We start from the raw sequence: 121,896 nt of genomic DNA, 5'->3' as shown, positions 1-121,896 counted from the left end.
ACTTTATCTTGGTTCCAGCAGGCTTTAGCATTAACTCTGGCAGGCAAACAATCTCAATTCTGCTACATCAGTTTCCCTTTGGCTCTGCTGTACTAACAGACTTAAATGGAATCTCTGCTTCTGCAGGATGCTGCAACTTCTGTCTGTAGTCTGACTCTGGATTATGCCAGGGAATAGGTTAGAATCCTGGCAGCTCCAACATGGAGTCTCAACCAGAACTGCCTCACCTCCTTCTGTAAGCAAACAGGACTGGCCCATTTATGACTTTACAATTTCTCAGTATATTTTTGCCAATTGTCTGGTTTAAATACGTTGAGAAACATAGTGCTTAAAATTAACACCATATTTATCAAGCACTTATTCCACTTTTTCCGACATAGAGGTCAGATAAAGTGGGTGAGGTGGAGGGCAACTTTTTATTACAATTTGTCAGAAATTTGGTGCGCTTTGCTCTGCATTGACGGGGAATCATTTTTGCATGCGTACTGGGAAATTGGGTGTGCCAGGCGGGCTTATACTAAGTTTTGCTATGGGGTCGCATCTGTGTACGCCCCTGAAATCAAATGCAGTCACCGGGAGCAGGCAGTTCCGAGAACAGCCACCAGGGGCCTTCATCAGGCTGTTCTCGGAACTGCCTGCTCCCGGTGACCGCATTTCATTTCAGACTGGCTCGCGGCACAGGCACAGGTAAGGGCTTAACTGTGCATCGACGGACGGGTGAGTCAAGATGGCAGCCCACATGTGTTCGCTGGCCATCACTGCTGTCTAGTATAATGTATACAGTTCTGTACATCAGTAATGGGGTTGTCCAGTGGCGTACACACAATCCATGGGGCCCCGGTGCAAAACTGAATCATGGGGCCCCCCTCCCCGTCGCTGCCCCCCCAACCTCTCTCCACCAGCAGCAGAGTTAGGCTACTTTCACACCTGCGTTAGGTGCGGATCCGTCTGGCATCTGCACAGACGGATCCGCACCCATAATGCAAACGCTTGTATCCGTTCGGAACACATCTGTTTGCATTACCACGAGAAAAAATAAATAAAGATAATGCAAACGGATCCGTTTTGACTTACACTAAAAGTCAATGGGAGGTAGATCTGTTTTTAATTGCACCATATTGTGTCAGTGAAAATGGATCCGTCCCCATTGACTTACATTGTAAGTCAGGATGGATCCGTTTGGCTCCGCATCGCCAGGCGCACACCAAAACGAATCTGCACAGACGGATCCGCACCTATAATGCAAATGCTTGTATCCATTCAGAACGGATCCGTTTGGCTGCAAGCAGCGTTTTGGTGTCCGCCTCCAGAGCAGAATGGAGGCTGAACGGAGGCAAACTGATGCATTCTGAGCGGATCCTTATCCATTCAGAATGCATTAGGGTTGAACTGATCTGTTTTGGGCCTCTTATGAGAACCCTGAAACGGATCTCACAAGCGGACCCAGAAAGCATTTGCATTATAGGTGCGGATCCGTCTGTGCAGATACCAGACGGATCCGCACCCAACGCAGGTGTGAAAGTAGCCTAACTCTGCTATATTTCTGTAGCCTGCAACCTCTGACTGCCCAGTTGGGCTGAAACTACTACACCCAACATGTTTTGGCAGTAATAGTAAATGGATATTGGTGCAATTCTGAGCTATTAGTCTATATAATATAGACTAGTAGCCCAGAATTGCACCAATATCCATTTACTATTACTGCCAAAACATGTTGGGTGTAGTAGTTTCAGCCCAACTGGGCAGTCAGAGGTTGCAGGCTACAGAAATGTAGCAGAGCTAGTTATAAAGCCAGCCCCCAGCAGACCCTACTCTGAACTCACTCACTCATAAATGTGGTGAGCAATTAGGAAGACCTTTTTTTTTTCTTTTTACAAATCTAATCTTATCTTATCTTAACTTCCGGACCGGCACCGGCTTCTTCGCGCTCTCCCGAAAGCGCCTTCTCCCTGCTGCATCTCAGCGTCATGTCCGGTGCGGCCGCCCAACCGGAAATGAGGAGGCACGCCGCACCAGCACGGGGAGAAGAATCAGAGGGTGGAGACTCAAGGAGGGTAGGCCTGGCCTGGCACTGACTGCAGCTCAGAAACGCAACACTGGGCGGCGGGCCCCGGGTCGGCCGCCCGGGTTAAACAGGCAGGCACAGCACTACTGCGGGGCGGGGCCAGGGGTCCACAGGCGTGCCAGATCTAACGAAGGCCTATTAGGCTACTTTCACACTAGCGTTCGGCTGTCCGCTCGTGAGCTCCGTTTGAAGGGGCTCACGAGCGGACCCGAACGCTTCCGTCCAGCCCTGATGCAGTCTGAATGGATGCGGATCCGCTCAGACTGCATCAGTCTGGCGGCGTTCAGCCTCCGCTCCGCTCGCCTCCGCACGGACAGGCGGACAGCTGAACGCTGCTTGCAGCGTTCGGGTGTCCGCCTGGCCGTGCGGAGGCGTGCGGATCCGTCCAGACTTACAATGTAAGTCAATGGGGACGGATCCGTTTGAAGATGCCACAATATGGCTCAATCTTCAAGCGGATCCGTCCCCCATTGACTTTACATCCGTTCAGAACGGATCCGATCGAACGCTAGTGTGAAAGTAGCCTAAGTCTGCATCAAATTTTCCCTGAAAATTGCATGTGGGGGGGCTAGCCCCCACTCATTAATCACTTAATAAGTCTGTAATTATGTGAGATCTAACAAAACAACTACCGTATTTTTCGCTTTATAAGACGCACTTTTTCCCCCCCAAAAGTGGGGGGGAAATGGCCGTGCGTCTTATAAAGCGAATACTTCGCTGGCCGCTATGCTGCACAGCGCGGCCAGCGAAGTATCAGTGACAGTGTGGAGGGAGGAGGCGGGGCCCGGTGCAGTGACTCTACTCTAATACACCGGGCCCCGCAACTGTTAAACATTCAATCTGATCTATAGTATATGCTCTGTACGGCTCTTACTGTAGTACCGTAAGTATAGCGCAGACCGGCATCTCCCTCGGTCATGCGCCGCTTGCCGCACCTCCTTCCTCATGCGCCGTCTGCTCCAGCTCCCTCTGTCATGCGCCGCCTGCCCCAGCTCCCTCTGTCATGCGCCGCCTGCCTGTTCATTCATAAAGTGAGATAAGCAGGCAGGCGGCGCATGAGGAGGGAGCTGGGGCAGGCGGCACATGACAGAGGGAGCTGGAGCAGACGGCGCATGAGGAGGGAGCTGCGGCAGGTGGCGCATGACCGATGGAGATGCCGGTCTGCGCTATACTTACGGTACTACATTAAGAGCCGTACAGAGCATATACTATTAGATATAGATCAGATTGAATGTTTAACAGTTGCGGGGCCCGGTGTATTAGAGTAGAGTCACTGCACCGGGCCCCGCCATGAGTGTCTCCGCCTCCTCCCTCCACACTGATGCATCTGATGGGGGATCTGTAGATGACACTTAGGGGGATCTGTGGATGACATAAGTGTCATCCACAGAGCCCCATAAGTGTTATCCACAGATCCCCCATCAGTGTCATGCACAGATCCCCCCTCAGTGTCATGCACAGATCCCCCCTCAGTGTCATGCACAGATCCCCCCTCAGTGTCATGCACAGATCCCCCCTCAGTGTCATGCACAGATCCCCCCTCAGTGTCATGCACAGATCCCCCCTCAGTGTCATGCACAGATCCCCCCTCAGTGTCATTCACAGATCCCCCCTCAGTGTCATTCACAGATCCCCCCTCAGTGTCATGCACAGATCCCCCCTCAGTGTCATGCACAGATCCTCCCTCAGTGTAATCTACAGATCCCCCATAACAGTGCGTCATCCACAGATCCCCCATAACAGTGCGTCATCCACAGATCCCCCCATAACAGTGCGTCATCCACAGATCCCCCCATAACAGTGCGTCATCCACAGATCCCCCCATAACAGTGCGTCATCCACAGATCCCCCCATAACAGTGCGTCATCCACAGATCCCCCATAACAGTGCGTCATCCACAGATCCCCATAACAGTGTCATCCACAGATCCCCCCATAACAGTGCGTCATCCACAGATCCCCATAACAGTGTCATCCACAGATCCCCCCCATAACAGTGCGTCATCCACAGATCCCCCCATAACAGTGCGTCATCCACAGACCACCTTTAGTTCAAAAGCTACCAAAAGCACACCTTTTGGTTCAAAATATTTTTTTCTTATTTTCCTCCTCAAAAACCTAGGTGCGTCTTATCATCAGGTGCGTCTTATAAAGCGAAAAATACGGTAGTTGATCATACCGGATCTAACAAATATCTTCCAAAATAGCTAATTGTTTGGTCAATTTTTTGATAAGGGGGGGCTGATGATGGGTTAGCCCCCCCTGCAAATAACTGTTAATATCTCTACTTCTGTGTGAGATCTAACGCAAACAACAATTGATCTAATAAAGATCTAACCAACTGCATATGTTTTGTTCAAAAATGTTGATATGGGGGGGCTAACACGGCTGAGGTGGTCTGATTTGTAGGTGATATTATATATAGCAGGCAGCACTAAGCAGATTGCTATGTAGTTTTGTAGGAAAATATTAATTGTAATTTGCAATTTATTCATATAAATGCCCACTCTTTGTATGCATATGAGCCCAGTGGGCTGTCTAATCAGTGACTGAAAGTATTTCTACATGACTGTGCATACAGAGATGGCTGTCAGTCACAAAGTAGGACCTCCTACTGCTCCAATTAGTATCAAATCAGTGGGGTGGTGACACTCAGCACCCCCTAATGCGGCCTCGTCAATGTTTACTTCCATTGGTACACCAGATCACCATACATGGTAGTGGAAGGATGGAAACCATGAAGAGGCTGCAGGGCATAGGCTAGTTGCACACCAGCACAGCGGTTTTCTTCCAGCCAATTCTTGGCATATTTGCGGTTGCGGACAGATCTCTGCTGGTCCTCGTTACAGTTAATTGGGCCGGACAGAGACTTTCAGAATAGATTCAGAATGAATGGAGTGGCAAGGAGCATTCTCGACGTGCCGCTGCATCTGGACGGGAACTTGGGATCAGTGTGGGTATGACCGGGGATAACTTTCACGCTTGGCACAACCCCTTTAATACATTAGCCCGGTTGGTGATAGAAATGAGACCAGATATATTCATTCTTACTTCAGTAGACAGCTTCAATCCAAAAACAGGTCTTCATGTATGTCCTCCCATTAGCCAATGAAGGAACAGAAAAATGTATGAAATTGAGACATTTAAATCTAACCCAAACCATATAGGTGGGGTCTGACACCCAGGACCCGTGCCAATCAGCTGTTTGAGAAGGCACCAGCGCTCCACTAACACTTCAGCCTTCTCGCAGTTTTTCCTAGGCCGTGTAACGTTACGTACTATGGTCACGTGGCCTAGAAGCAACTCAGCCCAATTGAAATGAATGGGACTGAGCTGCCATGTCAAACACAACCACTGCACAATAGACAGTGCTGTGCTTGGAGAGCTGTAAGAAGGTCGCGGAGCTAATGCGAGCAACGTGTCTTCTCAAACAGCTGATCGGCGAGGGTCTCGAGTGTCAGGCCCCCACCAATCAGATACTGATGACCCCTTCAAAATGTAACTTGTCCAGAGCTGGTTTGCCCTATGAAGCTAAAGAACAATAGGCGACTAGCACCCAAACATCCATGGTGTTATTGACGTGGAACAGTCAGAAGTTTTTTCTCTGAGACTCTTTTGGAAAAAGATGTGACCTGAGTAAATATACAATGCCATGTCCATGCGGTTTGTGTGGTGCAGATATAAAGGGATGATATACTAAAATACTACAAATATTATCACATTATAAATATAAATAAATATTATCACATTATATACTTTTTATATTTTCTAGTTGAGTTCAGCCTCCTCCGCAAAAGATAGAACATATCCTATTCTTGTCCGCAGCTGCGGACAAGAATAGGCACTTCTATAGGGGTGCCGGGCGGGTGTGTTGCGGAACTGCAATTTGCGGGTCCGCAACACACCACGGACGTGTGAATGGAGCCTTATACAAAAAAATGTTGCCGTCATTTATAAGTTATTTGTCAGTGTTTTTAATTAACATCCTGCTGTTATTATACTGGCATCTTTTGTAAAATCTGCATACTTTGGGGGTCATTTATTAAGACCGGCGTTTTAGACGCGGTCTTAATACCCCTATATCTGGCGATGGATCCACCGAAGTTATGATCTGTTAAAAGGGGTGGAAGACGGAAAACAAAGTCTTGTCGACAGGACTTTTTTTTCGTTCTGCATAATGGAAACCAGGACGGATCCATTATGATTGCCCATAGACTTCTATTATGACGGAAAGCAAAACGGAATGCCTTTTAAAGGCTTCCGTTTTGCATTCCGTCATAATACAAGTCTATGGGCAGCAAAACGGATCCGTCCTGGTTTCCGTTATGCAGGACTGGACTCCTGTATAATGGAAACCAGGACGGATCCGTTATGCTGCCCATAGACTTGTATTATGAAGGATCAAAACGGAATGCCTCTTATAGTCTTCAGTTTTATGGATTCCGTTATTTTCCATTTTAACCATGCTTTAACGGAAAACAATAACGGAATCCATAACGGTGATGTGAACCCGGCCTTAAAGTGTAACTGTCATTCTTTTTTTATTTGTGTAATGTATAGGGGCAGTGATACAGACCATTTTTGTAATATACTTCAATTACTGAAATCGTACATTTCTATTAGAAAAATAGCTTTAAGGTGACCCATTTTGAGCCTTAGGCTAGTTTCACACTAGCGTTCGGCTGTCCGCTCGTGAGCTCCGTTTGAAGGGGCTCACGAGTGGACCCGAACGCTTCCGTCCAGCCCTGATGCAGTCTGAATGGATGCGGATCCGCTCAGACTGCATCAGTCTGGCAGCGTTCAGCCGCCGCTCCGCTCAGCAGGCGGACACCTGAACGCTGCTTGCAGCGTTCGGGTGTCCGCCTGGCCGTGCGGAGGCGTGCGGATCCGTCCAGACTTACAATGTAAGTCAATGGGGACGGATCCGTTTGAAGATGCCACAATATGGCTCAATCTTCAAGCGGATCCGTCCCCCATTGACTTTCAATGTAAAAGTCTGGACGGATCCGCTCAGGCTAATTTCACACTTAGCTTTTTTTTTGCCAATATAATGCAGACGGATCCGTTCTGAACGGAACCTCCGTCTGCATTATTATGATCGGATCCGATCGAACGCTAGTGTGAAAGTAGCCTTAGCAACGCTCCTCTGCCTTCTGTTTACATAACTGTGGAGACTTGCTAACTGACTGTGTTATGTAAACACAAGACAGAGGAGCGTTGCTAAGCCTCAAAATGGGCCACTTTAGAGCTATTTTTCTAATAGAAATGTACAATTTCAGTAATTAAAGTATATTGCAAAAATAATCTGTATCACTGCCCCTACACATTACAAAAATTAAAAAAAGAACGGCAGTTACACTTTAATCTTTCACCCACTTTGATACTACTGTAACCCTGGGTTCACACCTGAGCGTTTTACAGCGCGTTCAAACGCTCTGTAAAACGCTTAAGACATGAAAACCAATGCTTCCCTATGGGAAGGGTTCACACCTGGGCGTTTTACAGCGCGTACGAACGCGCTGTAAAACGCCAGACGCTCAAACAAGTACTTGAGCTTCTTTGGGGCGTTTTGACGCGCGTTTGTGGCCATAGGACACTGCAGTCAATGACACAAACGCGCGTCAAACGCGCGTTTACTATTACAAAAAACGCGCATAAAAACGCGCAACAAAAACGCGCGTAAAACGCGCGTTTGAGGAACGCTCAGGTGTGAACCCAGGGTAATACACTGTGGATGTTCCACACACTTTTCCAGACAGAAAATCCACAGCGTTTCTGCTACATGTGAACTCCTGCTCTGTTTGTTCAGAATTCCCCAACTGGGTGCTTGAAAACTTTTTTTCCCCCTTTAAACTAGACATTTGTCAGCTATGGGATTCTGAGGTGTTTGTTTAACTATAATTGTCGAATTTTCAGTAACCCCTCCATTTGCAACCCATTTGCTTTCTTTGTTTCGCTTTTTGTAACCCCCCACAAGGGACGCTACCTGCGCTGGTGCGTCAGAAATTATGATACATCATTTTGATTCAGCATCCACAAAATAATGTGAAATAAAGAAAAAAAAATGGCTAAGAAGAAACAGACAGTTCAGAAATATCTCTTATTAGCACCTTAATTGGAGTTGTCCGGCCATTAATATTGATGAACTATCGTCATGATAGGGCATCAATATCTGATCGGCGGGGTCCGGCACCCCTCCCGATCAGCTGCTTGAAGATGCAACATCCATGCGGATTCCGCAGACGGATCCAGATCTGGCCGCACTGCAAAAAAGTTGTGCATATTCTATTTTTTATTTTTGGGTCAGCATCCGTGATGTGGAGTGCACATGGCTGGGGTCCGTGTATTGAGGGCACGCTGTTTGCGGGCTGCACGGCCATGTGCATAAGGCCTTACACATAGTTTTCTATGGCTGTTCAATAATCTATTCTTCGATATGGTAATCCGTAATATGTCCATGTGAATGAGGCCTTACCTAGCATTCAATGGATTCTAAAGGACTTGTATATATTACGTTTGCTGAAGGTGACAGTGCTTGTTTTCTAATGACTGGTCTAATATTACATTAACACATCATTGGGGCATTTTTATTTTCCTTTATTTACTGCACTGTCTTTGCTGTAGTGACAGGAGTGCAGACAATACATGCCATCGTTAATGAGAGTGCTGCCCTCTAGGGATACACATGGGTATTTTATTTGTATCACAGAAAATCTCCACACTGTGCTTTTCGTCTCTGCATTGAGGGGCTGAACAATGTACCCAGGTACCAGTGGAAAAGACTCCGACAAAATGGCTGCCAAGTATGGACGTGCAGAGTTTGTCGTGTGAATCCCTCCGATAGGGAAATATTTCTAAAGTACTTGAGGTAACTTTGTTAGCATTTTAAGAAGCGCCACTTTCACAGCCCCTCTTCTTGCAGCTATGGGCTTCGTTTGCCCACATCCAAAATGGCCGCCGTAATGCAGACTCCGCCTAGCAGCAGTGCTGTAGAGGCGTTTGTGTATGCTGCTATGGTGACGGCCGAGCCCGTGCTTTCTCCGCTGACAGCTGTGCGCCTGACTGCGTCTGCTGGGGCCAGGAATGGCTGGTGAGTGCGTGTGGTCGCTTGTACTCGTCCTGACTGACAGGTCTACAGGGGGTGAATCTGAAGAATTAATGGAGGACATACCGAGAGCAACCAGTCAAATTGTAGTTCTTATTACACATAGGAGATGCAAGCTGCAATCTGATTGGTAGCTTTGTGTAACTCCTCCCACTCTAGATTTCATTAGCTTTTATAACTCTTCCCCAATGGATTTTCTTCTGCATTGTTATTATAGGGAACCTAGAGAAAGCTTTATAATTAGAGCATGTGGGGAGATTGATCAAAACTGGTGCAAAGGAAAAGTGGCTTAGTTGCCCATAGCAACCAAATGAAAATGAAAGGTGGAATCTGATTGGTTGCTATGGGCAACTAAGCCACTTTTCCTTTGCACCAGTTTTGATAAATCTCTCCCATAGGTTTTGCTCATATAGTGGTGTGTTAGCAGCTGCCACTGCGCCTCTTGTGCTCCTCTCCTGACATGTCTGTCTGAGTAACTACTTGCATCCCCCATGTAATAACAGTTCAGGAGCCTCTAGTCTTATGACTCTATGTTGTACCATTCCTTTATTATTCCTATTAGATGTTTATGAATTGACAGCAATTTGCAGTAAAGGTACATATGGGCGTTACCAGTTTGGGGGAGGGGTGTCCCTGCACAGTCTGACATCAGCAGCACTGATTGCATAGAGTCAGACACACCCACTACTGGTAACACCCAGCAGTACCTTTACTACAATTTATACAGATAATCCACTCAGTTGTATTAGGGTACTTTCACACTAGCGGTTTTCTTTTCCGAGGGGCTCAATACCGGAAAATAACTGATCTGTTTTATCCTAATGCATTCTCAATGGAGAGCAATCCGTTCAGTATTCATCAGGATGTCTTCAGTTCAGTCACTCTTACGGTATTTGGCCGGAGAAAATACCGCAAAATTCCGGAACATTTGCCGGAATGCCGGATCTGGCATTATTTTCCATTTAAATGCATTAATGCCGAAACTGGCTCCAAGTGTTCAAGCAAAACTGATCCAGTCTGCCAGTCCGCGCATGCGCAGACCTTTAAAAATGCAAAAATAAATTAAATACCGAATCCGTTTTTCCGGATGACACCAAAGAGACTGACCCGGTGTTTCAATGCACTTGTTAGACAGATCCGGATCTGTCTACAAATGCTATCGATTTGCACACGGATTTCCAGGTCCGTCAAAAATTGGCGTATATCTAATAATAAATGATCCCCTATTTCTTTTTTCCCCAGAAACACTAAGGAAATCCCTTACTATTAAGGGTCTGAAATCTGCTTCTATGGACACTTCAAGTTCCAGGTTAGTTCTTCAGACGCGATGTGCGAATAATGGAAGCCGCGATTCCTTTTATAAAATATTGTCTGTTTGTGCCAGATTTCACCATATCCATCATAGATTGGTCACAGAAATAAAATTACCCTTAAAATATAACTTTTATTAAATACGATAATAAAATAGATATTTCCTCAAACAAGTGATACATATATATGCACAGATATAAAGAAGAATCCGCCTGGATAGGCGTGATTTAGTGATCCATCCAAAATACCTCTAACAGTGATAACCGGATACATAGAGGTAAATGTGGATAAATAGGAGGAGGCAGGGCACCAATTACATAATAAACAGATACCGTATGTTAGGGGTTAATAACCTTGAGTAACAGAACGGCTAAAAATACATAACAGAATTGATATAACTGTTGGCAGCCGTGTGCTAGGTACTCACGGTACCCGGGTAATGATATAGTGGTGATCACAGATGAAAGGATGTTAGTTGTCACCTTGATGCCGGTGACAACTAAATGAGGTGGCCAGTATCTGGGACATCACCACCAGATTACTACTTGTCCCCAGAGGAACCTTCACTACCTATTGGGGAGATGCGTGAGGAGGTATTTTAGCATTACTTATGTGTTTTTTTTAGGGGCATACAGGGCACATTAGAATGAGCCGTTGATTGAGTGGGGTCACCCTTTTCGGAGCGGGTGCTGCACAGCTAGGTAGGGAGACCCCGAGGGATATTTAGGGTTATACCTTCCCAGACCAAAAGGAATTTTCAATCATCGACTACTAACATCCTTTCATCTGTGATCACCACTATATCATACCCGGGTACCGCGAGTAACTAGCACATGGCTGCTAACAAGGGCTGGGGCAAGGTCCACCACCAACAGAGGCTGAGCTGCCCCCCATCTTGTGGAGTCTTTACTGTAATCGCACATAGATATGCACAGTTTAATGTACCAATTACTCTAGCTGTAAACAGATGCACAACCTCTTTAGATCCAAATAAAGATAGAAATAAAGTGCAAAAACAAGTCATATAAGACAATAACCACATAATCCTAATATAAATAAACATAATCCTGTCAACAAGACAGAATACAAACTAGCAAGTTTTGCAGGGGTACGGGTAGATGGGGTAGTAGGACAGGGGCTGATGGGGAAGGGGGGCTGGGTTTGATCATCTAACCCCCATCAGCCCTCGACCCCCCCCCCCCCATCTACCCCACCAGATATTTTGATGTTATTTATTCCTGCAGCTCTAATGCTCTGATGATCACTGATCAGTAGATGACTCAAGTCAAGCCCCCCCCGCCCCCCCCGCCATTTAGATATGTATGTTTGTTATTCATAAAATCCTGCCGGACCCCATTGACTATAATGGGATCTGGCGGGGACCTGGCAGGTTTCCAGCTTGAGTGGCGGGTTTCGGCTGGACAAAAACCTGCATGCACCTGTTTTTGTCTGGCTGGATCACTGCCGAATACGGTGAAATCTGGTAGTCTGTTCCTCTGCCGGAACAGACTACTGGATCGGGTAGAGGGGATGTGAACGTACCCTAGGAGACTTTTGGAAAATGTAGGTGGCGGTGGTTTTGGCTGCTGTGGGTAACGTCTCTGCTTTCTTTTTAATCGTGATGAATCTCTTAGTTAGGCCTCTTGCACACGACCGTAGGTGTCCCGTTGCCATATTGCGGACCGCATTTGCAGATCCGCAATACACGTGCACTGTTCTGTGTGCATTCCCCATCACCCATTCACTCCAATGGGTCCGTAAATCTGGAGATGCGGAATGGTGCAGAACAGAAGCACGGAACCCTACGGGAGCACTACGGAGTGCTTCTGTGGGGTTTGGTCCCGTACTTCTGTTCCGCAAAAAGATAGGACATGTTCTATCTTTTTGCGGAACGGGCAGATCACGGACCCATTAAAGTGAAAGCGGTCAGCGTTCATGCATTACGTCCCGGCACGGGGCGCACAGGTTCGTGTGCAGGAGGCCTTATGCCAGGGCTACATGGTTGTAATGACAGTCAATGGTACTGCGCTGCGACATGCTGCGACTGCAACACGACAGTTGCACAAAAGTCCAACTTGGATTTTTTGTGACTGTCTTGTCGCAGTCGCAGAATGTCGCAGTGTGACACCATTGACTATAATTATAGAAAAAAGTCACACAAAACACACGCCGCCGTGTAGCCCTATCCTTAGTATGTCCAAATGAAACAATCCACACAACCCCAGAATCCTGATCATTTATCTGTTCTTAATATTTTAGGAAAATGGATCCTTGTGTCTTAATAGAGACAGAATACATCAAGAATCTTCAGAAACAAGTCTACCTCCTGGAGCTGGAGACCTCCTTCTTATATCCTTCCATTAGTGGACGTGATATTACACATCGCCCTGCATTATATTTTATAGGAAACGTGCAAGCACATGTGCTTAAAAACCCTGTAAGGTCTCATGCACACGAACCGGCAAACAGTGAGTCCGCAATACACGGGCACCGGCCGTTTGTGCACCTCATCACGGATTCACTTGAATGGGTCCGCAATCCGGACGGAGCGGTGTAGAACGGAGGCACGGAAGCACTACAGAGCACTTCCGTGGGGTTTCTGTCCGTGCCTCCGCACCGCTGTGCGTATGGATGACGGACCCTTGCAAGTTGAATGGGTCTGCATCCGTCTGCGGCAGCCGCACGAATGGTGCCCGTGCATTGGGGACCACAATTTCCGGTCCCCAATGCACGGAACGGCCGACATGAGCCCTAATGCTTGTCCTGTGAATATCTAAATTTCAGTGTCTACTCCTAGACAGTGCTGCGACATCTGCAGGCTGCCATGTTGGATTTCTATTTATCCAGTCGTATGTTTTCCATGAAGATAAGCAGAGCAGTGGTGTCTGGCAGCTGCTTATCGTGTCCTCCCTATGTTCAAGCACGGGGTAGTCAGTGACAGCTGTCACCTGAATGACTGGCTGATAGCTATCTCATGTCTCTGGTAGGTTTAGGCCTCCTGTACACGAAACGTGTGCGCCCCGTGGCCGTGCTGTGGCCTGCAAAATGCGGGCCGCAATGCAGGGACACCGACCATAGGGCAGCCGCAGCGGATCGCGGACCCAATTACTTTACCGGGTCCGCGATCCGCCCGTTCTATCTTTTTGCGGAACGGAAGTACGGGATGAAACCCCACAGAAGCACTCTGTAGTGCTTCCGTAGGGTTCCGTTCCACACCATTCAGCATCTCCAGATTTGCTTAGGGCTCTTTCACACCTGCGTTATGGTCTTCCGGCATAGAGTTCCGTCGTCGGGGCTCTATGCCGGAAGAATCCTGATCAGGATTATCCTAATGCATTCTTAATGGAGAGAAATCCGTTCAGGATGCACCAGGATGTCTTCAGTTCCGGAACGGAACGTTTTTTGGCCGGAGAAAATACCGCAGCATGCTGCGCTTTTTGCTCCGGCCAAAAAAACTGAAGACTTGCCGCAAGGCCGGATCCGGAATGAATGCCCATTGAAAGGCATTGATCCGGATCCGGCCTTAAGCTAAACGTCGTTTCGGCGCATTGCCGGATATGACGTTTAGCTTTTTAGAGTGGTTACCATGGCTGCCGGGACGCTAAAGTCCCGGCAGCCATGGTAAAGTGTAGTGGGGAGCGGGGGAGCAGCATACTTACTGTCCGTGCGGCTCCCGGGGCGCTCCAGAGTGACGTCAGGGCGCCCCAGGCGCATGGATCACGTGATCGCATGGCACGTCATCCATGCGCATGGCGCGCTCTGACGTCACTCTGGAGCGCCCCGGGAGCCGCACGGACTGTAAGTATGCCGCTCCCCCGCTCCCCACTACTACTATGGCAACCAGGACTTTAATAGCGTCCTGGGTGCCATAGTAACACTGAAAGCATTTTGAAGACGGATCCGTCTTCAAATGCTTTCAGTACACTTGCGTTTTTCCGGATCCGGCGTGTAATTCCGGCAAGTGGAGTACACGCCGGATCCGGACAACGCAAGTGTGAAAGAGGCCTTACCCATTGAAGTCACGGTGCCCGTGTATTGCGGATCAGCAAATGCGGTCCGCAATACGGCAACGGGACACCTACAGTCGTGTGCAGTATGCTTTAGGCCTCATGCACACGGACGTTGCATGAGACAAGAATAGGCATTTCTACAATGGGCCGCCTGTTCCGTTCTGCAAATTGCACATGCCGTGCGCTCCTGCTGTCAGCAGGATTCCAGGCCATGTTACCACGGACTGCTCACGGCCGTGAAACACGTCCGTGTGCATTCGGCCTTAGGGCTCATGCACACGACAGTATTTTGCGTTCAGTATACTGGACGTTTTTTGGGTTCAGTATGCGGAACATATACTGAACCATTCATTTCAATGGTTCAGCAAAAAATACTGAGGTATCTCCGTGTGCATTCCGTTTCAGTATTTCAGTATTTCCGTGCCGTGAAAAGATAGAACATGTCCTATTCTTGTCCGCAAATCACGGTGCTTGGCTCCATTCAAGTCAATGGGTCCAGAAAAAAAACTGAACACATACGGAAATGCATCCGTATGTCTTCCGTATCCGTTCCGTTTTTGCTGAACCATCTATTGAAAATGTTATGCCCGGCCCAATTTTTTCTATTTAATTACTGTATACTGTATATGGCAAACGGAAAAACGGAAAGGAAACGGAAACGGAAACACAACGGAAGTTAAAAATTGACCGCAAAACACTGAAAAAGCAATACTGTCGTGTGCGTTCGGCCTTAGGCCTAGTTCACACGAACGTATAGCTTTTTCAGTGTTTTGCGGTCCGTTTTTCACGGATCCGTTTTTCCGTTTTATGTTTCCGTTCCGTTTTTCCGTATGCCATGTACAGTATACAGTATTTACATAGAAAAAATTGGGCTGGGCATAACATTTTCAATAGATGGCTCAGAAAATACGGAACGGATACGGAAGACATACGGATGCATTTCCATATGTGTTCCGTTTTTTTTGCGGACCCATTGACTTGAATGGAGCCACGGAACGTGATTTGCGGGCAATAATAGGACATGTTCTATCTTTCAACGGAACGGAAAAACGGAAACGGAATGCATACGGAGTACATTCGTTTTTTTTTTTGCGGAACCATTGAAATAAATGGTTCCATATACGGACCGTATACGGAACACAAAAAAACGTTCGTGTGAACTAGGCCTTAGGCCTCTTTCACACGGGCGTCTTATTTTTGGCCCGGATAAGAGGCGGGTGCGTTGCGGGAAAATGCGCGATTTTTCCACGCGAGTGCAAAACATTGTAATGCGTTTTGCACTCAGGTGAGAAAAAACGCGCATGTTTGGTACCCAAACCCGAACTTCTTCACAGAAGTTCGGGCTTGGGATTGATGTTCTGAAGACTGTATTATTTTCCCTTATAACATGGTTATAAGGGAAAATAATAGCATTCTGACTACAGAATGCATAGTACAATAGGGCTGGAGGGGTTAAAAAAAAAAAAAAAGGTAACTCACCTTCTCCTCTTGATCGCGTAGTTCCCGGTCTCTTCTTGAATGATGAGCTGTGGGCTAAAGGACCTGTGGTGACGTCAGATCACATGCTCCATCACATGGTCCATCACCTGAATCCTGACCCATTTATTTCAATGGGTCTGTGTACATGAGCGTTGTTTTTCATGCATCAGTTCTGCGTTGCGTGAAAATCGCAGCATGTTCTATATTCTGCATTTTTCACGCAGCCCTGGCACCATAGAAGTGAATGGGGCTTCAGTGAAAAACGCATTGCATCAGCAAGCAAGTGCGGGTGCGATGCGTTTTTCACTGATGGTTGCCAAGAGATGTTGTTTGTAAACATTCAGTTTTTTATCACGCGCGTGAAAAATGCATCAAAACGCATTGCACCCGCGCGGAAAAAACTGAACAACTAAACGCAACCGCAGACAAAACTGACTGAATTTGCTTGCACGCACTCTGAACGCATCCGGCCCCAATCCGCAACGCCCGTGTGAAACCAGCCTTAGTAGCGCGACTGACTGATTTTACCTATTTAACTACAGCTGCAGTCCAGATGGATGTATTCAGTTGAATGCAATCTTGTGAACTGCAGCTGTCGTTCAATAATTAAAATCAATCAGTTTTTATAATGATAGTCTATGGTGTCGCACTGCAATCCAAGATGGATTTTTCTGTGACTGTCGCATTGCAGTCGCATCATGTCTATCATAGACTATCATTCTAAAAACTGTTGCGCGACATTGGTGCGACATCACTGTCACGCGACACATGTTGCAGTGTAGTTGTGACCTATGTGTCGCGCAACTTATTGTTGTCGTGTAGCCCTAGCGTTAGGTCTCCTGCACACGACCGTATGGCTTTTTCAGTATTTTGCAGGCCGTTTTTCACGGATCCGTTTTTCCTTTTTTTAGTTTCAGTAGGGTTTCCGCTTCCGTTCCATTTTGCCGTTTGGTTTCCATTTGTGATCCGTTTTTTGCGGATCGGAAACGAAAGCATACAATAATAACATAAAAAAATTGGGCTGGGCATAAAATTTTCAATAGATGGTTCCGCAAAAACGGAACAGATACGGAAGACATATGGATGCATTCGGTATGCATTCCGTTTTTTTTGCGGACCCATTGACTTGAATGGAGCCACGGATCGTTATTTGCGGGCAATAATAGGACATGTTCTATGTTTGATAGGAATGAAAATACGGAAACGAAGGCATACGCAGTACCTTCCATTTTTTTTTTGTGGATCCATTGAAATGAATAGTTCCGTATTCGGTCCGCCTTAAAGAGGAGTTGTCACCTTTCTTGATTTGTCTCTTTTAGTAAATAATTGTATTGCCAATTGAATAAAAATTCTGGAGCAGCTATTCTTATAAGGGCTCGTTCACATGACCGTTGCCCCTCCGTGCCCATGATGTGGACCGCAAATTGCGGTCCGCAATGCACAGGCACCGACCATGGGCCAGCCGCATGCAGATCGTGGACCCATTCACTTGAATGGGTCCGCGATCTGTCTATTCCGCAAAAAGATAGAGAAGTTCTATCTTTTTGCGGTGCAGAGGCGCGGTCCCCAATGCACGGGCAACGTCTGTGTGGCGGCAGGGACGGATTGAGACCCATTCAGCTTGAATGGGTCCGTGATCCGTCCGCACTGGAAACATTTAGAACATGTTCTATTTTTTTGCGGTGCGGAGGCACGGACAGAAACACCACGGAAGCGCTCCATACTGCTTCCGTGGGGTTCCATGCCTCTGTTCTGCACAGCAGCTCCGGATTGCGAACCCATTCAAGTGATGCGGGGAGCACACGGTTGGTGCCCTCATATTGCGGACCCACTGTTTGTGGGCAGCAATACGGCCACAGGGGGGCACATGGTCGTGTGCATGTAGCCTTACTGGCATTTATTTTTAGTCGGTAAAAAATCAACAAAGCAAATTCTGGGGTCATTTAAGGTCTATGGAAAGGGGCGCTCTCCAGTGTCTCCTAACAGTAGTAAAATAAAAAATGACATTTTTGTTAAGCAGAAAGTCCTTTTAAATTTGTGATGTGATGTCTTTTCTATTACTTAGTCACTAGGTGGCAGTATATTGTCATTTCTCGTAAGAAAATACTCAGTTCCACCTAGGCTAACAACCAGATCCCACCTTTCATTTTTCACAGCTCCTTTAGCAAATGAAAGGAGGAATCTGATTGGTTGCTATCGGAAACGAAGCCAGTTTTCCTTTACACCAGTTTGATAAATCTCAGTGTCTTGTAGGACTAAGGGCTCATGCACACGAACATATTTTCTTTCCGTGTCTGTTACGTTTTCTTTACAGAACGTATGCCGAACCATTCACTTCAATGGGTCCGCAAAAAAAACTGAAGTTAGGCCTCTTTCACACGACCGTATGGCTTTTTCAGTGTTTTGTGGTCCGTTTTTTGACGGATCCGTTGTTCCGTTTTTTGTTTCCATTGTGTTTCCGTTTCCATTCCGTTTTTCCGTATGGCATATACAGTATACAGTAATTACATAGAAAAAATTGGGCTGGGCATAACATTTTCAATAGATGGTTCCGCAAAAACGGAACGGATACGGAAGACGAACGGAGTACATTCCGTATGTGTCCTGTTTTTTTTTACGGACCCATTGACTTGAATGGCGCTACGGAACGTGATTTTCGGGCAATAATAGGACATGTTCTATTTTTCAACGAACCGGAAAAATGGAAATACGGAAACGGAATGCATACGGAGTACATTCCATTTTTTTGCGGAACCATTGAAATTAATGGTTCCGTATACCGAACGCAATAAACGGTCCGTAAACGGAAAAAAAAAAAATGGTCGTGTGAAAGAGGCCTTAGGGCTGGTTCACACGACCATTGGTGTCCCGTTCCCGTATTGCGGATCCGCAATACACGAGCACCGTTCCGTTGTCATTCCGCATCACGGATGCGGACCCATTCATTTCAATGGGTCCGCAAATTCGGAGATGCGGAACAGAAGCACGGAACAGAACATTAGGAGTGCTTTCTGGGACCCGTTTCGTGCCTCCGCACCGCAAAAAGATAGAACATGCTCTATTTTTGGCGGAACGAAGGGATCGCGGACCCATTGTGAATGGGTCTGCAATCCCCATGCGCCTGCCCCACGGAAGGTGCGGTTCACAGCACGGGCATGGGACACCAACGGTCGTGTGAACGAGCCCTTACTCCGTGTGCATTCTGCTTCCGTATGTCCGTTTGGTAAAAAAAATAGAACATGTCCTATTATTGTCCGCATTACAGACAAGGATAGGACTGTTCTATTAGGGGCCAGCTGTTCCGTTCCGCAAAATACAGAATGCACACGGACGTCATCCATATTTTTTGCGGATCTGTTTTTTGCGGACCGCAAAATACATACGGTCGTGTGCATGAGGCCTAACTCATCTGAATGTAATAATACCTTTCATTTAGGTCTCCTGCACACAACCATATGTAATTTGCTGTATTTTGCGGTCCACAAAAAACGGATCCGCAAAATAACGTCCGACTGTTGCCTGTTTTGCAGTGCGCAAATTACAGAACCACAAAACATGGATACCGGCCATGTGCATTCCGGATTTTGCGGAACTGAATGTCCAAGCCATAATAGAACAGTACAATCCTTGTCCACAATGCAGACAATAATTGGACATGTTTTATATTTTTGCGGATGCCACTGAATGGACACATGGATGCAGACAGCACATGGTCTGCTGTCTGCACCTTTTGCGGCCCCATTGAAGTGAATGGGTGAATCCAAAGCCCAAAAAATACGTACGTGTGCATGAGCCCTTAGGGGGAGACGCGGATTTCCATGCTGAAAAACCTCAGTGTAAGGCCTCTCACACACAACCGTATGCCCTCCGAGATATACGGTCCGTGAGCGGTCGTGTGCATGAGGCCTAATACAGACAAATCTCATGGATTTTCAAATCTGCAGCATGTCAATTGTTACGTTTTTATTGTGCAGATTTCACCTTTTTCAATGGAAGGATGAAATCTGCGGCAAAACCGCACCAAAACCACATAAAAACTACACAAAACTATAAATAGTGTTTTTCTGTGGTTTCGGTGCAGATTTTATGCAGAGTTTCTGCACATAAACCCGCACTGTGTGCAGCCACCCTTAGGCCCCTTGCAGACGAGTGTGAGCGGAATAGGTCCGGATGCGTTTATAAAAAAATGGACAATTTCGCAAGCAAGTTTATTCAGTTTTGCCTGCGATCGCGTTCAGTTTTTATCGCGCAGGTGCAATGTGATTTAGGCTGGTTTCACACGGGCGTTGCGGGAAAAGAGACGGGTGCGTTGCGGGAACGTGCATGATTTTTCTGTGCGAGTGCAAAACATTGTAATGCATGAGAAAAATCTGCATGTCTGCAAAAATCTGTAATGCATGAGAAAAATCGCGTGAGAAAAATCTGCATGTTTGGTACCCAGACCCGAACTTCTTCACAGAAGTTCGGGCTTGGGATCGGTGTTCTGTAGATTGTATTATTTTCCCTTATAACATGATTATAAGGGAAAATAATAGCATTCTGAATACAGAATGCATAGTTCAATAGCGCTGGAGGGGTTAAAAAAATAATTTAACTCACCTTAATCCACTTGTGATGGACCGTGTGATGAGCGCAGTGACGTCACACAGGTCCTTTTCCTCACAGATGAAGACAGAAGAGAAGCCGGGCTGCGCGAACAAGTGGATTAAGGTGAGTTAAATTATTATTATTATTATTTTTTAACCCCTCCAGCCCTATTGTACTATGCATTCTGTATTGAGAATGCTATTATTTTCCCTTATAGCCATGTTATAAGGGAAAATAATACTGATCGGGTCCCCATCCCGATCGTCTCCTAACAACCGTGCGTGAAAATCGCACCGCATCCGCACTTGCTTGCGATTTTCACGCAGCCCCATTCACTTCTATGGGGCCTGCATTGCGTGAAAAACGCACAAAATAGAACGTGCTGCGATTTTCACGCAACGCACGTGATGCGTGAAATTCACCGCTCATGTGAACAGCCCCATAGAAATGAATAGGTCCGGATTCAGTGCGGGTGCAATGCGTTCACCTCACGCATTGCACCCGCGTGGAAATCTCGCCCGTGTGAAAGAGGCCTTAATGCACTCGCGTGATAAAAAAACATAATGTTTGCAAACAACATCTCTTAGCAACCATCAGTGAAAAACGCATCGCATCCGCACTTGCTTGCGTAATCGACATTGTGTGCAGCCACCCTTAGGCCTCATGCACACGACCGTTGTGTGCATCCGTGGCCGTTGTGCCGTTTTCCGTTTTTTTTCTTCGCGGACCCATTGACTTTCAATGGGTCCATGGAAAAATCGGAAAATGCACCGTTTTGCAGCCGCATCCGTGATCCGTGTATCCTGTCCGTCAAAAAAATAGGACCTGTCCTATTTTTTTGACGGACAACGGTTCACTGACCCATTCAAGTCAATGGGTCTGTGAAAAAACACGGATGCACACAAGATTGGCATCCGTGTCAGTGATCCGTGGCCGTAGGTTACTTTCATAGAGACGGATCCGAAGATCCGTCTGCATAAAAGCTTTTTCTGAGCTGAGTTTTCACTTCGTGAAAACTCAGATCCGACAGTATATTCTAACACAGAGGCGTTCCCATAGTGATGGAGACGCTTCTAGTTAGAATATACTACGAACTGTGTACATGACTGCCCCCTGCTGCCTGGCAGCCCCGGATCTCTTACAGGGGGCTGTGATCCGTACAATTAACCCCTCAGGTGCTGCACCTGAAGGGGTTAATTGTGTGTATCATAGCCCCCTGTAAGAGATCCGGGGCTGCCAGGCAGCAGGGGGCAGACCCCCCTCCCTCCCCAGTTTCAATTTCATTGGTGGCCAGTGCGGCCCCCCTCCCTCCCTCTATTGTATTTATATCACTGGTGGCCAGTGCGGCCCCCCGCCCTCTACTGTATTTAACTCGCTGGTGGCACAGTGTGCGGCCCACCCTCTCTCCCTCTACTGTATTTAACTCATTGGTGGCACAGTGTGCGCCCCCCCGGCCCCCCCTCCCTCTATTGTATTTAACTCATTGGTGGCACAGTGTGCGCCCCCCCCCCCCCCCCCCCGATCATTGGTGGCAGCGGAGAAGCATCATACTTACCTGCTGGCTGCTGTGCTGTCTGTGACCGGCCGGGAGCTCCTCCTACTGGTAAGTGACAGATCATTAAGCAACAATGCGCCGCACAGACCTGTCACTTACCAGTAGGAGGAGCTCCCGGCCGGTCACAGACATCGCAGCTCGCAGGTAAGTATGATGCTTCTAATATTGCTAAGTAACCATGGCACCCAGGACTGCAGTAACGTCCTGGTTGCCATGGTTACCGATCGGCGCCCCAGCGATTAAACTGGGACTCCGATCGGAACTCTCCGCTGCCACCAATGATCGGGGGGGGGGGGATAGGCCGCACACTGTGCCACCAATGAGTTAAATACAATAGAGGGAGGGGGGGCCGCACACTCTGCCTGTGCCACCAATGAGTTAAATACAATAGAGGGAGGGCGGGGGGGGGGGGCCGCACACTGTGCCACCAAAGAGTTAAATACAATAGAGGGAGGGGGGCAGGGGGGGGGGGGCGCACACTGTGCCACTAATGATAATACAATAGAGGGAGGGAGGGGGGGCCGCACACTGGCCACCAATGATATTCAAACTGGGGAGGGAGGGGGGTCTGCCCCCTGCTGCCTGGCAGCCCCTGATCTTTTACAGGGGGATATGATACGCATAATTAACCCCTTCAGGTGCGGCACCTGAGGGGTTAATTGTGCGTATCATAGCCCCCTGTAAGAGATCGGGTGCTGCCAGGCAGCAGGGGGCAGTCATGTACACAGTTTGTATTATATTCTAACTAGAAGCGCCCCCATCACCATGGGAACGCCTCTGTGTTAGAATATACTGTCGGATATGAGTTTTACCGATGTAACTCAAATTCGATGGTATATTCTAACATAGAGGCGTTCCCATGGTCAGGTGATGGGGACGCTTCAAGTTAAAATATACCATCGGATTGGAGAAAACTCAGATCCGATGGTATAAAAGGGACTCCTGACTTTACATTGAAAGTCAATGGGGACGGATCCGTTTGCAATTGCACCATATTGTGTCAACATCAAACGGATCCGTCCCCATTGACTTGCATTGTAATTGAGGACGGATCCGTTTGGCTCCGCACGGCCAGGCGGACACCAAAACGACATTTTTTTCATGTCCGTGGATCCTCCAAAAATCAAGGAAGACCCACGGACGAAAAAACGGTCACGGATCACGGGCCAACGTAACCCCGTTTTGCGGACCGTGAAAAAATACTGTTGTGTGCATGAGGCCTTGGGCCACCTGCATACGGGTGCAGAAAAACCAGAGCATAATACAGTACCAGCAAAGTGTATGAGATTGCACAAATCTCATGCACACTTTGCAAAAAAATTTCCGTGCAGAAATCTGAGCGGAAATTCGGGCAAAACCAGGCGTGGATAAAAAAAAGAGAAGTCATATCTTTCCTTTATACTTTCTCTCTTTTTATGCTTCTCTCCTGATTTTGGCTTCAAAAACTGCATAATAAACCCTAAACTCCACAGTGGATCTGCAGCAGCAAAATCTGTACAAATGGTGCGGATTTTATTGTGGAATTGTATAGAAATGCTGTAGGTTTGTCGCAGATTTAACCCACAATACAAATCTGTGGCAGAGATCCGCAATGTAAATTGACCACTGCTGTCAAGTCATGTGTGGATTTTGTCCGTAGCGTTAAAATCTTATCTACTTTTCTGCTACTGTAGATTCTGCGGATTTTTCCACATGCAAATCCGTTACAGCATTCACGCCATGTGGAGAAGTACCCATGCAAATATTTTCCTCCGCTGTAAGGACTTGGCTCATTCCAACCACAATCTTGAAAGCTTTATCTGTAAATTCTACATTGCAAACAGCCCAGGTGTTCAGCTCCCAAGTTAGAAATAACGTTAATAATCTGTATTTCAAACGTTTAGTTTCAAGTGCGATAGTAAACTGGAATTTAAAGGGGAACTAAACCATTGTCGTGCAGGAGTGCGTCTTATGTGCTCTGATCTGCTTCTCCAGCGCACAACGTACCGATACCATCTACTTTTTGTGGACACGTACTCCGCATGCTGGAAGAGCCAATGAAACAGTGCGGAGCACGATGAGAAGAGCTGCTGCATGATTGTGGATTCACCAAAGGTTTACGTCCCCTTTAGAGGCTATGGACACCTTTGCCATATTTTTTATTATTATTATTGCATTCTACTCGTTTTGGGCTAAAAATCACTTTTTGAATTGGTCTTTATTAAAAAAAGTCAACAGTTTTTCCTCTACAGCTCTCACATTCAGTGTACTGCAGACTTCTCCCTTCTCAGTGAATCCGTCAGAGAGTAGCCCTTATCTGCACTTTCCTAACAGCTCATAGACATCATTATAGCTACACTCTTACCAGATTTATAAGCATCTAAAGTGATCGTATTTAATAGTGATACTATTTTTCGTTGTAGTCTACAATGCTATAAAACGGCAGGGTTCAGATAGACTTTAATGTGAATTTTCAGGTGACCCCAACCCCCCCCCAGCTGACCAGTCACTCCCTGTCTGTCAAGATGGAGCAGGAAGCAAAGACCAGTGGGTAACTGGGAAATATTGGGACGGCAGTGCAGGGGTTTTCGGTGAGGTGGGTGTGATTTATTTTATTATCCTATACTGCTTTGAGCCCTTTTAAAAGACAAGTGACTGGACGGCCCCTTTAATTTAGCAAAGATAGAGAAACCTGTTTGTATTGACTGACACGCAACAAATTACTTAACAAAACTGCACAAGGAATCGGGCACGAAAAGCCACAAGCAACCAGCCGAGACTTGCGGCAGAAGCTGGACAGATGATTGCAGAACTAAAAGTGGGTATTTATGTTTTATTTTGTCACACCATCATGCCGACCATCATAAAACACTAGTCTATGAGGGTCCAGCTGCTGAGACCTCAAATTATCCTTAGTATAGCTAAAAAAAATATATATAAAAATAAATACTCCACACAAGTATATCTGTAAAGAATAATTCAAGGCAACTGGACGTACTGTAGATTTCTTGAAAACGTTTCACTCGTTCTTCCAACGAGCTTTCTCAATTCTGAGTGATTGTACAAACATTCTGGGAATAAATATGTAACTGAATCCACATCTGGTAATTATACCCAGCATTGGGTCAAAGGTGTTGATTCCATTATCTTAATTGGAGTCAGTAGGTGATAAAGACTTCCCAGAAAAAGGTGTCAAGACAGCATTGTATGTGGCAGACAATAGATGTCTAACCCCCCCACCTCTATTCCAGCTTGGCTTCTCCATTTTTCCGCTTTAAACCCAGCAACACACTGAGGCAACAACTGGTTCACCCCAAAGACCCAACGCCTAAACACAAGATGGACAACATTGTGTACGCAGTCCAGTGCAATGAGGAATGCTCAGAACTGTATATCGGCGAAACAAAACAACAACTACATCAGCGTATGGCCCAGCATAGAAGAGCCAAAACCTCTGGTCAAGAACCAGCCGTGTACTTACATCTAAAAGGAACAGGTCACACCTTTGAAGACAGTCAAGTACGTGTTTTGGATAAGGAGGCCGATTGGTGCAAACGAGGCGTGAAGGAGGCCATCTACGTAAAAATGGAGAAGCCAAGCTTGAATAGAGGTGGGGGGGTTAGACATCTATTGTCTGCCACATACAATGCTGCCTTTTTCTGGGAAGTCTTTATCACCTACTGACTCCAATTAGGATAATGGAATCAACACCTTTGACCCAATGCTGGGTATAATTACCAGATGTGGATTCAGTTACATATTTATTCCCAGAGAATTTGTACAATCACTCAGAATTTAGAAAGCTCGTTGGAAGAACGAGTGAAACGTTTTCAAGAAATCTACAGTACGTCCAGTTGCCTTGCCTTATGAATGACCTGGATAAATGAGAACCTTCACAGACACACAAGGTAAAGCCTCCACAGTGGGGCCAGAAATTCCAAATGTAATTTGCATCAAATTTATGAAATATCACAGGATGTTTGATAAATTTGGTGTATCTTACAGGAGTATTCCGGTTGTTTGAATGTATTCCCTATCCACAGAATAGGGTATAAATATTAGATTGGTGGGGATTCTACCGCTGGGATCCCCCCACCGATCATGAGAACGGGGGCCTCGTACCCCCTGCATCCCCCCCTGAAATTAACGGAGTGGCGGTCACACGTGCGTGGACGCTCCATTAATTTGTACGGGAGTTCCAGAGATAGCCAAGTACAGCTCTCGCCTATCTCTGGAATTCCCATCGAAATGAATGGAGTGGCCACACGCATGCCCGACCGGCGGCTCCATTCACTTCAGGGAGGATGCAGGTGGTACAAGGCCCCAATTCTCGTGATCAGTGGGGGTTCCAGCGGTAAGACCCCGACCGATCTAATAGCAACCGGAATACCCCTTTAAGTGCATCATAAGTCTAAAGGGTCGTTTTACACCGACTGATGATCTGTCAGGTTATCGGGGAGTGTTTGTATAAATGCTTATTACCGATAATCTGGCAGTGTAAAAGGTACCAGCCATCACCTGGGACGCACAGTATATCATTGCTCCTGTGCAGCATATCCCGGTGTATAAACAACAATCTGCTGCACTGGAATAATGATTTTCTATAGGGGACAAGTAATCGCTGTACCGATCGCCAGTCCCCATACCGCGGAGGTGATTGCTGCATGTAAAAGCCGCCCTCATCTCCGCTGATGATCTGACAGCGATTGGGAGCCTCTGCTTTGTTCCTGATAATCTGCCAGATCATTGGTCTGTGTAAAAGGGCCCCGACATTAAGGGGTGCACATGTTAAACCTCCACTCACCAGACACAAATAACCACGCCAAAACACTATTGTGGCAAATAATTTGTGGCACTAGCCTATTTATCGGATCATACAGCACAGCTGGGTGAACTGGACCGACTGCAGCATCTCAGATGATGGGCCGGGGGTCAGACATGCCACAAAGCCTGTGCTTGTCCTGCCATGGCCTGTCCGAAACTGGGGTTCTGCCATGAAGCCCGAGTGCCCACAGAGATGAGAAACAGTTCCACAAAGTCCATGTACATCTCGCCATGACCAACGCCATGAGTGTGAAGTGCCGCAATCCAGCCTTACAAGATAGAATATCACAAGAAAACTTATAAGGCCTGTTGGGTCTTTTAACATGTAATGTTCTTCTGCTATTCCTCACCTGCTCTGTCCTAAATCCCCCCAACATTACTCTCCCCCCTTATCCCCTCACCCACTTACCTTTAAACCTATCTTCCATGAGAAAGAACCACCCGCTATTGTTCTCTTATCTCCCCTTAGATTAGCTGTTGCCAGCTGTGCAGCCATCTACATTTTGCACAAAGGGACCCCTATCCCAACCTGTTTAGGTGTCCCCCTCTACTACCACCTTTTCTTCCCGGAGGCTCTCCTTGTGGTTCCTTACAGGCATTTTCTATCTTGAGATGTTACTCTACTTGCTATGGCGCCCTTTTTCCAGGTCGAAAATTGAGACTTTTTAAAAAGTCTCAATTGATAAATCTGGAGTGAAACTTCTTTTCACAATCAAAACTTGTGGGGTAAAAATGCAAAATATCGCAAAAATGTTTGCACAAGTAAGCTCAAACAGCTGAAATCCCTATTTTGTGACTTTTGATGCCAGAATTCTAGAGTGAAGAGCGCAATAACGCCCCCTGCTGATAATTATTTCATGTCAAGGACCAGTTTAAGCAGCCATTTCTGCATTGATGAGGTAGGAGGTAGTAACAAAGGGGGTCATTTATTATCCAGAATTATGCCTATATTAAGCGTATTTCTGGCGCAGATTGTGGCGAAACGGTTAGTTGCTCCACAATCTGCGACTTCTCCCCGATCATGTCGGGTCGAAAAAAGTGGGCATGATGCGAGGGAAGTGGAGGGGCCAGGAGGCCATCTCATTCATCATTTTGTAGGCCTGTTTTAGATGTAGAAAATGGTCTAAATGTAAGGCCTCCTCGTGTGCTGCCCGTTGCCATTTTGCAGATCCGCAATACACGGGCGCCATTCTGTGGGCATTCCGCATCACAGTTGCGGACCCATTCACTTCAATGGGTCCGCGAATCTAGAGATGCGGAATGGTGCAATACGGAAGCACGGAACGGAACCCTACGGAAGCACTACGAAGTGCTTCCGTGGGGTATCGTCTCGTACTTCCATTCCGCAAAAAGATAGAACATGTACTATCTTTTTGCGGAACGGGCGGATTGCGGAACCATTAAAGTGAATGAGTCCGCGATCCGCTGCAGCTGCCCCATGGTCGGTGTTTGTGCAATTTGCGGGCTGCAGCATGGTCACGGGGCACACACGTTCCTGTGCAGGAGATCTAAGACAGCAAGGAAGCTGTCTTATAATTAGACTGGCACTGGATAGGCCAAAGTTATGTAGAGGCCTTGAGCCTCTTCATTACTTTTGCGGTTCCCTCGCCAGATATAGGGGTTATTAAGACCGGCGTCTAAAACGCTGGTCTTAATAAATGACCCCCAAAGTTCACAACTGTCTGCCCTCTGTTTTAACTACTGTATTGGTAGCTCATATTAAAGGCTATGTCCACCTTTACAACTAGGGATAAGCAAATTGGAACCAAACCCGAGTTTGGGAAATGTTTTTTTTCCAGTAGAAATCAATTTCGCGAGACTTCACAAAGTAATAACTTTGGCTCATCGGAGCCAATGCATTCTAATACTGTACGGAGCGCTCGCTCCGTACAGTATTGAAACAAAGTTTTATGCGAATCGATGTTTCATCCGAAGTTGACTCGCTCATCCCTATTTACAACCGTAATTCTATTTTTTTCAATGGATCGAAAATGAAAATGAAATGAAAACCTACTGCAGAGTTGCAACATTTTTTTATTTTAGATGCATTAGGATAAGAAAATGGTTGCAGCAAAAAAAGGTGATAAAAAATAAACTTGCACAGTAAGGCTACTTTCACACTGGCGTTTTGGCTTTCCGTTTGTGAGATCCGTTTAGGGCTCTCACAAGCGGTCCAAAACGGATCAGTTTTGCCCTAGTGCATTCTGAATGGAAAAGGATCCGCTCAGAATGCATCAGGTTGCCTCCGATCCATCTCCATTCCGCTTTGGAGGCGGAAACAAAACGGTGCTTGCAGAACATGTCCTATCCTGAAACTGAGCCAAACGGATCTGTTCTGGCACACAATGTAAGTCAATGGGGACGGATCCGTTTTCTATGACACAATCTGGCACAATAGAAAAGGGATCCGTCCTACATTGACTTTCAATGGTGTTCAAGAAGGATCCGTCTTGGATATGTTAAAGATAATACAAACGGATCCGTTCTGAACGGATGCAGACGGTTGTATTATCTAAACGGATCCGTCTGTGCAGATCCATGACGGATCCGCACCAAATGCGAGTGTGAAAGTAGCCTTATTCTGGCATTTTTACAGCCTGAGGAAAAACACCAGTGCAAATTCATATGTGTATTGACTCTTAAGGCCAATTTTAAACCGCGTCCGTCAAATACAGCGGTATTTCCCAGACTGAACGCTGCTCCTGTGACACGAACTCACGGTATTATAATGCTGTATGTTGTGGCCCGACCTCAGCTGTACTGAATTGTACTAACAAAATGCCGGCAGTACAATCCAGTACAGCTGTGGTCGGGCCACAACATACAGCATTATAATACCGTGAGTTCGTGTCACAGGAGCAACGTTCAGTCTGGGAAACACCGCTGAGCTTGTTTGTCGGCTGATCCCTACCCTGTTTACACTGGTGAAGGATTCGACACCAGCCTTCTCACGATTATTCATTCACCCGTGTAATAGGGTTTACTCATAGGACGGCAGCAGATTTAAACATTTGCAGCTTGAGGGCTCATGCCCACGAGCATAATGGCTTAGTTCCTGCAAATAGCGGTCCGCTGTATACGGGCACTGGCCATGTGCTTTTCGTTTGAGAACCTATTGACTTGAATGGGTCCGCGATCCACCAGATATACGACCTAAGATAGGACTTCATCTATCTTTTGCAGACTAGAGGCACATATCGGAAGCCCACAGAATCGTTTCGTAGTGCTTCCTGGTCTGTGACTCCGCACCGCAAAAAGATAGAACACGTTCTATCTTTGACTGTATCCTGCAGATCACGGAACCATTCAAGTCAATGGGTCCGCATCTGCAAACAAAGAGCACACAGCCAGTGCGCGTGCATTGTGGACTGCTATTCAGTGCCATCACGCTCGTGGGCCTGAGCCCTGACTGGAATTCTCAGCGGATTTTGACGCTGTATGTGAATGTGGTTTAAACCCCACTCCCTACATTGTGCAGTACTCTATATACAATTATGGTGGGAATTACAGTACAATGTAGTATGAAAATACTGCATCAGAATCCCTTCCAGAGTGGATTCTAGGCATGCTGCAGACTTTGAAATCCAAGTCTGGTGTATATCTTTTTTGGAAGATTTTACATCCGCAGGATCCGGATGTAATACACGTGAGCGCTGCGAGTTATAAACACTGGTGAATCCTTGTGCTTACTGATATGCAACTGACAACTCTGGCTAATCCCTCAGGCTGATGTTCAGAACTGAGGCTTTAGCCAATGTATTCCTGTCAGGGACCCATCGGAGCCCTTGTGCACCACCGTCAAGGTACCTCAGCGTGGCATGGGTTCCTACTACCACTAGACTTTCTACGGTGTGTGAACACGGTCTGAGAGGTGCTAAGATACAACTTACAGCCAAGCTCCCACATATCTAAACATATCAAGAAAAATAACTAAAATAAAGTGGCCTAAATGGGAGGAAATGCTCAAAAACCCCAAACACTGTGGCGTCTTTATAACCGGGGGAGCAATTCCTCCGCATGTGATCCGTTGCTAACGGCAAAAAATGCGTACAATGGAGGATGTCGGCAGCGGACCACATGCACCACAATGGCATCCTACACAAGACGGGATAATGTGTGGATGCAAAAATACATAAATCACTGCGAAGGGTGCACCACAATGGTATGCAACTGACAACACTGGCTAATCCCTCAGGCCCCATGCACACTGCCGTGTTTCACAGCCGTGTGCGGGCCGTGGAACCGCGGCCTGGATCCCTCCTGAGAGCAGGAGCGCACGGCGTCACTGGTTGCTATGACGCCGTGCGCTCCCTGCTGCCGCCGCAATACAGTAATACACTGGTATGATCTATACCAGTGTATTACTGTACTGTGCCGGCAGCAGGGAGCGCACGGCGTCATAGCAACCAATGACGCCGTGCGCTCCTGCTCTCAGGAGGAATCCAGGCCGCGGTTCCACGGCCCGCACACGGCTGTGAAACACGGCAGTGTGCATGGGCCTCAGGCTGATGTTAAGAACTGAGACTTTAGCCAATAATTTCCTGTCAGGAATCGGACACACCGTCAAGGTATCTCAGCATGGCTTGCAGCCCTATCCCCTCTACATGAGTGATCTCACTATGGAGGTATGTGGGAGCTTGGCGGTAAGTTGTATCTTAGCACCTCTCAGACCGTGTTCACACTCCGTAGGTAGTTTAGTGGCAGGAACCCATGCCACGCTGAGGTACCTTGACGGTGGTGCACAAGGGCTCCGATGGGTCCCTGACAGGAATACATTGGCTAAAGTCTCAGTTCTTAACATCAGCCTGAGGGATTAGCCAGTGTTGTCCGTTGCATATCATTGTGGTGCACCCTTCACAGTGATTTATGTATTTTTGCATCCACACATTATCCCATCTTGTGTAGGATGCCATTGTGGTGCATGTGGTCCGCTGCCGACATCCTCCATTGTATGCATTTTTTGCTGGGGATTGCCGTTAGCAACGGATCACATGCGGAGGAATTGCTCCCCCGGTTATAAACACGCCACAGTGTTTGGGGTTTTTGAGCGTTTCCTCCCATTTAGGCCACTTTATTTTAGATATTTTTCTTACTTATTTTCCGTTGCAGAACTTTCTGAACATCTTAGAAAATGAGAAGTAAGATTTCCACCTCTCCATTCACGTGTGCACCTAGAAAATGATGGAGAGATAAAAGTCCTTTTCCAGCACCTCACCTACGCCCAGAGGTCACCGTGTTTCGTGTAATCCATAAATCACTGGTCGTGCTGTGCTAATCATGTGCAGATCATTTTCAGAGTATTACTCTGTGGCTTGAAATCTAATCTGTCTGGCTCTATGAGGCATTCGATTGTAAAGTGTGGCTAATGGAGGGTTTAATTCCTCTTGGTACAAAGCACTCGCAGGGAATCCTCTGGGGTCCCTGAGATGGAGAGCAAACATCCTGCACTTCCAAGAACCAGGCCAGCCTGCGATCCTTATCTGACATACTATTCTACATGGCTGTGGCCGTAGGATGTACAATAGGGTGTGCCATAGGGTGTAACATAGGATGGACCATAGGGTGTACTATAACATGGGATGGACCACAGGATGTAGTATAGGTTGTAAGTTGTAACATAGGATGTACCATAGAGTGTGCCATAGGGTGTACTATAGGATGTAACATGGGATGGATCATAGGGTGTATCATAGGGTGTACCGTAGGATGTATCATAGGGTGTACTATAGGATGTAACATAGGATGGACCATAGGGTGTACTATAGGATGTAACATAGGATGGACCATAGGGTGTACTATAGGATGTAACATAGGATGGACTATAGGATGTAACATAGGATGGACCATAGGGTGTACTATAGGATGTAACATAGGATGGACCATAGGGTGTACTATAGGATGTAACATAGGATGGACCATAGGGTGTACTATAGGATGGACCATAGGGTGTACTATAGGATGTACCATAGGGTGTATCATAGGGTGTACCGTAGGATGTATCATAGGGTGTACTATAACATGGGATGGACCACAGGATGTACCCAGGGGCAAAGCTACCATAGCAGCAGACCATGCAACTGCTATGGGGCCCAGGGCAAGAGGGGGCTCAGTCTTAGTTGGGATTATCTCCTCTTCTACTGGAGGTGAAAATTTGGTCAGGACTCTACCCTCTAAAGCAGGCATGTCCAAACTGCGGACCTCCAGCTGTTGCAAAACTACAACTCCCAGCATGCCCTAATAGCTGTAAGCTATCCAGGCATGCTGGGAGTTGTAGTTTTGCAACAGCTGGAGGGCCGCAGTTTGGACATGCCTGCTCTAAAGGAACAACTTTTAGCAAATGAATCGTAGCAAAATGGCCCAAGGGTCATTGAAAAGGGTTTAGGCAAAAACCTTCTGTTCTCTATGTACGCCACTGGATGTACCATAGGGTTTCCTATAGGATGTACCATAGGGTGTACCGTAGGATGTATCATAGGGTGTACCGTAGGATGTATCATAGGGTGTACCGTAGGATGTACCATAGGGTGTACCGTAGGATGTACCATAGGGTGTACTGTAGGATGTACCATAGGGTGTACTGTAGGATGTACCATAGGGTGCGCCATAGGGTAGACTATAGTATGTACCATAGGATGTACCGTAGGATGCGCCATAGGGTAAACTATAGTATGTACCATAGGGTGTGCCATAGGGTAAACTATAGTATGTACCATAGGGTGTACCATAGGATGTGCCATTATTATTTATTAAAGCGCTGTTCATTCCCTGGCGCTGTAAATATGATCTCTGCAGAACCAGTAACCAGAGACGAACACTTTTTTCATAGTTGGTACAAAGTTAGATAGAAGTGTCTATACATTCACTGGATTTATCATCCAGCCACTGTGATAGACATAGCGCTGGTCTACACTTTAGTAAATCTGCCCCATTTTCTTCAGTAAAGAGGTTGTTAAAGTGGATTTACACTGCTCTATATTCGTTCCTGTGAGCGCTCGTTCCTGCCAATCTGCCTGTGTAAATGTGCCGCCGATCACCCAATGAAGAAGCAAAACTCTCATCCATCGGGTGATCCTGTAGTTCACATAAATTATCGTATCTGGGCGGCAGATCGTGCTGTCTAAACATCTATCTGCAGCCCAGAAACAGGACAAGCGATCACAATAGTGACCCCTTGTCCTCACACTGTGGAGGAGATTGCTTCCTTCCCAACCATGGGCTGCTCCTCGGCCTTTAGTATTGATAGCCTGTCTCCGGGATAGGCCATCAGGATATGCGCGGCGGTGGTCTGACACCCCGCACATCAGCAGGAGCAGTCCTCAGGGCCCACCTGCCGGTCATGATTACACAGTGGATGAAGCTGTGTAGTCCCGGCACTGGAGCTAATCTGAAAAAGCTGATCGGCGGGGGTACGGAGAGACCTCCACCAATTGGATATTGATGGCCTGTCCTGAGGATAGGCCTTTAGTAGTAAAATCCTGCACAACCCCTTTAAGAATGGAAAACTGAGAACGGGGGGGGGGGGGATTTATCAAATGAAAGGCGGATTCTGATTGGTTGCTATGGACAACTAAGCCAGTTATCTTTACAACAGTTTCGCTAAATCTCCTTTATGGTTTTCTATATACCATTACTGCAGCACTATTAGGCTATATTCACCCGGCTGTATGTATTTTACTGTCCGCAAAATGTGGATGACATCTGTGGGTTGGTCCGTGTTGCATCCGTTTTTTGTTTTTTTTTGCACACCCATTGATTTCAATGGGTCCTTGGTCCGCATTTGCGGCCCAAAATAGGACATGTTCTATCTTTTGCAGAACGGACACCTTCTGTGTGCTTTCCACATTCATATGTCGGTTCCACAAAAGATGTCCTATTTTTTGGCCAGAAAATGCAGTTCAAGACCCATTGAAGGCAATGCGTCTGCAACAAAAAAAAAAGGATGCAACATTTTGCGGATTCGCGTTTTGCAGACTGCAAAATACTTCCGGTCGTGTGAATTTAGCCTTACATTGTATATTGGGCAGTAGCACTAATAGAAGACTTGCTGGTACAGAATGCAGATAGCACTGAGGAGGCGTCTCCGAGGACTTCTGTCCGGGAACTTAGACAGCAGCGTATAAACAATGAAGGCTCCTTGTAGACCTCGTATCCAGCAGAAGGAGGCACGAGTTACTACAGCGCAATGTGACCATAAATGGTTTGTTATAGGATGTGGGGGTTTATAGTTCTCTCCTCTGCCAAGTGCAGCTCAAGGGTTTCCAACATAGTCCAGACTGCTGCCTGCATTGCTGCCTCCGTATATCACACCGCCCAAGTGTCTCACAAGGGCTTATCTCTTCTTTGTTTCACCTTATTGTCTTTGCTTCTGAATAGCCTTTTTTTTTTTTGCACTGATCAATAGATCCACATGAATACATTTACTATACTGTACATTCGTTTACGACGTCTGTGCCTAGAGGGTTGTATATTTAGGTGACTTTGTGCTAGTTTGTTAGTTGAAAACCCTTGAAGAACAATATATGATCCCTCACATAATGACTCTGAAGCACACATTCACAGACAGGGGCCACGTGTGGAAAGCAGTACGTTTCTGTGTGGCACCCAGCAGGTGGGCAAAACACAATGCACAGTGTGTTTTTCCAGTATAATGCCGTGCCGCAAGACTGATAGAGATGGAAAGACGATTCAGAGTAATGGGGAGAGACACAGAACGAAAGCTGAACGGGGGCGCGATATGGGGGCGTCAGTAATGTTTAGGTTAGGACTTCACGGTGATATATGACACCAATCAGTGTCTTGTCTAAGCATCTTTGCAGATGGATGTGACCCAATGCATGTTCTTCAAAAAGATGGAACCTATAATACCCTAAAGACTGAATGTTGTTGTGTTCTTCTTCATTAGTGAATGCAGGTCTGGGAACAATCGGGGTTGCACACATGGATTTTGTTGCAGAGATTTCCGCGACCAAAAATCTGTTCCATTCAGGGGCATAGCTAAAGACTCATGGGCCCTGGTGCAAGAGTTCAGCTTGGGCCCCCCTTCCCTCAATGCTTTGTGGCCAGGGACAGGGAAGCACATGGTCTTCATGCTCCCTGAGGCAAAAATTGAAATTTTTTACCTAACCCCTTCCCTAAAGCCAGAGGTGTAACTTTACCAGCATGCACTTTCTATAATACTGTTGTCTTCTTATGCACCACAAGGGTCTTTGGGCCCCTCAGGCTCCTAGGCCCGGTGCGACTGCTACCTCTGCACCCCCTCTAGCTACGCCCCTGGTTCCATTCATTTGAATTGGGTCGTTTTGGCGAGAAGCTCATGGATTTCTGCAAGCTTCAGGCCTCATGCACACGACCGTTGTGTGCATCCGTGGCCGTTGTGCCGTTTTCCGTTTTTTTTCACGGACCCATTGACTTTCAATGGGTCCGTGGAAAAATCGGAAAATGCACCGTTTGGCAGCCGCATCCGTGATCCGTGTTTCCTGGCCGTGAAAAAAATATGACCTGTCCTATTTTTTTCATGGCCAACGGTTCACGGACCCATTCAAGTCAAGGGGTCCGTGAAAAATCACGGATGCACACAAGATTGTCATCCGTGTCCGTGATCCGTGATCCGTGTCCGTTTTTTCCTATAATTTCAATGGCAAACTTGACTTAGATATTTCTTTAATTTTTCATGTCCGTGGATCCTCCAAAAAACAAGGAAGACCCACGGACGAAAAAACAGTCACGGATCACAGACCTACGGACCCAGTTTTTGCGGACCTTAAAAAAAAACGGTCGTGTGCATGAGGCCTCATTCAAACGAATGGAACTGACTTTCGGTGGCAGAAATTATCTGCACCAAATTCTGATGCTCTTAGGCTCTCTTCACACGTTGTGGATTTTGTTGTAGAACTTTGTGACTGAAAATCAATTCCATTCATTTGAATGGGGAGGCAAGCTCGGTGAATGGAACTGATTTCCAAGGGCTGCACGGCGATACTGGTCGCGGCCAGGATCACTGAGCAGCGGCGATCCCATAGAAATGAATGTTATGTTGCATTTCTTGTGACTGCTGCGGTGATCCCATTCATTTCTACGGGATCACCACTACTCATCAATCCTGGCCGTGACAGGTGTTGCACGACCCGTGTCGCCGTGTAGCCCTTGCCTTAGAGATCTGAAATCTTGTATAGAGTATAGATGAATCGATTTGTCTCATCAAGCAGTGTTCTGCACCTGTGACGGGGCCCCCCAAAGCTGAAAACGCTCCCCCTGCAGCTTGATTGATAGAACTGAACATCTCCCCCCGGCCCTGACAATTCCACACCTATGTTGCGGCTTTGGGTAGCGATGCAAGCGCAGAGGCTCTGCTTCCGCCACTGGAGCAGTGACTGTTCATGCGCCACTACCCAGAAGTGTAGTGACGTATGCACAATTGGTTCACTATAGGTGGAAGCAGACCTCTGCCTTGCACCACTACCTTTTGCAGGCACCAGATAGCCCGGCCCTGTCAATCAAGCAGCACAGCAACAATAATCATGGCGGACATGATCTTCACTTGGATCTAGACAAGCTTCTAGTGCCTTCATCCCCCAGAACCCAAAGAGGTTTACTGAATCCATCCCAAATCTTTGAACACATTGCAGCGATATTATACTATATATATTAGTAGTCTCCAACCTATGGCTTTCCCAATATTGCAGAACTACAACTTCCAGTATGTCCAAGCAATCTGTGTATAGCAGTGCCTGCTGAAAGTTGTAGTTGTAGGCTGGCTACTACTTTGCTGCAGGCAAGCTGTCACACGTGAAGTACCCTGTATTGCATGATCTGTCCCAAATTCACACGCATGCATGCAATGTAGTTGTAACTGCACCGCAACCATTACATGTGAAAATATCTTAAGGGTATGACCCGGTAGTGCAGCTGGTTGTATATGTCGGCAGCCAATGACTGCACAGTTTTGCGGTAAAATTATATGGCCATTGGTTGCTGTAGGTGGGGGTGGCTTGGATGTATATCGCCAGCCGCACTGTTGGGTTGTACCATTAGGGTGGTTTCACATGTGGATTTCTGTAAAACCTGCCGCCATGTCTGTAACCACCCATATAGTGTATATTCTTTTCCCTCTAGGACTTGCAGTCTGAGATTACCAGCATGCAGGTGGAGCTGGGTATGAAAGAGGCCACCATCAGTGCACTGAAAGCAGAGGTGGAGTCCCAGCGAAGGCGCCTGCAGGATATCTCAGGTAGTCTCATTATGCAGATGGGGTTTTCTTTGTTTCTCCTCTTCTGTCTCCTTTTTAAATATCGGGTGTGCCCCTAACAGAATGGAAACGAGACACCAAATGTCTGGGGGACGGGGGCCACCTGCCCCCGCCGCTGTTGTGCTGGTTCTCCAGTGCAGTGTGATAAGGGCAGGTCTCTGCAGGGAAGCTCTGTGTTCTCAGCTCCGTTACAATAATCCCTATCACTTCATTGTATTGTCTTTCCGGATACAAAAGCTTCTTACCTTCTTACTTACATTTTTTGTAGATAAAGGTACACAGAAAATATACAGAATCGTTGTTTGCCGACAGCAGAGGCTGTTTAGATGGAGCGATCTGCTGCCGTCAAATGATGATTTAGGTGACTGCATGAACAATCCTATTACCCGATGAACAAGTGTTCCTACTAGTAAGCAGATTAAAGGGGCCTTAGACGGGTTGTGTAAGAGTAGGGCGGGTTTTGGCAACCCCTCCCCCTCATTCTGCCAGACCTGCAAAGGGAAGATAACTTACCTGCTTCCTAGCACCGGCTCCTGCTGCTTCTTCTCCTGGCCTGTGGTGCTCCTCTGGGCTTCATCCATGTCAACACCCAGTATGACATCGCTGCAGCCAATTATTGGCCGCAGCTGTGTCCAGCGCCCCTGGAGACATGTGACCATTTGTCATGACACAAGGGGAGCCAGTTAACTTACCGCCGCAGCCAGTGATTGGCTACTGCGATGTCAAACTGGGTATTGACATAAATGAAGCCCAGCGAAGCATCGCAGGCCAGGAGAGGAAGGAGCGGGGAGTCGGCGCCAGGGAGAAGGTAAGTCATCTTCCATTTGCAGGTCCAGCAGAATAGGGGATTTTGCCCCCCACTCCCATTCTTAAACAACCCCTTTAAGCGATCACTTGTCCTCATACAGCTGCATTGTTTCTGGGCAGCAGGTTGTGCTGTTTTCACAGGATGATGCCCAGAAACAGTGATTTAGTGTGCTGCATGAAAGATCTGCAGCACCTTTACACAGCCCAACTATCTAGAATCAGACTGATAGATTTCACGGAAATGTACTTTTATATTGATGGCCTATCCTCATGATAAGTCATTAATATCTGATCGGCTGGGGTCCGACTCCCGGCGCCCCCCACTGATCACCTGTTCTGCAGTAGCCAGCTCCAGCCACCACACAAGCAGCAGAGATGTGTAGTTTCGGCATCAACTTCCAATACAGGAGCTATTGCAGAACAGCTGGCGGAAGTTAGGGGCGACGGACCCCTGCCAATCAGATACTGATAGCCTATAGGGATTTACTGATACGGATGATCTATCCTGAGGATAGGTCATTAGTAAAAAAAAAACCTTTTACGGGTCCATTCAGACAACCACATATCTGTTTTAGCAAACCTTGCATCCCCCACAATATAACAATTCTGGAGCTTTGTTTCTTAAGTCGTTCCTCTGTTATTCCTTCTAGAAATGTATTAATAAATTGACAACTAGGTGTTACCATGGGTATGTGTTCCTAGAGTCTGATACTGTCCAGTCAGCGCTGGCAGTGTTGGGATACAAGCCTTTGACAAGGAGAATGGTCACACCCAGTCGTCAATTTATGCATACATTTCTAGGCGGTATATTAGAGGAACGACACAACATATGGAGAGATTTATCAAACTGGTGTAAAGTAGAACTGGCTTAGTTGCCCATAGCAACCAATCAAAGGAGCTGTGAAAAATGAAAGGTGGAATCTGATTGGCTGTTATGGGTAACTGAGGCAGTTCTACTTTACACCAGTTTGATAAATCTCCCCCACGGTGTTATAAGAAAAGATGGTTCAGAATTTTGTTGGAAATACAAGTATTTACTAGAACAGACATGTCAGGAGGGGTAACAGATTCCCTTTAAAGTGGTAGTCCTCTGATGGATACGTGAGAACAGGTGGATAAGTGAAGCCAGGTGACGTTATGGCTAGAAATGGTTAAAAAAGCCTATCCTCCCAGTAGTGAACCAAGAAGTAACGATTCCGTAACGACAACCGTTAGAGTGTGTGGTTGTCAGGTGGCTGGGACATCTGTGGGGGCTTCTGCTGTAACGTGACACCACACGGCTCTGAACCCAGTAATAAAGGTGACGTGAGGGAACAGCAGCTTCAACGGATGTCTCACAAAGCTCTTGGGAAAATCCGCTATGAAAAATACACTTAGGCCCCATTCACACGGGCGTGAGGTGAACGCATTGCACCCGCACTGAATCCGGACCCATTCACTTCAATGGGGCTGTGCAGATGAGCAGTGATTTTCACGCATCACTTGTGCGTTGCATGAAAATCGCAGCATGTTCTATATTCTGCGTTTTTCACGCAACGCAGGCCCCATAGAAATGAATGGGGCTGCGTGAAAATCGCATCCGCAAGCAAGAGCGGATGTGGTGCAATTTTTCACGCATAGTTGCTAGGAGATGATAGGGATGAGCAACCCCGGACCCCATTAGTGTATTCACTGTATTATTTTCCCTTCTAACATGGTTATAAGGGAAAGTAATAGCATTCTTTAATACAGAATGCTTAATAAAATGTGGATTGAGGGGTTAAAAAAATACAAAGGTATAAGGTGAGTTAATTTTTTGTATTTTTTTAACCCCCACATTTTATTAAGCATTCTGTATTAAGAATGTTATAAGCAAAATAATAAAATGAATAGAACACCTAACCCGAACTTCAGTGAAGAAGTCCGGGTTTGGTTCTGGATATCACAATCGCAGACAAAACTGACTGAACCTGCTTTCAAAATGGAGCGAGTTTCACTGAACGCATCCAGACCTAATCCGTATCGTTTGTGTGAAAGAGGCCTTAGGGCTGTTTCACACGAGCGGATGCCGTGCGTGACATCCGCTTCGTGAATGACAGCCAAGACCCGATGCGGACTGCAGAAGCACGGAGCATTAACATGATTGATAATGCTCCGTGCCTCTCTGTGATCTCTTTACTACGAAATCACGGTGAGATAAAGTTGTCATTGTGATTTCGTAGTAAAGAGATCACAGAGAGGCACGGAGCATTATCAATCATGTTACTGCTCCGTGCTTCTGCAGTCCGCATCGGGTCTTGGCTGTCATTCACGGAGCGGATGTCACGCACGGCATCCGCTCGTGTGAAACAGCCCTTAAGGCTGGGTTCACACCTGAGCGTTTTACAGCACGTTCCTACGCGCTGTAAAACGCTCAACAAGGAGAAACCAATGATTCCCTATTGGAATGGTTCTCACCTGGGCGTTTTACAGCGCGTACGATCGCGCTGTAAAACGCCCGATGCCCCAAGAAGTACAGGAGCTTCTTTGGGGCGTCTTGTCGCGCGTTCCCGTACATAGACTTTTGGGAACGTTCGCTTGTCTCTGTATGCGCGATTGCAAACGCCCGTACAATCGCGCATACAGAGCGCTCCATCGCGAACGCTCAGGTGTGAACCCAGGGTTACAGTTAGGCCCCTTTCACACGAGCGTGACGGATTGGCTTCGGATGCGTTCAAGGTGCGTTCAGTGAAACTCGCTCCATTTTGCAAGCAAGTTCAGTCAGTTTTGTCTGAGATTGCAATGCGTTTTGATGCATTTTTCACGCGCGTAATAAAAAACTGAATGTTTACAAACAACATCTCTTAGCAACCATCAGTGAACAACGCATTGCACCTGCACTTGCTTGCGGATGCGATGCGTTTTTCACACAGACCCATTCACTTCTATGGGGCCAGGGCTGCCTGAATAACGCAGAATATAGAACATGCTGCGATTTTCACGCAATGCAGAACTGATGCGTGAAAAAAAAAACGCTCATGTACACAGCCCCATTGAAATGAATGGGTCAGGATTCTGTTTGGGTGCTATGCGTTCGTGTCACTCATTGCACCCGCACGGAAAACTGGGCCTTACTGATTATACACCCCCAATGCAAAATGTGTTTACATTTTACTCTCATGCAAATCACGGACCCTGCACTTGGATGTAATGTGACTGCGCCAGAAATTCTGACCAGGAACCCTGTACACGGACTTCATTAGGGCACATGAATGTCATAGAGGTGGTCTTCTGCTGTGAGCAGAGAATATGGTAGTAAGCCAAAATAGGGGGACTGGTGGGTGGAGATACCCTCCCGGTTTCACCTATTTTTGAATAAACCCTCTTGGGCACCAGTAGTGGTTGATCGAAGAAGGTGGGTTAGTGTCGAGCAACTTAGGTGTGTAATAGGTTTTGTATCAGCATTTCATTTGCAAAAAAGTGAAAGTGTATAGAGATATCAATGTGTAGGATAAAAATGTATATATGTTCACATGTATATAAAAATCTACATAAAAGATCAAAAAATTGTCTATAAACACTGCATGCCGTCTCGAGTGCCTAAGAGACCGTGTTCTGCAGTATCGTACACAATATAGTTTGGAACAGTTAGGTAAATCAATAGGTAAAAAATCTGTTTAAAAGGATACTATTACACATATTAAAATAATGTGGTATCGTGGGTTCATTTACTCACTTCACGAGGGGGTCGCTTCTAAAGTATTAACAGATGAAGGCAGCCAATCACACGGGTGCTTCTCTTCAAAGGTCTTTATTGCATGTACATATAAATCCGGCTCAACGCGTTTCGGGACAGGCACGTCCCTTCATCAGGAGCAAAACGCGTTGAGACGGATTTATATGTACATGCAATAAAGACCTTTGAAGAGAAGCACCCGTGTGATTGGCTGCCTTCATCTGTTAATACTTTAGAAGCGATCCAGGCTGGGGGGGTACTCGGTTTACAGGTGTATTATGCTTATCCTCATAAACCGCCCAGAGAGGCACTGCAAACAGCAATGTTAGGGTTACTGCACACAATGCGGATTACATGCGTTTTTTACGTCCGGATTTTCATGCAGAAAACCTGCGGCATAAGGCTAGGCCTACACGACGACATTTGTCGCGCGACAATGCGCAACATTTGTCGCGTGACATTTTGTTGCACCAATGTCGCGCATCAATTTTTATAATGGCAGTCTATGGTGTCGCACTGCAACATGCGACATACTGCGACGCAACATCTCGAATGGATTTTCTGCGACTGTTGCGTTGCAGTTGCAACATGTTGCATGTTGCAGTGCAACACCATAGACTGCTATTATAAAAATTGTTGCGCAACATTTTGTTGCACCCATGTCACGCGACAATTGTCGTCGTGTAGGCCTAGCCTAATACAGTACCAGGAAACTGAATGAGATTTGGTGAAGCTCATGTACACTTTGCTTTTCCCTCCCGTGTGGAAATTGAATTTTGAAATCTGCAGCATGTCAGTTGTTCGTGGGATTCTGCACCTTCTCTGTAGAGGGGTTTTCCCCATAGACTTCAATGACATTGTTAACAAAAGCAGAAAATCCGCAACAAAAAAACACATAAAAACCACGCAAAACTGTGATAAATACTGAAAATGTATTGTGTGTTTTTGGTGCGAATTTCTTGCAGCTTTTCTGCACACAAATCTGCACCGTGTGCACTAAAACCGCACATAAAAACGCACAAAAATCCACACTGTTGAATGTTGATCATGTTTTTGGTGCGGATTTGATACAGATTTTCCTTCCATTAAGGCTACATTCACACAACCGTATGTGTTTTTTGCGGATCCATTGTAACAGTGTCTATCCTTGTCCGCAAAACGGACCAGAATGGGACATGTTCTATTTTGCGGGGCTACGGAACGGACATACGGATGCGGATAGCACATGGTGTGCTGTCCGCATTTTTTGCGGACCCATTGAAATGAATCCACTAAAAAAATGGAACGGACACGGAAACAAAATACGTTTGTGTGAATGTAGCCTAAAAAGGGTAAAATCCGCACAAGAAAAGTGCAACAACAATTGACATGCTGCAGATTTCAAAATTCGCACAGCTGGTCATTTTCCACACCTAAGAAAAAAGCAAAGTGTACGTGAGATTTGTCTATTCCATACACTTTGCTGGTAATGATTACGCTTTGGTTTTTCTGCGCGAAAATCTGCGGGGAAAAACCATAAATAGTCTGCATGGTGTGCAGGTACCTACAGGGAGTGCAGAATTATTAGGCAAGTTGTATTTTTGAGGATTAATTTTATTATTGAACAACAACCATGTTCTCAATGAACCCAAAAAACTCATTAATATCAAAGCTGAATATTTTTGGAAGTAGTTTTTAGTTTGTTTTTAGTTTTAGCTATTTTAGGGGGATATCTGTGTGTGCAGGTGACTATTACTGTGCATAATTATTAGGCAACTTAACAAAAAACAAATATATACCCATTTCAATTATTTATTTTTACCAGTGAAACCAATATAACATCTCAACATTCACAAATATACATTTCTGACATTCAAAAACAAAGCAAAAACAAATCAGTGACCAATATAGCCACCTTTCTTTGCAAGGACACTCAAAAGCCTGCCATCCATGGATTCTGTCAGTGTTTTGATCTGTTCACCATCAACATTGCGTGCAGCAGCAACCACAGCCTCCCAGACACTGTTCAGAGAGGTGTACTGTTTTCCCTCCTTGTAAATCTCACATTTGATGATGGACCACAGGTTCTCAATGGGGTTCAGATCAGGTGAACAAGGAGGCCATGTCATTAGATTTTCTTCTTTTATACCCTTTCTTGCCAGCCACGCTGTGGAGTACTTGGACGCGTGTGATGGAGCATTGTCCTGCATGAAAATCATGTTTTTCTTACCTTGCAGACTTCTTCCTGTACCACTGCTTGAAGAAGGTGTCTTCCAGAAACTGGCAGTAGGACTGGGAGTTGAGCTTGACTCCATCCTCAACCCAAAAAGGCCCCACAAGCTCATCGTTGATGATACCAGCCCAAACCAGTACTCCACCTCCACCTTGCTGGCGTCTGAGTCGGACTGGAGCTCTCTGCCCTTTACCAATCCAGCCATCTGGCCCATCAAGACTCACTCTTATTTCATCAGTCCATAAAACCTTAGAAAAATCAGTCTTGAGATATTTCTTGGCCCAGTCTTGACGTTTCAGCTTGTGTGTCTTGTTCAGTGGTGGTCGTCTTTCAGCCTTTCTTACCTTGGCCATGTCTGAGTATTGCACACCTTGTGCTTTTGGGCACTCCAGTGATGTTGCAGCTCTGAAATATGGCCAAACTGGTGGCAAGTGGCATCTTGGCAGCTGCACGCTTGACTTTTCTCAGTTCATGGGCAGTTATTTTGCGCCTTGGTTTTTCCACACGCTTCTTGCGACCCTGTTGACTATTTTGAATGAAACGCTTGATTGTTCGATGATCACGCTTCAGAAGCTTTGCAATTTTAAGAGTGCTGCATCCCTCTGCAAGATATCTCACTATTTTTGACTTTTCTGAGCCTGTCAAGTCCTTCTTTTGACCCATTTTGCCAAAGGAAAGGAAGTTGCCTAATAATTATGCACACCTGATATAGGGTGTTGATGTCATTAGACCACACCCCTTCTCATTACAGAGATGCACATCACCTAATATGCTTAATTGGTAGTAGGCTTTCGAGCCTATACAGCTTGGAGTAAGACAACATGCATAAAGAGGATGATGTGGTCAAAATACTCATTTGCCTAATAATTCTGCACGTAGTGTATATGTTGCATATTTGTATGCAGAAAATCTGCATGAAAACCAAAAAAAGCACATAAATCTGCGTTATTTATTGTGGTTTTGGTGCATTTTTTGGTGCATTTCTTGTTGTGGACTTTGGCGCGGATTTTCTGTTTATGTTAACAACCCCATTGAATGCTATATAAGGTGCGGATTGGCACAAACAATTGACATGCTGCAGATTATAAAAGATTGTACATGAGATTTAGCAAATTTCATTCACTTTGCTGGTATTGTATTATGCTGCGTTTTTCCACACGAAAAAACACGCTGAAAAAACTGACATAATCTGCCTCGTGTGCAGGTACCCTCAAGGCAATTCGTGATAGAGATTTCCACCGCAGATTTCACCCTTTGCAGTGCATTGGGTGAAATCCGTGACACATCCACATGTACTGCATGCAGATTTTGCAGTGGATTTGTAAGGGTCTATGCACAAGGGGCGTATTCTGCGCAGAATATCCCCAGCGTAATAATATACCGTCTAAGAAGATAAGATTATCAAAATCTCATGTACACGGTGGGGAAATTGTACGTGTGCGGTGCAGATTTTGAAATATGCAGCCTGTCAGTTGTTTGTGTGGATTTTCAGCGCAGATTTCATTTGTTGAAATGCAAAGGATGAGAGCTGGGGCAAATCTGCTTCAAAATGCGCAAATTACAGAAACCGAAAACCGCATAAAAATCCACACAGAAAATGTACATAAGTTACACCACCATGTGCATATACCTTTATGGATCTTGCAATGGAAATTCCACCCGTGTGGCTATACCCTCACGCCAGCAGACCCAGACATTGAGTGGACGGCGTGGAATGCTACACCTCCACCCTCAAGGGGCAGTAGAGGCGCACTCATGCTTTGCAGTTTTTCCAAGGAGCAGCATTGAATAGATTTTCTGTATATATTGATTCTTGGACGTTGTGCGTTTTTTCTCCTGACATCAGCCAAATCATCGGACAAAGGCGCCATCTATTTTATAGGTTCATACCGTAGGTGGAAAGTTTAGTGAGAGATAGGGACATGAGTTTATATACTCAGATCTATCGCTCACTGGAGAAATACATAAGAAAATGACTATGGTGAATGAAGTCTTAAGAAGAAAAAGCGAGTAGCGGAGTTGTGGTTGATTTGACGGGAAAAGATACATAATAAATTTGAGAATTATCAAAACCCAGTTTACAAGGAGGGGCGCATTGGACAGTAAGATTATTATACTGCCCAATAATGGAGCGTTGATACTGGAGGTCATGACAGGCTTTTCATTCATGGTCCTGTAAGACAACAGACTCTTTATTAGAGTCAACATGTACTACTAATGAAACATGAATCAAAGCCCATTCTGTTAAGGCCCCCATACATATTAGTGTGCTGTTGGCCGAGAACGGCGGGTTCGACCAACAGTCTGATGTTTGTGGGGAGCTTCCAAATATTTCCGCCCGATCCTTCTGTTCTCCTGAGCGATAGGCCACCGCCAGAGCATGGGCTTTCTCTGCTCCCCCTATAGAATACACATAGACATTCAGTCGAGCTGAACGTGTACGGGGGAGCCGGGAGGGAGTCGGGAGAGATAGCTGTCAGCATTAAAGAGTTTGTGCCAGGTATAAAGGTTATCTCCTAACTAACTGATCGGTAAGTTCCCATCCTGAAGGATCAGCAGGCTGAGCACGCGCGATTGACTACTTCCAGCAGTCTCATAGAGAATGAATAAGGCAGCAGGGTGCATGCTTGGCCTGTCACTCCATCACGACGAGACCACTGGGACCATACTGTTCTTGGGATTGGTGGGGGGATGACCACTGGACAGGGGATAACTCTTATACTTGGCCAACCCCAATATGTGGAAGCTGTCTCTGCATGCTTCCATAGTCCCAGCCACTGGAGAGGCCGGCGCCTTTTCCTGCAGTGTGCAAGCACAACCACAGCAGCTGGATTGCAGGGTGGTCGTAACTCCTGGAAATGGGCAGTGGAAAAATGAATCAAGCCAGCAAAGGAGACAATATGGAAAATAAAAATACAAGTGCCTTGTAGTAACTTTGTCTACATGATACTGTAAATGCTATTTACCAAAGTGAGAAAACCCCTTTAAGGGTTTTCAGGGACTTTTATATTGATGACCTATCTTTAGGATACGCCATATTAATATTAGATACATTGGGATCAGACTTCCAGAACCCCCACTAATCAGAAACCAGAAATCTGTGTCCGTTGTATAGTGGCTAGAACTGGTTACTGCAGCGCTGCACCCATTCACTTGACCGGGGCCAGGAATCTGACCAGTGCAGATTGCATACTAATAGCCATCAATATGAAAGTCCCAGAAAACCCCCTTAATCAAATTTTCCATAGAAAAAAGCATTCACAGTGACTCTTCCAGAAGGAAGAAAACTCTTTCTGTTGCCACCAATAGGTGGCTGTCTTGTGAGTAAGTGTCCAACCTTTTTAAAAAGTGCCTTGTAATTATGTCTCCCAATATGTAGCATGAGCTGTCCACTAGATTTAGCCGAGTTTTCTTAAAGGTACCTATGTTTCCAAGAAATTCTAATCTGAAGTTTGTCCTCCTTTTATCGCAGATGTGTAGGAAACACAATAATTGTGAATTTTAGAAGGCAGCTTTTATATGTACAGCGAGAAGCCATAAGAGGTTCTCTAAAGGTCCTGTTTGCTCCATCCATCCTCTTCCCCTTCACGCCCTCTTTTGTCTCTAAGGAAATGTCATAAATCTTGAAGAAGTTTTCATTCCTCAATTGGTTCTTTAGCTTGTTGGTGGAAGATAGGACTCCCCACCTGCTTATTCAAGTTTCTACCATTAGTTCTACCTCAGATGCGTGTTGATATTTGCAGTTTTATAGATGTTTGGACTGGTGTTCCCGGTCAGGTGAAAAAAAATTCAGTCTTGTCTTTCCATTTCAGATGCCAGTATGAGAGAGAAGAGCGTCCTGGTGGAGGATGTGACCCAACTAAAAAAGCTGGCAGATGTTTCTGTACAAGATCTTGCACATAAAGAGGAGGAACAGAAGAGCATTCTTCATCAGCTGCACAGCACCATTCACAGTGGGAAGGAGAAAGACCGAGACCTCCTCCTCCTGCAAACACAAGTAATAATGTCTGCCTCCTTACAATAGCACAATGATCTATTCTAGGTCAGGGCAGGACAGTTCTCAGCGCTTATGCAGTGCTGAGGTCTGGGAGGCCACAAGAAAGTACACAAACCCTGATATTTGTTAATATTTAGAAGAGCCACCCACATGGACCTCCGAGGCGCCACTTTTACGTCTGATTTCTTTTTACTATGTTGATAATTTTTACTGTAGACTTTAGATATTTGTCAGTGGACCAATTCAATTTAAGATTATATAGTCGCTGGACATGGCAGAACCTTGATCGTCCCAGAAACTTTGCTCTAAAGCAGTGGTTCTCAACCTTTCTAAAGCCGTGACCCCTTAATACAGTTCCTCATGTTGTGGTGACCCCCAACCATAAAATTTTTTTCCTTGCTACGTCATAACAAATTTTGCTACTGTTATGAATTGTAATGTAAATATCTGATATGCAGGATGTATTTTTATTGCTACAAATTGAACATAATTAAAGCAGAGTAATTAATCCCCCCGTTATCATCATGTGCCAGCCAGTATTAAGCCCCCCCATTATCATCATGTGCCAGCCAGTATTAAGTCCCCCCCCCATTATCATCATGTGCCAGCCAGTATTAAGTCCCCCCCCCATTATCATCATGTGCCAGCCAGTATTAAGTCCCCCCCCCCCATTATCATCATGTGCCAGCCAGTATTAAGCCCCCCCCCCCCATTATCATCATGTGCCAGCCAGTATTAAGTCCCCCCCATCATCATCATCATCATGTGCCAGTATTGTAATAAAATAAAAAAAACACTTATACTTACCTCAGTGTCAGCGATGCGATGCAGGCCTCTTCTGGCCTGTGTCCCGCGCTGTAAGGCTCAGGCGGCGTGATGACGTCATCGCGCCGCCTGCGCTGGCCTCTGATAGGCTGCCGGCCTAGTGCGCCGGCAGCCTATCAGAGGAAGGGGAGGGGACACACCTCTCCCTCCCCTGCACCGCCGCAGCACAGGCAGATTACAAGGGAGATGAGCGCAATGGAAGCGCTCATCTCCCTGTGCTTGACTGCGGCGGCGGCTCACTTAGGGGGCGGGGGCATTTTAGTTGGGGGGGCACAGCATGATATAGGGGGGGCCGTGGCCCCCTCTGGCCCCCCCCGGCGACGCCACTGACGAGGTAGGGTAGTATAACGCTACACGGGCGCCCCACAATAGGAAGCCTCAGGCGACCCCCCGGAAAGGGCCGATCGACCCCCAAAGGGGTCGCGACCCCTAGGTTGAGAACCGCTGCTCTAAAGGGACGCTTCTATGATTTTTCTAAAAATTGTAAATAGTTTTTTTGATTTCTGCCTTTGGCAGTACTATACCATTGAAAGTTAGATACAGAATATGGTCTTTCTGTAAAAGTCAACATAAATGATCTCTTTCTCTCTCTCTCTCTATATATATATATATATATATATATATATATATATATATATATATATGTATATGTATATGTGTGTGTAATCGTTTGTCAGTTTTCTACTGCTGTGAAAGGAAGCGCTTATCAGCAAGGTAATCCTCATGATAATACTAGGTGTAGAATTGAGCTAAGAGTATGACAGCTCTATTGTGCTCTTGATAGACCTAGAAAAAAGATGTCCACAGAAGAGCATTGCTCTGATTAGTGTAGTGTTTGATGCTCTAATTGAGTCCCTACAGTGGAGCTCTGATTGGTCACAGTGAATGGTCTGGCTGAAAAAGTCAAAGAGGAAGTTAAAGAGCCAGGGCAGGAAGTAGAATACATGAAGCGACCGCAAAACACTTGTGGACGTGTGAATGGAACGTAATACTGTAAACTTTTCTTCAGCACTGCGTGAGTTCATGCTGTCTCTTGCTCCTGTCCAGATGCTGGTTAAGTTGCTGATCAGTCTCCCTATTTAGCTGGGATGTGGTTTCACCTCCTCGCTTGAGCTTTGTGATTTTCTACTTGCTAGTAACCAGTAAAGGTGATCTCGTCTGAATATCTGTGTACCGAACCTTGTCTGCCTACTGATTCTGTTTCTTGCCGCCTGTCTGACCTTGGAACCTAGACCTTGATTACACTAGTACTCTGCCTGTCCTGACCTTGGAATTGCTATCTGGAATACGCAAGTACTCAGCCTACCCTGACTATTGGACATTGTTCAGACTACACTTTTTGCCTGACTCCATTACCGGTGTCAACTACATTAGGACAACTCCAGGAGGTAGCAGCCTGGTTGGTTCTTTACGGCAAAGTCCAGATCCCTGTATAGCGGTTAAAGGGTGAATATCAGGAAACCGCCAGCACAACGCCCTTGGGTTTAGCCCCAAAGTGAAACTGGCTATTTGGCACAGTGGGTCCACACCCCCTGACCGTTACGAAAACAAGTCCAGTAATAGCGATCAGAGCTCAATTTTTATTTTATTTTCTACAAAGGAACATATCACCATTAAAGGCAGTGCAGTCCGCATGTTATAGAGCAGGAGGAGCTGAGCACATTGCTATGTAGTTTTCTGGGGAAAGCTTTAGCAAAACTTGTAAGTTATTCATTTAAATCTTCTGACTTCAGTTGTACATAGGAGACGTCTTATCAGTGACTGATCGATTCACTGTGTTAAGCTGCATTTAGATACTGCAAGGAGCAGCCGATTGTCGGGAAGTAAGTGTGTTTTCCCTACGATCGGCTGCTCGTTAAAGGGGTTGTCCAGGTTCAGAGCTGAACCTGGACATACCTCCATTTTCACCCAGGCAGCCCCCCTGACATGAGCATCGGAGCGGTTCATGCTCCGATGCTCTCCTTTGCCCTGCGCTAAATTGCACAGGGCAAAGGCATTTTTCTGAGTTCCGGTGACGTACCGGGGTTCTCTATGGGGCTGACAGGAACCCCGGCACTGATGGGCGGTATTTGGCTCTGCCCTAGCCAGTAAAACGGCTAGGGCAGAGCTAAAGCCCACCCCTCAGAGCCGGTGATGTCACCGAACACACCGCTGGGCGGAAGTTACCGCCCGGCAGTGTGTTATTGAAAACAAAAGAGCCCGTGCCCTGCGCGATCTAGCGCAGGGCACTGGAGCGCATCGGAGCATGAGATGCTCCGATGCTAGGCTCAGGGGGGCTGCCGGGGTGAAAATAAGGGTATGTCCTGGTTCAGCTCTGAACCAGGACAACCCCTTTAAGTGGAGGTCAAGCACTGCATTCTGCAGTTTTCTTGCACTTTTCAGCCCTCAGGAAAAATGCACACGCTGTGTTACCCCCCTGACTTTGTTGGAATCCAGAGAAAATATAGATAAAACTAAAATTAAAAAGCATGGGACGTGTTTATTAATATTCTATTCTCCTTGAAGGAAAGTATCATTTTGTTTGATTTATTTAGACCTAAGAAAATAAGAGAATAGCAAAAGGACGAAAACGTTACAAAAGGGTTGGTTGTGAGGTGGGGGTTAGGATAATGTTTTTTATTTTTTTTAATTTGGAAAGCTAAGGGCTCTTTCACACCTGCGTTCTTTTCTTCCGGCATAGAGTTCCGTCGTCGGGGCTCTATGCCGGAAGAATCCTGATCAGTTTTATCCTAATGCATTCTAAATGGAGTGAAATCCGTTCAGGATGCATCAGGATGTCTTCAGTTCCGGACCGGAACGTTTTTTGGCTGGAGAAAATACCGCAGCATGTTGCGCTTTTGGCTCCGGCCAAAAATCCTGAACACTTGCCGCAAGGCCGGATCCGGAATTAATGCCCATTGAAAGGCATTAATCCGGATCCGGCCTTAAGCTAAACGTCGTTTTGGCGCATTGCCGGATCCGACCTTTAGCTTTTTCTGAATGGTTACCATGGCTGCCGGGACGCTAAAGTCCTGGCAGCCATGGTAAAGTGTAGTGGGGAGCAGCATACTTACCGTCCGTGCGGCTCCCGGGGCGCTTCAGAGTGACGTCAGGGCGCATGGATGACGTGATCGCAAAGCACGTCATCCATGCGCATGGGGAGCTCTGACGTCATTCTGGAGCGCCCCGGGAGCCGCACGGACTGTAAGTATACCGCTCCCCACTACTACTATGGCAACCAGGACTTTAATAGCGTCCTGGCTGCCATAGTAACGCTGAACGCATTTTGAAGACGGATCCGTCTTCAAATGCTTTCAGTTCACTTGCGTTTTTCCGGATCCGGCTTGTAATTCCGGCAAGTGGAGTACACGCCGGATCCGGAAAACGCAAGTGTGAAAGAGGCCTAAGATGCATATGTTCAAAATGCCATATACTATAATTTTCACTTTATAAGACGCATCTGATGATTGGATGCACTTAGGTTTTAGAGGAGGAAAATAAAAATATATATATTTTTCATCAGACCTCAGAACAGATCCCCAATCTTCATCAGACCCCCAAACTGGACCCTCAGACCCCCATAACAGACCTCAGATCAGACCCCCATATCAGACCTCAGATCAGACTCCAATATCCGACCTCAGATCAGACCCCCATATTAAACTTCAGATCAGACCCCCATATCAAACCTCAGATTAGACTCCCATATTAGATCAGGCCATCACCAGAACACAGTCAGTGATTTCCATCAGTGCAGATCTTTCCCTTATACCTTGTCTGTGGAGGCTCCAATCCTGGTTTTGGCTCACAATCACTGATGGAAACACTTACGTGTGAATAAGGCTTTACGCTGTATGCAGTCAGTGCACGCACTCGGCACCCAGAGGAAGACCAGGGAGAGGTGAGTACCAGCAGCATTAGCAGCGCATAAAGGGGTTATCTCATCATAGACAATGGGGGCATATCGCTAGGATATGCCCCCATTGTCTTATAGGTGCGGGCTAGGATATAGCCCCATTGTCTTATACATGCGGGTCCCACTGCTGGGACCCGCACCTATATCGAGAACGGAGCCCAGCAAGGTGGTGGCTGGAGGACTCATTTCCGGCCACCACCAGGCCGGCTCCCCTTAGAAGTGAATGGGAGCATACCGCGCATGCGCAGTCCCCGCTCCCATTCATTTCTATGAGGCCGATGGAAATAGCAGAGCCAGTGCTTGGCTATTTTCGTTGGCCCCATAGAAAATGAATGGAGGGCTGCTGCACATGCGCAGTGCGCCCTCCTTCAAACTCAGGGCTCTGTTCTCGATTTAGGTGTGAGACCCGCACAAATAAGACAATGGGGGTATATCCTAGCGATATGTCCCCATTGTCCATGATGAGACAACCCCTTTAACTCCTTGTTCTCCGCGACTCCTGCATACTAGTGAATGCTTATAAAGCAGAAAATATGGTATATATACAGTATTTTTTGCTTTATAAGACACGCTTTTTCCAAAAGTGGGGGGAGAAATTGCTGTGCGTCTTATAAAGCGAATGGTGCAATTTTTACATGGCTGACACTTTTACATCGCCGGCCGCTATGCTGCACAGCGCGGCCTGCGATGTATCAGTTACAGTAAGCGGGGTGGGAGGAGGGGCTGGAGGCGGCCGCTCACAGCAGTCTTTTTGTATGTATAGTTTATTTATTTAATGCTCAAGCAGTGGCTCCCTCTCACTAGCTCACTCAAAGCAGCGGTCAGGCCGGCAGCGTAACGTCACTCACTCGGTCATGCTCCTCCCACTTACGCTGCCGGCCTGACCGCTGCTTTGAGTGAGTCTGTGAGAGGGAGCCACTGCTTGAGCATTAAATAAATAAACTTTACATATAAAGACTGCCGTGAGTGGGGCCCGGTGTAATGGGGTCACTATAAAAAGGGACATGAGGGGACACATTAATAATTACTGTGACACATAGGGCCATGTGGGGGGGCCAGCATAAGATGCTATATATGTGTCATCCACACATCCCCTGATAACAGTATTATCTACACATCCCCCATAACAGTGTTATCTACACATCCCCCCATAACAGTGCATCATCCACACATTCCCCATAACAGTGCGTCATCCACAGCTATCCCCCATAACAGTGCATCATCCACAAATCCCCCATAACAGTGTGTCATCTACAGATCCCCCATAACCGTGTCATCCAGAGACCACCATTAGTTCAAAAACCACCAAAAGCACACCTTTTGGTTCAAAATATTTTTCTTATTTTCCTCCTCAAAAACCTAGAGGTAAAACCGCATGCAGATTTTCCGGCGACAGCATGCAGTTGATGGCATTCTCACTGGTAGTCTCTGCAGACTTACAGAATTTCCTAATTTAAAGGGAACCTATCACCTCCAACAAACAGCAGCATGTTTGTAACGATCATTTTCTTTCTGCAGGCAGATGAAGCAAAAGCTGTAAAAACTATCTTTAATCCCCTGCCCGGCGCGCTTCTCTAGTCAGGCTTGAAGTCACGGAGGCAGCGACCTGCTTGCTTCAAGTCACGGTAACCGCGCCCCCTTCCTGCCCCTTCGCGGTGACTGACAGCCGGCAGTTAAGCAAAGCTAGCCGAACTGTCGTGCATTAGCGCTCCCAGTCACAGCGAAGGGGCAGGGAAGGGGGCGCGGTTACCGTGACTTGAAGCAAGCAGGTCGCTGCCTCCGTGACTTCAAGCCTGACTAGAGAAGCGCGCCGGGCAGGGGATTAAAGATCGTTTTTACAGCTTCTGCTGCAGGAAGAAAAGGACTGTTACAAACACGCTGCTGGCTACTCTCAGGTACTGCTGCCGGCTTGGGATGTTTGTTGGAGGTGACAGGTTCCCTTTTACTCCGCCTGTGCAGTGAATTCGGAGCCCTGTACACAGCTCCTTCACACAGTGTACTTTTAATGCTGGTACAACTGCATGAAAAAAAAACACATTTTATAACTCCAGTTTTTTTTTTTTTGTTCAAAAACTGTATCAGAAAACCCTCACATGGAAACCCAGCCTGCATGTGTCAAAACCGTTCCAGTTTTTCTTGTGTCACATTCAACATTTCCATTATTTTACGGCAGCTTCAGGAGCAAAGAAAGCAACAGGAAGGCGTGGAAGCACAGTTGGCGGAGAAAAGATCGCAATGCCTGTCATTACAGGCCGCAGTACACCAGCTAGAAGAACAGTATTTAACCACTGCTCAGTCTGTTCAGGACCGCATTGTATCTGAGCTTCGGTATGTATATTACAAATGGGCCTCCCAAATCAAATATGATGAAAAAATGCACAATTTTTCCACGCAAGTGCAAAACATTTTAATGCGTTTTGCACGCGCGTGAGAAAATTCGGCATGTTTGGTACCCATGTTTGGGTTAGGTGTTGTGTAGATTGTATTATTTTCCCTTATAACATAGTTATAAGGGAAAATAATAGCATTCCTAATACAGAATGCATAGTACAATAAGGCTGGAGGGGTTAAAAAAATTATAGTAATAACTTAACTCACCTTAATCCACTTGTTCACGCAGCCCGGCTTCTCTTCTTTCTTCTTTCTTCGGGACCTAGGTAAAGGACCTTTGATGACATCACTGCGCTCATCACATGGTCCATCACATGATCCATCAACCATGTGATGAGCGCAGTGACGTCACCACAGGTCCTTTTCCTCCTGCACAGCAAAAAAGAAGAAAGAAGAGAAGCCGGGCTGCGCGAACAAGTGGATTAAGGTGAGTTAAATTATTTTTATTAGATTTTTTTTTTAACCCCTCCAGCCCTATTGTACTATGCATTCTGTATTCAGAATGCTATTATTTTCCCTTATAACCATGTTATAAGGGAAAATAATAAAGATCGGGTCCCCATCCCGATCGTCTCCTAGCAACTATGCGTGAAAATCGCACCGCATCTGCACTTGCTTGCGGATGCTTGCGATTTTAACGAAGCCCCATTCACTTCTATAGGGCCTGCGTTGTGTGAAAAACGCACAAAATAGAGCATGCTGTGATTTTCACGCAACGCAACAAGTGATGCATGAAAATCACCGCTCATGTGTGTGCCCTGCCCCATAGAAATGAACGGGTCCGGATTCAGTGCAGGTGCAATGCATTCACCTCACATATTGCACCCGCGCGGAAATCTCGCCCATGTGAAAGAGGCCTTAGGGAATGGGAGTCAAGCCAAGTACGGTGCATAGGAGATGAGCTGTAGAAACCTGGCATGGCCACTGCACAGTGCTTCTGCATCTCCATCCACAGTTTTTTCTGGCACTGGTGGTTGATCGGCAGGGGTTTCGGACCCCCACCAATCTAAGGTCTCATTCACATGACCGTAGTGTTTTGCTGTCTGTAAATTGCGGATTCGCAAAACACCGATACTGGCCCTTGTGCGTTCCGCAATTTGCGGACCACACATGGCCGTCACTATAATAGAAAATGCCTATTCTTGTCTGCAATTGCGAACAAGAATAGGACATGCTCTATCTTTTTTGCGGGGCTGTGGAACGAAACTACAGATGCGGCCAGCACATAGTGTGCTGTCTGCATATTTTGCGGCCCTGTTGAAATGAATAGGTCCGCACACATCCCGCAAAATTCCCGAGGATAGATAATCAATATTAAGAGCCTAGACAAACCTTTTAATGAGAGCTGTATACATTTGATCTGTGGAAAAAATACACAATGCAGCAGCACTCTGCAAACACAAATAAAGTACAATAATGCCATGATTATAGAAAACATTCTGGTGCTAATGCTACGCTTGTTTTGTAAATTTGAGATCTTTGGGAAATACATTTTGTGCAAAATTGTTTGGGCCCGTCTGCCAAACGTCAATGTGATCTCTATAAGATGGGAACCTGACACTAAATACTACCTGTTATGTGCCATACTGGCAGCGCCGGTGCAAGGATTTTTGCCGCCCTAGGCAAAGATCCATTTTGACGCCCCCTCATGTCACTCACTGACAGACACACACACCCACTGACAGACAGACATACACTCGCTGACAGACATCCACCTACCCACTGAAACACACACACAGAAACTCACTGACAGACACTCACTGACTGGCAGACAAACACACACACACAGAAACTCACTGACAGACACTCACTCACTGGCAGACATACACATACTCACTGACAAACACACAGACACTTACTGACCGACAGACATCAACACTTACTGACATACACTCACTCACTGACATACACACACAGACACTCAATGACAGACACACATACATTTACTGACAGAAAGACAGACATACATACACTCACTCACTGACATAAATACACAGGCAGACACTCACTCCGTCAAACACTTAAACACTCACCTCCCTGGAGTCCAGTGTGGTGCAGCTCCTCAGTCCTCCAGCGCGCCGTTTAGTATGCCGGGGCCGGAATGACGTCATATTCCGGCATCACAGAGTGCGCACGAGGGAGAAGTGGGGAGCTGCTAGAACAGCCTCCCTTGCCGCCCGCCTCCTCTCCTCCGGTAATTTACTGGCAGAGCAGGCACCTGCCGTCAGGGTAAGCAGATGCCTGCTCTGCCATATTTAAGAAGGACCTCCACCTCCTGGCCCCCCTGTAACGGCGCTGGGGGCGGCTCAAGAGTCAGTGGGAGCCCACCAGGGCGCCCCCAGCAGGCCGGCGCCCTAGGTGAACGCCTAGTTCGCCTATATGGTTGCACTGGTCCTGCATACTGGCCACCATAAAATTCAGGTAGTGCAGGTTCTACATGCATGCTGGGTCCACTCTGCCTTTTACCATTTTTTGTGCCATAACGGCCTCCATTAAATCCAGGGAATGCAGGTACCAACATGTATGCTGAGCCCACTCTATAGCTCTCCTGGTGCCAGAAGCCAGGCAGACGGATCCAAATAATTTTGTACATAATTTTGCCAAGAATCTCAAATTTACAAAAAAAAGCGTTGTATTAGCACCAGAATATTTCCTATCACTATGGCATTGTACGTTCTTTGTGTTTGCAGAGTGCTGCTGCATTGTGTGTTTTGTTTTTGTTTCGTCTTTGCAGCCATGGCAGCGTGCACCTGCGCACATTGGGATGTGCTGACTGACCCCCTTTTTCTTGCAGTTGTACATTTGATCCATATGTATGCCCTACCTCTATAGCTATTCAGGAGGCCATTCTTGCATTGTAAAATATACATTGATCTATACAATAAGTCACTCCTGTTAGTGATGCAAAATAGTGTGTTTAGCAGGATCATTCATGTAATCATGTTCATGAATAGCATTACTGGGATCCAGGGACCCAGCAACAGATTTCCCGTGTACTTGTGGCAGTTTACCCCTGGGCCGATAAACAGCTGACAATATGAAGATCATTATCATGGTAATGACCCTGTTTACACATAAGAAGGGCTTGTAACAATTTGGGCAGTTTCATAGGAGACTATATATTGGTCACACCCCAAGAACTGTTCTCCGTTCATTCAGTAATTGTCGGACTTCTCATGGCTCCGGTGACAACTAGCCTTTACAATAAGAAAGAAAATAATGATAAGTATACGTCATACATGTTCCAAAGCATGTATCTTTCAGCTATCATGACTGATTACTAATTTAGCATATGGCTAGGGCACAGCAGGGACTTTTGGACCCCAATCTTTTCCTATAGAGAAAACCAATATGGGCAACTCATAGGGAATTCTTACAGTTGCCACATTACTTTTTCTTCTGTAGGGAACATTAAGGTGACACGATGATCGGCGGATTAACCGAGGTGATCATGCGATCAATAGTCAGCATGGAGTTCTAAGGGCACATTTAAAAGAGTGATCCATGTTCTGTCCAGTAAAAACTGATTAATTCCATCCATGTAGAATCAGTTTTGTCTCTCACTGTGTTCTCTTTGTCTCTTTTTTTTTTCTATCCGTTGTGGGGTTTCTCTCTGGTAGATAGGTTAAGCGGACGCAGTACAGAGGCAAAAGACAAGTTCTTAACGCAAAACTTCAGTGTTTATTCACACTTGAGGCAAATGCACAAAACAATGCGTTACTTTGCAGTCTTGGTGTTTACTTCACACAAATTGGAAAGTTAATATAAGACAGGGGTCTCAGCCCTCCAACCTGGCACCAAGCCTCAGATCCCAACACAGAGATCCTGCTGCTGAGCCCAGCTGCCTATTTAAAGACAGCCAGGTGCTGCCAAAAACCCGGATCGGAAATTAAAATCCAGTCTGGTATTTGACCCTACCTGGCTGCAAATCAGCCCAGCAGCACACGCTGGGAGTAAAATACCTGTTTTCCCAGACCATTCCCCTCACTGTGTCACGCCGTATTGCACTAGCTGTCACCCGATTTCACATCTGTAAAAAAAAATAAAAATGGAAGAACGCCCTTTTCCTAGCAACCATATGTGAATAATGGACCACACATACATAATGTCCATGTGCTTTCCATTTTTTTCACTGACCCATCGACTTGGATGGGCGAAAATTGGACCAAAGTAGTGTGTGCTGCAACTTTTTCTGTACAGACCAATGGTCCATGAAGACAACTAGAAATGAGTATTGGTCCATAAAAGCTGGTAGGAGTCTGACAACTGTGACCACCGCCTGTCTCTACAAAGAAGAGCGCTGTCACGTCATTCGGTTTTGGATGGCGTTCTCTGGAGGATGCGTGGCTCCTTCCAGTCAGTCACGGCCCATAAAGCCGAGAGGAGCAGGCAGGAGGCATAGTTGTACAGCGATTTCCTACCATAGTGCAGTTTATGTGTAGTGTTCATTATCGGGACCCCTGAACATTGATGGCAGATCGCTTGTATATGTCACCAGCATCTCTCCCGAGGTCAACTCAGTGTGCAAGATGTACTAAGTGTTGCAAAATTCTGCTGCAAATTGTGGTAAATAAATATGTAGAATTTAAATGGCAAATTTATTATGAGTTTTGGGCAACATGCGTGTCTACTTTGACACTTTCTGAAAATAAAGAGGGGTTTCTAAAAGTTTGAAGTACTTAAAATCCATTTAAAAAAAACATGGAATTAATACTTCATGTACTTCAATTGTGAGTTGATTCAAAGATGAGGTGTTACGTGTACCAAATTTAATATGCTGAGTGGGCCTTCTCGATAAATTTTAGGATAGTGGTTGTATCCAGGGGTCGAACCACAGACACAGGTGTGAATAGGTGATAAATAGGTGATACATTTTAGGATAGTGTGGTATCCAGTGCAATACATATGCTGTGCACTCATTAGCAGAGCCCCATTCCACAACACTGAACCAACCCGACCTGAAATGTGTCAGTGAGCTAAAGGGTTGGCCCATGAGCAGTTCAGGCCAGGTTGGTTCAGTGTTGTGGAATGGGGCTCTGCTAATGAGTGCACAGCATATGTAATGCACTGGATACCACACTATCCTAAAATGTATCACCTATTTATCACCTATTCACCCTTGTGTCTGTGGTTCGACCCCTGGGCTACCCACTGATCACGAGAATGTAGGTCTCCAAGTCCCCTGTGTGAATAGAGCCCTGGTGTGCATGCGTGACCACCACTCGTCTGTCTATGGGAATGCCGGGTACAGTGCTCAGCTGTCTCCGGCATTCTAGTAGACGTGAGCAGTGGTCACACAGTGGACTTTGGAACCCCCTTTTTATGGGTGGCAGCAGTTGGACCTTTAATGATCAGACATTTATCACCTATCCTGTTAACAACCCCTATTAAGACGTGAATAGAATTTATAACACAATACATATGTTTACATATGATTGGAAATAAATACATTGAAGGGGTGCTGCAGCAGAATGGTGGTCTCTTTGCATCTCTTACAAACACAGCACCACTCTGACCTATGGGCTGTGTCCAGTATTACAGCTCAGCCCTATTCACTTTACTGGTAAATCTTTGAAAGGGTTCTCAGGCCTGTGTTGCACTGGAGATTGCAGTTATTCTATTCAATTATCTATTTTATAGCAAAGAGGCAGAAAAGTTACGGACTCAGGTGAAAGAAAGGCAACTTACGGCAGATGAAGATAAATACCTGCGGAGCAAAATAGTGGAAGATTGTGCACGTCTTACCAAAGAAAATGGCCACTTGCAATCTAGAGTTCTGGAAGCTACCAAACAACTTGAAGAGGTTAGTACCCTAAATACCGTAACAAAAAAACTCACCGGTATCACGTATCGCAGGCGCGGTAGCTGATAAGAGGTAACAGATTTTTCTGTTACCATAATATTTGCTCGCTTTTAGTCATGCTCCTGTAGTGATGTTATCATAGCATCTGCCAAAGGTTCCGACTTGTAATCATTCCCTATGTCTGAATACGCTGGTGCTTGTAGACTTCAGTGCAGGCTTGGACTAATTAGAAGTGTATGTAGGATCATGTGAGTGGCCAGTCAGCTGCCAGCAGTACATAAAGCTGCTGAATTATGTAAAGAGAAAAAACAAACTTTTTTTTGCACAGCTCACCCTGAATTTGCGTAATCCAGACACTCGCGTAATATGAAGGAAAAGGCAGCACAGGTTGAATTCTCCGGAACTGGGGTCATGCGAGACTTCAGTAACAAATTTTCAATGGATCCAGCCCCTTGGAATTTAAAATAAAATGTAACTTTTATTTACGTGAATAAAAAACAAAACATGGTGTCCTCAGGTGGACGTGTTTCTCGCAGATCGAGCTTCATCAAGCAGTCCCACTTTATAGTAACTAATAGTGGGAACAGTTCTGAACATTAGGAAGAAGAAAAATAGGCTCTCACCATCTGCATTTTGAGTTAAAATGTACAGATATCTTTATTATACTTTTCCACATAAAATGAAGATTAAAACATACAATATAGAGCTACTGCTTCTTTTTATGAACACTGGCTGGTGGAGGTAGTTTCTTGTCCCTTGACTGAAGATCACTATTTAGTATATATTGTGATACAAATATGTGTATATTATCATTATGTATATACTTTTAGGGGAAATATATCAAATGTATATCACCTAAAATCTCGTAGATATTTACACCATGAATTATGAATGCTTGAAAGCTGAATACATATAATTTAGTGCATACAAGGCTGAGTACATTCACCGTGAATTATGAGTGCTAATAGCTGAGTACATAGTTAAAAAACTAAATAAGTATAATATGTGCAAAAAAAGCTATATAGTATATCCACAAATAGTTAAAAAGGTAAAAAAAAGTTCATCCCAAAAAACTGAAAAATGTCACTTTAATCCACCGTACGTGAGTACAGCCTTCCCTTTGTTAAGGGCGGTAGGGTTATAGTCTCTGTGTCATACAGTGTGAACTCGGTACAGTCCTCCAATCAATAGTATAAGTATGCAGCATACATCTGCCCAAATGGTTATATTGATGTTAATGGGTTAATCCTTATGGTAGAAAACTGTTAATCTGTCTAAGAATGGGTATTTAAGTCACTCCTGTTGTACTTTCCAATTTGCTGAGTACATAAAGGTTAAGTATATATGAAATTAGGTTTACTAATTCCGCAGAGTGAACAGGTTGCTGTGTTCCACAGGTTAGTATATAGTGGATGCTACGGTGAGTATATTAGTTAGTTAATCGTTATGTCTCTACTCACAAGAGACCTTTTTGTATGCTGGCTGGTGGCGGGGGCGTCCCACCCGCTGCACAGCCCCTCACCCGTCCTCGTTTCTCAGCGCGGCACTGCTGTTCTGTCCCCAAAGGATTCGTGTAGAGTAGGCATGTCCAAACTGCGGCCCTCCAGCTGTTGCAAAACTACAACTCCCAGCATGCCCTAATAGCTGTAAGCTACCCAGGCATGCTGGGAGTTGTAGTTTTGCAACAGCTGGAGGGCCGCAGTTTGGACATGCCTGGTGTAGAGGTTCCTGCTACACAGACGGCGTCTCACGTGGTACAGAGCCGATCATGTGATGTAGGGATAGCTCACGTGTTCTTTCTGTTCGTGGAGTGCCGCTTGTTCCTATTATGATTCAATGGGGATATTGCCTTAATTTCTTAGTCTTGTAGTGCTGGACATCAGATTAAGTATACAGTATATAGAGGGTCCCGTCCTGTATCCGTCAGACGCGTTTCGAGGTATTCCCACCTCTTCCTCAGTGGCTATGAGTAAGGTCGGGTCCCTCCTACTTTTTTATACTCGCATTTTCTTAATTTTCCACAAAATGTGGAATGGATTTCTTTTAATTTGTATCCATCTTTACAGGTGGTAAATATAAGGGGCGCCCACAGTTATCTTATATTCATATAATATTGCTTCTCTACTATACATAAGAGCAAGGAAAGAAAAAAAAAGAACTAAGAAATCAGTTGCGTTTCTATTGCAATTTACATGCAGGTTTTTTAGGTTTAATGCGTTTTTTTGTAATTGGTTGCTTAATTGCATGAATTCTGTTTTGTATAAAAGATAACCTTCATTATCCACAACTAAACCATTATTTTTCATATATTTTCAAAGGACACTATTTCAAACATGGATCGGCTTCTAATTGAATACATGGGTATATGCTTTCTTTTTGTATTCTTTTGTTATGTTCTTATTAGTAGAAAGAGGGGTGCTGGTCTTACCCCGAGGGGAGATCATGGCGCCAAGAAGTTGGCCAGGCACACGATGTCCCATCAGTGAAAGACCCCCACCCCTGTCATCATAAGAAGCCGAAGATCTCAAATTCTGAATTGAGACCTCCGGGTATTAGAGTTTCAAAATCATAAATACGTCTCGATTCCTGAAATATGGTTTCCACCTCTCCACTGTACCTCTACTTTCTCAAGGGCTGTAAATATCCATCCACTTGGATCTTTATTGTGGTGTTGTTTAAAATGTAGAGATAGTGAGTGTTTCTCGTATCCATTTTGAATATTGGTGACATGCTCAGAGATTCTTTTTTTCAAGGTTCTTCCTACATATTGTTTTTTGCATGGCCGCTCTATTATGTATATTGCACTGAACATTAAACATGGCCAGTCTAATTGCCTCAGTGGAACGAGTGAGGCAGGGAAGGGTTGGTTATGGATATGCCATATATGTGTGAGATAAGCATAACATGTATGCAGCTTTCTGTTTGCATTGTATGCCCGAAGGCTAATTATTTCCAATTAACTGAGGAGCCCCCCACGATTCCTTTATTCATCTCTATCTCCCCTGACTCCACCAAAGACATGCCTACGAGCAGATACCAGACAATGGGGTAAAGAAGTCCCACCTGTACATTGCCTGTGTCTCCTGATGACACACATTCTGCAGATCACCGTAATTAGAGGATTGTCAGCGGATTTGCAGATGAACGCTTATAGATGGCCAGCCTTCCCTTGCTGCTTATCTCCCAGGAGAACAAAGGATCAGACTGGTTACAATCCAAACTGTCCAATTTTTCTTGGAGCGGTGTTACAATTCCCTAAGTAAGATGGTCCTTTCATTCTAGGAATCATGCTGGTCCTGGCAATTGGTCCCCCATTGAGCGGAAACTGATGCCATAGCCAAATAATACACCATCATTTACCTTAGTGGGAAAACCCCTCTGAGGTCCATGTAAAGTGACACAGTTACTAACCCCCAGCCCAGCAGTCGACAACCTTTGACACTGCCGCTGCTGTGAAACTACAACTCCCGGCATGCACACTTGCTTGACTTTTCTTGTAATTCCCCTAGGCCCCTTTCGTCGCGTGTGCATTGCGGGAAAACTGCGCGAGTAGGCATGCAATTGCAGTCAGTTTTGACTGCAATTGTGTTCCGATGTTCAGTTTTTTCCACGCGAGTGCAATACGTTTTGCACGCACTTAAAAAGAAAACTGACTGTGGTACCCAGACCCGAACCCGGACTTCGTCACTGAAGTTCAAGTTTGGGTCAGGTGTTCTAAAACATGGTTATAAGGGAAAATAATAGCAATCTTAATACAGAATGCTTACTAAAATGTGGATTGAGGGGTTAAAAAATAAAAATAATCAACTTGCCTTATCCAAATGATCGCGCAGCTGGCATCGTCTTCTTGCTTCTTCTTTCGGGACCTGCAAAATGACCTTTGATGACGTAATCGCGCTCACCACGTGGTGACGTCAGCGCAGGTCCTGCTGAATGAAGATAGAAGGATTACGTCATCAAAGGTCCTTTTGCAGGCCCTGAAAGAAGAAGCAAGAAGATGATGCCGACTGCGCAATCAATTGGATAAGGTGAGTTAATGTTTTTAATTTTTTAACCCCTCAATCCACATTTTAGTAAGCATTCTGTATTAAGAAGCTATTATTTTCCTTTATAGCCATGTTATAAGGGAAAATAATACAGTAAATTGACTTTTATCAATTTACTTAAAACATCTCTTAGCAACCATGCGTGAAAATCGCATTGCATCTGCACTTGCTTGCGTATGCTTGCGAATTTCACGCAGACCATTCATTTCTATGGGGCCTGCTTTGCGTGAAAAACGCAGAATATAAAAGATGCTGCGATTTTCATGCAACGCACAAGTGATGCGTGAAAATCACCGCTCATCTGAACAGCCCCATTGAAGTGAATGGGTCTGGATTCAGTGCGGGTGCAATGCATTCACCTCATGCATTGCACCCGCGCGGAAAACTCGCCCGTGTAAAGGGGGCCTTAGAAGTGAAAGGCTTCTGGGAGTTGTAGTTTCAGAACAGGCGGGGGTTGCTGATTCCTGTACTAACCCCATTTCCTGTCTACATGACACAAATTTTAGAAACTAGAAAGAACTTACAGTACAGTAGAAGTAAGAAAGTAAAATTGTGTACCTTTTCAGACTTGATTTGGATTTTAATTCCCTACTCTCATATAGTGCCTTGCAAAAGTATTCACCCCCCTTGACTTTTTTCGTATTTTGGTGCCTCACAACCTGGAATTAACATGGATTGTTTGAGGAGCTGCATTATTTAATTTACAGAACATGCCCACAACTTAGAATTTTTTTTTTTTTATTGTGAAGCAAATAACAGAAAAGGTCAATGTGCATAACTATTCACCCCCCTAAAGTCAATACTTTGTAGAGCCACCTTTTGCGGCAATCTCAGCTCCAAGTCGCTTTGGATAAGTCTCTATCAGCTTGCCACATCCTACCACTGGGATCTTTGCCCATTCCTCCTTGCAAAATTGCTCCAGCTCCTTCAAGTTGGATGGTTTACGCTTGTGAACAGCAATCTTTAAGTCTGACCACAGATTTTCTATGGGATTGAGATCTGGGCTTTGACTAGTCCATTCCAACACATTCACATGTTTCCCCTTAAACCACTCAAGTGTTGCTTTAGCAGTGTGTTTGGGGTCATTGTCCGGCTGGAAGGTGAACCTCCTTCCGAGCCTCAAATCACACACAGAGTGGGACAGGTTTTGCTCAAGAATATTCCTGTATTTAGCACCATCCATCTTTCCCTAAACTCTGACCAGTTTCCCAGTCCCATCCCCACAGCATGATGCTGCCACCATCATGTTTTACTGTGGGGATGATGTTCTTGGGGTGATGTGTTGGTGTTTTCTTTGATGCCAAAAAAGTAAAATTTTAGTCTCATCAGACAAGAGCACCTTCCTCCATACATTTTGGGAGTCTCCCACATGCCTTTTCGCAAACTCACAATGTGCCTTATTGTTTTTAGCTGAACGTAATGGCTTTCCTCTGGCCATTCTGCCATAAAGCCTAACTCTATGGAGCGTACGGCTTATTGTCGTCCTATGTGAAGATATTCCAGCCTCTGCTGTGGAACTCTGCAGCTCCTCCAGGGTTACCCTAGGTCTCTCTGCTGCCTTTCTGATTAATGCCCTCCTTGCCCGGTCTGTGAGTTTTGGTGGGCGGCCGTCTCTTGGCAGGTTTGCTGTTGTGCCATTTGGTTATGATAGATTTGATGGTGCTCCTGGGGATCATCAAAGATTTGAATATTTTTTTATAACCTAACCCTAACTAGTACTTCTCAACAACATTGTCCCTTACTTGTTTGGAGAGTTCCCTTGTCTTCATGGCAGTGTTTGGTTAGTGATGCCTCTTGCTTAGGTGTATATGTAATGACAGATCATTTGACACTTAGATTGCACACAGGTGGACATCATTTCTGAAGGTAATTGGTTGCACCAGAGCTTTTTATGGGCTTCCTAACAAAGGGGGTGAATACATACGCACATGCCAATTTTCAGTTTTGTATTTCTAAAAAATAGTTTTATTTAGATATTTTTCTCATTTCACTTCACTAACTTAGACTATTGTGTTCTGATCCATCACATAAAGTTCAGATTCACAAAACATCAAGGGGGGTGAATACTTTTGCAAGGCACTGTATGTTCTGAAGATTCAGAATTTGACTTTTATACACATTCGCACTTACAGGAACGACAACTCCGAGAACAAGAAAGCTTGAATCGCACAAAAAGAATTTCTGAGATAACATCAGGGAAGGAGAAGGAGAGACATCTAGAACTGACCCTGTCACACTGGAGAAGACTTGTACACGATGAGAAGGAAAAAGTTGCTGCAGCTCAGGAACAGGTTTGCTAATAAATCTTCATGGCTTGTAATTGACAGGGTGATATCATTGGTTATAGTAGAATAGTAGACATTTACTGTAGGCTGCAATATCCACAAAGCTCTGCGTGGAAGGCTATGCACTCAGAAACTGCTAGCCGTGGTTGGTAGGAAGCTAAGGCTACCACTAGGTGTTCACCAGAGCCAGCTGCAGGGCAGAATGGATTTGGCTGCAAGGACCCAGATTATGTCTGCAGAGTAAGGTAGCGGATTGCTGGTGGGAGCTTGCTAGAAGCAGACTGACTAGAATGGCCGGGGGTGCAAACAGTAGTCGACAAGCATGGCCAAAACCTGGAGAGACGGATAAAACAAAATCAGCAATCAAGAGGTTAATCCAAAGACACGCCACAGTCAGGATACCAGGAATAATCTGAAAAAACGGCTATGACCTTGTACAGAAAATAATAGCACTCTCTCTCTCGTCAGTGTAGATCCTACATTAGACATTGTAATTCCTGATTTTCAGAGAAAACTAGGTCTGTATAGGAGCTGCCTATAAAACAATAGGATTTTTTAACATTTAGACCATTTAAAAATGTTTTTCATTTATTTTAGTTGCATTTACAGCAAAAAATGGTTGCAGGGTGTACATAAGTAGGTTGCATTACTTTGGCTCCCAGGTGCTGCAGCTACAGCGAGGCAGGAAATCTGGAGAGATGACTGGAAGTTCACTGCACAAGCAGCTGACAGATTTACAGAGCAAACACTCCAAGGTTCAGCAGGAAAACTCCCTCTTGCGTGTAGAGAAGAACCATTTGGTTGAGCACATCTCTCAGCTACATAAACAGGTACGTGCTGGAAACATGCAAACCTCATATTCGCTGGGCACACAATGGGTGGGAGTGGTGCTTACGATGTGTGACCCATCAGAAGAGGCCAGCGAGGACAAACCTGAGGTCAGCGACAAAGTAGGAATTTGGTATGTGTCGCTCCCCCACTAGACAGCTCGGATTTCTCTTAACATAATTGTGGATCATAAAACACTATACATAATTCTCACCGTTGAATGATGACATTAAGGTACTGTATTTTTCTGGAACTGTTATTTGCCACTTTTTGTAGGTTGTTAAAGTAGTTCTTGTTCGGAGACCCTTTACATAAGGTATAAGAAAATTGTAGGAACCCAACAAGACATTGTTAGTGATCTAATTATTATTATTTATAGAACCAAGTCCATAGCACTTTATAGAAGATATCAATGGGGTAGCACTAGGTTCGGACAGGGGTACAGGGGAATCCCCCGGTGGGCCCCTGAGCTAGGTGGGCCCCTAGTCTCCCACCCCCTGCACAAGTGGCACATAACACAGTAGACTGACTGCACTCCATACAGATACTCACTGTACAGCACCTCCTCCAGCCTATGTTCATATAAAAACTTAGATTATTAAAGAAACTCCCCAGTTTATTATTATAGACACAATCAGAGCTGAGAAGACTTCTAGGTATAGGGGAAAGCCACCAGTGTCCTCTTCTCCCCAGGACCTACTTTCTCAAAGTTGATGCAGGGACCCCCATATTCAATCATCTGGTAGCATCTTGCTGTTGTGTGAGCAGGGAATATTTGAATGTATCCGTGCGGTGGGCCCCCCAAATACATTTTACTAGGCACCCCAGTTCAACACTGATCATAGTAATGCCTTTACGGAGCTAAGCTGCAGTGTAAAGCAGGACAAACAATGTGTCTCTATATCAGTGCATGAAGTGAAGCCGACACAGAGACACTTACTGCACCTGAGTGCACAGGGCAGGGTGTCGTTACACTGTGTTGGTGACTGAGAGGGTGAAGAGTCAGGTTCATCTGCAGAGCTGAGAGAGTAGAACTCTGCATCAGAACTGGGGGATCAGCACTGGAAATGAGGGGTTCACTTCACACCCAATACACATAGTGACAGCACAGACACTTCTCACCTAAAGTCATTGTCACTCTCATCATCCTTGTCACTTGCAAGTTGCTTCCAGAGGAATAAAATCCCAAATCCCACGAAACAGGACACTAAAGTTTCTCTGCTGGGCGCGAGGCAAGCCCTGCTAATGCTGTTTGTCCAGCCCAGCAGCGAGACAACATTGAGCGCTAGTCGGGACTCCAGCGGGTGCAGCGCTAGCCACTGATGATGTGCTGAGTAAAGGAGGGCCCCGAGGACAGGGCAGAGAAAGCAGGGAGCTGGAAAGCATTCTACTTGGATGGACGTCCACTTGGGGACTGTTTTGATGCAGAGACTATATTCAACAAGTAGTTACCTGTGGAGATAAGATGCTGCCAAAAGTGTCCAGTGTCCATCTTCCTCCCCCTATGGAAATGAACGTGCACACTCAGCCAATTCAAGCATGCCTGTTAACGGGGGCATTGGCAGAGAGACAGCTACCTCTTGTAAGTGACTGGCTTAAAGGGGTATTCCAGTTTTGTGATATTACTAACCTATCCTCAGAATAGGTCATCAAAATAAGATTGTGGGCAGAGGCAGATTGGCCATGGACCCTACAGGGAATTTTGCCAGTGGGGCACCTATAGGGTCACCTGAGCTCTTCTCACTGCTGCCTATAGGGCCACCTGAGCTCTCCTCACTGCTGCCTATAGGGCCACCTGAGCTCTCCTCACTGCTGCTGGCCTGGCCTACTACTGGGGGAACTATAGAAGTCTATTAGAACTATTAGAGGAAGTCCAGGCAGTATGCTGAAGGTAGGGCTAGCTTGGTGTTGTGGCCCACATCTTACTTCCTAAGCCCCCTGCTTCATATCCGGATCAGAGACAACTGGAGCAGGAGGAGGACAGAAGGTGGCAGCTATTGATGGCCACCACCGAGGGACAGCTTCTGGGGAGGTTTTTGTGCTGCATTGTGGTATTGTGGCCCCATTAAAAAATGTGCTGTGGGGCCCAGTCATTTCTAGCTACGCCGCTGATTGCATCACCGCTACATTGTAGACCACGTGCAGGTAAACACTGAAGAGAACACAGCTCTGGCACTAGCGCCACCGCTCTTTGAAACTGCTGATTGGCGGGGGTGCCGGGAGCCCACCACCAATCTGAAACTGATGACCTATCCTCAGGGCAGGTCATCAATATCATGAAACTGGAATATCTCTTTATCATAGAAAGCGCTGGTAATAATGGCTTCCAATACTGAGAAGTCTGCTGAGGGAAGTGCGATTGTGTAACCGAATTCCTGGAGACCATGGCACAAGACTTCTTATGAAAGCCTTCCAAGTTGTGTAATGTAAAGACCTGCACCTTACTGTCTAATAGCAAGGAGATCAGAAGTCAGCAGCCCTGGTATAGACTCTGTAATGTAAAGACCTGCACCTTACTGTCTGATAGCAAGGAGATCAGAAGTCAGCAGCCCTGGTATAGACTCTGTAATGTAAAGACCTGCACCTTACTGTCTGATAGCAAGGAGATCAGAAGTCAGCAGCCCTGGTATAGACTCTGTAATGTAAAGACCTGCACCTTACTGTCTAATAGCAAGGAGATCAGAAGTCAGCAGCCCTGGTATAGACTCTGCAATGTAAAGACCTGCACCTTACTGTCTGATAGCAAGGAGATCAGAAGTCAGCAGCCCTGGTATAGACTCTGTAATGTAAAGACCTGCACCTTACTGTCAGATAGCAAGGAGATCAGAAGTCAGCAGCCCTGGTATAGACTCTGTAATGTAAAGACCTGCACCTTACTGTCTAATAGCAAGGAGATCAGAAGTCAGGAGCCCTGGTATAGACTCTGTAATGTAAAGACCTGCACCTTAGTGTCTGATAGCAAGGAGATCAGAAGTCAGCAGCCCTGTGATAGACTCTGCAATGTAAAGACCTGCACCTTACTGTCTAATAGCAAGGAGATCAGAAGTCAGCAGCCCTGGTATAGACTCTGTAATGTAAAGACCTGCACCTTAGTGTCTGATAGCAAGGAGATCAGAAGTCAGCAGCCCTGTGATAGACTCTGCAATGTAAAGACCTGCACCTTACTGTCTAATAGCAAGGAGATCAGAAGTCAGCAGCCCTGGTATAGACTCTGTAATGTAAAGACCTGCACCTTAGTGTCTGATAGCAAGGAGATCAGAAGTCAGCAGCCCTGGTATAGACTCTGTAATGTAAAGACCTGCACCTTACTGTCTAATAGCAAGGAGATCAGAAGTCAGCAGCCCTGGTATAGACTCTGTAATGTAAAGACCTGCACCTTACTGTCTGATAGCAAGGAGATCAGAAGTCAGCAGCCCTGGTATAGACTCTGTAATGTAAAGACCTGCACCTTACTGTCAGATAGCAAGGAGATCAGAAGTCAGCAGCCCTGGTATAGACTCTGTAATGTAAAGACCTGCACCTTACTGTCTAATAGCAAGGAGATCAGAAGTCAGGAGCCCTGGTATAGACTCTGTAATGTAAAGACCTGCACCTTACTGTCTAATAGCAAGGAGATCAGAAGTCAGCAGCCCTGGTATAGACTCTGTAATGTAAAGACCTGCACCTTACTGTCTGATAGCAAGGAGATCAGAAGTCAGCAGCCCTGGTATAGACTCTGCAATGTAAAGACCTGCACCTTAGTGTCTGATAGCAAGGAGATCAGAAGTCAGCAGCCCTGTGATAGACTCTGCAATGTAAAGACCTGCACCTTACTGTCTAATAGCAAGGAGATCAGAAGTCAGCAGCCCTGGTATAGACTCTGTAATGTAAAGACCTGCACCTTACTGTCTGATAGCAAGGAGATCAGAAGTCAGCAGCCCTGGTATAGACTCTGCAATGTAAAGACCTGCACCTTAGTGTCTGATAGCAAGGAGATCAGAAGTCAGCAGCCCTGGTATAGACTCTGTAATGTAAAGACCTGCACCTTACTGTCTGATAGCAAGGAGATCAGAAGTCAGCAGCCCTGTGATAGACTCTGTAATGTAAAGACCTGCACCTTACTGTCTGATAACAAGGAGATCAGAAGTCAGGAGCCCTGGTATAGACTCTGTAATGTAAAGACCTGCACCTTACTGTCTAATAGCAAGGAGATCAGAAGTCAGCAGCCCTGGTATAGACTCTGTAATGTAAAGACCTGCACCTTACTGTCTAATAGCAAGGAGATCAGAAGTCAGCAGCCCTGGTATAGACTCTGTAATGTAAAGACCTGCACCTTACTGTCTGATAGCAAGGAGATCAGAAGTCAGCAGCCCTGGTATAGACTCTGTAATGTAAAGACCTGCACCTTACTGTCTGATAGCAAGGAGATCAGAAGTCAGCAGCCCTGTGATAGACTCTGCAATGTAAAGACCTGCACCTTACTGTCTGATAGCAAGGAGATCAGAAGTCAGCAGCCCTGGTATAGACTCTGCAATGTAAAGACCTGCACCTTACTGTCTGATAGCAAGGAGATCAGAAGTCAGCAGCCCTGGTATAGACTCTGTAATGTAAAGACCTGCACCTTACTGTCTGATAGCAAGGAGATCAGAAGTCAGCAGCCCTGGTATAGACTCTGTAATGTAAAGACCTGCACCTTACTGTCTGATAGCAAGGAGATCAGAAGTCAGCAGCCCTGTGATAGACTCTGTAATGTAAAGACCTGCACCTTACTGTCTGATAGCAAGGAGATCAGAAGTCAGCAGCCCTGGTATAGACTCTGTAATGTAAAGACCTGCACCTTACTGTCTGATAGCAAGGAGATCAGAAGTCAGCAGCCCTGGTATAGACTCTGTAATGTAAAGACCTGCACCTTACTGTCTAATAGCAAGGAGATCAGAAGTCAGCAGCCCTGGTATAGACTCTGTAATGTAAAGACCTGCACCTTACTGTCTAATAGCAAGGAGATCAGAAGTCAGCAGCCCTGGTATAGACTCTGTAATGTAAAGACCTGCACCTTACTGTCTGATAGCAAGGAGATCAGAAGTCAGCAGCCCTGGTATAGACTCTGTAATGTAAAGACCTGCACCTTACTGTCTGATAGCAAGGAGATCAGAAGTCAGCAGCCCTGTGATAGACTCTGTAATGTAAAGACCTGCACCTTACTGTCTGATAACAAGGAGATCAGAAGTCAGCAGCCCTGGTATAGACTCTGTAATGTAAAGACCTGCACCTTACTGTCTGATAGCAAGGAGATCAGAAGTCAGCAGCCCTGGTATAGACTCTGTAATGTAAAGACCTGCACCTTAGTGTCTGATAGCAAGGAGATCAGAAGTCAGCAGCCCTGGTATAGACTCTGTAATGTAAAGACCTGCACCTTACTGTCTGATAGCAAGGAGATCAGAAGTCAGCAGCCCTGGTATAGACTCTGTAATGTAAAGACCTGCACCTTACTGTCTGATAGCAAGGAGATCAGAAGTCAGCAGCCCTGGTATAGACTCTGTAATGTGTAAGACTTCGGATACACCTGATGTGCAGATCTGTATGGTGATTGTTGGAGATTGTAGCTTACAGCTAATGTGTCCCGCATACCACACGTGAAACATTAGAAAAATACATGCATTTAACCGACCTATAAGCATCTAGAGAACAAAACGTATGCCAAAAGTACATGTTTTCTCTATTTTGCGCTCCTGTCCGTTTTTCCATCCAGCAGAAAAAAAACATGCAAATGGTGCAATTGGATACAGCAGATCAGTTTTTGTTGCCAGATTTATCAATCATAGAAACTCGCATCCGTTTTTGGAATGGATCCAGTTTCTCTAAAAAACAAAACAAAAAAAAACTGACTCTGTGCCTGAAACAAACAAACAAAAAAAGCTGGTGTGAAAAATAAATTTTTATAACATTCCCCCCCCCCCCCCCCCCAAAAAGCAACATTTGAAGTTGTGACAGATCTCTTAGAATTTATTTATTTCTCTTTGGTCTTCTTTTGGATATATCATATCTCTAAAACTCGCACAATTAATCAGGAATCTTTTGGTGTTTTTTCTGTTGTCATTTTGTCTAAATACTTATATATACTTATATTATGTATAATAATATCAAACATGATATATCATACTATAAGTAATATAATTGAAGTTTTAATTACCTCCATGGATGGACTGGTTGGAGTCTAGCCAGTTTACTAAACTTCATTTCCTGGCTACCAGCAATACATACAATTTCTGCTAATATTTCACTTTATCCACTTACGGGTCCATCCTCACGTCCATGGTGTATTGCAGATCCGCAATACACCGGGCCGCACATGGCTGGTACTCAATAGAGAAGTCCTATTCTTAGTGTGCTCTCCGCATCCATTCCGTCCCCATAGAGAATGAATGGGTCCGCACCCGTTCCGCACAATTGCGGAATGGATGCGGACCACACTTGCGGACGTGTGAATGGAGCCTAAGGCTACGTGCACACGACTGTATGTGTTTTGCGGTCTGCAAATTGTGGATCCATTGTAACAATGCCTAAATGGGACAAGGCTACGGAACGGATATACTGATGCGGACAGCACACGGTGTGCTGTCTGCATTTTTTATAGACCCATTGAAATGAATGGGTCCGCATCCTATCCGCCCAAAAAAAAATAAAACTGACACGGAAACAAATTGTTTTTCTAGACTTATTTGAAGCTGGCAGCTCAGGGGGCGTGTCCTTTCTGCTGCAGCTAGTGGTGTTCTGTCAGAAAACCTTAACTAGTCAGATTCCCTTACCCCACGTGACTTCCAGGGGTGTGTTGGGGGTGTGTGCGCCTCCGTGCAAGCGCAGTACCAGGGCATGGGTAAGGTGAAGTTACAGTGAGCGTTGACTCATAGACTCGTGAACGGGCACAGCGCGTGCGCTCTCAGGGGTAAGGAGATCTGACGGTCTTTTGTCTTGTTAAATCTCCTTACCTTCACACTGCGCACGCACAGATTGTAACACCTCCTTATCCTCAAGTGCGCTGTGTAGTGAGGGTAAGGAGATTTAAGAAGACAAAATACCGTCAGATCTCCTCACCCCTGAGAGCGCATGCGCATCCATGAGTTAACGCTCACTGTAATTTTAACTTACTCATGCCCTGGTACTGCGCTTGCGTGGAGGCGGCGTGGCACTGCACTCGTGTGGAGGCGCACACCCCCGGAAGTCACGTGGGGTAAGGTAATCTGACAAGTTAAGGTTTTCTGACAGAACAGGTGGCAGTTGAAGGATAGAACTGAGCACGTGCTTCTATCTCAGTGAGCAGGACAGAGAAATTAGAAAAAGTGCAAACAGCAGGTGGCGCTATACAGTCTGATTTCAGTGAATAGCTCACTAGCTGCTGTATAATACATTTTTCATTACATGCAATTACAAAACTATTCAGATCCGGATGCTGGTTTGAAAACTGTAAAATATTTTTCGTGTGACAACCCCTTTAACTCTTCTAACAAGAAGGAGACTTTTGTATCATATGTTTTAATGGTTTTTAACCTGTTTTCTCCACCATCTTAAATGCGGCACATGAATACCCCAGAACAAAATCTATATCTCTGCGAGACCTTGCAGCATACGCCAGTCTTCCATCTCTCTACCTGCCGTGCCAAAGCAACAGGTTATTTCTCAAATGCTGGGATCCTGCCATGTAAAATACCTCCCAATGACCAGTTTTGCATTCTCATAAATAACCCGCTGCTTAATAACATTAGTGATTCTTTCATTACAGTCAAAGGCAGGAAATAAACTCATCTCTACAACGTTTTTTTGTACAGCTTTTTAGTGGGGCTTTATCATTTACCCTTCACTGCATGCGGACCGCTACATGGCCATATGGAGATCTGCTGCTATGGTGTTATAGAAAATATAGGATCTATACTTGGGTAACAGATATCCGTGCACTGCCTCGGGGTCTAAGCAGATATAGCATAGGAAGTGTGTGTTCTGGAAACCTGAATTTCTTGTTTCCTCTTCAGATTATTCATGGGGCAGCTGGTGGCCAGGGCAGGTGGGGGAGGATGCGTACCAGCAAACTCTGGATGTTCCTCTCCCCCATCGTACTCTTCCTGCTTACTCGTCCCTTTACAGTTAGTGCTTTCTTACAATTTCCTGCTAAAATGTTAAAAACATATATGTACTTGATAAGATCCATCCAACAGACCAATTCAATTTGCGAACCGGAAACATTACTTCAGGTTGTTTGCCCGTACAGGTCTCTGAATAAAACATTTAACAAGTTGTCCGTTTTTGATGTAAAGATGTGCTCAGAATATCTATGGTACCCTAAACCTAAAAGAATCACTAATAATGTAATAATTACCACCGTCTACAGCATAATAGCGTTAGTCATCACACATAGGCGACCACCGTTCTGGACAGATTCACGTCTCGTCACAATTCTTACACAGCTACCAGTGTACAACAGATGGACATGGCACAGAGGATTAAAGCACTAATGTGTTTAGAAGGGGCCAGCAGCGAGGGACATGAATGGCTTCTTTCAGTTCTGACTCTGTAACTGCCAGGGCTTGTAAAAAGCATCTTTAAGAGATATTACAACTGCCCAGTATGATGTTCACCAGTGAAATGACTCCACAACACAGTCCCTGCCTTTAGCTGGGGTCCCTCTTTTCTTATGAAATGTTCTCCTTTTGCAACTTAACCATAAATTGATACATTTTCTAATTTAAGTTCTTTACTGCAGATCGTCTCCCACAGTATACAATATCTCAAGATTTATTGCCAGTTAGTGCTAAGACGTTGCATATTCACTTGGCTTTTATGTTACTGTGTAAATGAAAAACAACTGAAGCATATGGACATGCATGAAAAATTTGATTTTTAACAATAAACCTTCAACTGGCGATACAGTTTTTTCAACCTGGGGAAGATTGGGTTAAAAAAAAAGAAGCATTACTCACCTCACCGATTTCCCCACCACTGCCGTTGTGATGCTAACCTGGTCCCTACTGGTCTCCGTTTCTTAGTCCCGACTCAACACAGAGGAAATGGCAAGAGAAGCCTGTTCAGCCCATCACTGGCTGAGGCAGGTACCACTGCAGCCATTGATTGACAATTCCTGTGTGTCAAGATGGGACCAAGATTGCTAACAAGGAACCTTAAAGTGTGTTCCAGCGATACATATTTTTCAATACGGGGGAGAATGATTAATAAAAAATGAAGCATTACTCACCTCACTGAATTGCCCACCACTGCCATTGCAATGCCCACAACCTCTCTTCTGGTCTCCGTTTCCTAGTCTCAACTCAACACACAGGAAATGCCAGGAGATGCCCACTCAGCCAGTCACTGGAGCCACGGTGATTGGCAGAACCAGCATTTTCTGCCATTTATTGTGTGTTGAGATGGGACCAAGAAGATGTAGAGCAGGATTGTAAGTGCATCCTATCATCTTGAAATGTACATAAAAAGTCTGGACTGCGCGTGTCATAAATATAAGGTATAAAACAGGTTTTATTCTTCTTCTTCCTCTCTTCAAAAAGTTACCAAGGTCTGCAGATCTTCTACTAATGGATATCCTGCAACTTACAAAGAAAAACAATAGGGTAGATCCGTATGGTTGTTCTGCCCTGTGATGCACAGGTTGTACTTACACGGCACTCCTCCAATATCGAGCGTATCACAGGTTTCCTCTGCAATTTAGTTGGACCCTGACGAAGCTCAAGGAGCGAAACCTGGGTCGGGCAAGGAGAATAGACGCTGGCATTTTTATGCGATTTTAAGTGCATGTTTGTAAGTATGTACTAATAAACCTTTTTAAAATAGTTATTGGAGCTTCACTATGGTGGGAGCAACTTGTATCCACAGAAAATTGTGAACTTAAAGAAGTTGGGAATCCCAGTAGACTCACCAGGCGTATGCTGTAATCAAGTCCGTGGTTGAACCCTGTGTAGCAGTGTGTGAACGTGCACCTTCCCTGCGGAGATCCAACTAAATTGCAGAGGAGGAGTGCCGTGTAAGTACAACCTGTGCATCACAGGGCAGAACAACCATACGGATCTACCCTATTGTTTTTCTTTGTAAGTTGCAGGATATCCATTAGTAGGAGATCTGCAGACCTTGGTAACTTTTTGAAGGGAGGAAGAAGAAGAATAAAACCTGTTTTATGCCTTATATTTATGACACGCGCGGTCCGGACTTTTTATGTACATTCCTTGAAAGTGTAATCTACCCCACAACACTTTACGGACCTGCAACATTTTTGCGGACTGGTGATTAAGTATATTCTTTTACTCTATCATCTTGCAAGACTAGTATTAGAGGATTATTTTGCCTACAATGAAAACGCCATGACATGAAGACCCCAATGTAAAGATCATAAACTATAGACAAAAATTCAAGTGAAAATAAAAAAAGCCCCATTATACATATAAATAGCAGCTTGACTCTAGATGTTTCTTGCTAAAAATATTCTGTGTCCTGTAAATGAGAGTAGCTTCCCGATACTGGTTGCTACAGTTGTCATGGCCAAATCCAGATTTTGTCTAAATAGAAGGCCAACCATTGCTTTTTCATCCTTCAACAACGATCAGGTAAGATCACCAGACGACTCCTTAGGTCAGTGTTCCTCAACTCCAGCCCTCAGGGCCCACCTGCCGACCATGATTTGAGAACATCCCACAGAATGAATACCTGATGTATTAACACTAATTATGTCACCTGCTTAATGCTAAGGAAATCCTGAAAACATGTCCGGCAGGTGGGCACCAAAGATTGGGGCTGAGAAACACTGCCTTAGGCCTAATGCACACGACCGTATGTATTTTGCCGTCTGCAAAAAACGGATCCACAAAAAAAACGGATGACATCCGTGTGCGTTCCATATTTTGCGGAACGGAACAGCTGGCCCCTGAAAGAAAAGCACTATTCTGGTCCTTAATGCGGACAATAATAGGACATGTTCTATTTTTTTGCAGAACGTAAATATGGACATACGGAAACGCAATGCACACGGAGTACCTTCAGTTTTTTTGGCGGACCCATTGAAATGAATGGTTCCGTATATGGTCTGCCAAAAAAGCGGAACGGACACGGAATGAAAATGCGTTTGTGTGCATGAGGCTTTAGGGCAGGACCACATGATCAGGTTTCCTGATGCAGTTTTGGAAGCCACAATCAGGTGTGGATCATAAAAGGAGATAAAGGACAGATGTGACTTCTAATCTTTTTAAATTCATTTCTGGTTTTGGCTTTCAAAACTGCATGTAGAAACCTGACCGTGTGGCTGTACCCTTATAATTTCCTGATAGTTAAATAGATGGTCTGAAAACAGGAAGACGTCTCACCAACCAAGGGGGTCCGTGAGACACATTTCACTGAGTATTGAGATATGAACATGGACAGACTTCACCCATGGCTGACTGCATAGAAAACCGTCATGTGGTTTATATTTGTTACTACGTTAACATTGTTCAGATCACGAGGAACCCATCTGTGTGCATTATCCATCCCACCGCCAGGCCCTCAAAATTCATTAATAAGCCTTCTTCCCCACTTTGCACAGCCATTGAGCACAGCAGTTCTTTGAACCAGAAAACAAATGTTTTCATTCTTTTCAGATTGCAGAGAAGAATGATGAAATCCGGCGCATGCAGGGTCATGTGGACAGCTTGTGCTACGATATGGATAGCCTGAAGCTCCGCCGAGATATGGATGACTCTTCCGACAAAGAGGCCTGGCTGCAGCTCTCCAGCATAAGTCACAATGTAGTGAAACTAGCAGCATCCATGAGCTTGAATTAGTCACTCCAGTGAACACTTTCTATACCAAATATACCCTTTTATTGCGAGCAGTGATTTCAGATTATTTTATATATATAGTAAATGAACATATATCGTACATGTGGCATCTTTCAATCACAGTGTATTTCACTGGATATTCAGTATGTGGTATTTTATTTTTGGAAGAGAAATGATATGTTCCATTTTAGATCGTAATTCAGAAATGACATTCGGTAATGATTATTTAGGTTAGGTGCACGTCACATTTGTGATGTAAGTTTAGCATATACACCATAAAAGCTTATCCATAGGTTTTAGCCCAATGAAGGCCACCAGAGTGTCTTTTGGCATCCATTTGGCTGATATACATATGTCGCAAAAAAAAGTGGGTGGAATAGTGTAGAAGACTATGGGGGAGATTTATCATGAGGGGAAAATTTGAAGTCAGTTTTGCTTGAGTCTGCGTCGGAGAACTTTATGCCACATTTGTCAAAAGTCTCATGTTACTTGATACATTTGTCTTATCCTTAGACCTAACACATTTGTCTAGAGAAGCTACTCCAGTTTTCCTACTCCACCCTCCTAATGGAGTGAGGTCCTATTTTTGCGACTTTTTGATGCCAGAATTCTGGAGTTGAAGGTATGATAAATCAGGGCCAATATTTCATTCAACAGTATACAGCAAAACATTGTATACAGTAAAAGTATGTTTTTTCTTTTACAATGGGACCCAATAGATGATGAATGCAAACTGTATACTTTGTGGAGAAACAACTTGGAAGCCATTTTATTACGCTCATGTAGTGTCGTTCCTGGGCCCTGGGTAACCCTGCTGTGATTAAAGGGGTTTTGCAGACATAGATATTTAGGATACATTGACTAATTATGCCATAAAAGTCAGAACATAGGGGCCTACCGCTAATTTCCATGGAAAGTGATCAAGCGTTCAGGTCCACCTTTATGCTAAATGGAAATGTGGCTAGGCACTGGAATTATGGGGGTCCTAACAATCCTCAAACTATAATAGCAACTAAATATACACCCAATATGCCATAAAGGTCTATGGGAGAGAACTATAAGTCACTGTTATGCTGTACGTGCAGTGGATTTGTGTGAAATTGACCTACTCCATTGATTGACAATAGGACTTCTGCTATCTTTTGCTCATGTTTTGATTTTCAGCATTTGATTCTGTTTCCCACAAGATCGGACTCGACCTAAAGTTTTTATTTTACACTGCTGATCATAAATGAATAAATTGTGGTAGCTTTATTGTGTACTTTTTTGTTTTGCTGTCTATTGCAGTGCATGGAGCTATACCTCCTGATTCAAATATGGTGTTTTTTTCTCAAAGGGGTATTCCCATTGTCTGATACCTAGCTCGTAAACTGGGCCGACAAAGTGAAGGTGGGCTCACCGCGCATGCGCAGCCGTCCTCCATTTATTTCTATATGGTCGCTGAAAATAGTCAAGCGCTGGCTCGGCCGTCCTTCACTCTGCTTGCTCAGTTTACGAGATAGGTGCGGGTCCCAGAGGTGGGACTCGAACCTATCAGACAATGGAGCCATATCTTAGCGACATGCCCCCGTTGTTTGAGATGGGAATACCCCTTTAAGCATTTCATAATCTTCTGTTTAAGCTGTACATAAATGCGGAGACATGGATTTAGAGGTGGCTGCAGATGCCAACATCATATGTGTATGGTACTCATACCTATACATGTTTCATTGTAAGCAGGTCTCTTTGGTCATGTCTTGGGTCTGTTTACTATAATATGTGCATACCTCATACCTTACTATATTGTAATCTCTATTTTCTTGTCAAAATTAAAGCCTTTTTGTGGTTATAATGGCCTTCGCTCCTCTTGGAAGGCTTTCAACAAGATTGTGGAGTGTGGCTGTGAGAATTTGTACCCGTTCAGCCAAAAGAGCAAACATGAGGTCTGACACTGATGTTGGAGGAGAAGGACTGGTTCACAATCCACATTCCTATTCAAATCATCCCAAAGGTGTTCTGCAGGGTTGAGGTCAGGTCTTTGAGTGCAGTCAGGCAAGTCCTTTCTTACCAAACTCGTCAAACCTTGTTTTTATGGAGCGGTCTTTTGTGCACACTGAGGCACAGTCATGCTGGAACATGAAAGGGCCTTCCCCAAACTATTGCCGCAAAGTTGTAAGCATACAATTGTCTAAGATGTCTGTTGTATCTTGTAAAATGAACGATACATTTTACCGGAAATAAGGGTCCTAGCATAAACCCTGAAAAACACCCTCATATATTTTTTCTCCTCCACCAAATTTTACAGTAGGTACTATAAAATTCAGATATTGAGCGTTCTCTGAGAATAGTCCATCAGACTGCCAGATAGTGAAATGTGATTCATCACACCAGGGAATGTGTTTCCATTGCTCCACAGGCTAGTAGCGTAATGCTTTACATCACTACAGCAGACACTTGGCATTGTGCACGGTGATCTCAGGCTTGTGTGCAGCTGCTCGACCATGGAAATCTATTTCATGAGCCTCCCAATGCACAGTTCTCTGATGCTGACGTCACTTCCAGAGACGGTGTGGAGCGAGTGATGTAACGGGGGAGATTTCCATGCTTCAGCCCTCGGCATCCCCGCTTTGTGAGCTTGTGTGGTCACGACTTTAAGACTGAGCTGTTGTTACTTCAGGCTTGTTGCAAAGCGCATCTTGTGCCACGTTTCAAGTCACTGGGGAAGACTTATCAAAAGTGGTGTAAAGGAAAGCAATCAGATTCCACCTTTCATTTTCAAAAGGAGCTCTAAAAAATGAAAGGTGGAATCTGATTGGATGATATGGGCAACACCGCTTTTGATAAATCCCCCCCGGAGCTCTTTCCTACAGGCAGTCCGTGATGAAAAACTAAAATGTCAATTGCACCATTTGCTTTAATAAGTCCTAGTGCTATGCAGCTGCTGTCTGGTTGGCACACAGTCAGAAATTACTTCCGTTTGAACCAGGTCTTACATTAAACTAATACTAACTACTTTTGCATAGCCGTAAAAATTCTGTCAATCTGTTGGCTGTTATATTGGGTGTACGGTAGCAATCTGGCTTCTGGCCAGAGACTGTAATATGCACACGACAATCCACCCGTATATTGGTCACGTAAAAGAACTTCAGCTTGACAGATTTTTTTTATTTTTTATTATGATCGGTGAGTTATGATTTTACATATAGTTCTATACCATCGTTACTGTGAGGCAGAGCAGCGCTCTGAATAGTTCTCCATGCCCAGCCTGTAGTCTGATCTCGAGTTATGTAGTCACTGATTAACCTGCGTGTGAAAGTAAACTGTATGATAATGTAATAAAATCATAGGCAGGTGAAGGGAAAATTCCACTATAAAGGGCTTATGCCATGACTGATGTGAAAAATGAAAATCCGACATCATATACTACACAGAAATCTCTCTCTAAGGCTAGTTTCACACTAGCGTTCGGGAGATCAGGCAGGGTCGAGCCTGCTGGATCTCTCCGTATCCGGCATTGCCGGAAACTACATTAAAGGGGTTCTCCAGGAATTAAGAAAATGAAAATATGTAAATATTACTTTATTATAAATATATTCTCAAATACCTTTCATTAGTTATAATGGCTCGTTTTGTCTGGGGAGCAATCATTAGGAGAAATAAAATGGCTGCCGTCCTATTAGTGCACACAGAACCTGTCCTAATCACACATGAGGACAAGTTACTTCACAACACTGAGGTAAAGAGCTGCCTCATCCTCCTCTCTGCTCTGCTTGTCAGGGGTTATGGTCCTGAATACAGATTAATATGATCTTCAGCTAAAGCTCGGTTCCACATATGGGCCACAAAAAAAATAAGAACGGACATGGACACAAAATACGTTTGTGTGGATGAGCCCTAAGGCTTGGTTCACATCCAGTTTCTATCACAGCAGATACTTGTAAAAGATAACAAGAAAACAGATGCCAACTGATGCCCTTCAGTTGGCATCCATTTGCCTTCATCCGCTCTGTTAAGTGGATCTGCTAAGCGAATGATAAAAATGTGCTGTGAACTGAGCCTAATACGGACTGTTTTATAGCTATATTGGCGTCATGCAACTCAGGGTCTATGGGAGAGATTTTTCAAGACCGGCATGTGCTTGATATCCCCTGCGCCACCGGATGATGCGCCTAATATATGACGAGGCACAAGCCTCCTAAACTGAGATCTATGCCAGCTCATAGCTGGTGCAGATTTCAGTCATCATTTATGCCGGTAAATTTATAAATGATGACTGTGTCGGGGCAGATGGCCACGCCCCCGGGCACGCCACGTTTTCAGAAAGTGGTGGGGGCAGCATAGAAATGCCACTTGCACCTACATTCAGGCACAATGGCATTCAAAAATGTGCAAACCAGTGGTTTGTGACTTTTGTACGCCAGAAAACAGGCGGAAGGAGATAATAAATCCCCCCCCCCCCCCATGGTCCTGTTAAAAATAAGGATTCAGGATTTCAGTAATTAACTGCTTAGTGGCCGAGCTGGAGATTATTATTGATTGCTTGAATGCTAATGAATGAAATAGTGAAAGTGGAGGGATATGACTGGTGAGAGGTAGTTGGACTGTGAAGGTCGGTCAGTTCTCCCATCTGTCGCATGCTTGTCTTCTACATCCTTAAAATAGAAATACATTGGTTTTAATTAGTCATCACTAGTTCTGGGGTAATTAATAGTAGTGGTTAGTGTCTATGCAATGTCATTTATATGTATATTATACCATGTAATTACACTGTAATTATTTATATTGAGGTTAGCCTGTATTATTATTAAAAGGTAAGTAGTACTTCCCAGGCATAATTACCCACTTACCTTTATCAACCATATAAAATGACTCATCCCTAAACTGATTACTTAAAGGGGTTGTCCAGGTTCAGAGCTGAACCCGGACATATCCCCATATTCACCCAGGCAGCCCTCCTAATGCTCCGATGCTCTCCCTTGCTTCGCACAGGGCAACCCGTTTTACAGGCTAGGGCAGCGCTAAAGCTCACCCATTAGTGCCGGTGGCGACACAGGGCTCACTGCTAGACACGATTCAGCGCAGGGCAAAGGAGAGCATCGAAGGATGAAATGCTCCGATGCTCATATCAGAGGGGCTGCCTGGGTGAAAACGGGGATGTGTCCGGGTTCAGCCCTGAAACCCGACAACCTCTTTAAAAACCTCATAAACATAAGCCGGCTAGATTCATAGACACAATCACATTTAGGATCTCTCTGCTGTAATTGCTAATTGTACTGGTGAAAACTTTGGGCGTCATTTATGATGCGAAGTACTAAATTTTTTGGCGTACTTTTGTTGCAGGTTCAGTCGCAAAGGGGATTTGCAAACAAATCTGCGACTTTTCCCCACTCACTCCACTTTTCTGAGTGGCAGGAAAAGGGGGCGTGGTCAGGGCCGCACCGCAAATTGGGCATGGCCCTGGTGACAAGTGGGGGCGGTGGCAGGGCAGGGAGAGATGAGCGCTTCCATTGTGGAAGCGCTCATCTCTATATTCATCTGTATCGCCGTCCTCAGTACAGCGATACAGATGGATGTGCTGCAGGGAAGCGGAGAGGCGTCTCCCTTCCCCGTTCCTCTGATAGGCTGCAGGCACTAGGCCTAAAGCCTATCAGAGGCCGGTGCAGGCAGCACGATGACGTCATCCGCCGCCTGAGCGGTACAGCGCGGGACACAGGGCAGAAGAGGGCTGCACCGCTTTACTGAGAGTGTAATGTAGGTAAGTGTTTATTTTTTTTTATATGACACACAATGCAGAGAGGAGTGCTATGGGGGCATCTAGGGCACTCCTTACTGGCACATTATTGGGGGGCCTTATGTAGGCACATAAGTGGTATTTTATATGGGGCGCACTATGGGGGCATCTAGGGGCACTTCTTACTGGCACATTATTGTGGAGCATTATTGGGGGCATAAAAGTGATATTTTATATTGGGGGCACTATGGGGGCATCTAGGGGCACTCCTTACTGGTACATTATGGGGGGCACTATGTGGGCACTATGTGGTATTTTATATGGGGGCACTATGGGGCGCACCTAGTGGCACTTCTTACTGGCACATTATTGGGGGCATCTACTTAGGGCACAAATAAGGGGTATTTCATATGGAGTGCTCTGTATAGGGACATTTTATAGTGGGACACATCATAGGGGGTACTATGGAGAAAGAAGAGCACTATGAGGGCATCTACTGGGGGCACTAAGAAGGGGTATTTTATACTGGGAAATTATGGGGGACCCTGAGGGCATCTACTGGGGCACTATATAGGAGCATTTTATACTGGTACATTATGGGGGAAGGGGGGAAAGATGCACTGTGGGGGCATTGACTTTAAATAGGGGTATTTCATACTGGCACACATTATGCAGACACTATGGCGACATTAGCTCAACTGGGGGCATTAAAAGGGGGAATTTTTAGCACTGGCACACATTATAAGGGGGCATTTTTTCTACTGTCACATAAGGAGAATTGTTACTATGGGGGGTCATTTTGGTGGGCTTTATTACTACTGGGGGACTGTGGTGAACATAATTACTAGTATGGGCACTATGGGAGCGTTATTACTTCTGGTGCACAGTGGGGACATGTTGGGGGCATTGTAGGGGCAGTATTACTACCAAGTGTGCTCTGGCAGAGAATTATTAGTTGGGACTTTTGGGAGCACTGTTACCATGGGGGCACCCTGGGTTTATCTGTTTCTGCAGTATAGTATTGGGGAGCACAGCAGCACAGTATTGGGGGTGGTAGGATGATTTGTCCAGAAGATGGGAGGATGATGGAAAAGTAGTAAACTAAGATGTTTTTTTGTCAAACTGCAGAGACAAGAGATGGCTGAAATAAATCATCATGGTGGTCTGTACTGAATGGAGAAGATGAGGAAAGAGAATATCTACATCAGAGGAGAAGTCACTGGATGTAAGAGGTATGGGGCGCTGTATTACCCTCTATGTTCTGTAGTAATATATGTAATGTTAGGAGGGAAGGGGTTAGGTTGAGAATTTGGTATGGGGGGCAAGGCTGTTTCAATTTTCACCTCAGGCAGCTGAAAGGCAGCTGGGGGGTGGTGTGAGCAAGGAAGGGGGCCCATTTCATTTATAATTTTCTACGCCTGTTTTTGGCGGAAAAAATTACTGATTTAAGCACATCGCACGGCCAGTTCCTAAGTTATGTAGAGGCTGGCACATCTACATAACAGGCACGTCAAGTGCCAGCGGACATGGACTAAGACAGGCGTCTAAATCGCCAGTCTTAGTAAATGTCCCCCTTTAGCTCTCTCCTAAGGCCTTAAAGGCATTATCCCATGATCAATGTAAAAAATGAAAATCGGACATCACATAGTACATGACAATACCTTTCTAACAAAGCTAGAACCAGCCCTGTACCTCACATGGATCCAGAGATCTCCCCATTAATTTCTGTGCTACATTTGTATCAGGGGGAGTGTCTTCTCTGCTGCAGCTCAGGAGGCGTGTCCTTTCTGCTATAATTCTCTCCCTATCACAGCTCAGGAGGCGTGTCCATGCTCTCCCTATCACAGCTCAGGAGGCGTGTCCATGCTCTCCCTATCACAGCTCAGGAGGCAGTTGAAGGATAAAACTGAGCATGTGCGACCTTCTCAGTGAGCCAGACAAAGAAATAGGAAAGAGAACAAAGAGCAGGTGGTGCTGTACAGATACATTTTATTGAATAGCTCTATTCACTTCAATGGGACGACTCCCTCCTATTCACTTGAATAGGAAGGAGCCGTCCCCACACACAGCTGTCGCGACCAGATTCACAAGGGCTGTTGCGCGACCAGTGTTAATGTGTAGCCGTATCCTTAAATTTTCGTTTGATAAATATGGAGTAAAACTCATTAACATAGCTAACCACACCCACTTTTCAAAATTGGAGTGAGTGCAGTAAGAATTCAAAAAGTCTCAATTTTTTTTTTTGCAAGTGACCCTAAAAAGTCTCAAAGCCCCTAGCTTGTGAATTTTTTAAGTGCAGGCCATGATAAATTCCCCTCAATATTTTTATACACTTTGGGTTTTAATTTCTTGCCATGTTTTTGAAGACCTTTGTTTGCTGTCAGCAAACTGAAACAATCCGTAAGCAGAAAACAATAAAACGGACCCATTGTTCCTTTTACATCACGTACAGGAGATCGTTATGTTATGTTCAAGAGGCCTGATATTTTCCACAGTTTAAAGTTATCTACCATTGTATCCAGTCTTGGCAATCGTCTGTGAGCTGAATGCATGAGTGCTGTACTGTATCGGCGTATGTAATGTAGAAGCCACAGACGACAGAAGTATTACTAATGGTCTTCAGCCTCCAGCTGCAAACAAAATTCTTCTCATTCTGTCACAGCAAGACAGATCATCTGAAAAAAATATATATATACAGTATATATATATATTGTAGGAAGGTGCAAGGGGCCGTCATTGATGGAAGGTATGTGTCACCGAGATTCCTGGCCTCGGTGAGGTAAGAGCCGGTAGTATTTTTAAGTGTCAGCGGCAGCTAGTGCTGACTGACACTATTTGTTGTTAGTATGGCTGTAAAGCTGATCCGGGCCGGCTCTTACTGGGAGTAGCCAAAGTGCTGGGTGGGTGGCTGCTCCCCACGCTCCAGGCCGGGTCTTTACTGGCCTATATAAAACCCAGCCAGCAGTCTCAGCTGGGTGTGGTTTATCCTCCATTTGACAGAGAAGCTGGGGAGTCTTTATGTTTTGGGACCTGTGAATTTGTGCCACGCTAAAGGGCTGAGAGCCGCATGTTGGGAAACCGGCCCCTAAAGCCTGCTGTGGACTGCGGATGGAAAACTGCTCACCAGGTGAAGGTTTTGTTCTATGGACATTGCATGGTGTGAACAAACACCAAGACTGTGAACGGTCATTTTGTTTTTCCTTAAGTGTGAATAAACACCGAACTGTCTAAGTTAAAGACTTTGTGGTTGCCTCTATACTGCATCTGCTAGCCTGTCTACCAGAGCAAAACCCCACAGTATATATATTATATATATAATTACAAAATGGCTGGTTTCATTTTACAATAATTATGCTTTATTTACATAAAAAGAGAAACCACTTTAAAATGGATAAACTGACATATTAGCTACACACAGCCAAGCTGCCATATTGTACAGAGTAAGGTATTGATTTCAGAGGCGTCTCCTTCCTAAAACTGTCACACCTAGAGGCTCTGCTCTCTCTGCGCTTTGATTGACAGGGCTAGTGCTGATGATGTCTTTACTGCCTGGCCCTGTCAATCAAATTGCAGTTGCAGAGAGAGCTGAGCATCTAGGTGTAATGGTAACGCCCCCGTTGCTCCTATAGCCTCATTTGCATATATTAAAACATCATTATTCTCAGCAATGCGGGCACATATGAACATGGGACCAACACAGATGTCTTCAGCTGCCAAGCGCACAAGCAACAGGTCAACCAGTTTCATAGGGACAAAACTGCTGACAGATGCCCTTTAAAGTATTTTGTATTGTGCATATCGGGGTGTTTTCGACCACATTGCAGATTGTGAGCTAAGCCTTTTAAGGTACACAAAACCTATGTTCTAGATAACTAATGTGCCCCAGGTTTCCTGTCCTATTTTTGCTTCTGCCTTACATACGGGCAGGGGCGTAGCTAAAGGCTCATGGGCCCTGGTGCAAGAGTTCAGCTTGGGCCCCCCTTCCCTTAGTGCTTGTTTTCAAGGGGCAGGGGAGCACATAGCCTTCCTTCTGCTGGAAGAAAACATTGAAAGGGCACCCCCGCAATCTAAATTCTTGACCTAACCCCTTCCCTCCAGCCAGAGGTGTAAATTGACCAGCATGTACTTACTATAATGCCAGTGTCTTATGTGGCACAAGGGTTTTTGGGCCCCCTAAGGCTCCTGGGCCCGGTAGCGACTGCTACCTCTGCACCCCCTATAGCTACGCCCCTGCATACGGGGGCAACTAAGGCATATTGGTCTCACATAGCGGCGGCCACCTCCCTGCCAAGAGGAATAAGGAAGTGTCTGCCAATATGCAGAATTCTTCATCAAAAGGACACCACCGTGAACATTTTTATCACATATTAACAGCCTATATTTAAATATTGTATGTATTTTTTGATTTATTTTTTACTAAAAATGTATGGACAACTTAAAAAAACAGCCCCTTTCCTTGTACCTTTTAAGTCATTCAGGTGGTTTTGTCAATTTCTTTGGCATCCAAACAAAAACTATTATGATCTGCCATTCTTCTTACAGATTGTATATGACATCATCTGTGTTTTAACCCCCAAATTACTGCTAGTGATTCTAACAGAACGAAGATTTTTTTTTTCCTTCTATAATTGATTAATCCAAGCAGCTGTCCTGCCTTTCCGCCTCTTGTGTAGATCTGCGCGAGGGGGCGATCAGAGGCATTTCTATTGTGATACTACGAATGCGGTTCTCCTCATTTTCTCCACTTAGATGATCCATATGTGTTCCAATCCAAAATCTGCCCATTGGGAGTTCATAGCTATTAGGCTGCCAAATGTGCTCTTACCCATAATCATCCAAGGGAACAAAAGACAGACTACGGGAGCGACGAGCGCTGCAAGCTCCGTCACCAACCTGGTCCACGTCTTTACAGTGGCAACGAGATGTTTAAAATCTGTACATTGTGGCGGAGGCCTTCTATAATACCCACAATGATAATAGAAAGGATGACCAGTGATACGTGTCCTCCATTGCCAGCCTGCCACCTCTCAGGTCTGCCATTCACCATCTGCTTCGTGTTTTATAGTCTGACCTCTTGCACTAGTAGACGGAGCTCTCCCCTGTTAAACAGTCACACCTCATTGTTTTATGTGACGGCAGAGAATACTGGGTCCTACTTCTGTGCTGCGCTTCCTTAATGCGGCCGTCATAGCGTTGTCTTCTGAACGACTGCCTGCCAATGTACATTAGACCACATACTGTTATTAGATTATGGTGTAGGGTAGTGGCGTAGCTGGAAATGACTGGGCCCCACAGCAAATTTTCAAATGGGGCCCCCCTCCCCCAGTAATTTTTTTGCAACCCCTTCCTTTCAAGCCGCCCCCCATTCCTGTGGCTAGCAAAGATCGCTCACTCAGACCAGGCCCGGCAGATGTTTCATCTGTTGTCTACACTGTCTATACTGTCACTATATATCATTTCATTGTGTAATACTGTTGAGGGGGCCCTGACAAAAGCTTTTAGTCCTCCTGGGTGGGCCCCTTCTGGGTCAGGGCCCCAAAGCAGCCGCTTCCCCTATAGCTACGCCCCTGGTGTAGTGCTAAGGTACCCGCTCTATATTACAACGGGTTTCCATGATCCCAGTGAGATACTGACCCCCCCCCCCCCAGGGTTTTATTAACATAAGGTTTGGAAAAACCTTTGCACCTGAAATCCAGCTCCATTTATATGAATGGGTTTGTTTTGGTGAGAAACCCTTGGATGTATGCAAGCCCCATTCAGTTCAATGTGAAAGTCGCAGAAATTTCAAATCTGCCGTGTAAAAAGTAAGGGTAACGGCCGCATGTGGTGTGTTTTCCGCATATTTTCTGCAGCGGATCTGGCTGAAATCTGTCAGAGCAAAACATGCCCAAAATGGGTTTTCACCGTGGCATCGCTGCGTGAGTCACCCCAGATCTTCTGCTGCTTTTAGACCTTTGAATTGCAAAGTATAACTGACAGCATAAAAGGACATGCAGCGGATTGAAAACCAGTTTACGTTGCAGGCTTTTTCTGAAATCTCATATACTTCGCTGCTACTGTAAATGGTGTAGATGTTCTGCACACAACTCCACTTACTCCACGTATGGCCGTACCCTTGCTGTGCTCGATGTAGGAAAATAAAAATCTTTCAAATACACTTGGGCCTATTGCACAAGACCGTATGGCTTTTTCAGTATTTTGCAGTCCGCAAAAAACGGATCCGCAAAAAATACGAATGACATCCGTGTGCATTCTGTTTTTTTGCGGAACGGAACAGCTGGCACCTGATAGAACAGTACTATCCTTGTCCATTATGCGGACAATAATAGGACATGTTCTATCTTTAACCACCTCCCGACCGCCTAACGCACCGATGCGTCCGGGAGGTGGTTGATTTGTTCCTCCTGGACGCATCGGCGCGTCATCTCGCGAGACGCGAGATTACGTCACAGCCGGCCCGCGCATGCGCATCGCGGGCCGGCATTTCGCAGCAGAGTATTTCGTCAGCAGCCTGCCGGCCACGATCATTGGCTGGCAGGTTGCTGATTTTTAAAAAATCCAATCAGCAGCCATTTAACCCCACATATTAGTAAATATGATGGGGTTATATGGCTGCTGTGCTCCTCTGCTCCTTCTTTTGGTCGGTTGGTTCCAGCAGAGGAGCACACATCACTGTGAGTACCCACTACACCACACTTAGCCCCCAGATCACCCCAATTAACCCTTTGATCACCCCTTTGATCGCCCCTGTCAATCACTAGTGAAAGGAAAAAAGTGATCAGTGCAAACTGTCACTTTTTTTTTCACTGGTATTGACCGTTAGGTTTCAGTATAGTTTAGGTCCCTTGGTTAGGTAGTTTAGGGATCGGTTAGCGCCCAGCCCACCGCACCGCAGTCCGTTATTCGCTGATTAGAGTATCGCTAATCAGCATTTGTACTTTTATAGTATCTGGAAGTGATCAAAACTGATCACGGTCAGATCTATAATAGTACTAGTGTCACTTTAGTTCTCCCTCCACCCAAAACGCAGTGTTTGCCCGATCAGGCCTGATCGGTTGCCCACACGTGCGTTCGCCCACGCCCGCCCCACCGCAGTGACAAAAAAAAAAATTTTTTTGATCGCTGCACATTCACTTTACACGCACTGCAGCGATAAAAAAATCAGTTTTGATATTTTTTATCAACCGCAGCAGCCTCCGGTACTTCGCTAGCCTCCCATTTGTAAGACAGGCTTGCTTTTTATTTCTTGGGTAGTCTCAGGGAATACCCCTAAATTTAGTTGCCCACATGTCAAACAGGGGGTATTCCTCTGAAGAGGCCTACAGGCTTCTGACCCAGTCGGATGAGGAATGGGAACCCTCATCTGATGAATCCAGCGGGTCAGAATACGAACCTGTAGAAAGCAGTGGCTCTCTGACCCAAAGTTCGGACGAGGAGGCTGAGGTCCCTGATAGCAGCAGGCGTACCCGGCCCCGTGTCGCTAGACCGCAGGTTGCGCAGGATCCGCTTCAAGAGCAGCAGAGTGGGGCTGGTGCTGTCGGATTACGTGGTGAGGCATACACCAGCAGCCCAGCCCTTCCTGGACCTAGTACCAGCACTGCCGTAGAACATGGTGAAGTAGCGAGCACCAGAAGGGCAGTTGAAGCTGGTACGGTGGCACGTGCAGTAGTGACCCCGTCGCAGCCACCGCAAAGACGTGCCCGTAGAGCCCCTAGAATCCCAGAGGTGCTGGCAAACCCTGATTGGCAGTCCCCAACTTCAGCCGCACCTGTAGTTCCCCCTTTCACCGCCCAGTCTGGAGTTCGGGTTGAGACAGCTCAGATCGGTTCGGCCCTGGGATTTTTTGAGCTGTTCTTGACTGCGGAGCTCTTAGACTTAGTTGTGGCAGAGACAAACCGGTATGCCACACAATTTATCACCGCTAACCCGGGAAGCTTTTATGCCCAGCCTTTCCGGTGGAAACCAGTCCAAGTTTCCGAACTTAAAACTTTTCTGGGCCTCCTCCTCAACATGGGCCTGACAAAAAAGCATGAATTGCGGTCATATTGGTCCACGAACCCGATTCATCACATGCCCATGTTCTCTGCTGCTATGTCCAGGACACGATTTGAGACCATCCTGCGTTTCCTGCACTTTAGTGATAACAGCACCTCCCGTCCCAGAGGCCACCCTGCTTTTGACCGGCTCCACAAAATTCGGCCCCTCATAGACCATTTCAACCTGAAATTTGCAGATATGTATAACCCAGAGCAAAACATCTGCGTAGACGAGTCACCCTTATTCGGCAAGGGGTACCATCTTTATGTGGACAATTTCTACACAAGTGTGGCCCTCTTTAGGCATTTGTTTCTAGAATGGATTGGCGCCTGTGGTACCGCGCGAACTAGTCGCGCGGGCTTCCCCCAACGGCTCGTTAGCACCCGTCTTGCAAGGGGGCAGAGGGCCGCACTGTGTAACGAAGAACTGCTCGCGGTGAAATGGAGAGACAAGCGTGACGTTTACATGCTCTCCTCCATTCACGCAGACACGACAATACTAATTGAGCGAGCAACCCGTGTCATTGAAAAGCCCCTCTCAGTCCACGACTATAACCTTCACATGGGAGGGGTGGACTTCAATGACCAGATGTTGTCTCCGTATTTAGTTTCCCGCAGAACCAGACGCTGGTATAAGAAGGTGTCTGTATATTTAATTCAATTGGCTCTGTACAATAGTTTTGTTCTCTACAGTAAGGCTGGGAGAACTGGATCCTTCCTCAAATTTCAGGAAGAGATCATCGAGAACCTCCTGTATCCAGGAGGTTCCGTGGCCCCATCCACCAGTGTAGTTAGCCGTCTACACGAGCGACATTTCCCCAATGTCGTTGCTGGTACCTCAACCCACCCCGAAAAAGATGTCGTGTCTGTAGCAGGAGTGGAATAAGGCGTGACACCCGCTATTTCTGTCCTGACCACCCTGCCCTATGCTTAGGGGAGTGTTTCTGGAAGTACCACACACAGGTACACCTAGCATAGGGATCATCTCACCAGGACAGGCACACAGGGCTATTAGGGCCCATTCACTCACAGCTGCTGCAAACGTCTCCTTTCACATGGGACAAAGTGCATAACGCACTTCGCCACATCTTTGGGCGATTTGCGCTTTGCACATTGACCCATGGGGAAGGAGAGGTTTGTTCTATAAAGGTAAAAAAAACAAAAAAAAAACACCAGTAAGCAAACACGTTAATGTTTAGTTCAAAAAGTTAAAGTTTACATGTTGTGTTCCAAAGTTAATAAAATTATTGCGTTGTGGCCTGTTTTTTTCATTTTTTCATTTTTTTCTTTTTTTTCTTTTTTTACCTTCCAGGTGGACCAACTGATCTACTAGCTGCAGCACTGATGTGCATTCTGACAGAAGCATTGCGCTGCTGTCAGATTACACGCAAGTCGGTGTATGCGGCGCTGCAAGACGGGATTTCTACTCTGCAGTAACAGATACGTTTGCCGAAGCATACGAGCTGAGGAGGAGGCGGCGTTCCTATGCTTTGGCAAACACTTTGTATATATATATATATAAAAAAAAAAATCCCGGCAATGATTTATTCATCCACATCGATTGATGCGAATGGAGAAATCTGGTTTGCCAGGGCATACGAGCTAAGTGGGTATGGATGTAGGGCGGAGCTCCTATGTCCTGGCAGACGCCTTTACCCTCCCTTTTTTTTTTTTGGGCAGAGATTTTTTCATCCACATTGATCGATGCGAATGAAGAAATCTGTGCCGTTCATTTTTTTCTTTCAGCCCAGAGGCTGAACGGAAAAAAACATCTCATTACCTGTATGCTCAATGTAAGGAGAATAGCAGAAACTCCTAATGCTGGCCATACATGTAATGATTGCGGAGACCCTCAAATGCCAGGGCAGTACAAACACCCCACAACTGACCCCATTTTGGAAAGAAGACACCCCAAGGTATTTGCTGAGGGGCATATTGAGTCCATGAAAGATTAAAATTTTTGTCCTAAGTTAGCGGAAAGTGAGACTTTGTGAGAAAAAACAAAAAAAAATCAATTTCCGCTAACTTATGCGAAAAAAAAAGAAATTTCTATGAACTTGCCAGGCCCCTCATTGGATACCTTGGGGTGTCTTCTTTCCAAAGTGGGGTCACATGTGGGGTATTTATACTGCCCTGGCTTTTTAGGGGCCCTAAAGCGTGAGAAGAAGTCTGGGATCCAAATGTCTAAAAATGCCCTCCTAAAAGGAATTTGGGCACCTTTGCGCATCTAGGCTGCAAAAAAGTGCGACACATCTGGTATCGCCGTACTCAGAAGAAGTTGGGGAATGTGTTTTGGAGTGTCATTTTACATATACCCATGCTGGGTGAGATAAATATCTTGGTCAAATGCCAACTTTGTATAAAAAAATGGGAAAAGTTGTCTTTTGCCAAGATATTTCTCTCACCCAGCATGGGTATATGTAAAATGGCACTCCAAAACACATTCCCCAACTTCTCCTGAGTACGGTGATACCAGATGTGTGACACTTTTTTGATGCCAAGGTGGGCAAAGGGGCACATATTCCAAAGTGCACCTTTCGGATTTCGCAGGCCATTTTTTACACATTTTGATTGCAAAGTACTTCTCACACATATGGGCCCCTAAATTGCCAGGGCAGTATAACTACGCCACAAATGACCCCATTTTGGAAAGAAGACACCCCAAGGTATTCCGTGAGGGGCATGGCGAGTTCCTAGAATTTTTTATTTTTTGTCGCAAGTTAGTGGAATATGAGACTTTGTAAGGAAAAAAGAGAAAAAAATAAAAATCATCATTTTCCGCTAACTTGTGACAAAAAAAATAAAAATTCTAGGAACTCGCAGTGCCCCTCACGGAATACCTTGGGGTGTCTTCTTTCCAAAATGGGGTCACTTGTGGCGTAGTTATACTGCCCTGGCAATTTAGGGGCCCATATGTGTGAGAAGTACCTTGCAATCAAAATGTGTAAAAAATGGCATGCGAAACCCGAAAGGTGCACTTTGGAATATGTGCCCCTTTGCCCACCTTGGCAGCAAAAAAGTGTGACACATCTGGTATCGCCGTACTCAGGAGAAGTTGGGGAATGTGTTTTGGGGTGTCATTTTACATATACCCATGCTGGGTGAGAAAAATATCTTGGTCAAATGCCAACTTTGTATAAAAAAAATGGGAAAAGTTGTTTTTGCCAAGATATTTCTCTCACCCAGCATGGGTATATGTAAAATGACACCCCAAAACACATTCCCCAACTTCTCCTGAGTACGGCGATACCAGATGTGTGACACTTTTTTGCTGCCAAGGTGGGCAAAGGGGCACATATTCCAAAGTGCACCTTTCGGATTTCACCGGTCATTTTTTACACATTTTGATTGCAAAGTTCTTCTCACACATTTGGGCCCCTAAATTGCCAGGGCAGTATAACTACGCCACAAGTGACCCCATTTTGGAAAGAAGACACCCCAAGGTATTCTGTGAGGGGCATGGTGAGTTCCTAGAATTTTTTATTTTTTGTCGCAAGTTAGTGGAATATGAGACTTTGTAAGAAAAAAAATCATCATTTTCCGCTAACTTGTGACAAAAAATAAAAAGTTCTATGAACTCACTATGCCCATCAGCGAATACCTTAGGGTGTCTACTTTCCGAAATGGGGTCATTTGTGGGTTTTTTCTACTGTTTGGGCATTGTAGAACCTCAGGAAACATGACAGGTGCTCAGAAAGTCAGAGCTGCTTCAAAAAGCGGAAATTCACATTTTTGTACCATAGTTTGTAAACGCTATAACTTTTACCCAAACCATTTTTTTTTGTCAAAGACATGTGGAACAATAAATTTGGCGAAAAATTTATATATGGATGTCGTTTTTTTTGCAAAATTTTACAGCTGAAAGTGAAAAATGTCATTTTTTTGCAAAAAAATCGTTACATTTTGATTAATAACAAAAAAAGTCAGCAGCAATAAAATACCACCAAATTAAAGCTCCATTAGTGAGAAGAAAAGGAGGTAAAATTCATTTGGGTGGTAAGTTGCATGACCGAGCGATAAACGGTGAAAGGAGTGTAGTGCCGAAGTGTAAAAAGTGCTCTGGTCATGAAGGGGGTTTCAGCTAGCGGGGCTGAAGTGGTTAAACGGAAAAATGGAAATGCGTAAACTGATCGCATACGTATTACATTCCGTTTTTTTTGCGGACCCATTGAAATGAATGGTTCCATGTACAGACTGTATACGGAACACAAAAAACGGAACGGAAACGGAAAAGAAAAACGTCCGTGTGCAAGAGGCCTTAGGCTGAGTTCACACAGTCAGTTTTTTTTATCAGTTATTTCCATCAGTTATTATGAGCCAAAACCAGGTGCGGGTCAAAAACACAGAACAGGTGCAGGTCTTTCCATTATACCTTATCTCTGTGGAGGCTTCACTACTGGTTTGGGCTCACAATCACTGATGGAAATAACTGATGTGTGAACAAGGCTCCAGTGTTGCAGCCTGCAGCATTGCCTGTACTGGGCCTTAGAGTGACCACAGCCTATCATGCAGGGGAGGACTGGCCATAGAACCTACAGGGAAATCTCCCAGTGGACTGATGTCCAGTTTACCACTGGAGCCCTCCTCATGGTCACTGGCTGGGTACATAATTATCTGATGCGCTCAACACTAATTAATGCTAGGAGCATCAGGTACTTATGCACAGCCAGTTCCCTCCAGTCCCGATCCGGTGCTCTGGCGGCGGCAGGCAGCTGGAGATGTTCACTTCCATTGCTTCGCACACCGTTTATAGTTTAGCAACTTAGTCAGGTGGTATGTGTGTGTAGTGTATATATGGTGTATTTATGTATGTGTACCATGTATATGTTGTATTTATGTGTGTTTAGTGTATATATGGTGTATTTATGTGTGTTTAGTGTATATATGGTGTATTTATGTACAGTACAGACAAAGTTTGGACACACCTTCTCATTCATAGAGTTTTCTTTATTTTCATGACTATGAAAATTGTAGATTCACACTGAAGGCATCAAAACTATGAATTAACACATGTGGAATTATATACATAACAAATAAGTGTGAAACAGCTGAAAATATGTCATATTCTAGGTTCTTCAAAGTAGCCACCTTTTGCTTTTATTACTGCTTTGCACACTCTTGGCATTCTCTTGATGAGCTTCAAGAGGTAGTCACCTGAAATAGTCTTCCAATAGTCTTGAAGGAGTTCCCAGAGATGCTTAGCACTTGTTGGCCCTTTTGCCTTCACTCTGCGGTCCAGCTCACCCCATGCCATCTCGATTGGGTTCAGGTCCGGTGACTGTGGAGGCCAGGTCATCTGGCGCAGCACCCCATCACTCTCCTTCATGGTCAAATAGCCCTTACACAGCCTGGAGGTGTGTTTGGGGTCATTGTCCTGTTGAAAAATAAATGATGGTCCAACTAAACGCAAACCGGATGGAATAGCATGCCGCTGCTGTGGTAGCCATGCTGGTTCAGTATGCCTTCAATTTTGAATAAATCCCCAACAGTGTCACCTGCAAAGCACCCCCACACCATCACACCTCCTCCTCCATGCTTCACGGTGGGAACCAGGCATGTATAGTCCATCCATTCACCATTTCTGCGTCGCACAAAGACACGGTGGTTGGAACCAAAGATCTCAAATTTGGACTCATCACACCAAAGCACAGATTTCAACTGGTCTAATGTCCATTCCTTGTGTTCTTTAGCCCAAACAAGTCTCTTCTGCTTGTTGCCTGTCCTTAGCAGTGGTTTCCTAGCAGATATTCTACCATGAAGGCCTGATTCACACAGTCTCCTCTTAACAGTTGTTCTAGAGATGTGTCTGTTGCTAGAACTCTGTGTGGCATTGACCTGGTCTCTAATCGGAGCTGCTGTTAACCTGCGATTTCTGAGGCTGGTGACTCGGATGAACTTATCCTCCGCAGCAGAGGTGACTCTTGGTCTTCCTTTCCTGGGGCGTTCCGCATGTGAGCCAGTTTCTTTGTAGCGCTTGATGTTTTTTGTGACTGCACTTGGGGACACTTTCAAAGTTTTCCCAATTTTTCGGACTGACTGACCTTCATTTCTTAAAGTAATGATGGCCACTAGTTTTTCTTTACTTGGCTGCTTTTTTCTTGCCATAATATAAATCCTAACAGTCTATTCAGTAGGACTATCAGCTGTGTATCCACCTGACTTCTCCACAACGCAACTGATGGTCCCAACCCCAAATATAAGGCAAGAAATCCCACTTATTAAACCTGACAGGGCACGCCTGCGAAGTGAAAACCATTTCAGGTGACTACCTCTTGAAGCTCACCAAGAGAATGCCAAGTGTGGAAAGCAGTAATCAAAGCAAAAGGTGGCTACTTTGAAGAACCTAGAATATGACATATTTTCAGTTGTTTCACACTTTTTTGTTATGTATATAATTCCACATGTGTTAATTCATAGTTTTGATGCCTTCAGTGTGAATCTACAATTTCCATAGTCATGAAAATAAAGAAAACTCTTTGAATGAGAAGGTGTGTCCAAACTTTTGGTCTGTACTGTATGTGTACCATGTATATGGTGTATTTATGTGTGTGTGTGTAGTGTATATATGGTGTATTTATGTATGTGTACCATGTATATGGTGTATTTATGTGCGTTGCATATATATGGTGTATGTATATGTAAAAATGTGTTGTGACGCCACGTGTCCACTGTTGAGTAGGGGACCTGTTGTTAAAAATTTTAATCCCACCCCCGGATATGCACCTGGCCAACAGCCGCAGGTGCCCTCTAAATTCAACTGTATGGACGTCCTCAGGATGGTGATACAGTTGAATACTGTGTTGCGAGGGCGGCAGTATTTTTATGCTGCACTGTGGTATTTGGCCCTGCTGAGGCGGTATTTTGTGCTGCACTATGGTATTGCAAGCCCCGCCTACTTCTGTTGGACCCACCTACAACATGGGGCCAGTTTTAGGTTTTTTCCAGGGCCCCTTTAAGTTTCCAATCCACCAGATTTTTTAATTCTATTTCCTTAATATATGATTATGGTGGCGGCCATCTTGCCCGAGTCGTTCTTAACAGCATTTAGAAAGCATTAAGAAAATTGCTTTACTGCAGCCCCATGGGCCATAGACACAATGGTCAGGAGGGGACTTCATTTGCTTCTATGGGAGAGTTTTCTGGGAATGCTCTGTGACCTGTCAGAGGTCAGTGTACAAGGAAAGAATAGATACGCTCTGACAATCACCTATTGTGAATGGAGGATTCTGTCTTATCTAATCCTGCCTGTAATGATATCACCTCCACGTATAGATAAGCAGGTAACTACAGTTAATTGATCAGTACAGACCAAGAAGTGGCACTTATTATTAGGCTTAGTGGCCAGTGTGAAAACAACCTGATTTTATGATTTTTGTTTAAAGGGACACTGACAGGCCCAATATGAATATTTAGGTATATATATATGACAGTACAGGTCTTCTAAAGTGTATTAAAATCATCTAAGTATCCCCCCTGTCCACCTTATAAATACAGTAAACTGAAGTTTTATAACCTGGTTGAATCGCCTTCATTCTGCCCAAGGGGCGGCGTTTCAGCTCCACTTGCGCCCAGCCAGCCGCTCCCAACTGCCGTTTTGAAGCGCCGCCCAGCTCATCAATATTCACTTCGCTGGGCGGCTTCTGCTGTCCCCGCTCTGAACAGTACCCGGCGCATGCGCATAACGCAGAAGCTGAAGCGGCCTCTAAGATGCAGACTGTACGCAGGCGCGATGTGATCCCGGCCAGTGAGGGTGCCGGGCGCATGCGCTGAAGATGAGACGGAGGCCGATGCCCATAGGATTGTATTGGGCATGCGCCGGATCTTGTGAAGTCGGGGACAGTAGTAGCCGCCCAGCGAAGTGAATATTGATGAGCTGGGCGGCGCTTCAAAACGGCAGTTGGGGCGAGGCTGGCTGGGCGCAAGTGGAGATGAAACGCCGCCCCTTGGTCAGAATGAAGACGATTCAAGCAGGTTATAAAACTTCATTTTACTGTATTTATAAGGTGGACAGGGGGGATACTTAGATGATTTTAATACACTTTAGAAGACCTGTACTGTCATATATATACACCTAAATATTCATATTGGGCCTGTCAGTGTCCCTTTAAATATAGTTAGTGACATGGAAAATTTAAAATAACATCACCAAAAATTATTTAACAATATGTTAAACACAAAAACGTGATTTAAACAATAGGTCCTTTTCTGATGACACATTTTGTTTAAAGGCCCCCGCACACATTAGCATTAGTCGTCAGCAGTGTATAGGACAGTTGATGTTGGGGAAGAGAAGGATCAGACGAAGTGGATATTTTCACCCAATTGTTTTGTTCTCGCAGAAGTGTCTGGCCGCAGCTAAACTGAAGGTGTACGGGGAGTCGGGAGGGAGTCAGGGGAGACACAGCTGTCCGGCAAACCTGATCCAGTAGTCAGAGGAACAGACTGCCGGATACTGCCATTGACTGCCAGACGCCATTGACTATAATGGCATCCGGTAGGGATCCATCCGGTTTCTGGCACGCAGTATGTGCTGTATGCACCACTTTTTGTCCAGACGAATCCTGGCACTCATACTGGAAACCCACTGGATCGCAATATAGTCAAAGGGTGTCCGGCGGTGGACAGCAGCATCCGCCTATGCGGATCAGGTAGTGCAGATGTGTACGTACCCTTAATACCCTCAATTTACTGGGATTCCATCTTTAGCCAAGGCTGCGGCCTCTTGAGAACAGGATGTAGATAGGATTTGCCATGATTCTGTGTAGAATATAGAGTCAGTGACAACGTTACAGTAAATTACTCTCCTTGTTGCAGATGGCATTATTTTACCTAACAGCCTATTTAATTAAATAAAATAAAAATAATCTAAACTCAGCAAAAAGCTGAATGTAATGAATTTTAAACAAAAGCACTTAAGGAAAGAAAAGTCAGCTTCTTCCATCAAATGATGCAACATGTTGGCGTCGCTTAGTGAATCTTCACTTTTAATGGCACAGAAAAGATTATCGACGTGGTGAATGCCAAATACACATGCACAGTCATGTCTCAAGGCCTATTTAAAGGCTCGAACATTGACTTATAGCAGGGATGCTCAACCTGTTGCCCTCCAGCTGTTGCAAAACTATAACTCCCAGCATGCCTGGACACCATACAGCTATTAGGGCATGCTAGGAGTTGCAGTTTGGAGGGACGCAGGTTGAGCATCACTGACTTATTGTATAGCTGCCTTACATCTGGTGGCATCAGAATTCCAGAGGAGCATGTATGGCCTAAAGGGGTAAATGCACACGTTCAGGATTTATGTGCGGACAATCTGCACTGAAATCCGCAGGTGTTCACAGGGAAATCCGTGTGGTCAATCCGCATCAATTCATGTGGATTTGCATGAGGATTTTATACGGATTTTACACATGTGGGTTTTACTCTCCCCATTGAAGTAAATGGAGAAAATCAGGTCAGGAAAAATAAAATAAATTGACATGCTGCGGATATTAAAATCTGCACCGTAGGTCGAAATCCGTGCTGAAAAAATCTGCATCATGTGCATGAGAATTTCAAATTCTCATAGAATACAATGTACATGACCTAGGGTAAATGCACACGATCAGGATTGAAAATCCGCGTGAAAAATCTGCAAGCAATCCTGATCGTGTACATTTACCCTAGGTCTCCTCACTCCGATTAAGGCGCTCTTTCCCCAAGGAGAGATAGTATCCCCCAAATCCATGCATAAAAACTAACATCTGGAGTGTCCTGCTTCAACAGGGATTTGCTTTTTTTTCTCTAACAATTGTCTCCCTTTTTTTTTGTTAATGTGACCTATAGATGCTTCTTCATCCTCTATTTAATACCTGCACCCCATATCAAGCAGGCAGAATTCACTGCAGACATACTCTTCAGCGTGTGGATGACATTTTTTTTAAATCTCCTCCTCTTCTGTGCTGCTGTAAGCACTTTCTGATTTTCTGCATGCAGTTCTGCTGCATAAAATCCTGACTTTGCGCTGTGTGGCTTTAAAGGGAACCTGTCATCAACGTTATGCTAACCTCACTGAGGGCAGCATAAAATAGTGACATAAATGCTGATTTCAGCGGGGTGTCACTTATGAGCTAAAAGTCAGTGGTTGCTGAGAATCAGCATCATAATCATTGCAGCCCAGGCATTGAAAAGAGTCCAATCTACTGTACAAGAGTCCTGGTTATTCATAATCTCCTGCTCTCCCGCCCGTCTGCTGATGATTGGCAGTTCTCTCCTAGAGAGAAAGGGAGAAAACTAGGTAGAAGACCGTCAGCCATCAGCCGGTGGGCAGGAGAGCAGGAATTCATGATTAACCAGGACTCTTCTCAGGTGGCCAGGACTCTTCTCCAGGCCCAGTCTGCAATGATTGTGATGTTGGTTCTCGGCAACCACTTTTAACTTTTAAATGACAGACCGCTGAAATCAACTCACCTGTCTCTACTTTATGCTGTTGTTAGTATGATGACAGGTTCCCTTTAACCTAAATGCTCTGCTAAGTACAGTGCTAACTTTAGGTATTTTTTTAGACATTTGTCATGGATTGCAACCAATAGTGAAGCCAAGGCATCACCATGTTCTAATGTTTTGGCTGATGTAGCACCAGAAGAAAGACTGAGAAGCCTTCTGCTAGAATACAATTAGGCTACAGTTGCAAGAAAAAGTATGTGAACCCTTTGGACATATATGGATTTCTGCACAAATTGGTCATAAAATGTGATCTGATCTTCATCTAAGTCACAACAATAGACAATCACAGTCTGCTTAAACTAATAACACACACAGAATTAAATGTTACCATGTTTTTATTGAACACACCATGTAAACATTCACAGTGCAGGTGGGAAAAGTATGTGAACCCCTAGACTAATGACATCTCCAAGAGCTAATTGGAGTGAGGTGGCAGCCAACTGGAGTCCAATCAATGAGATGAGATTGGAGGTGTTGGTTACAGCTGCCCTGCCCTATAAAAACACACACCAGTTCTGGGTTTGCTTTTCACAAGAAGCATTGCCTGATGTGAATGATGCCTCGCACAAAAGAGCTCTCAGAAGACCTACGATTAAGAATTGTTGACTTGTATAAAGCTGGAAAGGGTTATAAAAGTATCTCCAAAAGCCTTGCTGTTCATCAGTCCACGGTAAGACAAATTGTCTATAAATGGAGAAAGTTCAGCACTGCTGCTACTCTCCCTAGGAGTGGCCGTCCGGTAAAGATGACTGCAAGAGCACAGCGCCGACTGCTCAATGAGGTGAAGAAGAATCCTAGAGTGTCGGCTAAAGACTTACAAAAGTCTCTGGCATATGCTAACATACCTGTTAGCGAATCTACGATACGTAAAACATCAAACAAGAATGGATTTCATAGGAGGATACCACAAAGGAAGCCACTGCTGTCCAAAAAAAACATTGCTTTACGTTTACAGTTTGCACAAGAGCACCTGGATGTTCCACAGCAGTACTGGCAAAATATTCTGTGGACAGATGAAACCAAAGTTGAGTTGTTTGGAAGAAACACACAACACTATGTGTGGAGAAAAAGAGGCACAGCACACCAACATCAAAACCTCATCCCAACTGTGAAGTATGGTGGTGGGGGCATCATGGTTTGGCGCTGCTTTGCTGCGTCAGGGCCTGGACGGATTGCTATCATCGAAGGAAAAATGAATTTCCAAGTTTATCAAGACATTTTGCAGGAGAAGTTAAGGCCATCTGTCCACCAGCTGAAGCTCAGCAGAAGATGGGTGTTGCAACAGGACAACAAACCAAAGCATAGAAGTAAATCAACAACAGAATGGCTTAAACAGAAGAAAATACGCCTTCTGGAGTGGCCCAGTCAGAGTCCTGACCTCAACCCGATTGAGATGCTATGGCATGACCTCAAGAAAGCGATTCACACCAGACATCCCAAGATTATTGCTGAACTGAAACAGTTCTGTGAAGAGGAATGGTCAAGAATTACTCCTGACCGTTGTGCACGTCTGATCTGCAACTACAGGAAACATTTGGTTGAAGTTATTGCTGCCAAAGAAGGTTCAACCAGTTATTAAATCCAAGGGTTCACATACTTTTTCCACCTGCACTGTAAATGTTTACATGGTGTGTTCAATAAAAACATGGTAACATTTGAATCTTTGTGTGTTATTAGATTAAGCAGACTGTGACTGTCTATTGTGACTTGGATGAAGATCACATCACATTTTATGACCAATTTGTGCAGAAATACATATCATTCCAAAGGGTTCACATACTTTTTCTTGCAACTGTATGTTCACATGGGCAAGATCTGCTACTGATCCAGCAGTGGCAAACAGGCTTTTTACACTGCATAATCGACATTAAGAAGGACCCGTAACCTCTCCTGACATTCCTGTTTTAATAACTACTTGCATCCACCATCTAATAATAATTCTGGAGCATCTATTCACATGACTGTATGCTGTGCCATTCCTTTATTATTCCTGCTAGAAGACATCAATGAATTAATGTCAGTTTGCAATGAAGATCCAGACTAGAGATGAGCTAAAAGATTCTACAGAATTATTTTGTCCAATCAGCAGGACTATTAAAATCATTTTGTCCGTGTACTGTCTGCATCCGTTGCTCCGTTCTGTGGCCCCGCAAAAAATTTTTGGGGCGGACAAGAATAGGCATTTCTATAAAGGGCCGTCCGTTCTGTTCCGCAAATTGCGGAAGACACACGGGCGCCATCCATGTTTTACGGACCGCAAAAAACTTTACGGGCGTGAGAACGAGCCCTTAGCCGCACCCAGGCCACTAATAGTAGTAGTGATGTCACTGGGCCTGCAGGAAACAAGAAGGCTGCAGCACCTTCTCAAAGAGCGGATCATTGAGGATAGATCATCAGTAAGAAAAAAACTGCAGAAGTCCAACACCACTGGAACTGTAGGACATAAAGGGCCCAGGTCAGAAAACTCATACCAGGAAAGAAACTTCTTCCAAACTTTGTTGTAGATAGAGAAGATAATGTATTTAAACCCTATTGTAAAGCCCCAATCTCTTCAAGATCTGCCACTCAGGCATTGAATTTTAACCACTTCAACCCCGCTAGCTGAAACCCCCTTCATGACCAGGCCACTTTTTACACTTCGGCACTACACTACTTTCACCGTTTATCACTCGGTCATGCAACTTACCACCCAAATGAATTTTACCTCCTTTTCTTCTTACTAATAGAGCTTTCATTTGGTGGTATTTTATTGCTGCTGACATTTTTACTTTTTTTGTTATTAATCAAAATGTACCGATTTTTTTGCAAAAAAATGACATTTTTCACTTTCAGCTGTAAAATTTTGCAAAAAAAACGACATCCATATATAAATTTTTCGCCAAATTTATTGTTCTACATGTCTTTGATTAAAAAAAAATGTTTGGACAAAAAAAAAAATGGTTTGGGTAAAAGTTATAGCGTTTACACACTATGGTACAAAAATGTGAATTTCCGCTTTTTGAAGCAGCTCTGACTTTCTGAGCACCTGTCATGATTCCTGAGGTTCTACAATGCCCAAACAGTAGAAAAACCCCACAAATGACCCCATTTCGGAAAGTAGACACCCTAAGGTATTCGCTGATGGGCATAGTGAGTTCATAGAACTTTTTATTTTTTATCACAAGTTAGCGGAAAATGATGATTTTTTATTATATTTTTTTTTTCCTTACAAAGTCTCATATTCCACTAACTTGCGACAAAAAATAAAAAATTCTAGGAACTCGCCATGCCCCTCACGGAATACCTTGGGGTGTCTTCTTTCCAAAATGGGGACACTTGTGGCGTAGTTATACTGCCCTGGCAATTTAGGGGCCCAAATATGTGAGAAGTACTTTGCAATCAAAATCTGTAAAAAATGACCGGTGAAATCCGAAAGGTGCACTTTGGAATATGTGCCCCTTTGCCCACCTTGGCTGCAAAAAAGTGTCACACATCTGGTATCGCCATACTCAGGAGAAGTTGGGGAATGTGTTTTGGGGTGTCATTTTACATATAACCATGCTGGGTGAGAGAAATATCTTGGCAAAAGACAACTTTTCCCATTTTTTTATACAAAGTTGGCATTTGACCAAGATATTTTTCTCACCCAGCATGGGTATATGTAAAATGACACCCCAAAACACATTCCCCAACTTCTCCTGAGTACGGCGATACCAGATGTGTGACACTTTTTTGCAGCCAAGGTGGGCAAAGAGGCACATATTCCAAAGTGCACCTTTCGGATTTTGCAGGCCATTTTTTACACATTTTGATTGCAAAGTACTTCTCACACATTTGGGCCCCTAAATTGCCAGGGCAGTATAACTACCCCACAAGTGACCCCATTTTGGAAAGAAGACACCCCAAGGTATTCCGTGAGGGGCATGGCGAGTTCCTAGAATTTTTAATTTTTTGTCACAAGTTAGCGGAAAATGATGATTTTTATTTTTATTTTATTTTTCCTTACAAAGTCTCATATTCCACTAACTTGCGACAAAAAATAAAAAATTCCAGGAACTCGCCATGCCCCTCACGGAATAACTTGGGGTGTCTTCTTTCCAAAATGGTGTCACTTGTGGTGTAGTTATACTGCCCTGGCAATTTAGGGGCCCATATGTGTGAGAAGTACTTCGCAATCAAAATGTGTAAAAAATGGCCTGCGAAATCCGAAAGGTGCTCTTTGGAATATGTGCCCCTTTGCCCACCTAGGCTGCAAAAAAGTGTGACACATCTGGTATCGCCGTACTCAGGAGAAGTTGGGGAATGTGTTTTGGGGTGTCATTTTACATATACCCATGCTGGGTGAGAGAAATATCTTGGCAAAAGACAACTTTTCCCATTTTTTTATACAAAGTTGGCATTTGACCAAGATATTTCTCTCACCCAGCATGGGGATATGTAAAATGACACCCCAAAACACATTCCCCAACTTCTCCTGAGTACGGCGATACCACATGTGTGACACTTTTTTGCAGCCTAGATGCGCAAAGGTGCCCAAATTCCTTTTAGGAGGGCATTTTTAGACATTTGGATCCCAGACTTCTTCTCACACTTTCGGGCCCCTAAAAAGCCAGGGCAGTATAAATACCCCACATGTGACCCCATTTTGGAAAGAAGACACCCCAAGGTATTCCGTGAGGGGCATGGCGAGTTCCTAGAATTTTTTTATTTTTTGGCACAAGTTAGCGGAAATTGTTTTTTTTTGTATTTTCTCACAAAGTCTCCCTTTCCGCTAACTTGGGACAAAAATTTCAATCTTTCATGGACTCAATATGCCCCTCACGGAATACCTTGGGGTGTCTTCTTTCCGAAATGGGGTCACATGTGGGGTATTTACACTGCCCTGGCATTTTAGGGCCCTAAAGCGTGAGAAGAAGTCTGGAATATAAATGTCTAAAAAAATTTACGCATTTGGAATTCGTGAGGGGTATGGTGAGTTCATGTGAGATTTTATTTTTTGACACAAGTTAGTGGAATATGAGACTTAGTAAGAAAAAACAAAAACAAAAACAAACAAAAAATTTCCGCTAACTTGGGCCCAAAAAAATGTCTGAATGGAGTCTTACAGGGGGTGATCAATGACAGGGGGGTGATCAGGGAGGCTATATGGGGTGATAACCCCTCTGTCATTGATCACCCCCCTGTCATTGATCACCCCCCTGTAATGCTCCATTCAGACGTCCGTATGATTTTTTACGGATCCACTGATACATGGATCGGATCCGCAAAACACATGCGGACCTCTGAATGGAGCCTTACAGGGGGGTGATCAATGACAAGGGGTGATCACCCATATAGACTCCCTGATCACCCCCTTGTAAGGCTCCATTCAGACGTCCGTATGATTTTTTACGGATCCACTGATACATGGATCGGATCCGCAAAACACATGCGGACCTCTGAATGGAGCCTTACAGGGGGGTGATCAATGACAAGGGGGTGATCACGCATATAGACTTCCTGATCACTTCCCTGTCATTGATCACCCCCCTGTAAGGCTCCATTCAGACGTCCGTATGATTTTTACGGATCCACTGATACATGGATCGAATCCGCAAAACACATGCGGACCTCTGAATGGAGCCTTACAGGGGGGTGATCAATGACAGAGGGGTGATCACCCATATAGACTCCCTGATCACCCCCCTGTAAGGCTCCATTCAGACGTCCGTATGATTTTTACGCATCCACTGATTCATGGATCGGATCCGCAAAACACATGCGGACCTCTGAATGGAGCCTTACAGGGGGGTGATCAATGACAGGGGGGTGATCAATGACAGGGAAGTGATCAGGAAGTCTATATGCGTGATCACCCCCTTGTCATTGATCACCCCCCTGTAAGGCTCTATTCAGACGTCCGCATGTGTTTTGCGGATCCGATCCATGCATCAGTGGATCCGTAAAAATCATACGGACGTCTGAATGGAGCCTTACAGGGGGGTGATCAATGACGGAGGTGATCAGGGAGTCTATATGGGTGATCACCCCTCTGTCATTGATCACCCCCCTGTAAGGCTCCATTCAGAGGTCCGCATGTGTTTTGCGGATCCGATCCATGTATCAGTGGATCCGTAAAAATCATACAGACCTCTGAATGGAGCCTTACAGGGGGGTGATCAATGACAGGGGGGTGATCAGGGAGTCTATATGGGGTGATCAGTGGTTCATAAAGGGTTAATAAGTGACGGGGGGTGTAGTGTAGTGTTTTGTGGTACTTTACAGAGCTGCCTGTGTCCTCTGGTGGTCGATCCAAACAAAAGGGACCACCAGAGGACCAGGTAGCAGGTATATTAGACGCTGTTATCAAAACAGCGTCTAATATACCTGTTAGGGGTTAAAAAAAATCACATCTCCAGCCTGCCAACGAGCGATCGCCGCTGGCAGGCTGGAGATCCACTCGCTTACCTTCCGTTCCTGTGAGCGCGCGCGCCTGTGTGCGCGCGTTCACAGGAAATCTCGCGTCTCGCGAGAGGACGCGTATATGCGTCCAGGAGGAATGAATCAACCACCTCCCGGACGCATATGTGCGTACAGCGGTCGGGAGGTGGTTAATCTGTGCACTTATGGATAATGAAGAGGGTCTTGATGGAGAAGATCTTCTCTTACTGGAAGGAGTATAGGATCTTTAAAGGCTAAGGATTTTAATATTCAGAGTTTGGGCCAGAGTTGAGTTATAAGTTTTGTTGATACTCTCCGTATTTTCATGAAAAAAAGAGGTCTGTGGAGATGAGGAGAAAAGGAGGGAATACAGAAACCAAATCCATGTCCCAAACCTGCAATAGGGCATCCACTGCTTCTGGTTTGACCCAGGAGTATAATGAAAAGAAACAAGGAAGCTTGGTATTTTTCCTTGTGGCGAACAACTTGGGGATTCCACAATCAGTTGCATAGCTGGAGAAAAAGCTTGCTATTAAGAGACCATCCAGGCAAGCCCAGCTAAGGAAATTCACAGCCTGGTTTTCTAAACCTTTGAGATGAACTTCTGAGATGGATAGTACTGATCTTTCCACCCCTATTTTGCCAGGGACCGGAGAAGAGGATATCTCATGCCCCTCTGATGTTTTAGAAAGGACATTGTCACCATATTTTCAGACAGAATACACAGATGATGACCTCTGAGGACAGGATCTGCTCGAAGGAGTTTTTCTAGAATTGTTTTTAGTTCGTTGTAATGTGATGATTTCCTGCTGACCTCCTGGGACCAGAGATCCTGGAAATAGACATGTCAGACCTGAACTCCCTAATTCTTATTGTTGGTGCCTGTTGTTACAAGAATGTAAGGGCCCAGACTCCAGGGAACCCCTTGTTGTAAGTTCCACAAACTGGTCCACCAGCTCTGACTCTATCTGTTGGGGAGAGGAATTTTTGAATCTAGAAATATGAGATTCTAATCCCTAAAAGAAAGGAGTAATTTTTGGAGTGGTCAAGAGTCAAAGTGGCTCCAGGGAACCATAGGGATACAAGATGTCTCACTAGTACCAGAATGTGCATATTATGCCTTAGAAAGTCTAAAAAAGTCCCCAAACTGATGTTTGAGAACACATCTAACTTCTCTAAATTGATCAGCCAGCCAAGGCCTGATAAAAAAGACATGTATAACTCAGATGATCCTGTAAAAAACGGTATTTGTGAATACTAAATCTAAAATGCCCTTCTCCCGGATTGGCTCCTCAACTACTTGCTGTAGAGATAATCCCAGTAGGGAATTTAGAATATCTGTACTCCTGGCAGAACTAGCTTTTTTTTCCCCCCAGTTTACATCAGGAAGATTAAAGTCTCCCAAAATGATAACTTCCCCTTTCAATGTAATTTTAGCTATTTCCTCAACTAGTAGATCACCTAATTCTTTGCTGTGGCCAGGTGGTCTATATATCACATCTACACAAGTTACCTTATGATTATCAAGCTGCAACGTAACCCAAAATGGCCCTGAAAGCACTGAAATGATGGCTCCTAATTGAAGAAACCTGAAATAGATGCTGCCTCAAATTTTGTTGAGTCAAGGTAAAATTGGAAGGTATTGGGGCTGAAGAGAAACCACTTAACCTTGCCTCCTTTAGGGTAGCTCCATCTTCAGGGGCAGACTGCCGTTGACCCTACAGAGAAAGTTCCCGGTGTGCAGATGCCCAGCAGCTGCCTAAATCCCCTTCACAGCCACTGGCTAAGTACCTAATGATCTGATGCTCTCAGCATTAATTGATGCTAGGAGCATCAGGCACTTATGCACCTAGCCAGCAGCCAGGTACCCGCCTGAATTCAACTTTAACATCATCCTGGAGTATGGTGATTTGGCAGTATTTTATACTGCATTGTGGTATTTGGTTTTGCTGGGGCAGTATTTTGTGCTGCACTACGGTATTGCTGGACCTGCCTACTTTTGTTGTCCCGCCTTCTGTCAATTTGGACACACCTACAACATAGGGTCGCTTTTAGTTTTTCTTTTTCCAGGGCCACTTTAAGTTCCCAGTCCGCCCCTGTCCATCTTCTTGTTTTGTCCTTTTCCTATGGTAGAATGACTTTGATGTCGATGTACCAGCTTCTGAAAGGACTAACCCTTTTTGGTTTTTCATTCCTCTTTGCCATTTGCCTTTTCCAGAATATTGTCTTATACTAGACACAGAAACCAGAATAGCACACAACTTATTCTTGGAAGAGATGTCCCCTGACCAAGTTTTTAGCTGTAGGGCCCTTCTGGTTGCATAGTACATAGCAGTGTTCCTGATGGATTTTGCTGAAGCATCTGCCATAACCACCTGTGGCCATCCTAAGGAGGAGGATAGAGTCTAGGATTTCTTCTCTGGAAGTTTTCATCTTTAAATGGTTCTCATACTTAACCATAGAAACATCGATCTAGTAACTGAAGTTGCTGCAATATTAGTGTTTATCAAGGCTCAGAAGAATCATCAGGTTCTATTTAAAAAGCCAATTTTAAGAATATTGTGCCACAATTTCATATCCATAGGGTCAAAAGCCAGAGGATTCCTGAACTTCCAGAAAATGTACTGTATAGCCTCTTTTAAACATCTTTCCACTCCTCTAGGATAAGATCTCTCAAGTTTCAGTTGACTGGGAAGACTCACTTCTTCGTCACCCTTAATGCTCTAAACATTTCTTCCTGGACGGAATGTGGCTGAGAGACATTTTCAATGTTCATAGTCTGGCAGACTGCTGCAATGAGCAGGTCCATATCCTCTGAGGAGAAATAATATTTCCTTTACTCTTCAGTTGGCACGGAAGGAAAAACGTCTTTCAGTTCACCATCTGTCATAAGCTGGCTTCCTGCTTCCATTTCTTGGTCCCAGTCATCTTTTGTTTAGGTCTCTTGGCTTGAAAAGACAGTGGTCGATGGTGGACCAAGACTAGCTATGGACGACTATGCCTCTTCTGGGACCCTAAGCCAAAATATGGACAGGAAGGAAGGCTGTTCTTCTCTAATAAACTTGTCAATGTAAGGCCTCATGCACAAGACAGTATTTTTTCACGGTCCGCAAAACGGGGTTCCGTTGTTCCGTAGTTCCGTGATCCATGTCCGTTTTTTTTTCCGTGTGTCTTCCGCGTTTTTTGGAGGATCACCAGACATGAAGGAAAGTAAAAAAAAAAGTCGTTTTGATGTCTGCCTGGCCGTGCGGAGCCAAACGGATCCGTCCTGACTTACAATGCAAGTCAATGGGGACGGATCCGTTTGACGTTGACAAAAATATGGTGCAATTGCAAACAGATCCGTCCCCCATTGACTTTCAATGGTGCCGCACATGAGGGGTTAATTGTGCGTATCATAGCCCCCTGTAAGAGATCAGGTGCTGACAGGCAGGAGGGGGCAGACCCCCCTCCCTCCCCAGTTTTAAATTCATTGGTGGCCAGTGCGGCCCCCCTCCCTCCCCTGTATTACATTCATTGGTGGCCAGTGCGGCCTCCCCTCTCCCCCCCATATACTATGGCACTAGTTGTGCCCCTATCTTTATATTATGGCCCCAGTTGTGCCCTCATACATATACTATAACCACAGATGTGTCCCTATACATATATTATGGCCCCAGTTGTGCCCCCATACATATATTACGGTCCCAGTTGTGCCCCCATACATATATTACGGTCCCAGTTTTGCCCCCATACATTTACGATAGCCCCAGTTGTGCCCCAATAGATATATTATGGCCCCAGTTGGTGGCAGCGGAGAGTTCCGATCAGAGCCCCAGTTTAATCGCTGGGGCTCCGATCGGTAACCATGGCAACCACGATGCTACTGCAGTCCTGGCTGCCATGGTTACTTAGCAATTTTAGAAGCATTATACTTACCTGCGCTGTCTGTGGCCGGCCGGGAGCTCCTCCTACTGGTAAGTGAAAGGTCTGTGCGGTGCATTGCCTGTAGCACAGACCTGTCACTTACCAGTAGGAGGAGCGCCCGGCCGGTCACAGACAGCGCAGGTAAGTATAATGCTTCTAAATTTGCTAAGTAACCATGGCAGCCAGGACTGCAGTAGCGTCGTGGTTGCCATGGTTACCGATCGGAGCCCCAGCGATTAAACTGGGACTCCGATCGGAACTCTCCGCTGCCACCAACTGGGGCCATAATATATCTGTGGGGGCACAACTGGGGCCATAATATATGTATAGGGACACATCTGGGGTCATAGTATATGTATGAGGGCACAACTGGGGCCATAATATAAAGATGGGGGCACAACTGGGGCCATAGTATATGGGGGGGATTTTAATTAGGAGGGCCGCAATGGCCACCAATGAATGTAATACAGGGGAGGGAGGGGGGCCGCACTGGCCACCAATGAATTTAAAACTGGGGAGGGAGGGAGGGGGTCTGCGGCACCTGAGGGGTTAATTGTACGGATCACAGGCCCCTGTAAGAGATCGGTTGCTGCCAGGCAGCAGGGGGCAGTCATGTACACAGTTCTTAGTATATTCTAGCTTGAAGCGTCCCCATCACTATGGGAACGCCTCTGTGTTAGAATATACTGTCGGATCTGAGTTTTCACGAAGTGAAAACTCTGTTTTGAAAAAGCTTTTATGCAGACGGATCTGCGATCCGTTTGTGTGAAAGTAGCCTACGGACACAGATGTGGATGTTTTTTCACGGACCCATTGACTTGAATTGGTCCGCAAACCGTTGTCCGTCAAAAAAATAGTACAGGTCATATTTCTTTGACGGACAGGAAACACGGATCACGGACGCAGATGACAAACGGTGCATTTTCCGAGTTTTCAACTGACCCATTGAAAGTCAATGGGTCCGCAGAAAATCACGGAAAACGGAACAACGGACACGGATGCACACAACCGTCGTGTGCATGAGGCCTAATCCATACAAAGCTGCTTTTTGTACAATTCCTGTAGTTTCTTTAAACATGTAGCAGTGTTTTCCTTTCCTCTTTACATCCGTATAGGACCTATGGTCTGGATCTTTGTCACCCTAACTACAAAAGCATATAGGAGACCAAGGAACAATATACATACCAGAAAATACAGTCACAATAGCAAGGTCTGTAATATACTACTTACAGTACATGACCCTGGGTCCAGCTGACCAGACTTAAAACCGTCCATGCTGCCAACAATACCTAAACCTGGAGACATGGTTGCTCAAATGGGCTTAAAGAAGACCTTTCACCACTCCTGACATGCCTGTTTTTTTTAGCTTCATGCATTCTCCATGTGATAACAATTCTGGAACATCTAGTCTTATGGCTCTATGTTGTTCCATTCCTTTATTATTTCTACTAGAAGTTATGAATGAATTGGCAGCAGTCTGCAGTAAGGGAACACAGGAGTGGTAACTAGAGATGAGCTAATTAAAAAAAAAAAATCGATTCAGCCGGTTCGCCAAATTTTTCTGAAAAATTTGCTTTGATCTGAATTTATTCACGGTGAATCACGTAAAAAAACGACTATTTCCTGGCTGGAAAGAGCCTTTATAGTGGTGTAGAACACTGTGCCTTGCAGTAACACTCATAGGGAGTCTGCTGTGGTAGTGAAATAATACTGTGAGTGCGTATGACATGCACATGACAGGCGTCTCGCTCTTAGAATCACTGAACACTTCACTTATTTTGGCAGTCACGGGGCCAAAACTGACCAAATAACTTAAGTATCAACTCAGCCTTACAGGTAGATGTTAGCGCCAAGAAGAAGCGCACCCCTTTTACACAGTCGCCAGCTGATTCCACATAGATGTCTACAGAACCTGTTCTATTAAACGCATATACAAGTAGAGCCCCTCGACAGAGTGGAGTGGGTGTCAGCAGTAAGTTTGTGTTGAGTTGATGTCACTGATTATTTTGCCCTTCCTCTGATCCGTCACAACAATAACCCCTCAAAAAACGGAAGCATTTGCCTTCACTCGGTCAGCATTTGGTCAGTAATCCATCAGTATTGTTAATGCCCAAAAAAACAGGAGTGGACCTAAAACAGAGATGACACGTGAACCGGATATTTGCGTGTCTTCTGTGTTTTCTACCCACTCCTGCTTTTGGCTACCAAATCATAAGCCAATTCTGATAGGACCATACAGGCCTTACAGCTACTACACAGACAAGATCCGTTGTGCGTCTATTTTTCCGTCCTTCTGATGAAGTATCAAATAAATGATAATGTCAGCCAGAATAGTGGACCAGTCATGAAGTGGGGAAGGGTGGGAACAGCATGAGAAGTCCACAGAGTGGACCTATGACATAGTGGTGAGGTGGAAACAGCATGAGGAGACCACCGAGTGGCACAATGACCGAGTCTGGAGGTGGCAGCTGCATGAGTAGGCCACAGAGTGCCACAATGACAGAGTCTGGAGGTGGCAGCAGCATGAGTAGGCCACAGTGTGGCACAATGACCGAGTCTGGAGATGGCAACAGCATGAGTAGGTCACAGAGTGGCACAATGACAGAGTCTGGAGGTGGCAGCAGCATGACTAGGCCACAGAGTTGAACAATGACAGAGTCTGGAGGCGGCAGCAGCATGTGGAAGCCACAGAATGGCACAACAACAGAGTCTGGAGGTGGCAGCAGTATGAGTAGGACACAGAGTGGGTGTGTAAAATATAAAAGTGAAACTGGATCGCACATCCTCAATACTATGCTTTTATCTAATAACTGCTTCTCAGCATAATTAACATCGCTTCTCAGCGCATTTTATAGTATACCTGTCACTATGTTGGATACTGTACATGAGGCATTAGTATACAATTTGATTTAAAAAAAGCATAGGCCCGAGGGGGCGGAGCCTGCACGCGCATGGAGAAGGAAGCGTAGTCCGGAGCTCCTCTCCTGCCTGGCGCCTTATCTGGCTCTTTTTCAGCTATTAGCAGCCTTACCATGGGGGAAATTGGCAGGGATAGAAGTAATGAGACTCCCGGTACCTCCAGACCACTGAAACAGCAGTCGGAAATGGAGACGTTTCTAAAAAAGAAGGATCTTGCTACCGGAGCTGTGGTGTCCAAGATGGCGCCGGCTGCTGAAACACTAGATTCAGAAGATTTAGACACAGACAGTGCAGCAGGAGGGGTGAGAGACTCGGAGCCCATCACTCATACTTTCTTGAAGCACAGCATTTCACAGGCTATGCTGCCAATTATGAAAGAGCTAAACAATATCAGGGCGGACCTCCCTCATTTAGGAGGCCGCATGGATATATTAGAAGACCAGCAAACTGCGATACTTGCCTTCGGCGATTCGGTGAGATCCAAGTTCATGGAACAGCAGCGCCAACTTAACACAGCCTTTAACCAATTAGAGGACTTAGAAAATCGCAAACCGCAGGAATAACCTGTGTTTTAAAGGCATACCAGAAAAGCATGCTGGGGAGGATTTTCACAGGTGGCTGCCATCATTTTCTCTATAATATTGGGCCAGGAGCGAGCCTCGAACATAACGATTGAGCGTATCCACAGAGCCCTGCGTCCCAAGCCTGGTCCGGCTGAACCTCCGATGTAATATGTAAATTGATGAACTTTGCAGACACTTCTGCAATCCTACGTCAAGCACGAGAGAAAGGGGACATCCTGCTAGAGACTGCTACTGTGCATTTATATCAGGACCTCTCTCCTACCACCTTAGCTAAAAGAAGAACCATGAAGCCCTTACTGGAACACCTGAGAGCTCATGGCTTATTATATAGGTGGCTTTACCCCTTTGGGATTGTGATCCTGGAAAACAACAAGCAACTGGTCATCCGTATACCAGAAGACCTACAGGCTGCTTGGTCTAATGGAAATTCCACCAGTACAAGTTCCTTCTTGGATGCCGGTCCTGATGGAGGATGATCTACCAGCTCTGCCTGCACCGCCGGATCCATGGTCCACAATGGGTGAGAAAAAACAACAGCAGCGGGCAAAGAGATCCTTCTGAAGAATTCTGCATCTTGAGCGTATGAGACTTTTGCAAGTATCTCTATATTATACGGGATCTTTCTTATTTTAATAGGGAAAGAACTCATGTGATGGGTGGTCACTGGGCTCACCTAGTAAAGCGGAAGTTGGTTAAATCAATTATAATATTATATAATATTTTTGGTTCAGAAGTTAAGAAAAGGTTTGAGGCCATATGTTTCTGTAGTCACTTAGTGAGTCCAGAATTTGTGTTAAGGCTCATGCATCCCCCCTCCCTTTTCCCTCCTCCATCCTTGTTGTTTCTCTACTATAGGTCTCCACAGCGTATAATTTCTTGGTCATCTCAATGCTGATGCCCTCCTATGGGTACTTTGTGCCATGTGGAGCAGGCTTAAGTAATTTTATCACATTTGCACCAACTCCGCCCGACTGTCCTTTCGCATTGGACGAGCCAAATCCGGTCGAGTTGGTGGCTGCTCTGGGTGTTCTCGTGTGGACTTCAGAGTCAGCCGAACTTGAGCTCGTCAAAATAATACCTCCTTTGTACTTATTAATGCAATCTTTCAATTATGTTAAGTTTTACTTCATTTGCTTGCTGGGGCCCACAGGTGTGACGGGGGGACGCACTATCTATAGGGGACACACCCTTCTCTAATTTGTGACATGACAAGACACAGTCTACTCCTTCAATGTGAACGGGTTCAATGTACCTCAAAAGAGATCTCAGGTTTTTACTTTGATACGCAAGAGCTCGCCCTCTGTACTCTTCTTACAGGAGACACATTTTCAAACTCATAGAATTCCCAAACTCCAATACTCACCTTTCGACCAATGGTTTCACAGCTGTAATGGTTCTCAGGCATCTAGGGGTGTTAGTATTGCTTTTAAAAAAGGTTTGTCCTTCACTTGTTCCCGATCAAAATCTGATTCATAAGGCAGATTTTTATTTGTAAAAGGGAAGTTGGACGACAACCCCATTACCTTAGCAAATGTGTATGCCCCAAATCAGGGCCAGGTGAAATGGCTAACTAACACTATTCAGCAAATGCATTTGTTTGCTGAGGGTTTGATTGTGTTGGGGGGAGACTTCAATGCCACTCTTAATCCGTTATTAGATTCATCATCCTCGCGTTCTGCTATTTCATTCACAGATTTACGTACTCTGAAGGCTTCTCTAGAGACTCTCCACTTAGTACACACATGGAGAGCGCTTCACCCAGATGCTAAAGATTACTCTTTTTCTTGATTATCTTTTTATTTCTCAGGCACAATTAGCCAGGGTGGGGTCGGCCGGTTTAGAGTCAATCTCAGTCTCAGATCATGCTCCCATTCATGTCACTCTACAGTTTCCATCTCCTGGCCGGAAAAGCCTGGTCCTGGAAACTCAACAAAACCCTTTTACAAGATAATACCACAATTTCAGCACTAGGTGAGTGTGTTGAAATAAACCTCGCCACTGGGTTTTGGAGGGGCCTGTTTGCCAGCCTCTTGCCTCAGGATTATGGCCCATATTCTAACTTTGAAGGAGAAGATAGGCACGTTCTACCTTTTTTCTCACTAATATCACTTCTGATGTCTCATTCCCCATGATATGGGAGGCCCATAAGGCCTACATCAGAGGAGAGTTCATTGCTTTAGGAGTAGCTGTAAAAAAGAAAAGATCAAAAGAGGTTGACTCTCTGCTAATCCAAATCTTAGCCTTAGAGAAATTACATAAACGTTCCCTAGCAGTCTCACAACTCACAGAGATATCTCACTTAAGAAGCCAGCTAAAGAATCTACTGGGAGTAAAATATGTGAAAACCCTAATGTATTCAAAACAGCGCATATATGCTCATGGGGGTAAAGGGGGGAAGATGATGACTGCCCTGCTTAGGGGCCCCTCTGCCTGCTCTCACATTGCCTCTATATGCTCTTCCACAAACTCTTTGTTGCATCAAACTGAAGAAACGGCTCCTCAATTTGCCAATTTCTATGAACAATTATACAACTTAAACACAACTGAGAGTTTAGGGAAGAAAGAGGAGCGAACTGGGGATATCAGAAAATTTCTAAATTCTCTACATCTTCCTGCTCTTTCCGTTGGGGAAGCCTCCCAACTACTAGCACCAATTTCTATGCTAGAAATCCAACAAGCGTTATCATCGACACCTGTAGGGAAAAGCCCAGGTCCTGACGGTCTTCCCATAAGCTATTACAAGAAATTCCAAAAAACTCTGTTACCACATTTCCAATCCCTTTGTCGGGTATTACTGAAGGCATTGGAGGCACACATTGCCATCTTGCTAAAAGAGGGCAAGGACATCTCTTGAACTGTGATGTCAAGCTGTGGGCAAAAATACTGACTAGACGCATACAGGTATTTCTTCCCTCTTTGATACATGCGGAACAGACAGGCTTTGTCCCTTCCAGAGAAGGCAAAGACAACGCTAATAGAGTCTTAAACGCCATACATTTTGCCAAATCAAACAAAATTCCTATGGTTCTTGGCACGGATGCCGAGAAGGATTTGATAGAATAGACTGGATTTTTATGAAGGAGACCCTGCTTAAGTTTGGTTTCCCCTTACCTTTTCTCAATGCTATTT

At 45.2% G+C, this 121,896-nt stretch overlaps 1 protein-coding gene across 3 annotated transcripts; it reads left to right on the top strand.

Annotated features, from left to right (window-relative positions):
* The first annotated feature begins 8,818 nt into the window (after positions 1–8,818).
* LOC122938784 (ELKS/Rab6-interacting/CAST family member 1-like) lies at positions 8,819–82,470 on the top strand. 3 transcript variants are annotated; one of them, XM_044294552.1, is made up of 11 exons: positions 8,819–8,932; positions 10,412–10,478; positions 12,740–12,829; positions 24,830–24,908; positions 38,027–38,141; positions 48,685–48,869; positions 55,763–55,917; positions 61,621–61,783; positions 67,962–68,120; positions 68,777–68,944; positions 80,549–82,470. In XM_044294552.1, the coding sequence occupies exons 2-11, from the start codon at positions 10,459–10,461 to the stop codon at positions 80,729–80,731; spliced, it is 1,317 nt and encodes a 438-aa protein (XP_044150487.1). In that variant the 5' UTR covers positions 8,819–8,932; positions 10,412–10,458; the 3' UTR covers positions 80,732–82,470. The 3 variants fall into 3 exon arrangements, with proteins under 3 accessions (XP_044150487.1, XP_044150486.1, XP_044150488.1); XM_044294551.1 differs by lacking the exon at positions 8,819–8,932 and adding an exon at positions 9,049–9,154; XM_044294553.1 differs by lacking the exons at positions 8,819–8,932; positions 68,777–68,944 and adding an exon at positions 9,049–9,154.
* The last annotated feature ends 39,426 nt before the right edge of the window (positions 82,471–121,896 follow it).

The sequence above is a fragment of the Bufo gargarizans genome, chromosome 5 (assembly GCF_014858855.1).
Source record: "Bufo gargarizans isolate SCDJY-AF-19 chromosome 5, ASM1485885v1, whole genome shotgun sequence".
Lineage (NCBI taxonomy): Eukaryota > Metazoa > Chordata > Amphibia > Anura > Bufonidae > Bufo > Bufo gargarizans.
This window is presented reverse-complemented; position numbering and strand designations above follow the sequence as displayed.

Bases quoted from the DNA above. Each gene is read 5' to 3' on its own strand.
- LOC122938784 (XM_044294551.1), top strand. The intron at 24,909-38,026 runs GTGGGTATTTAT...TTTTCCCTCTAG, and splicing joins AGATGATTGCAGAACTAAAA to GACTTGCAGTCTGAGATTAC. The intron at 68,121-68,776 runs GTTTGCTAATAA...TTTGGCTCCCAG, and splicing joins TTGCTGCAGCTCAGGAACAG to GTGCTGCAGCTACAGCGAGG.